The sequence below is a fragment of the Corythoichthys intestinalis genome, chromosome 10 (genome assembly GCF_030265065.1).
Source record: "Corythoichthys intestinalis isolate RoL2023-P3 chromosome 10, ASM3026506v1, whole genome shotgun sequence".
Classification (NCBI taxonomy): Eukaryota; Metazoa; Chordata; class Actinopteri; order Syngnathiformes; family Syngnathidae; genus Corythoichthys; species Corythoichthys intestinalis.
In genome coordinates, this window is record NC_080404.1 from 26,548,154 (window position 1) to 26,692,332 (window position 144,179).

At 39.6% G+C, this 144,179-nt stretch overlaps 6 protein-coding genes and 1 long non-coding RNA gene across 10 annotated transcripts in view; 4 read left to right on the forward strand and 3 right to left on the reverse strand.

The window, feature by feature from the left end:
• Window positions 1–42,268: 42,268 nt before the first annotated feature.
• Window positions 42,269–43,915, forward strand: comtd1 (catechol-O-methyltransferase domain containing 1). Its single transcript, XM_057848103.1, has 7 exons — window positions 42,269–42,353; window positions 42,418–42,536; window positions 42,684–42,789; window positions 42,891–43,009; window positions 43,301–43,355; window positions 43,429–43,562; window positions 43,629–43,915. The coding sequence occupies exons 1-7, from the start codon at window positions 42,299–42,301 to the stop codon at window positions 43,779–43,781; spliced, it is 741 nt and encodes a 246-aa protein (XP_057704086.1). The 5' UTR covers window positions 42,269–42,298; the 3' UTR covers window positions 43,782–43,915.
• A 35-nt stretch (window positions 43,916–43,950) lies between these two features.
• On the reverse strand, window positions 43,951–54,778 carry LOC130922873 (voltage-dependent anion-selective channel protein 2). The gene is made up of 9 exons (XM_057848102.1): window positions 54,616–54,778; window positions 52,714–52,785; window positions 52,588–52,637; window positions 51,087–51,239; window positions 50,933–50,985; window positions 50,512–50,739; window positions 49,684–49,834; window positions 49,545–49,602; window positions 43,951–44,706 (listed from the first exon to the last, which is right to left on the reverse strand). The coding sequence occupies exons 2-9, from the start codon at window positions 52,778–52,780 to the stop codon at window positions 44,615–44,617; spliced, it is 852 nt and encodes a 283-aa protein (XP_057704085.1). The 5' UTR covers window positions 52,781–52,785; window positions 54,616–54,778; the 3' UTR covers window positions 43,951–44,614.
• Window positions 54,779–56,027: 1,249 nt separating this feature from the next.
• LOC130922875 (uncharacterized) lies at window positions 56,028–59,348 on the reverse strand. Of its 4 annotated transcripts, none has more exons than XR_009064594.1 (9): window positions 59,288–59,348; window positions 58,669–58,767; window positions 58,497–58,603; window positions 57,212–57,272; window positions 57,085–57,139; window positions 56,820–56,888; window positions 56,597–56,699; window positions 56,444–56,513; window positions 56,028–56,308 (listed from the first exon to the last, which is right to left on the reverse strand). It is a non-coding gene; the product is annotated as an uncharacterized LOC130922875 (long non-coding RNA). The 4 variants fall into 4 exon arrangements; XR_009064593.1 differs by having other exon boundaries at window positions 56,597–56,705; XR_009064592.1 differs by having other exon boundaries at window positions 56,029–56,308; window positions 57,089–57,139.
• Window positions 59,349–59,785: 437 nt separating this feature from the next.
• Window positions 59,786–65,775, forward strand: polh (polymerase (DNA directed), eta). The gene is made up of 10 exons (XM_057848105.1): window positions 59,786–60,047; window positions 60,312–60,446; window positions 60,509–60,744; window positions 62,340–62,503; window positions 62,781–62,884; window positions 62,952–63,071; window positions 63,152–63,275; window positions 64,075–64,140; window positions 64,242–64,414; window positions 64,739–65,775. Exons 1-10 carry the CDS (start codon window positions 59,911–59,913, stop codon window positions 65,397–65,399), a joined length of 1,920 nt encoding a protein of 639 aa, XP_057704088.1. The 5' UTR covers window positions 59,786–59,910; the 3' UTR covers window positions 65,400–65,775.
• Window positions 65,776–66,514: 739 nt separating this feature from the next.
• Window positions 66,515–81,993, reverse strand: gtpbp2a (GTP binding protein 2a). The gene is made up of 12 exons (XM_057848106.1): window positions 81,554–81,993; window positions 80,864–80,890; window positions 78,779–78,963; window positions 78,586–78,694; window positions 78,307–78,504; window positions 78,045–78,219; window positions 73,756–73,975; window positions 71,895–72,030; window positions 69,742–69,800; window positions 69,493–69,664; window positions 69,252–69,416; window positions 66,515–68,016 (listed from the first exon to the last, which is right to left on the reverse strand). Exons 1-12 carry the CDS (start codon window positions 81,743–81,745, stop codon window positions 67,816–67,818), a joined length of 1,839 nt encoding a protein of 612 aa, XP_057704089.1. The 5' UTR covers window positions 81,746–81,993; the 3' UTR covers window positions 66,515–67,815.
• A 2,481-nt stretch (window positions 81,994–84,474) lies between these two features.
• LOC130923324 (otoraplin-like) lies at window positions 84,475–85,921 on the forward strand. Its single transcript, XM_057848956.1, has 4 exons — window positions 84,475–84,631; window positions 84,704–84,843; window positions 84,930–85,040; window positions 85,120–85,921. Exons 1-4 carry the CDS (start codon window positions 84,526–84,528, stop codon window positions 85,141–85,143), a joined length of 381 nt encoding a protein of 126 aa, XP_057704939.1. The 5' UTR covers window positions 84,475–84,525; the 3' UTR covers window positions 85,144–85,921.
• Window positions 85,922–107,344: 21,423 nt separating this feature from the next.
• pcsk2 (proprotein convertase subtilisin/kexin type 2) overlaps window positions 107,345–144,179 on the forward strand; it is a 42,780-nt gene continuing 5,945 nt past the window's right edge. The window contains exons 1-11 of the mRNA XM_057848797.1: window positions 107,345–107,670; window positions 109,437–109,541; window positions 115,357–115,470; window positions 115,780–115,888; window positions 118,040–118,077; window positions 125,267–125,343; window positions 126,427–126,515; window positions 126,893–127,068; window positions 138,423–138,638; window positions 139,196–139,296; window positions 140,276–140,503. Of these exons, the coding sequence (XP_057704780.1) occupies window positions 107,467–107,670; window positions 109,437–109,541; window positions 115,357–115,470; window positions 115,780–115,888; window positions 118,040–118,077; window positions 125,267–125,343; window positions 126,427–126,515; window positions 126,893–127,068; window positions 138,423–138,638; window positions 139,196–139,296; window positions 140,276–140,503 (1,457 nt within the window). The 5' untranslated portion in view covers window positions 107,345–107,466. The remainder of the gene's footprint in view (window positions 107,671–109,436; window positions 109,542–115,356; window positions 115,471–115,779; window positions 115,889–118,039; window positions 118,078–125,266; window positions 125,344–126,426; window positions 126,516–126,892; window positions 127,069–138,422; window positions 138,639–139,195; window positions 139,297–140,275; window positions 140,504–144,179) is intronic.

Consider the following 144,179-nt stretch of genomic DNA (forward strand, 5'->3'; position numbering starts at 1 on the left):
TAAAATGAGTTAACGTGTTTGTACAATTTTCCTGAAAAAAGTACATTATTAATGTGTACATATCAAAATACAGTTGTCAATGTCAATATCATTGTTTTTTAAACTTTAAATCGGCTGGGTTTGTGATGATCAAAATCGCAGAGATTGATTTTTGGAGCTAGTTAAATGGGTGACCAAGTCCAATGCTTACAATAACGTGTCCAGTATTGAGGTAAAGTGGGAGGATCTCCACTTAAAAAAAGTAAACATTTAAAAAATATTGGCTAATCAATCACACCTAAAATTTCACTGCTAATACAATGTAAACAAATTAATTTATTTATAAACAAACTAATTTATTTACATTGTATTAGCAATAAAATAAAGAAGGCATCATGGTATATCTGCAAGGTTGGCATACCATGGTATGAAAAAGTATCTCAACCTTTTGGAATTTCTCACATTTCTGCATAAAATCATCATCAAATGTGATCTGATCTTTGTCAAAATCACACAGATGAAAAAGCAGTGTCTGATTTAACTAAAACCACCCAAACATTTATAGATCTTTATAATTTAGTGAGGATAGCATACAAACAATGACTGAAGGGGGATAAATAAGTGAAACCTCTGCCTAAGGAGACTTAAAGAGCAATTGACCAAACAATTTAAGTCAGATGTGTGCCCAATCATTGATGAGTGGTTTAAAGTAAGCATGAGAACGATAAACCGATACGACCGGATATCCGGTTTTACAGGTGAGAGATACAGCTCTATCTGTAGGAAAGCTACCATTCGACAGTAATTAGCCATTAAATATTCAATGAACCGATAGTAGAGATAGAATTCGGCTATCGCGAGCACAAGAATCGGCTTCTAATGCCTAGTTCAATGCATTGCTTAATATAATAATAATTTAGCTTTTACCTCACATGCTGCGCTTTTGTCATTCACCACACAGCGCACTTAGATTGTGACCGCCGTCGTGGTTGCCTCAACTTCCCATTCATTTCAGCAAAACAAAACCGCTAGTCATTACCCGATCGTCACAGGCGTGTCATAACAACACGAGAGCTAACAAAACCACTGTAACGCACACTCCGTAGCATTTTCTTCACACCCCAAAACGAAACTAATAGTGGCAACGAAGCAACATGCTAAAACAATGGACAGTTTGAGCACCACGCCAGCGACGTGCAGCGATTGATTTTCAACGCACCCAGGATAACAAAAGTCGGACTTTGAAGTGACGAAGGCAGCAAGATCTGTTAGCATGGGACAAAGCTAGTGTGAAGTGGTACAGAGATCGTGAGTTTTTAACCCTGAAAAATAACCCACTACAATAGTGGAAAGGGCTGCATATTGTTTCCACGAAACGCAGTCTACTTAAACATGAACATGTGGATCAGTTGATCTTCCTCAAGAAAAATCTGCCCTTCAAAAAAGATATAGACAGAGATGGGGAATAAAAAAATGTGGAAGCACAGGCATAAGTGAATGACTTTGCTGTGTATAAGGTTAAAGTAATGATTATAGACCTGTCTGTCTAAAATGCCATGTTTTTATTCCCCCAGTTATACCAGTGGTAAAGCATAATTGATTATTTATTTATGATAACACTAGCAGGTTTAGTTCTTTTTTTCTAGAGCTGCTGAAAATAATAAATATTTTTTTCTTGTAAGATGTTTACGTTGAAAGTTAAGTTAAGCACTTAAATTACTTACCTATTGTGTTCCATTAGCCGTTCTGGGGTTCCTGTCTATCCGTCCTGGGAGTGGATCTCTCCTGACTGTGGTACTCCCCAAGGTTTCTCATTTTTCTCCCAATTGACTCTGGAGTTTTTGGAGTTTTTCCTTGCCGGCATTGAGGGTCTTAAGGATAGGGGATACCCAGGACTTGAACTGCATCTATTCATCTTTGTTGCTTCATTTCTAATTGTGTATCATATTGCCTCTGTAAAGCCCTTTGAGACTTCTGTTGTGATTGAGGGCTATACAAATAAAATTGAATTGAATTGAATTGTTCAAAACACCAGGAAATACAGTAATTAAATTAGTGCACTTTATTGTTGTCTGTCAATGGAGTTTTATTATCAATCCCATCCAACAAAATGACGGTCATATAGTAAGCTTTATTATTTTTTTCTCATAAAAAAAAAAAAAAAAAAAAAACATAACATTGGTATGAAATTTTGTTGTTTAATTTCATCTTTAATCCTTTTTTATATGTTTAAAATACTGTACGAACACACACAACAAATGTTTACTATCGTATCGTTTTCACTCTGTATCGAACCGTATCGTTCTTAAACTGTATTGAATCGTATCGAATCGCTCGGCCTTAAAAATGTATCGTATTTTAAGCGAATTGTAACCTGTGCATCTAGATATATATCGAATCGGCTTCATGCCAGAGATTCCCAACCGTAGTTTAATGCTGCCCTGCCCATTATAAAACACACACCTGATAAGAATTGTCTTGATGAGAAGCATTGTCTGATGTGCATCATGGCTCGGTCAAAAGAGCTGTCTGCAGAACTGCGATCAAGGATTGTTGATTTGTATACCGCTGGGAAAGGATACAAAACCATCTCCCTCAACTCTAACCTGTGCATCTAGACACATATCGAATCAGCTTCATGCCAGAGATTCCCAACCCTAGTTTAAAGCTGCCCTGCCCATTATAAAACACACACCTGGTAAGAATTGTCTTGATGAGAAGCATTGTCTGATGTGCATCATTGCTCGGTCAAAAGAGCTGTCTGCAGAACTGCGATCAAGGATTGTTGATTTGTATAAAGCTGGGAAAGGATACAAAACCATCTCTAAAAGTCTGGATGTTCATCAATTGACAGTCAGAGAAGTTGTCTAGAAATGGAAAGAGTTTGGCACTGTTGCTTCTCTCCCAAGGAATGACCGTCCACCAAAGATGACGCCAAGAGTTCAGCGCAGAATACTCATTGAGGTAAAAAAAGAACTCTAGAGTGTCTGCTAAAGACTTACAGAAATCACTGGTACAGTCCAATATCTCTGTATACACAGCAACTATATGTAAAATTATGGCCAAGAATGGTGTTCATGGGACGACTCCACGGAGGAAGCCACTGCTGTCTAAAAAAAAACATTGTTGCTCCTTTAATATTCGCAAAAAGGCACTTGGAAACTCCACAGAAGTTTTGGCAAAATATTTTGTGGAATGATTAAACCAAATTTGAATTGTTTGGAAGTAACACACAACATCATGTGTGGAGGAAAAATGGAAAAGCTCACCAACATCAACACCTCATCCCCACCGTGAAGCATGTTGGAGGTTGCATCATGATTTGGGGCTGTTTTGCTACCTCAGGGCCTGGACAACTTGCAATCATTAATGGAAGAATGAATTCAAAAGTTTAACAGGATGTTTTTGCAGGAAAACCTGAGCTCATCTGTCAGACAGCTGAAGCTAAAGAGAGGATGGATGCTGCGACAAGACAATGATCCAAAACACAGAAGTAAATCGACTTCAGAATGGTTTCAGAAAAACCAAATACACGTTCTGGAGACAGCGATTCATTCCAGACATCCCAGGAATCTGACTGAACTACAGCAGTTTTGTAGAAGTGAATGGGACAAGATTAGTCCTGATCGATGTGCCAGACTAATCTGCAACTACAGGAAGCGTCTGGTTGAATTTATTGCTGCAAAAAGGAGGGGCGACAAAATATTAAATGTGATGGTTCACTTACTTATTTTCCACCCTTCTGTCATTGTTTGCATACTGTCCTCAATAAAATATGAAAACCTATAAATGTTTGGGTGGTTTTAGTGAAAGCAGACACTGTTGTGATTTTGACAAAGATCAAAACATTTTTGATGGTGATTTTTTGCAGAAATGTGAGAAATGCCAAAAGGTTCAGATACTTTTTCATACCACTGTAACTACTTCTACCGATCATGTATTGTGCAGAATGTACTGTATGTACGGTATATATTGGTAAATACAAACGAAAACATCAACTGTATGATTTAACAGTACAGTATTTTTTGGACTATAAGTCGCAATTTTTTTCATAGTTTGGCTGGGGGTGCGACCTATACTCAGGAGCGACTTATGTGTGAAATTATTAACACAACATGATATCATTTCACATGTTATTTTGGTGTTTTGAAGTGATACTGATGGTTTGGTAAACTTGTTAGCATGTTCTTTATGCGTTAGTTATCTGAATAACTCTTAATAGCTATGGCCACGTTCGCGTTCTGCCTTTGGCAATGTGTGTTCAATTGTATAATTGACTTTTTTATAATGAAATACATGCTTTTAGTTTGTGGCGCTTTCACGCCCACGTGGGGGCGCACACGCACTTGTTTCCGTGAAGAATTATCATTTATTTACGTTGACGCGAACCTGTTTTGTATCGAGGACGAAATTGATTCAGCAAATTATACGGACGTCCAGCATCGTCATTTGGGAGTTTAGCTCGCTGTATAGCCAGGACCGAGCCGTAGCGTCCAGGTGAGGACAATACAGTGCCTTGCAAAAGTATTCGGCCCCCTTGAACCTTGCAACCTTTCGCCACATTTCAGGCTTCAAACATAAAGATATAAAATTTTAATTTTTGTCAAGAATCAACAACAAGTGGGACACAATCGTGAAGTGGAACAAAATTTATTGGATAATTTAAACTTTTTTAACAAATAAAAAACTGAAAAGTGGGGCGTGCAATATTATTCGGCCCCCTTGCGTTAATACTTTGTAGCGCCACCTTTTGCCCAATTACAGCTGCAAGTCGCTTGGGGTATGTTTCTATCAGTTTTGCACATCGAGAGACTGACATTCTTGCCCATTCTTCCTTGCAAAACAGCTCGAGCTCAGTGAGGTTGGATGGAGAGTGTTTGCGAACAGCAGTCTTCAGCTCTTTCCACAAATTCTCGATTGGATTCAGGTCTGGACTTTGACTTGGCCATTCTAACACCTGGATACGTTTATTTTTGAACCATTCCATTGTAGATTTGGCTTTATGTTTTGGATCATTGTCCTGTTGGAAGATAAATCTCCGTCCCAGTCTCAGGTCTTGTGCAGATACCAACAGGTTTTCTTCCAGAATGTTCCTGTATTTGGCTGCATCCATCTTCCCGTCAATTTTAAGCATCTTCCCTGTCCCTGCTGAAGAAAAGCAGGCCCAAACCATGATGCTGCCACCACCATGTTTGACAGTGGGGATCGTGTATTCAGGGTGATGAGCTGTGTTGCTTTTACGCCAAACATATCGTTTTGCATTGTGGCCAAAAAGTTCAATTTTGGTTTCATCTGACCAGAGCACCTTCTTCCACATGTTTGGTGTGTCTCCCAGGTGGCTTGTGGCAAACTTTAAACGAGACTTTTTATGGATATCTTTGAGAAATGGCTTTCTTCTTGCCACTCTTCCATAAAGGCCAGATTTGTGCAGTGTACGACTGATTGTTGTCCTATGGACAGACGCTCCCACCTCATCTGTAGATCTCTGCAGTTCATCCAGAGTGATCATGGGCCTCTTGGCTGCATCTCTGATCAGTTTTCTCCTTGTTTGAGAAGAAAGTTTGGAAGGACGGCCGGGTCTTGGTAGATTTGCAGTGGTCTGATGCTCCTTCCATTTCAATATGATGGCTTGCACAGTGCTCCTTGAGATGTTTAAAGCTTGGGAAATCTTTTTGTATCCAAATCCGGCTTTAAACTTCTCCACAACAGTATCTCGGACCTGCCTGGTGTGTTCCTTGGTTTTCATAATGCTCTCTGCACTTTAAACAGAACCCTGAGACTATCACAGAGCAGGTGCATTTATACGGAGACTTGATTACACACAGGTGGATTCTATTTATCATCATCGGTCATTTAGGACAACATTGGATCATTCAGAGATCCTCACTGAACTTCTGGAGTGAGTTTGCTGCACTGAAAGTAAAGGGGCCGAATAATATTGCACGCCCCACTTTTCATTTTTTTATTTGTTAAAAAAGTTTAAATTATCCAATAAATGTTGTTCCACTTCACTATTGTGTCCCACTCTTTGTTGATTCTTGACAAAAAAAATAAATTTCATATCTTTATGTTTGAAGCCTGAAATGTGGCGAAAGGTTGCAAGATTCAAGAGGGCCAAATACTTTTGCAAGGCACTGTATATTCGCATTTCGTTGTTCATGCACTGTACACTGTACACTTCTTCAGCATGTTGTTCTCTATTGTATTTTTATATTAAATTGCCTTTCAAGATGACATATCTGTTCTATCATGTGTTGGATTTTATCAAGTAAATTTCCCCCCAAAATGCGACTTATACTCCGGTGCGACTTATGTAAGTTTTTTTTCTCTTCTCCTGGCATTTTATGGCTGGTGCGACTTATACTCAGGTGCGACTTATAGTCTGTAAAATACGGTATATCATTCATAAATAGCAAAATAAATGATGGATGATGCTTGAGCTAGATTCAGCAAAAAGATAATATCCATCTTTAGTCTATCGTTAGATTTCCCTTGTCACTACTCCATCAGAAGAAGCTGAGAATCTGGTATTCCTAAAACGCATCCTCTGTAAAAGAAGTTAATAGAACATTGTAGATAGTGGCTAAGATAAAAATCCATCCAACTACTGTCAAGCTCTTAACGGTATCTAATTTTAAATAATCAATAGGCTGGCATTCATTGCATTGGTAAAAGTTAGCATGCACATTTTGAAAGTGAAGAGGTTGAGCTTTTACTGTGGCTTTTGATTTAACAAGGCAGTTAAAGGACTGTTGTTTAGAAGGTTGTTGAAATATAATGCACTATTTTCTGCTATCACATATTGATACACAGAATAACAACGAATGAATTTATGTTGCATGCTGATCGATTTAGGCCATTTCATAAAATGCCCATCCCTACACTAAATCCTTCTGAATGTCTTTCAAAACTTTACAAAGGTGCCCTGACCAAAACAAAAACAATGACAGCAACTGTTTGATGACATCCCTTTCTTTTTTTCACTCTTCTCATACGACACAGCCAGAGAGAGCAAGAGAGAGAGAGAGAAGACAGAGCACAGGGACTTGCAGTGTTCTTAGGAGGAAGATGGCTGTCAGTCGCTGTCAATCATCTGCTTTTTGATGCCATCGTCTTGGCACAAGCCTGTCTGTCTCCCAGCGAAACATCTATCAAACAGTCATTCGCGGGAAAGACAGGCGCTACCGCGGAAACACGAGGAAATCCACACGCTAGCTCATTTCCTTTGCAGCTGCCGCGTGAACTTTGTGAAATCTAGGTCTGTGGATTGTGATGGATGCCATCGTTCTCAATGGTCCTTCAAGCCAAACATTTGTTAAAATAAGAAAATGGATGCTGACATTCTGGCTGCATTCTATCTAAGGCTGCGGGTCAGGCTTTCAAATTACGCTGGTAGAAAGTCCATTTAGTAACAGGTTGAGGCTGTGCTGGATTGGCCATACAAGGACTGAGTACATTTTGGCTTTACAGTTTGATAAGAATCAACAACTTGTGGCTTTGAGCCAGGGTGAAATGCTGTAAACACTCAGAATTGTATGACACTCTATTCTTCAAATAGGTGATGACGGGTGAATGTGTGTAACTGATGACTAATTACTCTACAGGACACAACACTGCTGTTGAGTAGGATGTTCAGTACGAAATTCTGCCATGTACTTAAAAATATATTTTTTAAATTAATAATAAACTATTCCTTTTTCTTTTAGTTTATCAAAAACATTAGCACGATACCATTATTATTATATTTAGTATAAATAAAATGTTATATTACATTATAAATGTCCTAAAAATAACCTCTATTGTAAGTTTATCCCTGATAATGCTTACACAGAATCAGTTTTGTATTTTTTATTTTACAGTTTGTATATACGAAAAGAAAACAACCACTGAAAACAAAGCTCATTTTGTCATTCTTTTTATTCATTCAGTATGAGAGTGGCAATTATGCTCCAACTGAAATTAAAAGTAATTATCCTAACAACTGGAATAGGGATTTGGCAAAGATTACAAAGAAAGGCGCGCAGTGATATGAGCGTAATAAATGAATATTGCTGGCTAATGGTCAAACTATCTTCTGGGCATGTCCTCGAGTGATTCATCAAGCGCTAAAAAGATGAAGCTTGTAATAATTTAGCATTACAGACACATCGGCCAAAGGGGATTTTACAAATGTTATTCTTGCTATAAAACACAATAGAAGGAAGGGTCTGCTATGTTCATTGGAGCAGTAGAACTACCAGTGAACCTGGAGGACAAACATGTGTTCCCAGTATATAAAGAGTTCTCATGGCCTATTTTGATTGCTTCCCTTCGGATCCGTGAGAGATGATTTTAAGCAGTGTGTCACTGTACAGCTAGATGCCATCAATCTATCTCACTGTCCTTGGCGGAGTGCCTGCTTTTCATCTTGTCGGCAAAAGATCATGCACATGCATGCCACACCTCTTTAGAAGCGTCCAAGACGGCATCAAGATGGCTAAACAGATGACAGCCAGAGAAGCTGTCTTGTTCCTCCAGTGGAAGAATTCCTTTTAAGGTTGTTACAAGATTAACTGTGCACATAATTGAAGTCCTCTCTTGCGTCCGAGGCCTTTGTTGCTCAAGCCGAATCACTGTTTGGCCTTGACCCCACGCTAAACGGCCAAGTTCATAGCACATAAAGCGTCAAAGATGTGCATCTACAAGATGGTCGCTGGCTGTTTATTGGTACTCACGGCTCCATAAACCATTTTCATCCTTTGGAAAGATGAGACAGACAAGCTCTATAGTCCAACTGATGGCGTTTAACACTGAATATAAACTATAAAACACAATAATAAACATGAGTGGAGCAAATAAATCTGATTCATATTAGCCCTGAGGTGGGATTTATATAAGATAAGATGGAGTCTTTGGGCAAATTGATGGTACAAGCGCTACAAAGCACTAGTGAGACACTAATATGGTCTTATAAACACGTGGGCAACACTTTAAAGTAGTTTCATCTCTCCTCTTTGGCTTGCCTAAGTGCTTAAGTAATGTATGGCTTTCATAAGCATACAACGTAGTAGCACTCTCACCGGTAGAAATATGTCTCCATCCTCTGGGTGGTGTGATTAAGAGGAAAATACACAGCACATTGCTCTGGAATAAATTCAAAAGGAGACATAATACACAGATTTGAGTAACATCAGCGCCGTGTGACAACAGCAGGGCTCTGTGGCGGAATCCATCAAAAGCACACATTGTACCCCTGGCACCCCCGCTAATGTATCACCTCTGGATTGCAGTAATATCTGCCTGACAGATGCCTTCTGAGCGGGATGGGCCACATGTACCCCCCGACAGGAGCCTCAATCGGCAGTTGTAGTTCCGAGGAAATGAGACCTATGCTTCTGGAGGTCCATTAGACTGGTAGCCACCTTCTCTCCTGAGCTTCTCTATCCCATTCATTTGTGCATCTTTTCCCATTCTTGTGTTATTTGCGTGCGTGTTTGTGCCTACTCGCATGCGTTAGTCACAGCTCTCCACTGAGAGGCCGTCTGCCATCCCGGGGCGATGCCTGGGTTCCTCCAGTCGACTTTACTGCCTTCATTTGGCCTGATGAATGGCCCGTTGCCTTATCAGTCCCTCTGCCTCCAATCTCAAGTGGTTCCCTGGAGCCTTCCACTGCCCCCAGCCTCGCTCGCTCAATTCTGCAGTTTTCGCCTCCTCCATTCAGACCATGTTCACACTCATAGTTTGTTACTTAGGTCCACACTAAAGTAATCAACAGATCAGACAATCCACAGTAGCTTGAGTCACAACCTGCCCCCAAAATGCTGCATGTCTACATGGTTTAATATTATATCACCACAAATATCTTAATATTCCAAAAATCATCACAAAGCCAAAGATTGAATTGTTAAAGAAAGCAAGATAAATTTAAGAATCTTAGCTTGGTCATTTTATCAAAATAGCATCAATGTGGTGACTGTCCAATATCAGTATCGAATTGTGGGGGGAAAATATAACCCTAATTTTTAAAATTTGTATTTAGGAAGTTAAACTCTCGGAAATTTCAGCCGGACGATTAATTAGTGCTTAGCACATCTGCCTCACAGGTACTCTTATTTCCTCACACAACTGTATGATGTGAATACGAGTGTGAGTGGTTGTTTGTCTCGATGTACCTTGCCATTGGCTAGCGACAGTGTTGTTTTTGACAGCCATTTTAACTTTTGGACGAAAATACTTACTAGTCTTAGTCATTTAAAAATGTGGTCGTCTTCGTGTAGTTTTAGCCAACGAAAACTGGGACAAATTTCATCAAGTTTTAGTCGACAATTCTCAAAATGTTTTCATCTACAAACTTCAAAAGTTTTAGGCCATGAATAAATAAATAAATAAAAGTTTCCAACAATTTCAAATGAACATGACCGACGAGCACATAGCTGTAGGGTCTACAAGGATATCACCATTTTCATGATGATAATACACATTCAGCAGGAAAACAGCACATTATTTGCAATTAACTAAACTCACCTGGACGCCGTGAACTGTATGTAAAATTTCTTCTAAGAGATTAAGAAGACACCGAGTCACCGTGCTAAATGCTAATGCTAACACGAACGCTATGCTAACGCAAGTTAGCAAGTTAGTTCAGTGTGTGATGATCACTCAGCACATACCTTTAAGCAAAACTTACCAAGCAGCACCTGACACGTTTCACAAAAGGAGCCTGGAATGGGCACAGGCTTACTCACCGGATGTGGGGCAGGGGGGAGGCGTAGCACGTCACATGAGTGACACGGCCAAGAGTGACACGGCCAAACACTGCTAAATGCGTACTAACTACACAAACAATAAGAAACTATCATACATTGTGAATTTATGACAGGTACTATGGCGAATTTTCATCTCGTTCTCGTGTCGTCAGACAACAACTGGCATCTATCTCGTTATGTTTTAGTCATTTTATGTTTAGTTTTCAGGGCGTCATCGTCATGAAAAAATTGTTTGTTGACTAAATATTTTCGCTATCGTCATCGTTGACAAAAACAACAGTGGCTAGCGACCAGTCCAGGTTGTTTCTTACCTCTCGCTCAAAGGTGGGGCTGTTGGTGCTGAGCTACAGCATCTCGCTGTGGTTCTCTAGTTGCACTATGGCCGAGAGGAAGCAGCTCCAGAGTCCAAAGGGTCATTAACATCATCCAGAAACTGACTAGCAGCCCTTTTTCATCTGTGGAGGACATCTACAGCACCTGCTGCCGCAAGAGAGCCTGCTCTCCTAAGGACTCCTCTCACCATGGCCACCACCTCATCCAACTCCTTCAAGCAGAGGTAGATGTTTCAGGGTAATACAGTCTAGGGCTGCAACGATTAATCGATTAACTCGAGTATTCGATTAGGAAAAAAAGATTCAAATTAAATGTTGCTGCTTTGAGTAATCGTTTAATTAAAGTGGCATCATAATGGTTTATTTTGAAGGTGTTTGCATTTAGTTTCATTGATTTGGGTGGCTACACTGCCCTCTAGACTGCCTCACTTCACATGGCTAAATTCAGCTGCTCTGTGCTAAGACCAACGTAAGTTTTTGTTTGAGCTAATGTTTTTTTTAAATGCATTTGTGATTTAGTTTATAGGTATATTTTGTTATACCTTTATTTTTGAGAAAATATGCATCTGAAGCATTTGTTAGGATCATTGTAAAAAAAAAAAAAAAAACAAAAAAAAAAAAACATTTGCGTTTTATAGCATTTAGGCTAGCGGACATCTGCTATGTCAGTTAGCCAAGTGTTCGTTTGTTGTACATAGATCCTTATTATTATTATTATTTTTATACCGTTTGACGCTCAGCTCAGGTATTTTAATTTTTCATATTCCTTATTCCATTACTCGATTATTCGAACTAACTAGTTCATCGATTAATCGACTACTAAAAGAATCGATAGCTGCAGCCCTAATACAGTCTACGTCATAACAAACAGATCTACTGTTAGTAGTTTCTACACCAGAGATGTCATTGCCCTGAATGAATATGTACATTGAACCATAACACATGGTATAAAAAAATGTGCACTGGGCTGTTGTGTATTGTGCTCTGTTCTGACTCCCCAAAAAAATTATGTTTAGCCAAAAATACTTTTATTTTGCTACTTTTATTTGTTTATTCATTATTTACTTATTTATTATTTTTGCTTTCCCCCATTAACATTGACATGTAAATGGCCCCTTGGACACAAGCCAATGAGAGACTGTGGTTCTGACATTTGCTGTTCAATATTTGCCGATGCTTTTTGCTGTCATACTAACAAACTGGAGACTGTTCAACAACCCTACCAGCAGAACAATTGCAGTGGAGTTCATTTTAACCTAACATGGCAAGCACGAAGGCATCCTTACACACTTGTCTAGTAAAATGCTAGAGACAGCTAATGCTAATGTTCAGCAGCGCATAACTCGCCAAATGGCGGGCATGTGAGTGAAAGTTCTGCAAAACCCTGGTAAGTGCACAGCAGCACAGGCTTCACCTTGCAAATCCATCATCTTTATTTCTTCCCCAATGAACTCATATTTTTCATGTGGCTACACCATGCTCACAAAAAAAATATTCTCTCCCATTCTTCAAGAAACACGACTTCTTTCTCCCTGAAAATAATCAATGCCTTCCAGAGGGGGGGTTGTGTCGCGACAAGCATGGAAAGATGGCAGTGGGGTGCAGACGTTGCTCCAGGGAGAGGGGGCTTCTGGTTGGAATAGTTGTGGAGAGGCAGTGCTTGGCTATGTTTTACAGGCATCAAGACTCATCATATTTGACATGCATTCTGGTGTTTACACAGGCTCCACCGTAAAATCCTCTTCAGCTACAGAAGGGAGCAGGATGCACACAAAGCAGAGCAAGAAGTCGTCAGAAGAGTGGAGACGGCGCTTGCCTGTGCTTTTTCTCTCTCGCTGGATCTCCACGCCCCATCTCTTATCCACGCCACAATTGGCGCCGTTAGCACCTGTCAGCTGACTGACTTCTTGTTCCCGATGGTTTATGAAAATATCATGGCTGCCAGGCGTTCGAGGCCACATTTCCCATCAATATGAATTCACCACGGTCTTCATGCAACATTAGAGCAGGCCCTGTTTTGGTACGCGCCTCCTGTCTGTTGTACACAAGGGGAAATGAAGAGAGTAAATAGTCCTTTTTGAATGTTGCATTCAATCACGACGGGCCAATGAAAAGTGAACAGTGTACTCGGCTCTCAAAAGCACATTTGCTTTCAATCCCCAGATGTTAGCAAACTCTACTCAGAGTTCTTATTAGCGTGTCCTCCTCTTCTACTAGTGAAATGGAAACACTCTGAGGAAGTTTTGCCATCGCTGTCCCTCCCTTACTGTTGGAATACAAACATGCACTGTATACACAGTTCAGCTACGTTTGCTTTTAAGACAGGCATATATCTGGAGTACATATATATTTGGTATCGTGAAAAACGTTTTGCCCCTCTTCTCAAATTATTTTTAAAGTTATGAAATAAATAGCAAACAAGGGTAAGTTTGTCAACACGTTATAGTTTTTAAATGAGGATTTTATTTTTTCAGGAAAACTGTTCAAAGCTGACCCTGTGTGAAAAATTAATTGCCCACTCGACCGAATTGGTTGGGCCACCTTCAGCAGCACCAAATGAAATCAAAGACTTTTTTATAAATACCAGTGAGTCTTTCTCATCTCTGCATGTGTAGGTATTTTGGCCCAATCTTTCTTGCCTTCCTTATTTTATTTCAGCAACACTTGATTGTTTTTGAACATGAACATACTTTTAAATATAATACCAATGCAGTTCAGTCAGATTCAAATCCATGACTAGGCCTCTCCAAAAAGCCTAGTTTGTCTTTTTAAACCTTCCAGACTGTCAATTTACAGGTATGTCCAGCTGCAGGAGCTAAATGTACTTCAGATTTAGAACACAAACTGATGGCCAACCATTCTCCTTCAGGATGTTCTGCTGAAGAGCAGAATTCCTGGTTATAACAACTACAGAAAAGTGTCCAGGTTCTGAAGCATCAAATCAGCTACAAGATTAGGTAATAGCACCACCATGTTTGACTCTTTGTATGTTTTTTTTCCTGAAATGCTGTGTACTAAGGATGCAACAATACTCGGTTTTATATTGAACCGTTCAATACGCCCTCTTCGATTCAATACGCAAAAACATTCGATCCAAATGAAAAGCTCCCAAAATAGATTTTCCGAACCTTTTTTTTCTCTGGCACGCAGGCCAAGCTGTCCACCTTGCCTTGAAAAAAGAGAACAAGCGAGCTCCTCCCTGCTATCAGCCCCCCTCCCCTCCTCCCCCAAACTGGGCGGGAGCTTCATTTGTTTATGGCACACGAGGATCATTGCTAGCGAGGAAAGACAAAAGCTTAACCCCAAAACACACAGAGTCCGCCGCGCTACGCTCAGCTCCATTCCGAATGATGCAGCAAATACAATGCACATCACCTGCGATGCCCAATGCCGATAGCATACGACTCTTATGCAGTCCGTACACCCGCGGACGGACGGGACGGAGGAGACTAAGGCTAGGTTCATACTACAGGTCTTAATGCACCAATCCGATTTTTTGCCATATCTGCTTTTTTGGCATGCCCGTTCAGATTGCCTTTGTCCATTGAGACCGTTCCAGTATCACGCATGCGCACGAACTCGCAGTCCGAGATGGGCTCAGCAAAGACCCGCATGCGCAGAAGCATCAAAATAAATTACACATGCTAGCTGTATGTCATTCCAGAGTGATCATATTTTGATTTCCAAAAATAACAGACATTAATAATTAGTGTTGCACTGATACCATTTTTTGGGCCCGATACCGATACAGATACCTGGCTGTGCAGTATCGGCCGATACCGATACCATTCCGATACCACTCTGTTAGCAAAAAAAAAAAAAAAAAAAAACATATACAGTTCTGTGCAAAAGTTTTAGTCAGGACACCTGCCTAAAACCTTTGCACAGTACTGTATATATATTTTTTTAATCATTAAATTTATTAGGATCATGGACGCTTCCACTTGGGGAAAATATATACATACAGTATATCCTGTATATACATAATATAATAAAAATATACAGTACTGTGCAAAGGTTTTAGGCAGGACACCTGCCTATAGGTGTTTTTAGGACACCTGCCTAAAACTTTTGCACAGTACTGTATATTTTTTTAATATTATGTATATACAGGATACACTGTATGCATATATTTTCCCCAAGTAGAAGCTTCCATGATCCTAATAAATTTAATAATTAAAAAAAAGTTGTGTATTTATATATATATATATATATATATATATATATATATATATATATATATATGTACGTATAAGGGATGCAACGATACAGTTAAGTCATGGTTTGGTACGATTTTCGATACAATTCAATACATTAAATGCTCTGAAACAGAAAATAAAACTTATCATTATTGTTATTATTATTTGCTGACAAGCAAAAATAACATCATATAAACAAGCATTTTAGTGCATAATATTTATGTGCTTACTTCTTACTGATCTGAAGAAATTTTGTATATCAATGCTGAGAACAATCTTTACTGTTTGTAAAGTGGGGCACACTGTTGATTGCTGCAGCTCTCTTAGCAGCTATATTTACCATAGAAGCAAAACATCCTATTTGTGGTCCGAGTCCATCTGTAACATGTACTGAATTAACAGTATTTGCAGCATTATCTATAGTCACTGGTATGGATTGATTTGGCCTGCTTAACTTCCATTCAGTCATGGCGGTTTCTAATTTATCAATGTAGTATATGGACTACGCGTCGCTCTGGGCTCACGCAGCTAATGGCATGGGATCTAATGTAGCACATCTAGGTTGCTATTTGATGATCTCTAGTGTGTGCGCGCAAGAGTTAGCATGGGATCTAACATAAGACATCTTGGTTGCTATTTGATGATATCTAGTGTGCGCGCTGCGGCTGCGCCGCTTGAGTGTTTTCTGGCCACAGAAGTCACTTCTGCTCATTACTGCACAACACATATGACAATCGACTTTCATAAACAGGACGAGTTTGAAGTACGGCGCTCTTAATTTGCCACTCATTGTTCATCATGAAACCATGAGTTTGCTTAGTCTCCCACGGTTTTAAGGTTTCTGATCCCATCGGCGCTACAATAGCAGACGTTAGCTTACGCATGCTAATAGTTTGTGAATGCCATGTTAGATGAGCAGCGTAACATCGCGGATATGCGTTGTAGTTTACATCCTTAAAATTGAAGACGAAGGAGTTAATTTTGTTTGGTAATTTCGAGACAAAGACATACAGATGTCATGCATCGGGATTTGGGAAGTTAGCTCACGTGGGGAGGACAGTGTACATTTGCGTTCAAGTGATGCCAGTAGATGGTATCGGCGCCCTAAATGTTGGTACTCGTCGATACCGATACCACCAATTCAGGCTGGATCGGCGCTCCCTGCCGATACTGGTATCAGTATCGGTGCAACTTTATTAATAATCCCAGTTTAGTCTTATATTCAAAGTTTAAATTGACTGATAGAAAGCATACACGCACACACGAGCCTTGACGTGTGTGCGTGAAATGGCGTGGGTGCGTCAGTTTGACCCGACTCGGCCATGTGTGCAATAATGAAATATTGTTCATTCGCCGCACAGAATGAAAATCAAAAATTGTAAGGCTTATTCTTTTTTTCATTTTCCTTTTTTTATGACTGTGGTCAAGCCCGCTTCGTGCTTAAAAGCAGAGTTCAAGCTAGGCGCTAATGCCTACATGGCTGCCGTCCTCCGTGCCTCTTGCTCTTTGCTGACGTAATTGCTGCATGAATTCCGATTTGGGAGTCTTGACATTTCAGACCGCCAGTCATGTTCTGAAAAATGTGGCTCAGATCGGATTTGAACCACATACGAAAGTGACTCAGATCGATTTGAAATGGTCCACTTCTATGCGACTTGTCCCGTTCAGACCGTCAAGTTAATGCCTGGCTCGGGTCGGAAAAACACGAAAAAATTGGATTCGTGCATTAAGACCTGTAATATGAACATAGCCTACATTATCAGATCAACAATGAGTTTATTATTGTGACAGCATTTTCAGGGAGAAAAAAACACGCCAAAAATGCGCAAAGCACACAATAACCAGTGGATGCAATCCCACGCCCCTACAAATCTACGCACGCACGCACGCTAGAGGTAAGACCGGGGCTAAAAAATCCAGCTCAACCCGGCCCGATCAATTAACTTGATTTGCAGGCCTTAGCCCGAAAAAAACCCGAAATTTTATGTTTTATCTGTAGGCCCGAGCCTTTCTGACAAGGAGAAGCTCTGCGCGGCTCCCGTTCGCAATTCCCATGCAGTGCCTTCTCTGTTTCATCCAAATTATTTATTTTATAACAACTAATATTCCTTAGTTTAACATCCATACGTCGTTTTAGTTTACATATATAAATACATATTTATTACAAAAAAGTTAGCGAGAGAGAAGCCCTGCCCGACCTGAACGTAAAAACTGACATTTTAGGTCCAATCCTGCCCGAAATTCAGGTCGGGTCAGGACACGTAGTCCATACACTACATTGATAAATTAAAAACTGCCGTGAATAAATGGAAGTTAGGCAGGCCAAATCAGTCCATACCAGTGACTAATAATAATGCTGCTAATAGTGTTAATTCAGTACATGACACAGATAGACTTGGACCACAAATAGGATATTTTGCTCATGTGGTAAACCTAGCTGCCAAGAGAGCTGTAGCAATCAACAGTGTGCTCCGCCTTTCTTTACAAACAGTAAATTGTTCTCAGCACTTTTATACAAAATTTCTTCAGATCAGTAAGAAGTAAGCACATAAATATTATGCAGTAATTTGCATGTTTATATGATGGCATTATTTTTGCTTGTTAGCAAAATAAAAAGACCATTAAAAAAAACAAGTAAATAACACTTGTATTTTTTGTTTGAGAGCATTAAATGTATTGAATCGAATCGAAAATCGTGTCCCTCGTATCGACAATCATACCGAATCGTGACTTTAACTGTATCGTTGCATCCCTACTGTATACACCAGGTGTAACAAGAGATACACCTTCCAAGGAGTTTGACTTTTTTCAGTTTTGTTCAAAAAGTAAGAACAGCCCTCACAATTGTTGGTCAGAAGTGTTTTACATCTTGGCAATCTGCCATGATTGTCATTTTCACTCTTCTCTTCATTGTTGTGTCAATAAACCCATGTTATCTATCATTTGTATTACAATTGTGTTGTCACAACTTGGTCGCTTTGTGAGCTAACAGATATAGTTCAAATTAATGCTAATACTGTGCAAGCCTACAGTGTCAAAGTCAGCTTGCTGCTGAGTCACTTAGTCTTCATTTGTCATCTGGCAGAGTGGACCTGCTGCTTTCCTTCATATCTCCATCTCTCTGTGTGTGCCTTTTAAGCATGCTGAAAGTCAATTATCCACACCACTTGTCCCTGACATCATTGCGCTAATACAAGCTGCTCTTGACCTTATGTTTGTGTGTCGTGCATGGATGGGAGTGTCGTGCTTCCCGCCCTGATTGGATTAACTTCAGATGTTGTGTGTGTCCGGGTCAATTACACAGACCGGGTTGTGATTCCGAACCTCAAGCCTGAGACGAACCCCCCCACCCCTTTCTCTCGCCACCGTTCCACTCCTCTTCTTTACACATCCCTGAAGGCCTGCTCTCTCCCTCACACGGAATCTCCCAACACCCCGACACACACGCACACACCAACAGTCATACCCCATGTGTCTGCCGCGCAATGACACACAACGCCTGAAGAAACACTCCATCGCCGTGTCCACGCCCTCTGTCTCTTTGTGTTCTCTTCCTCTTGAGTCCAGAGGGGTCATCTCAGAGGGAGAGCTCATAATCAACTCAATTAAGTGAGTCTGATTGCCATGGTAATTGGTCTGGGTTATAACATTATCATTAGCGCCTCAAGTGCGGTCACAGTGGGACACAACAGTCAGATGAGAGGGAGACTAATAGCAAGGTTGGGGGGTATTTGTGACTATGGACAGGAAGTGAATATTGGTCTTTTGGAAATGCAGGCCCTTAATGAAACAAACTCTGTGTACTTTATTTCATCATTTTGTGTTACAGGGTGTTCACTGCAGAGCACAACATGAATGAATTTATTTGAAGTCCGGTGTTCGGTAGAGAAGCCTGTTTTCCATAATCAATCAAGTGATACTTCCAAATTCCACTGAGAGGCAGAACTAATTGTTTTCCTATCGCCACATGATTGTACAAATAGGACTGGACGTTGATTTTCCTTTTTTTAATCTTATCCAAGTTTAATGCTTGCTGCTACTCTGTCATTTTATGTGCATACTGTAGCTTGTGCAGCTATTGGCACACCTGCAGTAGATGTAAACTGCAACTTCGGAATCACAAGGGAGCTGCAAGTCATTTGGTTCAAGTTCCAAACAAGTCCCAAGACTTTCCTGTTCTGGGCAAGTCAAGTCGCGTCACAAAGTTATGTCAAGCTGAGTTACAAATGCACCACGATATGTCCGTTTCAAGTTTTCAGAGTCAGCTCGCCTTCAGTCTTTTCGAATCTCCAGTCGTTGCCTCCCAAGAAGACTCGAGTGGAAGGTCATTGCCTCCCAAGTCGAATTGAGTCTTGAGTCGCTGCCTCCCAATTCGAGTCTTGGAGCCTCCCACATGAGTAATGTCCGAAGCTCCATCTTTTTGTCCCGAGTAGAGTTCAAAGTCACCAAATTTGCGACTCATCTCGACTCCAGTCAGAGTCCCTTTGAGTCAAGGCCAATTGTCTGCTAAAATAGCTACTGGGGGCACTGTTGTAGTGCAGCCAAATGTGTACGTATATGCACGCAAGATTTTCTCAAATTTTAAAATGAACTAATTCAGTTCATAGTTTATCATTAAACATCTGGAACTTGGTTCATTGTTCTAAAAATAAACTACTACTTTGTAGTAGTTTATTACCGACATCTCAAATGCTGAAGCAGATGGTGGAAGTGCTCAAACCAATGCTTTTGGCAACAAAGGTCATGTACGAAGAAAAGACCCACCAATTTTATCATTTCCCCACTCCAAGCTCAACTGCTGACTGACACCTACAGCACTGTTAATTTTATTTTTAGAAGGTTTAAAACTTTAAAGAAATTAAGGGTGCCATTCATCATGATCTCTCCAAGAGATATCAGTGGTTGTGGTTTGTTTTCTGTATATGTGCAGGCAAACCATTTGCAGAAGTAGATTCATATTTTACAGCAACGTTGCACAGAAAAAGTGTCACTGTTTAATAAATGACTTAAACAGTATTTTTTTTTTCATTTCAACAGTTGTATAGTAGAATATCATGTATCAAATTTCTGATCAATATATCGATAATCGCTGCATTGTGATATCGTGAGATAATCGTTATCGTGAGCCTTGTATCGCGAATCGTATCGTATCGTGAGGTGCCCTGAGGTTCCCACTCCTAAACGCTCTAATCAGCTCATTGGCCCCAGATTGAACTCATTACAAATTCATTCAGAAAGCCAAAATACACTATGTTAAATTCACAATTGCCTAAAGTCTGAACAAGTTAATTGACTTTGATTCATTGAACAAGTTTAGGTACAATAGTGGCAAGAAGCGTTTTTCATACCAATATTTTTCAGTAATTACTAACGGGTGAGCATAGGTTTCAACTATTTGTGTTAAATAGCTTCAGTAGAAATTGAGAACCTAGTATCCGGAGCGATCACTGTTTTTCAGTTGGTCTTGAATCTTTGAAGCAATATGGTATATTTACTATGTATCCCCCTGAAAAAAAAATATAGGGACTCCCGGTAACATTTCCACGGATGTGACGTTTTCTCTTTTTTTCTTAGTTTGATCGATGCGTCAACACCTTTCACACACGCAAGCGTTTTCTCTGAGCTTCACACTGCCTATTTGATCTCTCTTGAGGACTGTCAACCAACCGTGCATATCTATGGAAATTCAATTGTGCATTTATTTACACTCTAGGTTAATAGAATAGATGCTGTGGGTGATTTGTAAGTCAAACAACCACGCCTGCCATTCATTTTTGTTTGTTTGCTAGCTTTTTTTTGCAGAGAAAGATCTCCTGTTTTGTTCTGTGAGGCCTGAACGCACAAAAGAGAGGATCGTCAGAGGTTGAATGGCTTATCCTCAACATTCATATCTAATACAGCTTCAATAACACTAGATTTACATGACTGAAAAGCAGCAGGTGTTGGAAATATTTGCTTACAACCTCATTGTGATGCAGTTCTCCATGTTGCCTACATAGGCTATATAGATGCTCTTTGTGTACATATGTGGGCTAAGGTAAAAAGCATGGTGGGGTACTGCAGGGCAGCACCGTGGCCCACTTTTAGTGATATTGATGTCAATACGCTGGTTATGACACATGCTGATGCCCGTGTGCCAGCCACTTCCGGGAGCGTCAAAGCAGACTTGTCATACTGTCAAAACAGAAGACGCGCATGCCGAACGTGTCAATGGAACGCCGCCAGACATCTGTCAGTCTCTCTGTTGTGCTTAGCCTCACTTAATATTCATGCCTGCTTATCTTCCTGCTCACAGCCAAAGTGACTACTGTTATTAGGGAGCATCCTGAAACACCCACCTCCTCCCTTTTTTTTTTTTTTTGCTAAACACACTGATGATGCAACAGCAGCTTGGCGCTACCAGCATGTCAATACGGGCCTTGCTGTGTGCTCTGTGATGGTGTCAAAGGTCAAATCAACAAGAGGAGAGTGATATTACCTCCCACGGATGGAGGCACCAACCTCGCTCTCAAGTGAGGATTTGCTAAACAACAGTGCCACTTGCAGGTCAAATGAAGATGTTACAATAACATAGAGGGATTGTTAAAAAAATCACCAAATTCCATTCCTGGACAATAAACTTTATATTTAGATACAATAATATAGCAGTTCTTCCCATAACTAAAACAAAGTAACAAAAAGTTTCTCATCTTGAGCTTGTTAAAGGTCCTACACAAAGCATCCCCCACCCACTTTAGTTATGGTTACTAATCCAACAAGCTTCGTCACTCTAACTTGCCTGGTATACCAGACTCACCGCTGTTCCAGCGATTGAGTCTGGCGACCGTCCGGCGGATCAAATTCCCAGGGCAGAGCAAGCCACCGCAAACAGACAGCGGGGTGGACCAATCAGCAACAGGCAGACGTGACGTTGGTAAAGCGACAATTAACTAGGAAAATGGAGAAGTTTATTCAACATGGCTAGCGCAAGCCATGTTGACTGTTGTCAATGACTTGTGTCGATGTGTTTTTGGTATTTAAAACTGATTTTACCGCGGATTGGAACATATTCTCGGTTCTCCCGTTCGCCATCTGTGTTGTTGTAGAGACGACTTTCGGCGCGCAAGAGTAACATTACTCGTTAAGAACACGTCACGCAAATAAATGATTCTGATTGGACGGTTGATTTTGTGCTTTCTCAAGAGGCCGCTAATGGGCTGGGTCCCAGACTATAGACCCTACTCACCAACGTCACAGAATGACGTGTCGCTGTATCCGGCCGCCATATTGTCCGTCTCTGTTTAGCCCTATTCTCAATGGTTTCAATTAGTCGTTCAGTTTATAGAGCAATTCATGGATGCCCCGGTGCTTTCAGACGCTGTAAACTCATTGGATGCATTGCATAAAAGGCGTTATGTGGAAAAGCTTCAGTCTATCCATTCGCCAGATCCATATTTGATGCCTAAATCGATATTTTTCGACCCGCTGTCTTTGCCCTCTCTGCCTGACATCTCCTACCCTGATATCTACAACTATCTTGTCCACACAAAATCGGCCCATTCTCACGAAAGTTCGAAAAACTTTAAGAGCAGCACTCTAAGCAACAACCTTTACTTCCAATTTTCTAAAATGGCGACAATCAATAAAAAAAAAAAGTTGACTGCGATGGCCGACGCTTCAAGGATAGGTGGATATTGAACTATTTCTTCAATAAAACACGCAACAACTGTGTCTGCCTCATTTGCAAAGAGACAGTCGCTGTTTTTAAAGGGTTCGATGTGACGCGATAATATTACCGAACAAGACACGCTGACATGTACAACATTACAGGGAAGATACGCAGCGAGAAATTATAGCAACTAGAAGCTAGTTTAATTTCACAGCAGCAGTATTTAGCAAGAGCCCGAGTGTCGAAAGAGAACATCACAAAGGCGAGATTGTTGAAATTATAAATGAATGAAAAAATAAATAAAGTAAATGTGACACACAGAAGGGCTTGCTAAAATTTGTTTAAATATATTGTTCTATGCGAATCAGCCAAGGTAGCCCCCCGCATTTTTACCACACCAAATCTGGCCCCCTTTGCAAAAGGTTTGGACACATCTGTTTAACTGATGATCCGTAGACGAGGCCAGCTTCTTTCACTTGGTACCAGCTAAAAATTATTCAAAATGTAATGATGATGGAAGAAATAAGCATCTTGAATTTGAAACTGTATGTTGTCGGCGGTTAGCCTCGCAATGATCTTAATTGTGGTTGTCAGCCCAAAACCTATATTAAATGCATCTTACCAGATATAAAATGACTACTACATAATCTGTGGTAATCGTTTGGTGCCCAGTTTTCTCGTCGAATTGCAGCAGTCCATCTCGCTCTCCTCTCCGGGTCTCTCGGAATACGGTAGAACTTCAAGTCTCTCCGTCTATCTTCTCTGTTACTGTAACCAACCGCCACACACGTCTTCACCATTATGACTATTAATGTTAACGAGCAGAAAAACGCCATAATAAGAGGAATTCACGAAGCGGTAATGCATTAACATGACGAGTAGACGGACAACATGGCACGGAGGCGTGGTTGTGACGTCATGTGAGTAGGGTCTATTCTCACAGTGTTTGAAAAATACAGGGAGAATAGTATGGCGGTGCCAGGCAACACTCTAACGGCACTGCTATTGCAGGCAGACGTGTACACCGGAGTGTTTTAGCTTAAGTGATTTCTTTAGGAGCAATACTAGTGCAACATCCTCCAGATAGAGGCAAAAGAGTTTACAATATGTAGCGAAGGGTTATATTGAAAATATAAAACAAATGTAACAAGCTATCAAGGCAAAAGCATACAGATTAAACCCTTACACCCCAAGCAAAGGGCTGGAATACTAAGGTGTCCATTCACCAAATGTTACATGAAAAATAAAAACAATGTAAGTTGAAGGCGCTTTTTAGAGCGCACTATATATATATATATATATATATATATATATATATATATATATATATATATATATATATATATATATATATATATATATATATATATATATAGGGTATTCGGCCCCCTTGAACATTGCAACCTTTTAACAAATAAAAAACTGAAAAGTGGGGCGTGCAATATTATTCGGCCCCCTTGCGTTAATACTTTGTAGCGCCACCTTTTGCTCCAATTACAGCTGCAAGTCGCTTGGGGTATGTTTCTATCAGTTTTGCACATCGAGAGACTGACATTCTTGCCCATTCTTCCTTGCAAAACAGCTCGAGCTCAGTGAGGTTGGATGGAGAGTGTTTGTGAACAGCAGTCTTCAGCTCTTTCCACAGATTCTCGATTGGATTCAGGTCTGGACTTTGACTTGGCCATTCTAACACCTGGATACTTTTATTTTTGAACCATTCCATTGTAGATTTGGCTTTATGTTTTGGATCATATTCCTGTTGGAAGATAAATCTCCGTCCCAGTCTCAGGTCTTGTGCAGATACCAACAGGTTTTCTTCCAGAATGTTCCTGTATTTGGCTGCATCCATCTTCCCATCAATTTTAACCATCTTCCCTGTCCCTGCTGAAGAAAAGCAGGCTCAAACCATGATACTGCCACCACCATGTTTGACAGTGGGGATGGTGTGTTCAGGGTGATGAGCTGTGTTGCTTTTACGCCAAACATATCGTTTTGCATTGTGGCCGAAAAGTTCAATTTTGGTTTCATCTGACCAGAGCACCTTCTTCCACATGTTTGGTGTGTCTCCCAGGTGGCTTGTGGCAAACTTTAAACGAGACTTTTTATGGATATCTTTGAGAAATGGCTTTCTTCTTGCCACTCTTCCATAAAGGCCAGATTTGTGCAGTGTACGACTGATTGTTGTCCTATGGACAGACTCTCCCACCTCAGCTGTAGATCTCTGCAGTTCATCCAGAGTGATCATGGGCCTTTTGGCTGCATCTCTGATCAGTTTTCTCCTTGTTTGAGAAGAAAGTTTGGAAGGACGGCTGGGTCTTGGTAGATTTGCAGTGGTCTGATGCTCCTTCCATTTCAATATGATGGCTTGCACAGTGCTCCTTGAGATGTTTAAAGCTTGGGAAATCTTTTTGTATCCAAATCCGGCTTTAAACTTCTCCACAACAGTATCTCGGACCTGCCTGGTGTGTTCCTTGGTTTTCATAATGCTCTCTGCACTTTAAACAGAACCCTGAGACTATCACAGAGCAGGTGCATTTATACGGAGACTTGATTACACACAGGTGGATTCTATTTATCATCATCGGTCATTTAGGACAACATTGGATCATTCAGAGATCCTCACTGAACTTCTGGAGTGAGTTTGCTGCACTGAAAGTAAAGGGGCCGAATAATATTGCACGCCCCACTTTTCATTTTTTTATTTGTTAAAAAAGTTTAAATTATCCAATAAATGTTGTTCCACTTCACGATTGTGTCCCACTTGTTGTTGATTCTTGACAAAAAAATTAAATTTCATATCTTTATGTTTGAAGCCTGAAATGTGGCGAAAGGTTGCAAGATTCAAGGGGGCCGAATACTTTTGCAAGGCACTGTATATATATATATATATATATATATATATATATATATATATATATATATATATATATATTTTTTGTATATAAGAAGCATCACGTTAATGCGCACTCTGAGAACGGACTGCGAAAGAAGACATGAAGTTAACCAGCTTCAGCTAATAATGAAACAGCCTCTTATTCCTTGTAAAATGTACTATTTGATAACAGTAACTACAATGTTGATATCCAGTTCTATGAATGTTCTTAATTGCCTCTTCTGAAGCATTTTGGCAAGACAGCTCGCTAGTTAGCCTCTAGTGTTAGCTTAATCTTACCTTAAGAGAACACATATGTATGCTTCTTAATTTTGGAGACATTTAGCTGGGAGCGAAGACGTACCGATTTTTTTAACAATTGGACTCCAGTTGTTTTTTTTTACTTTTCGGCTTTGGGAAGGGAAAGAACCGCATTGCTAGTGACATACTCCTGGGGTACCTCATACGGTCATATCCTATTTAGATATTCCATCGCTTCACTATTTTGGACATCCGCAGCTTGTTGAGCCTTTTCGTCTTCTTCCGTAAAGTTTTATAAAAGTTAAAATAAATCAACTAGCCAATGGGGCATTTAACAGCTTGACAGAGCTTACTCCTTAACAACGGTCACGGGGCGTATGATTAGTCGATAGCCGTTTAGTAGGCGGGGTTTTCGAAATGTCAATTAAAAGGCCTTCTGCATTATGATTGTTCAGTATTCACTAACAAGCAGGACAGTGAGACTCCTGAAACGGCTGCCCTGAGAGGCTCCACCTGTCTCGGCCACTGTTACGCATACCTCCTGGTTGGTTTCCACTTCCAAGAAATATATGCAGTGCCACACCATGTTTCAATTTATTATTTTCCAAGTGGTGGGTGAGCAACTGAGCAAGGATTCTAACATCCCAAGTGCCGATGTCAGGCTTGCATTGTTTTTTGAAGATTCATTTCAATCACAAAACGGCAACTGCTCAAAAAAGCCGAGCATGCCCTCAGTCCCTTCACTCTCGCTGCCACGTGAAGCGTTCAAATGCCTTTACGGAAAAAACTGTGTTCAGAAAATGGAGTTTCCGACCCCTGGTGTAGTTATTTCGAAATTTCCTGCCAGCGAGTAATGAGTTTCCGGTTCAGAGGTAAACCGCACAGACGATGACGTAACACATGAAGCTGCTCTTTTCTACGCATATGTATTCTGCACAAATGCAGCCGTACCTTGCAGAAGCGGGGGGACCTTAAATGCACCTTGAACGTAGTGCGGACAGGTATAAAAATAGTCTGCAAAATACCTGGGAGAAAATTATCCGTCCTAGTGTAGACATAGCCTTATTTTTTTTTTCCTCAGGAAAATGCTCTTCTTGTTAGTTTCCCAACACCAGCATTTCTAATTCAAGTGTTGCTCACACCAAGTATACATACTGTATACTGTTGCAACACAATAGCATGCCAAAGTTATTTTCAATTGCAGGGTCATTAAATAAAATACTGCGGCGTAGGCGATCTGTTTTTAAACATAATACAATCTTGACATTTTTAAATCTTTTTTTTTTTTTTTTTTTTAACAAGTTTTCACACAATTGTGTCTAAGATTGTACATCTGCATTAATCTAGCAGGCAGTCAAATTATGTAATGCATTTTGTAGTTTTACCACACAATATTGTGTAATTATATGTTATGTGTGTTTAGCTTTACAGTTTTCCTTATCTGGAGTAACATAAACTGCTTAACAACCGTTGACATTGGAATTTTTTTAAGCATTGTTTAAAATCAGCCAAACTAGTAAATTTGCTTCTGCATATGGATGATTGAATATGACATGGCTATAACTAACATTTTCAAGCTTTGATCTGGATCTTAAAAAATCATCCAGCTTTACTGTGGAGTGTGAAAGTTTATACAATTACATTTATACAATAGTAGTAATTTGCAGCTATCTTATGGCATCTAAAGGCAATTAATTTTGGAGAAGGTCCGGCATGGCAAAAAAAAAAAACAACAACAAAAAATGTGTGGAACCGGCGTTTTGTCAAAATATCTACGGCGAAACGTCCTACCAATGACAAATTTGACACTCTAAGTACTACCATGCGCTTGTTTTGTTTATATGACATAAAAACCTGGATGGACAATAACTTTCTCAAACTCAACAGTAACAAAACAGAACTTCTCATCACTGGACCCAAAGCTCTCCTTCCCTCTGTACAGAACCTCACTCTCCTCATTGATGGTCACCCTGTCCCCCCCTCCACCTCCGTACGCAATCTTGGCATCATAATGGACTCAACACTGTCATACGACTCACACATCAGCCACCTCACTAAAATCTCCTTCTTTCATCTCCGCAACATCGCCCGCATCCGTCCCTACCTCTCCCAAGCCACAGCTGAAATACTCATTCACGCCTTCTTCACATCCAGACTCGACTACTGCAATAGCCTCCTCTATGGTCTTCCATCTTCTCATCTCCAAAAGCTGCAGTACGTCCAGAATTCTGCCGCCCGCCTCCTCAACCACACCCGCTCCAGAGAGCACATCACCCCCATCCTCCAACAGCTTCACTGGCTTCCAATCTCATACCGGATTCAGTAAAAACTCCTCCTCCTCACCTACAAGTCCCTCCATACCTGGCCCCTTCCTACCTCACTGACCTTCTACAACAGCACTGTCCCTCCCGCCGCCTACGTTCTGCCGACTCCAATCTCCTCACACCCATCACTCGCACTAAGCTCCGAACCTTGGGGGACCGAGCCATCGCCGCTGCTGCTCCCTCACTCTGGAACTCACTCCCAAAACCCATCAGGAACTCGGACTCATTACAAAACTTCAAATCACTCCTAAAAACCCACCTGTTCAAACTAGCTTTTCCCACGTCTTAATTTTGTCTATGTGTTATGTTATGTAAAGCGTCTTTGAGTGTCCAAAAAAGCACTATACAAGTTTGAGGTATTATTATTATATGCATACAAGAGGAGCGTAACATAGACCTCATAATACTTGACATGACACGGGAAACGGGACAGATCCAAAGGGGGCCTATTTTCTAAAAATTCAAATTCGAATATCTTCAAAACCAAAGTTGCTACTGACCTAAAACCATAACAGGCACCTACATTAGCCATGTATGAATCTCCCTGAGCAGCGGCATAAAAAAATTCAAAGTCGTTCCCTTATAAAATCCCGATTATTTTTTATATACAGTGTATCACAAAAGTGAGCACACCCTTCGCATTTCTGCAGTTATTTAAGTATATCTTTTCATGGGACAACACTGACAAAATGACACTTTGACACAATGAAAAGTAGTCTGTATACACCTAATATAATAGAGTTAATTTATTTTCCCCTCAAAATAAAGCCATGAATATCTAAACCCCTGGCAACAAAAGTGAGTATCGGTAACCCCCTCAGTTAAAGTTGTCAATATTAACATACAACATGTCAACTGTCAATATTTTGTGAGGCCACTACTAGGGATGGGAATCGAAATCCGATTCCAATTCGGAACCGGTTCCGAGTGTTTCGAGGCCTCGACATCACAATGAAAAAGCCTTAACGATCCCTTTAACGATTCCTAAAGACGCGTATTGCGTCGTGACGTGTCTTGTTGTCCAGACGCATCAAACTAGCATGGCGCCAAGAACCACTCGCTCCAAAGTTTGACTAAACTTCACCAGGAAAGAGTGTGAAAATGAAAGGTTACGACGGGTAAGCACGAGCATTGCAGCCACAAACATAAAAATGACAGCACGTAGGTTCAAACGCTCGAAAGTGTGTCCTCACTTCACGAGGAAAAATTACAACAAAGCGACTTGCAGTCATTGCAAGGTGGAGGTAACTGCATCGGGAGGGAATACGACTGCGCTGTCCTCACAGAGAGGCTAAAGCTCAGTTCTGGCTATACAGCTAGCTAAACTCCCAAATGACGATGTAGAAGACGTTGGTATAATTTGCTGACTTTATTCAACCATCACTTGAAGAGTGAAACTAAGGATAGAAATGAAACAAATCAATTTCGTCCCCAATAACAAACAGGTTTGCATCAACGTAAATCAGCGATGATTAGCTGCTAATAACAGTACGGTTAGCATTCGTTCGCTAGCATTAGCACATCGTTCAAACCACTACACAACTGGATTTAAGTGTCCGATCGCGAGTGGAAACACAACAACAACAACACAAAAGATGATACATACAGGCGTTGCCTCTGTAGATATTAACATTAACAAAGAACGTGGGCTCGTAGAAGTGTTTCCCTCTCTCACTTCGCTCGCTCACTCGCTTGGATGCGGCATTTCTTCGGGTGCCCAAACTGCGGCCCGCGGCCCAAATACGGCCCGCCTCCACATTTGGTCCAGCCATTTTTAATTTTTTTTTTCCCTCAATCGTGTTATTTATTTCCTGGCCTTTTTCCTTGAAGAATTCAGAGAGGGTTATTTGGTTATTATCTATTTAATTAATAGTGTTTTTATTATTAATTATTATTATTATATTATTATTTTTATTTTTTTTACTTTCATTCCGTGAAGAATCCAGAAAGGGTTATTTGATTGTGGCTTTCTGAAAAACAATAATTTTTTACATTTATGCACTTCTGCAATCGTCACACTTTTTCTGTTACAAACTGACCCCGGCCCCTCATCAGAGAAGGGAAAAGTTATGTGGCCCTCACAGGAAAAAGTTTGGGGACCCCTGCTTTAACACATATTGCCAAAGGCAGAACAACAACCTATCTGCCAATATATACCAATATTTTTTATTTCTATTAGATAAATGTTTCAGTAAAATGTTACACATTCTTGTGTATTTGCCACTTATTGCCACAGTTAACATTGAGGCTTTGGGCCTCTTTTGATTTCGTTGTGAGTTTGTAAGGTTGTGAGTTCTAATTAAACAAACTCGATGCCAATCAAAACGTTTGTTCTTTTTCCCCAAATTAGAATCGATAATAGAATCGATAAAGAATCGAATCGTTAAGCAATATCGATAATGGAATCGGAATCGTAAAAATCCTATCAATTCCCATCCCTAGCTACTACTATTATCCAGAACTGCCTTTCCTCTCCTGGGCACTATCATTCAGAACTGTCTTTCCTCTCCTGTTTATGGAGTTGGCCAGAGCTTCACAAATTGCCACTGGAATGCTCTTCCACTCCTCCATGACGATGTTGCGGAGCTGCTGGATATTTGAGATTTTGCGCACCTCCACCTTCTCCTTGAGGATCCCCCAAAGATGTTCTATTGGGTTCAAGTCTGGAGACATGCTTGGCCAGTCCATCACCTTTACCCTCAGCCTCTTCAGTCAAGCTGTGGTCATCTTGGAGGTGTGTTTGGGGTCATTATCATGCTGGAACACTGCCCTGCGACCCAGTTTCTGGAGGGAGGGGATCATGCTCTGTTGCAGTATTTCACAGTACATGTTGGAGTTCATGTTTCCCTCAATGGAATGTAACTCTCCAACACCTGCAGCACTCACGCAGCCCCACACCATGACATTCCCACCACCATGCCTGACTATAGGCATGACACACTTATCTTTGTACTACTCAGCTGGTCGCCGCCACACATGCTTGAGATCATCGGAACGAAACAAATTAATCTTCGTCTCATCAGACCATAGGACATGGTTCCAGTAATCCATGTGCTTTGTTGACATGTCTTCAGCAACCTGTTTGCGGGCTTTATTGTGTACAGTCTTCAGAAGAGGCTTCCTCCTGGGTTGACAGCCATGCACACCAATTTGATGTGGCGTATGGTCTGAGAACAAACAGGACAAACAGCAATTCTGACAGCACTCCTGTGACAATCTTTCAAAGAAAGCATTTGGATGTGACGCTCAGCACGTGTGCTCAGCTTCTTTGGACGACCAACCAGAAGCCTATTCTGAGTGGACCCTGCTCTTTTAAAATGCTGGATGATCTTAGCCACTGTGCTGAAGCTCAGTTTCAGGGGGTTCGCAATCTTCTTGTAGCCTTGGCCATCTTTATGTAGCACAACAATAATCTTTTAAGATCCTCAGAGTTTTTTGCCACGTGGTGCCATGTTGGAACTTTCAGTGACCAGTATGAGAGAGTGTGAGAGCTGCACTACAAACTTCAACACACCTGCTCCCTATGCACGCCTGGACCTAGTAACACTAACGAGTCACATGACATTTTGGAAGGAAAATGACAAGCAGTACTCAATTTGGACATTTAGGGATGTAGTTTCTAAGGGGGTGTACTCACTTTGTTACCAGGGGTTTAGATATTAAGATATTGGCCATATCTTGAGGGGAAAATAAATTAACTCTATTATATAAGTTGCACACAGACTATTTTTCATTGTGTCAAAGTGTCATTTTGTCAGTGTTGCCCCATGAAAAGATGTATCTGCAGAAATGCGAGGGGTGTACTCACTTTTGTGATACACTGTAAGTATAACAAAACTTGAAATTGCTATAAAATTCTCAGATTTTGCACTAGATGCACAAAAATCACCAAATGCAGAGATAATCACCTATACTGTATTTTCAGGATCAATATTAATATTTAACATATCATATACGTTTTTGTCCAAAATAGCAACTTATTTTTTATTTACTGCAAGTTTTCAACAGCTAATAAATCACACAACATCAGAAACTTCATACTTGAGGAAAACATGCAGAATCAATTATAAATATATGAATAGATTATGAATAAATTCTATATACAATCACAACTTATTATAGAATAGAAAAGTCCTTTATTATCGTTATACAGTTGTACAATGAAATTGTGGAGCATCATCCTTTACAGTGCAGGATAAGTTAAAATCTCAAAAGTGACGCGCAAGAATGAAATATACATAAACATGCGTATGAGATAGTCCTATAATTCAGGCAGTGCAAATAGTGCCAGGAACTCCAGCAGGTGCTCTTGGGCGTCCCACAGCGACTTTCTGAAGGACGCCATGTGGGCCATGGGAAGAGATGGCCGCTTGAGGACCGCACGGCCCGTCTCTGTGTCCCTCCTTGCCCGTGGTCATGGCGAGAGGCCTCAGCCCGGCAACCGTGTTGGCTTTGACGACCGCCATGATGAGCCTGACGCTCTGCAACCCAATCGAAGAGCACGCTAGCACCTTCTGGGTCAACTTGTAGCCGGCCATGACGGACTTGTAGTTCTCCCACCAGGCCAGCACCTTCAGGATTGAGAATCAGGCCGTCCTCATCCTCTGAGGCTCCTAAAAAACATGTTTGTTTTAGAAAGATAGGTGTTTAGATTCATCTTTTTTATAAAGTGAATAATGCCGGCCACTTACTTCAGCCCCAGGACACCTGGGCAGCACCATACAGCCGTTGTTGTGAAAGCTGCTGTAGATGTTCTTCCAAAGGTGCACGGGATCAAAGTAGACGAAGATCTGCTTGTTGCCATCGGCGTAGGGGGTGGTGTAGGACCAGGTCCCCTCTGGGAGCTCAAGGCTGGCGTAGGAGCCAGCATTGTTGGCGTGGCCGGCAAAGATGACTGAATGGAAACGAAATGGAAGAGCTTTTTCCGTTGAAAATTCTTGTGAATAAATGCTTAAATCACTGAATTCTTAATAAATATAACGTAAAACAGTCTCGATTCTTGGTTAAAAGCAAAAAGAAACCTGTGCAGTTAGCGTTTATTTTATCTAAATATGTCAAAGTACAATGCTATTCTGTTAGTGAATGTAGCTAAAAGCCCCCTGATGTAAACAGAGCTTTTCCGGTGAAAATTCTTGTTAATAAAATGCATAAATCCCCGAAATCTTTTATAGATATGGACGTAAAACAGTCTCGATTCTTGGTCAAATACAAAAAAAACCTCCAAAAAACGTGCAGTTAGCGTTTATTTAATGTAAATATGTCGAAGTACAATGCTATTCTGTTAGTGAATGTAGGTAGAAGCCCCCTGATGTAAACACTTTTCCGCTGAAAATTCTTGTGATTACCGTAAATGCTTAAAACCCCGAATTCTTTATAGATATGGATGTAAAACAGTCTTGATTCTTGGTTAAAAGCTAAAGAAACCGTGCAGGTGGCATTTATTTACGGTAAATATGTTGAATGTGCAGCTCGTCTTTAAGTTCACTGTGGCGCCGCCATCCCACAAGTCCACAACAAAGAGCTTTTTACATTGAAAATCTTGTGAATAAATGCCTAAATCCCTGCATTTTTTATAGGTTTGAATGTAAAACAATCTCGATTCTTGGTTAAGAGCAAAAGAAAATGTGCAGTTTGAATTTACTTTACGTAAATATTAAGGGTGTAACGGTACATGTATTTGTATCGAATCGTTTTGGATCGGAACGGAGGCGTACCGAACGAGTTTCTAACGTAATGTAACCCTTACTTTTCGAGGCTGCGAATCGACTGGGTTACAGTTTCTTAGATTATATTGTGTAGATTATATTTACTCCGTCTTCTCTACTATAATGAGGACCAACACGGTAGGACAGTTTGACCTAGAAACGTCAACGGCGCGACAACGTGGCCGCCGTGAGAACGCAGTGAAACGTGGGCGTTAAAGTCAATCAGCCAATGCACACCAGTCGCAGTGCGGCCGCGTGTTAGACGCGTCCCAGAAGCGGCTCAACGCGACACACGAGAAAAGAACGGCAGAGTTTATTATTTGACGCGAGACGCGGCCCTCCTGCGTCAATACTACTAGCCAGGATCGGGCAGAGCGGAGGTCACTCGAGTAAAAATACGGTGGATCCGGTCAATTTTCAAACAAATATGAAATCGTAACCCACTTTTTGAGTACATCAGATCTCTTGAGTGGTAGATCGGGGCACAGTTGACTTGCCTTTGTTGATTTACTGCTGTCTTCTCGGCTATACTAATAACCAACACAGCCCCGTGTTCAATACAAAACCCTCCTACCACAACAAAACAAGTAGGAACTAATATTCACATAGGAACTAAAGTTATACAACATAAAATACACAATATAAATAATTACTACATCACATTTGTAAAATATAAACACATAATAAAATAAATAATAGCCCATTTAAAGGGTATGTCATGCCCTGGGAAAATGTTAATATTCCATCATTTATCCATAAACGCATGCCTTTTGTATTCATATCATGCCACTTCGTGTAATTACACACAAGAAAATGAGAGAAATTTGGCTCGATTGTCAAGCTAAAACGACCGGCACCCGAGATCTGGCAGATTGTGTGCGTGACGTCACCACAAGTGAAGAGAGTGCCACCGGCCACTAGGGGGGCAGCGCCTGTCTGCATCAACATAATTCCTTCTAGTGAGGTGAGAATTAGGGGTGTTTTGAGCTGTTTATGCTGATGCACTGTGTTCGTCCTGCACATATTCCAGGTTCCCTCATGAAGAAACACCCCTCGTTGTCAATAAAAGAGAATTCAGAATTGACAGTGAGGGGTGTTTCTTCAACAAGAAAAAGGCTCAGTGCTTTAATACTGAATGGCGGCGATGATGGCAGACAATTTCGTTTCTAGTTTCAGCGACGAATCCGACGTAGAAGGACGTAACGAATGTTCATCTAATGGTGACGAGGAGAGTTACGAAGCTTTAATCGGTGTTTTAGGTTACCAATTTGAGCCCAAACGAACGCCAATGCAGCGTAATGAAACAGTCATTGAGGGGAGCAATGACACTGATGAAACATCGGCAGCAGATCGTGTGGGAAACACCAATGATTTGTTTTGCATTTCTTTTTGTGAAGCTGATACACCGTGACTGCAAAATAAAGGAATGCATAGAATAATTATCATTTATTGCGCTATCATAGCTTTTCGCTCTGCCAACAGACACAAATATGAATGGGATCAGAGGATTTGTTCTATATATTTTACGAACGATAACTTATACATGTGTCCAGTCCTGTATCCAATGCGTGACATTATTTTATTATAAAAGAGTACTCACTCTGGCCATTTCAAGCTTGGCTGCTCCCCTCCTTTGCTTAGCCTTAGCCTCCTTTGCCAGTCATCGTCCTCTTTCTTGATATCTCGGGACATTTAGGTGGCTGCGCGTGTATGGTTGGCACCGCATCTCCTTTGAGCAGCAATCTTTTAGCAAAACCCGATTTCACTTGTCCATAGTTCGAGAAGCTTTCAGGTGGAAAATGCGCACCATAGAAAACCGTGCAGGAGGCTGTGTCTAGAAAATTAGCCCTCTTTGCACGGACGAACTTTACCCATTGTCTGCGTAGTCCAGCTTTTTGTTTTTCGCGTTCAGGAAGTCATGGATACTATATTCCGATAAATAGCTATTTGTACACCACATAGCACAGCAGTTTTGAACGATTCTAGTGATGTTTTGGTCAAACAAACCCGAACGCTACTCTCTTGTCGATAAAAAACAATGGCACCTGGCTCCGCCTCGACTTTCATTCACTTGTCGTGACGTCCCCGCCCCATTCGGCTGTTTCCGGAACACTTTCGGAAATGTTTGTCATTTTCGATCTATTTTCGATAATTGCTCATTAATGTGATTGATTTTTTTGTTAACTTTATCAATATTTGTTATCTTGGCACATAACGGTTCTATTGATGTCTCACACCCCCTTTGCCGCTACATACCCTTTAAATAAAATAAATTGAAATGAGCTAAAACACCTGTAATTAAATAAGAATAATACACAGATCCTGCTCACACAATTAAATTTATTAATTTCTGTGTGGTGCTTTAACTTGAGAAAATCCACCAATAAAGCTTTTGAAAACCGTTCATAAGAAAAAAAAAAAAGATTCTTTGAGGCATTTCATTTGTAAAATACATGTTAAAATTTTTGTCATTGGGATTGCTTTTCTCTTTAGCACAGGACTTTTTTTTCTTCTTTCGTTCAGAAACAAAGCTGACCAATACGCGGGGTCTGAAAGGCAAATTGTTGTTGGATTATTATCTTTAAATACCTTCCACTTTTTGAGCAGAGTTCTAGCATTGTATAGGCTAATGTTCCTATTGTTGAAAGCACAAACGTGTGTAATAAACAACTAGCACATTTATATTTTGCATTTTGTTTTCTTACTGTACTGAAAATGAACCGAAGCATGACCTCAAAACCGAGGTAAGTATCGAACCAAGATTTTTGTGTACACCCCTAGTAAATATGTTGAAGAATGGTGCTAATCTGTTAGCTCTTTGATAAGGGGGCTGCCGCAATGGCTTTTTCCGTTGAAAATTCTTGTCAAAAATGCTTAAATCACTGAATTCTTTAAAGATATGGACATAAAACAGTCTCGATCCTTGGTTAACAGCAATAAATATTGCGAGGTATGGAGCGGCTGATTTCTCCAATTGATATTTTTCACAGTTTCAAAATGCATGCATGGTACGAAAAATATAATAATTACCTTGAATCCTTGAACAAATCACTCCTTGTTAGTATACAGTCCAGCTTTCGTACTTTTTGAATGCAACTCTGGCTTTGTGCTCAAAAGCATGTGTGAGAGTTTCACTCCCACTGAGTTCTAATAAATGAAGCGGCGTCACATCGCCCCCTATGGGCAGGCGGGGCATAGAGAATTTTGATGTCTATGAACGTACTAAAAATACTAAAAAATAAACGTAATAATATCAATTAAGGGTGGTTTAACTACACAATGTGACTAATGTGGACAATAGATAACACTGTTTTAAAGCAACACTATGTAAATTTTCAATTATAAAATATTTTCATAACATTTGTGATGATACGTCGACTAACAACTAGTTGAATGACACCTCTTTTATATCTTGAGTGGGTCTGTATCGCTTTCACCGGCACCAATTAACATTGAGGAGGGTGGCAGGAACCCAAATGTGCTGACTGCTTTACGGCATACGTCACTTACCCCTTTCTTTATGAAGATAGAAATGGGTGCAACCGCTTTCACATGAATTCTGCAAAAATGGCAGAGCAACAAAAGAGACAAAACATTTTGTCTGAGGAGCGGGGGAAAAAAGGGAGGCTACCAGGGGTGAAAGAAATAAACATTACCCTGGCTTTCATTCGCTGGCGTGACGCCACCCCCCTCCCCTCCCCTCAACCAAACTCGTCAGCGCTGACGAGCTCGGGTGGGGTAGGGGGTTTAGCCACACTAAGCCACACAGTTTCTAACCGTCATATGCCATTGTTTAGCCACAACTAGATTCATTACCTTATTCCTATTCATCCTTTGCACACCCACTGGAAACAGAAATGTCGTTTGTCCATCTGCAGGCGACCGGGAGATCATGATTTCACCACACTGGTCTGGTGTGCGCTGGTCCTCCTGGGAAACGCAGTTTTCCTTAAGGCAAAACACACACGCTTTTGTCCACCAGCGTCGCTAAAATCGATCAAAACTGAAAAGTTACCTAGTGTTGCTTTAAAACTACCACAAGAACACATGCTAAAAGTATTTTGAGGCAATGGAAAGGTAAAAAAAAAAAAAACTCAATAAAAATGTGAATAATAAGTACTCACTGCTTTTAACTGATGCGTAGGATATTATGGCAGAACACTGGCCTAAAAACTTTCGTCTTTGCTAGGTTGGCAATGTTAAACATTCCAAAATGTAAAGTGTGCTCCGACTAGTCTTCATCAAAACAGTAATCTCTTGAATTATTTTGTTTCATATTAGCTGTAAAAGGTGTCACTTTTGTTTTCCTGTGTTGATTTTGCTACCTCTGAGAACCGGCAAGGATGTGTGCCACAGTGGCAGTCTTGACAGTCGCGGCCGCGAGGAGGAACGCAGGCATGCATATGGCGGCAGCGCAACTCGTTCTCTTTTCATGGCTTAAACCGACACAAAAAACAGTTTAGGGACCGGGGCTTGTCTGTGAGAACCTGCCATGGAAGAGTCGGTACTTGGCACAAATGGCAAAAACAATTACTGTCATGACGCAGAGACCCGAAGCTGCAAAGGGTGAGAGACGAAGATGGCGGCAAAACAGGGTGTCCCATTTTTGCTAAAAAAAAAAAAAACATTTAGCGGAGCATTGAGAAATTTCCCTCCTTTCCTACTTGTCAGAGCTTTTTTTGCGTAGACAATGCACGTCATGGTTCATTTCTCTGATATGTTCTTATTTGTGCATTTCTAATGAAAATGCAGATAGAGGAAGTGTCGTGTCCTTGGAGAAACCTCACATCCCAGAATTCATTCATTGCTTTCCCTTTGCTAGTCTGAAAGTTTGAAGCTGCAGTGGAAACCCATCCAAAATAAATCCTTGTTTATCAAACGCTGCTTCTTTAAGTCCGTGGTTCCCTCTAAAGTGTTTTGTACGTTTTGCTATTAAGTCAAACTTATAGACAAGTTTCCTGAGTGAAATATGGGCGGCGCCATCTTGGAAAATGTCTGCTCCGAACTTCCGGTATGGAAAGAACAGCATGAATTGGTGTTGAGGTAAGCAGTGTATTGACAAATTTAAAAACGCAAAATCAAACCAGAGGAACCCACCGAATCTCTGCAAATGGATTTAGCACGACGTAGATGAGACGCCGAGACGTTCTGTGCTGTCTGTGAACTTTTATCACTTTGTTGATCATTGGTGGACAAAATTATAACAACCTGTCAGTCGGTGTCGACGTGAGGTGTAGATTGATACCCCGGCCACTTGAGTGACCAAAATGGGGTGACATTACAAATAATATTACATTTGCCTAATGCAGAAGGGCTGACACGGATTTTGTTGTTACAAGGAAATACTACAAGGTATGTACATGTAAGCAAAAATAGTATGTCATTCTTTTTTATTGCAGATATTGATCACAATAAAACTTTTGAACAACATGATTCAATTTCTTGTTTTATTTAAAATGATTGGTGCATGTGCAAAACAGGTCAATAAATCACAATTTATAAAATTATTAGAAAAATAGGGCGGCACGGTGGCTGAGTGGTTAGCACGTCTGCCTCACAGTTCTGAGATCAAGGGTTCAATCCCGGGCTTCGGCCTTCCTGTGTGGAGTTTGCATGTTCTCCCCGTGCCTGCGTGGGTTTCCTCCGGGAACTCCGGTTTCCTCCCACATCCCAAAAACATGCATGGTAGGCTGATTGAACACTCTAAATTGTCCATAGGTGTGAGTGTGTGCGTGAATGGTTGTGTGTCTCCTTGTGCCCTGCGATTGGCTGGCAACCAATTCAGGGTGTCCCCTGCCTACTGCCTGAAGTTAGCTGGGATAGGCTCCAGCACCTCCGCGACCCTCGTGAGGAATAAGCGGCATGGAAAATGAATGAATGAATGAATGAATTAGAAAAATAGCGTACGTGAATGTGATATCAGACAGCAGAGCTCCGGATCCTCAGCAAACTTTCACCCAACATTACGGCCTCCAGATGGGCGTTGTCCCGCTGTCCTCGGTAATTCCAGCTCCAATAGCGTATCTTAAAGTTGCTGCAGTTAAAAAGCTTGTAGTTGGATCTTGGGATCGACGGTCGCCGCGAGGCAAGCCACCGTCTCCCAGCCGTCCCCGGGTAGAACGCACATATACTCGACATATGTCCATTGACCTACATTATGTGTTGCTGTGAGGCATATCAACTTGTCTTCCCTTGCCTAACAGCGTTTTCCATCTGTAAACGAACGAACAAAAAACCTGCAACACTTGCATTTATGTTTTGACATAATTATGCCATCCAACACTTACTGATTGGCAACATGCTAGCAGCAGATACAGAAATTGTAGTAAATAATATTAAAGATCATCATAATTACAATCATCATCGTAATAACAGTATTAGGGCAACAAGTTGTTTCATGTGCAAGATTTTAAATTTAGTATTTTTGGAGCACCGGACACATGAAAATGCAGGAGTAGGAAGAACATACCTTCCATAACAGCGGCAACATGGCTACAAAAACACCAAGTTTTTGTGGTGGCACAAGCTTGGTTCCACATCTGCCTTCATGAACATGTCCTCTACTGTGGTGATGATGGCAGATGGATGCGGTATTTCCAAATTGTCTTTTTGAAGGGATTTTCATGAGTAATGTTACTCCAGCTCCACTGTTGTTTTGGATGGGGAAATTGTAAAACGGAAGTTGCGAGCAGACATGCGGAAGTACCATGGAAACTTGTCTATACTTTAGCTGTTTTGAAAATACATTTTAAGAGAAATCAGGCAATAAATTCATCACAAATGAATCCATCCATTCATAATGCCAGCTTCTCAGGAAGTCAGAGACAGTCACACAGTTCAAACCTCCACAAAATTGAATAATATACACTATTATTATTCCAAACAAGATACTGTACTAAGGCAGGATATCCGCGGGGTCTTAAAAAGTCTAAAATTCTCCCTAAAATATCACAAAAGGTAAATTTTTGAAAACTAAATTTGAAAGGCCTTAAAAATCTATTGATGTTACATTTATTTAGAACGCATGAACTTCATTCTGGATTTTAAATGTTTGGATTATTGTGGACGCTATAACGCAGGGGTCGGCAACCCAAAATATTGAAAGAGCCTTATTGGACCAAAAAAACCAATATGTCTGGAGCCGCAAACAATTAAAAGCCTGATAATGAAGGCAACACATGCTGTATGTGTCTATATTAGCCTACTATCAAAACGACTAAGTTGGCCACAAATACATGATGGGACTTCAAGATTAAATGTTTTATTTTCCCTGAAATGCATCCTATAGAGAGTGACGCAACGCGTGACTACTCTGTTGTACGATGCCGCCTCAAGTTTTTAAAATTTAGTACATTACAATAATAACGAATTAAAAGAAAGTTTTTGTCATATTTGTCCTCTACAGAAGCCATATTAAAAGAACATATATATTTCCCTCCCCCATCTTTTTCCATTTTCATACATTTTTGAAAAAGCTCCAGGGAGCTAGTAGGGCAGCGCTAAACAGCCGCATGCGGCTCTAGAGCCACGGGTTGCTGAACCCTGGTATAATGGAACTACAAAGCCGAACTACCCGTGCTGTCCGGTGATCTGCCAATATAACCTACACCTGCGAAACGTTTTTTTTTTTTTTAGATGCATAGAGGAAGAACGTACTAAAAAATGCCTTAAGAAAATGCTTAAACATCATAATATAACGTAAGGGTGGTTTAAATACCGTAGGTGACTAATGTGGTCAACAGATAAACACTGCTTTAAAGCTACCACAAGAAAACGCAATGCCTAAAAGCTATCAGAGGAAAACACGGCAAATGGAAATGTTTAAAAAAAAAAAAAAAAAAAAAGTCTTAAATTTGGCTTGTTGAATACTGCAGAGACCCTGTAGCGCACCACTTGACAAGAAATACATGCATGGAACTTTCATATAAACATATTAAGCATGTTATTCACAAGCATGTCATATCATTAAACTTCCTGGTAGTGAGGCATGTGGAGTCAATTTCATTTGGAATTCAATTTTGTTCATTCACCCTTAAATGGCGAAATATAATTTGCAGTGATAGAATTATTGTTTTGTCTTTGGTATTGGCAGAAGAATATTCAGAAAAAAAATTATTCAATGTAGGATTAAAAATTCAACGCATGCAATGTCACTGTCAAAGGTCAAGCAAACACGTCTAAGGCCGAACATTGGAGTCAAACAAAAACTGATCGATCCCTTTGGGGAGAGAACATGGCTGCAGACATCCATTTTCTGTTGTGCTTCGGACTCTGTGTTCTACTAACAGGTATGAGCATTTTGTGAGTGTATGAATTGGATTCTAGCTGAGTGAGTGTGGTGTTGTTTTGAAGACTTTGGAAGGTCTGCATTTGTTGGAAAGAGTCACAGTCGAGGAAAGGACGACCCTGTGCTGCAGTATGTCGTCAATAACTCACTGAGGGAGCATCCCGTCCTCACTAAACTCAAACTGGTAAGTGATAGAATATGTATTTAAAAATCCATTGGAGGACGCAATATGCTTTCCCGTGTACTGCTAAGCAGATGTTTTATATTTGCATTTTTATGGCAGAATTGAAGGTCTACTTTTGCTTGAACTATGGCTTATGTTTAATTTCAGAGAACTCTTGATGACCAGTGGAACATCATGATGGTTTCCAGTGAACAAGCCCAGCTGATGGCCAATCTCATGAAAATGATCAATGCAACCAAAGCTATTGAAATCGGTTGCTTCCCCCCCACAACTCTGGCACATTAAATTCATTTTAGTTCGGTTATTTAGAATGCACATTGATGGTATTTTTGTTACATTTTACATACGTTGCAGGGATGTATACGGGGTACAATGCACTCAGTATGGCTTTGGCAATGCCAGAGAATGGACATGTGGTAGCGTGTGAAATAAATGACGTCTATGTGGATATTGCTAAACCCTTTTTTAAAGAGGTAACATTATCTGGCAAGTTTATTATTTAAGTTTCAAACTTTTTAATGAATTATTTATTTTCTACGAAATTTCAGTTTTGTGATTAAATTGTGACATTTGCCACTCAGCACTCTTATTTCAAGTTTTTGCTTGCAACTCAAAGCATAGATAACACTTAATTTTTTTTTTTTTTTTTTTTTAATCGCATGGCACCACTGTATGGCCCCTTAATTGGATGAACTCTGTAGTATAAAATGGTTGCAATTCCTGAATAGTACAAAAACAACACTAACACTACAACTCATCAACAGGCTGGAGTAGAGAACAAGATCGACGTACGACTACAAATGGCAATGACAACTCTTTGTGAGTGATTTAGGATAAAAGGGAACTTTCACTTCAATTGACATACTGTACAATACCTCCCTGTTCCCTGCAGATGAACTGATTGCAGCTGGTGAGGCTGGGACCTTTGACTTTGTGTTCATTGATGCCGACAAATCAAACTACGACGGATACTATGAAAAGTCCCTGGAGCTCATACGTAAGGGGGGTGTCATTGCTATTGACAATGTAAGTCCGTAACTTGTACATAATTTAATCGACATGATGTAGCAGCTGTTAACTGTGTGTACGAAGGTGCTGTGGAGTGGAAAGGTTGTGGATCCTGCCCCCGATGACATCACCTCAAGGACGCTAGATGCTCTCAACAAGAAGCTGCACAAGGATCAGAGGATCGATCTGAGCATGCTCACCGTGGGGGACGGATTGACTATTGCCATTAAACGCTAACCAAATGGCAATTAAGATCATTGCATCTAAATTAAACACCATATTTTGGGGGTTTACTCATTTGCCATGAGAATGATTTCTGAGAAAAGATAGCATTAAAACAAATTTCAATAAATATACCCTTTCAATCACAAATACAATTGTTTTGTTTTACATCCACACTCCATGAGTCACTTGAAGGTTGGAGACTTTATTGAAAAGGTAACATACACAAAAGGAACTCCATGTCCTTCTTGTAGTGAGAGGAGACTTACAGTTAACTCCCATCAAATTTGCTAAGTTTGGCATCACTTACAATCACTCTGAACCTCCCAGTGTTGTTTGTGTGGTCGGTCGAGGGGACTGGTTTCTGATGGCTGATCGGACGCCTTTATGTGTGCGTGAAAGAGGCTTGCAGTTTTATTTAAATAGCAACAGAAGAAAGCCTAGTGTATTTTAAAACTGAGGAATATCAGACGTGGTGTTTTAGAAAGAAATAATAGCAGGGATGGCAGCACTCACAATACAAATAAGGAGTGTCTGGTGGTAAGGTCACAGTACGCCAAACTGGCACAGCGACACATACAACTGGGACTGTATTGATGCATGGCAGTGCTGGATAGGAACCACGATGTTACAGTTATATAAATAATATACCACCTCACTCTTGCAACTAGAAAGCAACAAAGAAGAGCACCAGCGTGACAGTGGTGCTCACTCATCAAGATAAGAGTTTGTTGTAGCCTTTGTGAACCCGAGCTCTTCCATGATGTCCCCCCCTTTTGCTGGTTGGAAAATGCGTAAGGCCAAAATCCTTCTGATATTCCGGAGTTTCTTGGTATGAGAGGAGAAGTTTAGGCTTCTAGTTCCAGGCCCAGACCCAGCTTGTGGCCTCCGGCGTTGATGTTCTTGCCGTCGACCAGACCAGCCAAGGTGAGCTTCACGCCTTGACAGGAACAAGAGACATTAGTAGTTACATGTTACTACTCGCTAGCACACTGACCACACTGTCTGTATGTCAGTCCTGCCCCCAAAGATGCAGTATTTTCGCCACATACAAATAATCTTTCCAGCTCAGACGCCATGAGTTAGACAACATGACAGGCGCACACGTCTGAAAAGCACTGACAATTTGCGAAGGTTTTTTTTTTTAGCTCCTGAAAAATACATACCTCATAGTTACTCTTAATTTCCCTTGAAAAGCCATATTTTGAGCGATTTTTATTCATTTGAAGTCATTTCTTTCAACACGAATCACTGAAAAATAAAAATATGACGCCTGCTGGCAGAAATTTGAATGTGATTTATGTATTTTGGGGGATTTTGAGACAATTTCTTGAACAATTGCCTGAAAAATATAAACCTATTCTTCCTCTGGCAAAGCTGCACCCTCCCACTAAGGGAGTTTGAAAAAAAATTGATTACGAGATGCATCACGATTCGACACGTGACTATTGGATTACGATTTATAAAGGTTCAAAAACAATGGTTTTCCCCAATAACTTTATGACAGCCGCTTGTAGCGGAATGAAATTCAAGAAACGTCTGCCGCCCCGACACCTTTAACAGACACAAGCACAACGTTATGATGGATGCTGTTACTGAGAGAGATTTTAGTCATTTTCAAAAGACTGGAAAATACATTTGTGTATGAGACAGGCTGGGACCCGGCGGTCATGCTTCTGTGCGCAAGTTATTTTTTAGAGCAAGAGAGGAAGAGAGATAGTTCGTTGCTCCTTGTCTTTCAGATATCCAGCAGTAGTTCAAGTCATGTCAATTGAAAAATGTCCCGAATGTGTTGACCCGTGTGTGTCTATAAGAGGTGAGTACACGAACCCTCTTGTACTGTTTAGCCTTTATTGTTGTTGTTTTTGAGATGTTAACAGTCAGCGCCGAGCACTAAGCTAATTAACTATTTCGCTAACATGTATTTTATATGCATAATGTGTAAAACTATGATTAAGTACAGCGGTAACACTACAAACATGCGAAATAGTACAGAAATCTGTGAAAACAAAAAATATTTGTTCAAAGAGGTCTTATTTCTAAACACACTTTGTTTCCAGAAAATGTGGAATTCATTCCACCTGTGTAAATTTGATTGTACTGTTGAGAGAAATAAGTACTGCCTTTAAAATGGTTAATGTTTTTGCAGTTTCTTGTAAAAAATAAAAAAGCAGCTTAAGGGTAGTTTTTTTATTACAGGGTCCCCCCAGGATTGATAAATCTAAATTCAAGACTTTTAAGACCTTTTTTAATGCCATTTCAACTGAAAATTAATACTTTTCTCGCACCCATTATTTAGATAATATTGAATTATATTTAAAAAAATAAAGCGCTGAACATCAAATTTAACCTCAATTACTAAGTGTGTTTGACAAAAGAATGCACATTTATTGAAGACACAATTAAAACACATTTAAATATAAGGTCTTTCAGAATTTTTTTTCCCAGGATAAAATTGATTTTACACTATTATTGTAAAGCAACTTCAGAAATTACATTTGCAGGTTTCCCTTTTTAGAGGACCTATTCAAAGTGCTAGTAGAGGTTAGATTTTGTGCCCGAACCCGAATCCGACCCGACATTCGGGTCGGGCCCACAATTTAAGCATTCACGTTCGGGTCAGGTCGGGTCGGGCCGCCATGCCGGACTAATAAATTATTTTAAAAAAAATTTAAAAAAAAAAAAAAAATGGAGAGCAAGCACTCTGTATTGCGCTTTTGCTTGTGCGTGTGCACGAACGCTGTGGCGCCGGCCGCTTATCCTTCTTGTCCTCCCTCTCTACCGTTTGCGCACGGCCGAGGCGCCCCCCTCTCCTGTTCCCTCTCCTTGCCAGAGAAGCGCGTCCATGTGAGAACAATATCCCACACACTCAGAAATATGTTTAACAAACTTTCCCAGCGTTATTTCGTTGTGTGAATGCTTTGATAATTCTCAAAAAAATATGTAGATTATTTAAACATTAAGAAAACTTGCGTTTTTTTCTGCCAACTCGAAGAAATGAAAATAAATTGCTGCTGCTGCGTTTTTTCCGCGTCACTCAAAAAAAAAAAAAAAAAAAAAATGGAGAGCAGTCTCTCTGTATTGCGCTTTTGCTTGTGCGTGTGCACGAACGCCGTGGCGCCGGCCGCTTTTCCTTCTTGTCCTCCCCCTCTACCGTTTGCACACGGCCGAGGCGCCCCCCTCTCCTGTTCCCTCTCCTTGTCAGAGAGGCGCGTCCATGTGAGAACAATATCCCACACACTCAGAAATATGTTTAACAAACTTTCCCAGCGTTATTTCGTTGTGTGAATGCTTTGATAATTCTAAAAAAAATATGTAGATTATTTAAACATTAAGAAAATTTGCGTTTTTTTTCTGCCAACTCGAAGAAATGAAAATAAATTGCTGCTGCTGCGTTTTTTCCGCGTCACTCAAAAAAAAAAAAAAAAAAAAAAAAAAAAAATCGGGTTTTTCGGGCTCGGGCCTGCAAATCTAGTTAAGTGATCGAGCTCGGGCCGGGTCGGGCCTCAATACCAGCGGGCCGTGTCGGGTCGGGCTGGATTTTTTAGGCCCGAACTAGGCTCTAAGTGGTAGGTAGGTGATTGTCAAGTTGGCCACCTTAACTGTAAAGTGCTTGCAATTGGCAGTGAAAGTTTAAAAAACAGCCACTAAATGGCAGTAGTTTACCATTAATTACCACAAAATAAAAAAGCTTCACATGACCATTTCCCTTGGTAATCGTTTTTTCGAATCACATTCAGTGTTTCCCCTAGGATTTTTTGAAGCTGTGGTGGTGGGCTGCATCGGAGTCGGACAGCCTCACCATGTCGTGCCACAGCGAATTTTTTTTTCTTCATTTTCCCCCCCAAGAAGAACCATAACAAAGATATATTTGAAATATTTCATTAGCCAGGCTAATGTTGTACCTCTCAGCTACAGTACATGTATGTAAAATGCGTAGCTGATTACAGCTACGTTACCCGATGTACTAATGCGACTTTTTTTCTCGTGGCAATAGTACGACTTACATCTCGTAGTGACTCAGGGTTGGCAACCCAAACTGTTGAAAGAGCCATATTTGACCCCCAAAAAAACACACAAAAAAACTGATACAGTATGTCTGGAGCCACAAAAAATTAAAAGCCTTTTACAAGCCTTATAATTATCGATACTAGCTATATTAGCCTACTATAGAAATACGTAATTAGCCTTCATGATTAAATGTTTGTTTTCCCTGCAGTGGATCCTATAGAGAATGACGCACCACGTGACTACTCTGTTGTACTATGCCACCACAAGTTTAACTTCATTACAATATTAATGAATTGAAAGAATGTTTGTGTCATGTTTGTCCTCCTAGAAATCCTATTAAAACAAAAAAATATATTTCCCTCCCCCATCTTTTTCCATTTAAAAAAAAAAAAAAAAAAAAGCTCCGAAGCATCGCTAAAGAGCCGCATGCGGCCCGAGAGCCGCGGGTTGCAGACCACCGTCGTAGTCCTCCTTTTTCCTTTTATTTGACCCTCATAAGTACTACATTACCACAACAATAACAGTCCTTCTGTCAACTGACCCATTTAGAGCACTGGGGGAATTCTAATAGCCGTGTAAAGAGTTTTACTTGATTCGGTGAGAAGGTGAATAGTTTTTTCCCCGTTGTTCGTAAACTAAATTTCCACACAAAGGCACGTCGAGGTACCATTAACTTAGCAAGGAGAGGTATGAGAGTCATTTTTCGAGTGTCCCAGAGCTCGCGAAATTTGGGTGGGGGAGCGCATTTATCAAAGTTTCGTCAGCCGTAATTGTATGAAGTTGGCGCGCCGGTGTTGTGCCGAAAAATAGCCACTCCACGTGAAATGTCCCCCCTGACGGGAGCGCCCACACGTCACTCGTACAAACAGCCTTTTCTTACCAATCGATGGACACAGAAACGACGTTCTTGTACCGTGAATATGTATCATTTTACTCTGCTTGAACTGATAAATCGTTTACTGTGACCAACGCTCTGAAAATAGAGCAAGGCTTTATTTTGGGCCCCGCCTCTCCGCAGTCTCTCAGCGCAAGTTAGTCAAAGTTTGCTTTCCGTCCAAGACGGCCGTCCACCGCTCACTTTCGCCGAAAAGTCCGATCCAAATTATTGTAATGCCCCGGATATGGGCAAGAAGGAGAGAAGAATACACAATATTCTAATTTCCTCAGGAAATTCCTCAGGAAATTAGAATATTGTGTATTCTAATTTCCTGAGACAGTCCTGTATATATACACAGGACTGTCTCAAAAAATTAGAATATTGTGTATTCTAATTTTCTGAGACAGTCCAGTATGTTAGCAGTGATCTTATACAAGTGACCACAGGGCCAGTATTTACCATACAGATATAAGTTACATGGCAAATCAAATTGCTGAATCTGATTTTTAATGACCTTCAAGTGTTTCTGTAATAATGAATTTATATCTTCTTGTATTATACCACCATGGTTTTTTTTCTTAAACTAACAACACAATCATTTATTGAGGTAGTTTCTGGGAAAATTTAACATAACAGACTTGGTTCCAGTAGTATTCGCAAAAATACTTCAACATTACAAAAGGAAAGCACTTCACCAGCCTGCCATTCATGGAGGACTTTGTACATAAGATATAAACAGTCACTTCTACAACAGAAGATATAAAATTGTAAACGTTTCCCCAATTTTCATTTTAGAACATGCTAAAAAATTGATTGGATTTCCAGAAAAGGTGGAGGAGCTATAACAAAATGTGTGCCCCAAGCTGCTGTGTTGGATGAAGGCAAATTACCTGGTCTAAGGGTCTGAGTGTAGCCAACGCCAACAAGGCTGTTGTTGTTCACTTTAGCCTACAAAAAGAAGAAGAGGACGCAATTGAGTACTGTGACAACTTCTCTTTGAGTCTCCCTCCTAGCGGCTGCTATACTTACGCTGACAGAGGCATCATTGTCCAGCTGGTACTTGGCGGCAATGCCAAAGCGTGTGCTGTTGCTGCCTGCGGTCCACGCCAGGTTGACAGCAGTCTCCAGCTTGTCGCTCACCTTCTGGTAGATGGAGCCTCCAAACTCTGCTCCGTCGTTGCTTTAAAAGAGCAAAAGAATTAGAGAGCCTTCACAATTTAGAGCCTATAATAAATGGGCTTCCAGCATGACTCAGTTTTTTTAGTTTTGATTTCTGTTACTTTGATTGAAACTTAAGGTTCTTCTGTTCGTTTTCATCTCTGTTGACCACCAGTGGAAAATGCACGCAGTTCAAGAATGAATACCAAAAAAATGTCACCTGTGACCCATGCTAACATTGACCAGGTCTATGTTTGACGATCAGTAGAGGTGCAGCTCTTACAGCATCTTTTCATGACAACAAGGGTAATCTAAGAACGCTCTGGCAGTAATTTGTGAGCCATGAAACTAGTTGCATTTGTAACTCTTGGCTTTCCCAGAATGACTTCTGCTAAAATTGATATAATTGAGTGGTACTTATAACAATAACACTACCATGTTAATACTCAATCAGTACAGAATAGACAGTAGCCTCCTGCTGCAATCTCTTGTTGTCTATGTTTCCCAAAATTTGGTAAATGGCAAGTTAAAGAAACAGTAAATTACACGCCCCTGCCCTTCAATTGCATTTTGTTGGTTTCAATGTGTAGGAAACATGGTTATGGATCTGCTTCTTTTGTGAAGTGCCTTGTTGACTTCAGTTGTGAACTGGTACAATAAAATTTAAATAAAGTCATCCTAACCGCATGTGTTACTTACACATTTGTGTGCAGTTGGAAGTCTCCCGTCTTGTAGCCGATGGCAAAGTTATTCTGTGTCATCTTGGACTTGGCGGTGTCAAAGGTCATCTGATAGCCAGCGAGCCAGCCCTCGTAGCCAACGACAGCCGCTCCATGGATAGTAGGGCCCGCAAAGTCGAAGTCCACATCGCAGCCCAAGTTGACGTACTCCCGTTTGTAGGCAGTCTTGACCTTGCCACTCTTCTTGCTGCAAAGACGACAGAATTTCACGGATGTCAATTTCATCAAAAGACCACCCCAATAGCAACAAGGATGGACTAGCAGACTATACTCCCAATGAGGAAGAGATCAACATTATCTTCTCAACGTATTGGGCATCTCTGATCTTAAAGTCCTGTGATGCATTCAATTAAATCTAGTCTCAAATAAAATGATCATACCCAGTGTTTGGCGAGAAGGTGGTATCAAAAGTCAACTTCAGTCCCTTGGCAATCTATGATAAATTAAAATAATACAATTATTTGGTAGTCATTGTGTTCAATTCACAGTCTTTAAAGACCTTGTTTTTTATCCAGTATAAATAGTTGTCTTTACCTGATCTTCAATGGTGATTTCTGTTCCAAGGGTGTTGTCGGTGTTCCACTTCTCAGTGAACGTCAAGCCATACTCTGCCCTTTTGTATTTGGTTTCAAGGCTGCCAACAACTTTGCTCGTGTCAGTGTTGGAGGATCCAGATGTTTTGAATTCCTGAAATGCCCCAAATTAATCATAAGTTAAGAAAAAAATTGCATTTCCCAAATGTCATTTATTTAAAATTACATTTTTGTTTAGGTGAAAACAGACCTGAGGAACAGGCAGCAGTGGACCATCTGACAGGATGCTGCACACTAACAATAAATGGGTCACCTCTAGCTCACTTCCCATATGAAAGAGCCCTTGAATTGTTTTTTTTTTTAACAAATCTAGAAAAATTAAGTGCTTTCGGAAAGGATGCACGCTTTGAAAGTAGTTTTGTGTTTTTATTCTACTGAAAAAATTAACAACTTGATAAAAATTTGTCATATGAAGTAATAACAAAAAGGCACGGCCAGCTGCTTCCCACGCAGCCCACCACCACAGTTTAAAAAAGATCCTAAGGAAAAACCTGTATCGCAATATGTTCGGTTTTCAATATATGGCGTAAAAATGTTTTTTAAAATACATAATTACCCATTAATTTTCTTTGTCAAATTTTCTCACAGATGTCATCTGATAATGTGATGTCACAGGTCAAGGTCACACACACGTGATTCTCATTTGACGCAGGCCGCAACCATAGACAATGGGTACTGGACGGCTCATTGAATTGGACGTGCCAGATGCTGCTACAATTATAATGTCATGATTTATTTAAACAAATTTGCACAGGGTTATAAACATCAAATATCTTCAAGCCGCAATACCCAGCCCTACCGTTTGAGATGCAAACAGTTTCATTACTCTCATTGTACCCTGTGGTTTTTTTTTTTTTTTTTTGCAAAAATTGACTTTGGGTTGCACAATGAGCTCTTTGCATACAACAGCGTGACGACATATTAATTGCAGACATTTTCAAGTATAAAAACTTTACATTAGTACGCCCATCTTTTATCATGGGATGTTTATTAGATGGTAAATGGACTTGCCCTTGTATAGTTCCGTTCCACCATCAAGGCACTCAAAGCGCTTCAACACTATATGCTCATTTACCTAACTGATGATGCAGCATCAGAAGCAATTTAGGGTTTAGTATCTTGCTCGAAGAAACTTAACCGAGGTTACCAGGGCAAGGAATCAAACCCACAGCCTCTAAGTTGGAGAACGACTACTCTACCACTGAGACACGCCACCCCACATTAGCATTGATCGATTTATACTGATGATCTATATCTAAGAAAAGTCCAGTAAGGTTTTCGTAGAATAAGTAGCATTGCATGTAGAACAAGTTTTTTTTTTAACCTGAAGAGGCCAACCTGTAAACAGATTTGAAATGCATTTTTCATAGATTTAACGATTTGGCTCCCCGCAGTTTTGATAGCATATCTCCAATTAAAATGTATATTAATACTGTAGTTACCACTCCACTGGCTGATTTTGTCTTGACATCAAGCTTCACCAGGCCAAATCCTGAACAAAGAATTGTTTTGATTAAATCCTGTTAAAACAGAATGGGTAGGAAAATCATTGAGGTCTGAATTCCTACCATAGCCCTTGTTAAAGATGTCCTTGGCAGACTTGCCCAGATCAACATATGAGGGAGGCACAGCCATTTTTGCTGAAAAAAAAACAAAAAGAAAAAAAAAAAAAAAGGGGGGGGGGTAGTTTCTATTCATTATAGGCAGTCACTATAGTTCAACTGTGCAAAACATTCCAGTGCATGAAGAGTTGTTACTATACAGTCGATTTGCATATTTTAACGAGGTATGCCAAGTTGCCAACACAAATATTTTTGGTAAAAATATTTACTGTAATTAATGATTTTACAGCCATGTTAGTATATCTAAGTAATGTACTCCAGCAAATTCTACTTTAAAGTCACAATTTTACTACCATCTTCTCATTGTAGCTTGCAGCTGCATTGTAGCAATACTGCTTCCAACAATGGCATGATATGGTGCAATCCAAATGTACAGACTTTCCGACCAGGTAAAACCTGTGGACCAAATCTGGCCTAACAATACTTGAAGAGGTCCGCAAACAACTGAAAATATTTCTGGATACATTTGTTTATTGATATGAGAAAATGGATGCAGCAGCAACAAAATGGCACGTACCTCAACTTAAAGAATTTCACTCAAAAGGGATGGGTTTGCAGGTAATGAATGAAAAAAATATAGTACTGTGGAAGCTAAATTTAGGCAATTTAGTAAGGCAATTTATGGGGTTTTCCAGATAGGAGCCAATGATTAGACGATTTCTTTGCTTTTGGGGGGGGCGGGGGGAGTAAAGAACAGACATGGCATTTTCAATCATTTTAAATGATGAAATAAGATCTGCTTATTTTGAGTTACAAGTGTGGTACCACAGCAACGGTGTAATAATATGCAAGAGAGAGACAGCAGTGGTCAGCAAATCTACCTTCAAGAAGAGAGGTCATGAGTTAAAATCTAAGTCCCTACTGTGTGGAATTTGTTCCCAAAGTCACACCCGTGGGAGCACAGTTCCTCTTCTTGAATTAAATTAAAGAAAAAACATCCATGATAGTGCCATTTAAAAATTCTAATCTTTATTTTTTCAGTATGTTTGCCCTCGGATTTTCTGGCGACCAGTTGAAGGGTATACTCGGCCTTAAGCCTGAAAGGCCCAGCTCAATGGCTAACAAGTGAGGTGACCAAGTAAGCCCCACAAAAAATAGAGATGTAAACTAGAGATGTACTGAAATGACGCTGGTTATACTTTAAGCATATTGAAAGGTTAAAAAACAGATCTGACCTTCCTAGCTGCATACTAGCAACATCAACCTTGTGTTTCACTAGTCACCAGAACATCAGGGTAGAACGGGATTTCTAGTTAATCTTCCCAACCTAAACGCACATTTTGTCCTTTTGCAAATGTTCAGATTTCATTGGTTGTGACTAATTAGCACGTACTTGTGACTATCGACTTCTCGTAGTGGCCTGACAGCCTGCGAGCAAGGTTCCTTGCTTAGGTTAGAGACGGATTGGCCATTTGGCACCCTGCTGCATCATCGGAGTCTGCGCCTGCTTCTTATCGGGAGTTGATTTAAAAGTGAGGCGGGGTTGAGGGCACATGTTGGCGCTAATTAGCAGCACGTCAAAGTGATGTGCGTTATCGAGGGCTGTCACTCAGCAAGGGCCAAAGTAGAGAAAATGCATTGCTGGAATAACCCAAATATATAAGTCAAGTGCAAAACACACGGACTATCGTCGCAACACAGTTTAAACATAAAGTGCACATTTTCACTAAATAATTCGATAGATTTAACACGAGTTCGAAACGGCGTGCCCCAGCTAGCTTAGCTAACTCGGCTAAAGCTAAAGCAGAGTTACCGGCGAGTGGCAAAAGCCAGTCTGAGAGCTTCTTTCTGTGCGTCCAAGAATAAGACAGACATTTTTAATTATCACAAGTCAAACGCGTCCCTCACCGGTCGTAGAGAGGTCTCGACGTGAACTAAAGTGACTTTAGGACAGATGTTCCTCGATCCGTACGGGCGAGGCAGGCTTGACCGGTTGGAGGACGAGCTGAAGGAGACTGCGCTCACATGAAACCTGACCTATCGCATCCTGCCTTAGGACCCGGGCTCGCCAGAATTTGCCTGAGTAGAAAAAAATTAAATAAAACAAAACAAACAAACAAAAAGATGATAACAAAAAATAAAGCATTCCAGAGAGTATATTTTACTTTTCACGAATAATCGCTGCACCAATATCTTAAATATATTTCTGATAATGTTATTACTCTGGTATAAATGTATATTTTATTTTAAAACAAGTATTTAATTATTATTATTATTATTATTATTATTACAATATTCACCAGCCAATGGACAAGGCCTGTCCTACAAGTGAACAACTCAGTTGGATTTTATTATTATTATTATGTGGAACAGAGATACAAAATCAAAACATTCCAATTTCTTTCAAGAGAGTCTGGCTGCAGCCCGCCTCTCTCAGTACCCTGCGCCGCTCGTCTCAGTACCCATCCCGCAGACAGGAAGTGACGCAATATCGCAGCTCTCAGACCGGAAATGACAACATGAAGCAGCGCTCGAGCTCCGAGCTTCCGGTTTTATCGTAATAGTTTGCGTCCATTCGAACGTAAATACTAGTTTACTTTTCTTTTCGCACGTCTTTTATTTTCGGTTTCAGCATCACTCATTATTATTTAAATAATAATTTATTTACATGCTCCTTAAATTGATTTGGTGTAATCGGGAGATTAACTCTTTAAGCGCGGTCAGTTTGTTAAAGCCTGCTGATTTTACCAAAATGAAAAACACGGTTACAGTACATCAAAATTAAAATACACACTACTGCAATAAAGGTTTAATTAGTGACTGAAAGATCGCCTTTGACCTATCACAATGTGTACTTTAGTTTGTCAATTGTAAAATATACTCCAATTGAGAATTATTACAAAATTGCTGTCATCCTTACATTTTTATGAACGGACACATTAATATAGCTTCATTACAATTTAATGTATCAAAAACGTAATATTCTCTCAATGTTGCAACCAAACCAATTTTGTCTTTCATTTTGCTACTTAAATTCATTCATGTGGGTGAAGAGCCTAATTAACTAATTCAGAAACTATATTAAACTTTCTGCTCCAGGAAAGGCACCTTTATTTCAAACAGAAATGACAAAAGTTGTCATGTGTTAGTTGTTTTTTCTTTTATCCCAGACAATAGTTGTAGGTTGTTTTAATTACCTGACATTTTTCGGCAAGCACTCCCGCCTTCATCACAGGTAATTAAAACTACCTACAACTAACATCTGGGATAAAAGAAAAAAAAAACAACTAATTTATAAGTGTAGAAAAATGAACTCAATACAACCAGTTCTGATGTGGTAAACTTTATTTTTTTTAGTTTTATTATTTTTTATTATTATCGAGAGAATAGATATTTTCTTTAGTCAACAATCTCCTCAAAAAAGGTAAATCCATCTTCCAGATGGTTGAAACAGAACTTGAATGGCTCCAAGACATTGTAGTTCGTGCTCATCCTCTTCCATCTGCAGGATGCTTGGGAACTCCTACTGCATTGATTTTTTTTTCCCCCCCTAGCCCTGTCCGAGGCTTTTGTGCTGTCTTGCACAATCCTTTTACCAAAACTGTTCATTGGAAAAGAGAAAGAAAAGAGCTATTTGAATATTACATAAGTAAAAATAAAAATGATGCTTTGTTAATTTTATACTTGATTTTTCTTTTTAGGCATTGCATTAAACTAGGTATATAAACAATCTTACCATTTTTTCCCGCCATATCTTTTTGGAGTGGGCCACCACTAACTTGAAGGAGCTGTGGTTGCACCTCTTCCTAAAAATAAATCAGTGAATAAAGGGGGGCATGTTCAAAAGTGCGTCAGAGTAATGGACACTAAAAAGTCTTTAAAAGCTGACCTCAGCAATTATATTCGAATTTCACTTCTGTAACTGATAGACTGGTGGCACTTCACCCTGCAGTAATGCTTTTGCCTCATCTGTCCAATGGGCAAACTCTTTCCTGTGGCTCACATAAGTTGAAAAAATACAAAAATAAGTATTCCACATTTTCCAACAAAGAATTAAGGTGCTGTGCACCTACTTTCCTATGAATGCCATATCAACAGTTTCAAAGACTTACCATGCACCCAAGTTTGAAATTGTCCGCTAGCAATATACACCACCACTTCCTCAGAGTTGGCATATCAGTCTAACAAAAATTAAAAACAAGTGTAAATAAAGAATAACGACAAGGATATTTTGTAGCCCAATTTGAATGATTCGGTGAACTTCATTTTACAATGGTTAAACTCAAAGAGAGCATCCAGAACAGTGCAAAGAGCATACTACAAATGGATAAATGAATACAAATATCACAGAGGACAAAATTGGACAGTTAAACTCACCTACCATCAACATGAAGATGCCACAGTCCTTCCCCTATGGCTGTCCCGGAAAACCCTAACGTAAGAATTTAACCGAGTCACTTCCTTCAAGTTTTGAATCAATGAATATACACACTTTTACAAATACCTCTATTTCACTTCCAATCCTCTCTTTCCATGTCCCCCTGTTGATTGACTGTCAACGTTTTCTGCAATTGAAAATATAGGTTCATATTAAATACAGTAGTTAAACAATTACAAACGTGTTTCCATGCATAAGAACACCAACCAGTCAGGTTTAAATGATTCATGCAAACAAAACAAGGGCGTAGGTTTGCATAGGGACGGTAGGGACATAACACGACCAACTTTTCAGGATGCTAAAGTTGTCCCCACCAACTTTTGAGCAACCTTACTTGCATTATATTCGTCCCTACCAATGTTGAGACCGGGCCAACGCCCTTGAAACAAAACATTCGCAATTTTAGAGTGGCATTTTAGAAATTTGCTTCAAATGATTGGATGAATCATCTGGAGTGCAATTCTGCTTTAATTGAAGGGGCAACATAAAAGGATCGACTGGAACATACCTTCAAAACCAAACAAGGCTATTCTGGATCATCATGGAAAGGCCATGCCAATATGAATGGATACTGAATTTCATTAGAGATAACAATAGTTCCCTGATCTCATGATTGGATCTGTTTTTCTTCCCACAAATAATTGGAATTTGGATCATTTAATTTGTTATGATTTGACTGTTCTTTGAAAATGAACCAATGCTCCAAGTTGTAGTTGTTACTAATCAGCCTTACAGGCAAATGCATGTGTGGGTCACATCCTGTAGGCTTTCACCATGTTGCAACAACATAGGGGTCAGCCACAAATATGGTCCTTCCCTGAAAAAAACATAATCTATACACACGGACATATGTTATATAAATACAAACGTACGCAGACACCTACATGAGCCCATACAAGCATTCTGTAGGCTACATAGTTAAAATACCCTACACACGCCAAAAAATACTTTTTTATACCTTTGAATGAGCTACTTGTTAGACAAGTTATAAATATGCATTTCATATCTGCAAAAAACAAACACAAAAAGTTACATTTTACTTAATTGTACAAGTGACATTATGTTCTTTAGAGAAACTAAATCCTCAAAATTCACAGTTGATTCCATTTCATTGTTCAGGCCAACGTTCCAAAAGTCAGCACGTGTCAATCAAACTTTCTTTTTTTAGACAATCAACACCATTTCTGGCCTCTTTATATTCAAGATTTGCATAAGCTAATGAGAATGTTGATTGGTTAAATAAACAAAGAGTAAATAATCAATTATGTCCAATTGTTAACTAATATAAGGAATAATAAGCCTATCCAGATTTCCACTGAGCACAACATTTGTCTCAGACATAAAAACATACCAGCCGTTCCTGGGCAGGATGAGTTTGAACCGTCCATGAAGCTCGGCATGGTCTTATATTGTCACCATTGGTCCTGTCTGCCACGTGGGTTTTACTGTGTTCGATGTCTATCAAAAAAAAAGTGTTAAGCACAGTCCAAAATCTAAAGTACATTACTACTTATGCTACTTACTTCCATTTGGATCTGTGTGACATCCCTGTATCTGCATGGGAAGAATACCATTTGGGGGTCGTGATTTAGTTTCTTCCCAATGGGGTGGTGATCTTGGAGCTAGTAAAAAAAAAACAAAATAATGAAAAAATATATAGCTAAGCAGAGTAACAATATCAAGAAAAAAAAATTACAACCTTGTCCTATTTGGATCATGTGACAACATTCAAACGACAAAGGACCAGAAAAAACAAATGAAGGCAAAACAACAACACCATACAACAACAAAAACAGCGAGCTGCGAATTGCAGGCATGTACATAATGAAAAATAAGAGTGCAATATAATGAAAACTACACAAAGAAGACTGTTCATTGTGAAAAAAAAATGTAAAAAGCATTAGCAGCATTAGCCAATTCGCTGCTGAATTCATCAGTACGTATTAAACAATATAAGTAGAGCAAAGTCACATGCAGTTAGTAAAGGAATACATTATTTAAATTACATTAAGAATACTAGATATAAGTACGGTCTTTTCAACTCAGAATAAACACTTCATATTTTCACCGCAAGTGTTGTTTAACTAACATTTTTAAACATGCATACGCTTTTAAAAACTTTTTTTCAGTGCGGCCACTTACCGTGTTTTCTTCGCGAGGTGAAATAACGTAACTTATTTTCGTCGCAAGGGTTGACGACATTTCCGGTCTGAGGGGACTGAGAGCGGCGGTATTGCGTCATTTCCTGTCTGCGGGATGGGTACTGAGAGGAGCGGCGCAGGGTACTGAGAGAGGCGGGCTGCAGCCAGACTCCTCTCATTTCTTTTGGGGGCATCAAACAGGCGCTAGCGGCGTGTGCGGATAATACTGTAACAAAATAAATAAACTAAATAATGCACAATAATAATAATAATAATAATAATAATAATAATAATAATAATAATAATAATAATAATTAAACGCTCCCCAGTGAAGTAGAACATTTAAGTGAATATGAATATGAGCAATATGAACCTATTTCAAATATTTTCTATGTTGACAGTTACAATGACTTGTTTGCTCTGTTTTATAACCTTTTTTTAGTTGGTTGATAAAAAGGGCGTCATCCAACGACAATCTCTGTTTTTCCGTCCACTTTTGATGACGCAGTTATGTAAGAACCTGATTTGCGGGAAAGCAGCAGTTATAAACCGTGTCGTCCATAGACACAAAATTATAATTGAATGTGTCAGAAACTCCTTTAAATAATAGCTCGTTATTCAGTAATGGAATACGGGAAAGACAGAGTGGTGGCGTTGGTGGACATGGACTGTTTTTATGTGCAGGTGGAGCAGAGGCTGAATCCTGCTCTGAAGAAAACGCCGTGTGTGGTGGCCCAGTACAAGACCTGGAAAGGAGGCGGGTGAGTTACATATAATGCCACAGAAATATCTTTCTGAAATGAGCTGTGCAGCTGAAAAGTGTTGTCATTAGAACGCTGTCGTTTGGTGCCTGAAAAGTTTATACACCACTCAGAATACCACCACTACAACCGCCTTTTACTGAATTGTCAGTTATTTTATTGGGGGAGAAAAACTCAAGAGGATGCTTTATTTTTTTATTTTATTTATTTATTTATTTTTTAAACAAAAGTAATAATCTTTGTATTTACACTTCCCTTCACTAGAATTATAGCTGTTAGCTACGAGGCCAGGGCACATGGCGTCACCAAGAATATGTGGGTGGACGATGCCAAGAAGCTGTGCCCGGATCTGCAGGTGGCACGGGTCCGCGAATCTCACGGCAAGGCGGACCTGAGTCCGTAAGTGATGATCGCATGGTTGATGTCTCGGAAGCACAACTTAAATGATCTGTTGTGTCCAGTTACAGAGAGGCCAGCGTGGAAGTGATAGAAGTTATGTCTCGCTTTGCCGTGGTCGAGAGAGCCAGCATCGACGAGGCCTACATGGACTTGACCGAGGCCGTCCAACAGCGACTGAAGCACATGGAGGACATAGCAATACAACCTCACCTGCTAAGGACCACTTGCATCCAAGGTTACCCACACAGTTTGTCGGAAGGAGAGGAAGAAGCTGCTGATGGTGCCATTTTAGATAAAGGTTGGTGTGGTCATACCATGTCTCACATGTCAATGTAGATGTTCAATGCAAAATACAACCCCTTGAGTGGCAGCCTGTTTAGATGATTTGGACTGATTTTTTTTTTTATACCCACACAATATTTAGTTTTATAAAATCCAATCTACTTTGACCTGCAAGGGTGACATGATCATTAGCTGCCACTCCCTTGTTCAAAAATTGAAACATGAGCATTCACAGCCAGTCCTTACAGTTAAATGTATTATACACAGGGGTGCACATAAATGGTCCGCATGCGCGCATGCGTACTGGACGTAGACAAACGCGTTGGCACTCAACGGCTTCCATACGCTTTTGCGTACCGATGGCTGACCACTGTGTTTGCGGCGGACACGAGAAAATCACTTCTCAAAATGTCAAAGAGGCAGGCCCCACTGAATAATTATTTCCGTGTTCCCCCACCCCCGTCAAAAGACAGACAGACGACGGAGACGTCACTGGAGCTACCGGAAAAAAGGACTTTTGCTGAAAAGTGGCTGCAGGAGGTACTATGGCTAGAAGCAAATGATGCTCGCACGGAAATGTGGTACAAAATTTGCCGTTAGAATCCCAATGTCGCTGATAAGAGCAGCGCATTTTATGTAGGGTCAAAGAATTTCAGCCATCCAAACGTTGAAAAGCACGAAAAAAACAGAGAGCATGTGGCAATTAAGCAAACTATCGATGTCAGACAGGACCCCACTCGCCCTATGGACAACGGGCGGAATAAAGGTAATGAAGAAAAGCGCCATGCACTGACAAACGTGTTTTTGCTCGCATTTCACAAAGCTAAACATGCACGTTCAATGAGCTCTTATGAGGAGGACATCCCACTTTTACAAAGGCTTGAAGTTAATGTGGGCGCCGCATAATGCCCTTTATTTTGAATTAGTGCTTTTATGTTTATTTCTTTACATTTCACTTCAAAGTAATGGCAATTTTGTTGTGACAGTTGATGTTAATCAAGCATTAATTGTTAATATAATTCATTAAAGGTAATTGGCTCTAAGTAAAACTTGTCATAATTTCATCGCATCAGGCGGGTCAGCTCTCAAGCTCAATGAGGACCAAGTCACATCTCCAGGTCCTCCTCTGAGAACCTGGGCAAAAAAATATGTGCACCCGTGATTATACATCTATTTTTGACAATGGCAGGCAATGAGGTAAATAGTCACCAAATCTACCAACTGAAAGAATACCCCCAAAACGGAGACATTTCTCTTTTGTGAAAGGAAAAACATAAAGGAAAACAGACTTTTATTCTTATTTATTAAATATTTATTTTGCGTTGGTGACATGTGTAACATCTGAAAAGTGGTATAATTCTGTTAACCAGCTAAACCAACATTTAGGAATGTCTTTTGATCGCAAAATAGTTATTACTTTTGCAAATTAATACCTCTAAGTGATTAAAACTGTGTAGTAATTTTGAGAATAGTATATCTGCACACTTCTTGTCTCAAGTCTGCTGCAACCCTGTTAAGCTGTCAATGTTTAATCATTGCTGTTGCTTTAACAGACCAGTTAGTGACTACAATTAAGGTGTACATACAGTACGTTAAACATATGCCCTACAGAAAAGCAGAGGTCCGCAGGTGTTCAGCAGTGGCTGGCGTCCGTACCAATGCACAACTCTGCTGAGCTTCAGCTCACCGTGGGGGCCCTCATTGTGGAGGAAATGAGGGCGGCTGTGGAGCAACACACAAGCTTTCAGTGTTCAGCTGGGATATCACATAACAAAGTATGAAAAGTAGTTTCTCAAAAACAAAGGTTTTCCCAACAACTTGCACCATTTTTATCAAAAATTATTGTACATTATGCAAGTAATTACATATTCTTAATGTAGTTTTTTTTTTTTTTTTTAATATTATACATATTTAAATGTTGTATTATTAAATATTTTAAGCTAATTTTAAATGACCTAAAAATACCCTATAATAGTCTATATGCTGTCGTTCCTACTCATAGTGCAGTATTGATATTAAATGTCTAATGAAAATCCTGTGTGTCTACTTAAGGTGCTGGCCAAACTGGCATGCGGTCTGAACAAACCAAATCGACAAACCGTCTTGCCACTGGAGTCTGTGACTGAACTTTTCAACACGCTACCCATTAGCAAGATGTAAGTGTTAAGTAAAATAAGACACCTTCACTTATTAATCAAGCCAGCTCCTTTGTATTCTGCGCAGACGCAACCTTGGAGGTAAACTTGGCGTCTCAGTTGGAGAAGTTCTTCAAGTGGAGTACATAGGGGAGTTGACTCGCTTTTCTCAGGCTCAACTGTGGCAGCACTTTGGCGAGAAGACCGGGTAACGCCGATGAACTAAAACCTCCGAAGTGTACTATGGACTCGGCTTTATTTCATTAGATGGAATCTTCTTTTTTTTAGTCAGTGGCTATATGATTTGTGCCGGGGCATCGACTTTGAAACGGTGAAACCCAGACAGCTGCCGAAGTCAATTGGTTGCAGTAAGAACTTCCCTGGGAAAACATCACTGGCTACAAAAGAGCAGGTACTCAACCTGACATTATTTGTTGTTAGCACTGCGCGATATATGAGATTAAATAAATAAGTATCTGCACTCCATTTTTATACAAAAGCTACATTTTCATTATTTTTATAGTCACCCTGCTTTTCAAAGCACTTATTCCATTGTCGTACAAACTTTCTGATACCCCCAGAAAAAAATTTTTTGGTTGAGCAAAAAAAAAAAAATAGCTCACTTACGGAAGCGTATTGCTGCCACAAAAAAAATAGTCCAGTATCACGTTTTTACATGATAGTATCGTGCAAAAAGTGATAATTCTGTACTCACCAGTGATGTGAAATCGTGATTTAAGAATTTGAATGTTTATTAATGAATTCTAATTTACTATTGAAATCGTTTTTTTTTTTTTTTTTTAATGTAGCAAGTGTTCCGTATCTTTTAGCAAGTATTCCATATCTTGTATAAGAATAAATTTCTCTGACAAATTGGCAATGAATTTTTTTTTCTTAACTCCCAATTTTTCAAAATAAGCTTTAATTTTGGTACTGTGATTCCATGATATTTTTGCTTAAGTTTGTCATACTGTGAGAAACTGACAAAACTGTAGTGACGATAGATGGGAATTTATACCGATAGTAAGTTTACTATGGTTTTGGTTATATATTTTATCATATCGCATAGCACTGTTGGTTATTATGGTGTATTTTTTGATGCAGCTTAATATTATTGCATGGTGTACTTTTACATAATTACTGGGCTATTAATTTCTTTTGATGTTATTCGTACTACTATTACTAATTTTACTATTACTACTACTATAAAGGTCCAGTATTGGCTTCATCAGTTGGCTTTGGAACTGGAGGAGAGGTTGTCCAAGGACAGAGAAGTGGTAGGAAAAAGGCTTATTTGAAGAAATGCTGTTTGTTGCTTTGGCATTTCCTGTTAAATTCCCTCGTGACGTTTATAATGGAATGATCATTTTTCTGTCAGAACTGTCGTGTGGCAAAGCAGTTAACGGTTGGGGTCCGCCAGCTGGGTGACAAGCGGCCGAGCAGTTTCTCCCGCTGTTGCGCTTTAGTGCGCTACGATGCCGCCAAGTTGTCCAGTGACAGTTTTGCCATCATCAAGAGTCTAAACACAGCGGGAAACCAGCAGGCAGCGTGGTAGTTCCCCCGTAACCCGACGCATATATATGTGACCTATATACAGGTAGTCCCTGGGTTACGACATACCCGTCATTGAATATAATGGCATTTAACACAATGCAGAATCGTATTTTTTATTTTGTTAACATGACGTCTAATACATGTTTTTGGATAGTTACTTTGAGATTTAGGGGGTATTTAGGGGTACTTAAAGGGTTAATTCTGACTTGCGCGGAAAATGGGGTTACATCGCCAACGTAGGAACGGAACTCGTTCGTAACCTGGGGACTACCTCTACAATGAGCTTGTATGTCTTTTAATCCATTCTTGTTTATGACACAGGACTCCACCTCTCACACTGCTTCACCTCTCTGCCAGCAAATTCTCAGACGCCCCTTCAGCATCAGCAGGGAGCATCACGGGCTTCCTAAGCGCTGACGTGCCATCCACTCAAAGATTCCTCACTGTCAGCAACAACTCACGCAAAAGCTACCCCACCATTCAGTCCTTCTTTAAGAGGCACCAAACACAAGCACAATCAACCCGGTCAAGCGCCGCATCTTCTTCGAGTCCTCCCAAAGGTGCTTCAGTAGGCCCTGGCACTGACATCGCATCGTTCTTCCTCAGGAGTAACATCAAAGCAGGTCTAAAGCAGGACTGCGATGATGAAGTGCAAGATAATAGTGCACCCATCCTCTTGCCCACCTTTAGCGCGGACGCCGCAGAAGACTTGATCAAGTGTCAACGCTGCGGCAAAGATGTGCCAGCATGGGAGACCCCCGAGCACGACGACTATCACTTCGCTTTGGACCTGCACAAATCTTTCTCGCCTTCTTCCTCCGTAGTTAGATCGGGACCCTCTGCAGTGCCAGCGGTGTCCTCTCCTCCTCCCAAAAGAAATAGCCCGCTGTCAGGAGGGCCCCCTCCGAAAAGATATCGCTCACAAGGTGGAGGGACAGGACGAGATGTGGGCACTCTGGATTCTTTTTTCCAAAGATTCTGATCATTTTATTTGGGAGTGCTTTCTTGAATTACATGAATAAATACAGTAAGGCCTACAGTTGGCCCAACACAGGAATTTTTGAAATACAACTGTAATTATAACATATGCAACATGACTTGCTGTTGGAAGCCAGAATGCCCTTGCATTAGACATACTACAAGTAAACATAGTTACAAGTTTGATCCTTCAATGAATTCAATTCTTTATTTAGGAAGGTGTATTATTTTCATTTCTAAATTGTCAGTACGTCTGGAGCTTTGTGTGGCTTTATTCAAATTCTGCTGGAATATACTCCAGCTCCCTTGGATTAATGTTCACCAATGTATTTTTTTCTCAAAGTATTAAAAGTATAATTGGAACCCCAGCGGATCCTTTTGATATTTTTTTAATGTTTTGGTAAATTAACACTTTACATACTTTTATATACTGTACATAATATGGAAATTTTAGGCCTCAATATTGTTTGCTTAGCTCCAACTAAAACCCCAGGGAACCTGTTATTGACTTGCAAATGCTCATACTATATGAAATATTTTCTAAGACGGTTGCGAGCTTACACCCTATTTTTTTTTATCATAAATTGAGGCCCTTGTACTATCAACCCAACCTTGCTAGAAGAGGTGGGATCATCTTAGTTGGTTGTTGTACCACAACACGCCAGCAGATGCTACTAATGAGCAACGTGGCAAGGAAAGCCATCAAATTATTTCTTGTTACCAGATCATTACAACAACTTACAACTTTTACAAAGAACTGTTGTAAAAGTAAAAGGCATTTTAAACATTGTGTTAACTATTATGCCGCACTGAGCTAGTGGTTTGAATCTTTGTTTTCAAAAGATTTTTATTTTATTTTTTTACATTTCAAGGGGAGAAGCGATTGGAAATGTGTATATTATATTGAAGCGTTACCTTCTGAACTGGGTCATACAGTGACTAGTGGATAAAAAGCTGTGTCTTCTGTTGTGCAGTCCTGCCCCCCCCCCTCCAATTCTGCATCATGTAAGTCACCCAAACCTTGGATGATTAAAATGCTGTTTTTTCTATCAATTTCTTGGCAAAGAGGCTTGTAATAAATTATACATTCTAAAAATAAAACACCAGAAGTGACATTTAAACAGGATAAAGATTTACTCACAAACACAATACAACAATTGGATCTGTACATATTTTCATTCATAACAGTGATAAACAAATCAGAAAGCTCGAAAAAGTTTGATTGCAAATTGTAAAAACTACTAGAAAAACACCTGAGGAAAAAAATGTAAAAGCAGATACGATAGCTGAAATATGTACTTTACAAACAACACAATGATAGTGGGGTGTGAATGTGTGAAATGAATGTGACAGTGCGGCGGTTACAAAGTTAAGACCGTCAAAAAGTTATTATAAGGCCCACAGCAGTCTTGGTTTGGAGCAGTACTTAAGTCTTATGTTTTGATACATATATTTGCATTTGGTAGCACCAACTTTGAGGTTTTTTATTTTTTTAAGAGTATGAATGACTCGTGTTATGTTGGAAGGCACTTCCATCAGGCACTGTTTATGTATGTGTGTGTGACATCAGTAACTTCAAGATCCTGTAGCAAATACCTTGAAAACATGGCTTGGAATTCAAACAAACTTCATATTTAGGTCACCAATGGTTTTAATTTTTTCTTCTAAGCGAGGCTTAGATAGTAAAACATTCATTATCACTGCAAGGCCTGTCTTAGTGGGCTACTTCTTATGTTATTACCATATCCTCACTACAACCCTTGTCCTCATACTGTGATCTACATGCGCCCCCTCAACAGTCTTCAGTCTGATCAGTCAGCTAGGACAAGAAAAGTCGCCGTATGCATTTATGTTTCACAGTAACATCAGTGATGTATACGCCATCTGTTAAAATGTTTGCTGCTGCGTATGTTTTAACACTGACCCCTAAGTGTGTGCCAGGGTTTAACTGAGGTGTAAATTTGACCCCATTCACTCCTGGGGGTGAGTTTCAGGTTCAGTGCCAGTTATAACTCCTAAAAGCACTCATATGGAAATGTTAATGTTGGGTTCTCTCCAAGTTTTTTTTAGTTCACGGACATAAAATTTTACTGAAATCATAATATTTTGGAAGCTGTGTATGTCTAGTATATGATTTCTTATGCTGTTATCAGTTTCCACGTTGCTTATGTTTTTTCCACCTAACTCATTGTTCCTCCACATTAATCATTCAGCGCTAAGTGTGAACAAGTTATTTGATTTTACGATGATCTGGTGAACGTGTGTGTGTCAGTCAGACTATATTCTATTAGCTTCACGAGCATCTTGAAGTTACACAGGTGAGGAAAAGAGTGTAGACTGGCCTTTGGTAGAAGCTTGTCCATTATAAAAAAAAAAGTAAAACTGCACTTGTTTTTAAGGGACGTGAGCATGCTGAATTTCTAGTCGTCGTCATCGTCGTCGTCATCTTCGTCGCTTTCCGGGTCATGGCGATAGCGCGCGATGGGATGCAGCTTGGTAATGTGGCCAACGCCCTTGGTGACGCCCTCCCTGAAGAGCACCTTGGCCCCCATCTTCAGGTACTCGGGATGTTTGAGGAATTTGAACTGGACGCCTGCCTTCTCCCCGGTCCTCAGCTCTTCCTGTGGTACACAGAATTATTTATTTGTCATCGAAGAGAAAAGTGGTTCACAAGTCTGCAAAATTTCAATGAATAAACTAGGGATGTCCCGATCCGATCACGTGATTGGAAATCGGGCCGATTGCGCCATTTTTCAGAGGATTGGTATCGGGTGAAAAGGATCGGGTTTTTCATTTAAAAATATATATTTGTTTTTCTGCTTCATGCTTGTACAGCTTCTCACCCTCCTTCATGCTAAGCAGTGCGACCAAAAAGTCCAGTGCAGCTGAGTTTAGTACTTAAAGTAAAAGATGTATACGTTTTATACTTCGCAACATTCCCGGAAAATGTGGAAGTCGTACTGTAAAAAGTACAGTGCTGTAACATGTTTGGAATTTCGTTCAAATAAAAACACACACAACAAAAAATTGTATCAGATCGGGACTCTGTATCGGCAGATTCTCAAAATCAGGTTACTCGGACTCGGGTGCAAAAGTATGCGATCGGGACATCCCTAAAATAAACAAATGGAAAAGTACATAATAGAAGGCACACTGATGGTGTGGCCTTCCAATTTGCCACCACCTAGTTCCTTGTACCACATGTGGGTCTGCAAAATAGGGATTCTGCAAATGGCGTTGATAATCACTGTTGTGTAAGACTTGTGCCGTTAATTTGTTCTGTGTGGGAGCCCTTGATTGCTTTTTTTTAACGTCTTTATCATGAACTATTCGGAAATTACAACTACAGATACAGCCTAGTGTACTCCCTTACAAATGGCAACATTAACTCCTTCATCCTATTTGATCGTCTGCTCCCACTGCTTTCTATGGTCTTTATTGGTTGGACAGTTGAAAACATACTCTAGGCAACAAAAGCTTGCTTTTCAACATTACTATTTTCATTTGTGATGGAATTTTTATTTTACAAATGACAGTCAGCCGCGACCCTCGTGAGGATAAGCCGTTCGGAAGAAATTACAGACATCACGTTTTAGCTTTTTTTCCTCAATGCATGTGATAGATTTGCTTCAAAACCATGCTCAAACAACTTCATGATGCAAATTGTAGAGCGAAAAATTCTGAGGTGTTTTTTTTTTTTTTTTTCATAAATCACACCGCCTCAAAATTGGGATAAAATATACACCCTGACTTCAGAGGGCGCAATATCTCACACCCCGTGAAGAAGCTTCTGGTTTCGATAGAGTGGCTCACATTTAAGCATTTCAGTAAGTTAAAGCAGCGTCTAGACACCCACCTTGCCATAGACAGCCTCCACCGTGGCGGTCTGTCTAACGTTGCCTATGTGCACGGTCACCTGGAAGCCCTTGTGGAAGGTTTTGGAGTGGAAGAGCAGCACAATCTCAGCCTCAAATATCCAGCAAATGGTTGGGTCCATCTCTGGACTCACCATCACCATTCCCTGTGGAAGGAAAACGCACTGCATCGGCTGACGCTGAATGGAAGTATACTCTTGTAGAGAAGTTGTGGAGGCGGACCTTTCGCAGCAACGTGCGGTCAAAGTTGCCCAGCGCCAGAGTGGCAGCCTGTCCGGCTCGGAGCACCCTGCAAGCAGAACGGTTCCGCTGGATGCTCCCAACAGTCAATTTATGGAAGCGGCCCAATTCTGTGGGCCCAACCACCAGATTGTCTCCCTCGCGGCAAATACCACTACATCAAAAACAACATAGAACTTTTGCTTGAAGAATAATTTTAATGTGTCTAGTGCTCATTGTTGGTGAACTAACCTATACAATGTACCACCCACCACAGTTCCCACTTCTGGGACCGTGTAGATCTCATCCACCTGAAGAACATTCGACAATAAAGCAAGTGTTAACTGGCACTCACCTGAAAAGTCAATTCACCTGAGTTGCAGGTGCTCAACTAGTAAATACAGTGCCCTCCATAATTATTGGATTTATAATAATTATGTGTTTTTTAGCTTCTAATATTTTTTTTCTTTCTAAATAATATGGGACCTTAATGGAAAAAAAGAGAAAAATCCAACCTTCAATACAAGTGCATTTATTCAGTGGGGGGAAAAAATCCCAGATAAAGAAATAATATTTTGAATTCAAATACAGTGGTACCTCTACATACGATCGCTTCGACACACAAACTTTTCGACATCCGACGTAAAATTTGACTCGCCATTTGTTTCTACATCCAACGACATGCTCGAAATACGACGACAATGGCAGCACCGCAGACGAATGCACGGCGGATTTTCTTGTGTGACAAATCAACACTGGTTTCAGAAAAGGTTGGTACAGGTGGTGAAACAAGGACAAAGTTGACGCTTACCTTCTAAATGAAGATGCAAATGACAGAAAAATATGAGCGTAGGGTGGGCATCCGTGAAATGGCTCAAAAATACATCTCCACGGTCCTCCTATGACCATCGTTCGCCAGTCTTTATAAGTTAAGCTGACAATTCCTTTTGTGGTAACATCTCCAGAGAAATCGCCAACTTCGCCACGTTTTTATCATTTATTTCACAACTTATTCAAAACAAAAACACCTTCTGTCTGCCGCAATTGAGGTGTTCTCAAGAAAACATTCAAAGTGAAAGTGAAACTCAAGCTCACCGGTCTGTCTCTGGCACGTGAGCCTCGCGGTACGTTCAGGGTCAGCAAAAAACGTCCGCCACATTAGAACCCGATTCGTTACATTAATACAGGAATTATTATTATTATTATTATTATTATTCCGATTTTGATTTATAATTTATTTGTTTTGCTATGTGTAATTGCCATTTGTAATAGTACCAGCAGTATTTTTTAAGGATTTAGTGAAGGTTTTTGGGCTGTGGAACGAATTAATGGAATTATAATGTATTCCTATGGGAAAATCCTGCTCGACATACGACCATTTCGACTTACAAACAAGGTCCTGGAACGGATTAACTTCGTATGTAGAGGTACCACTGTAATGTGTGTCACAATTATTAGCACCCCTGGTGTTCATACTTTGTACAACCCCCTTTTGCCAACAAAACAGCACCTAATCTTCTATAATGTTTGACAAGATGGGAAAAGACAGAAAGAGGGATCTTCAGCCATTCCTCTTTGCAGAATCTAAATCATCCAGAGACCTGGATCTTCTCCTCTGTACTCTCCTCTTCAGCTCACCCCACAGGTTTTCAATGGGGTTGAGGTCTGGGGACTGAGATGGCCATGGGAGGAGCTTGATTTTGTGTCTGGTGAACCATTTCTGTGTAGATTTGGCCATATGTTTAGAGTCATTGTCTTGCTAAAAGACCCAGTGACGACTCATCTTCAGCTTTCGGGCAGAGGGCAACAGATTTTGATTTAAAATGTCCTGGTATTTCAAAGCATTCATGATGCCATGCACCCTAACAAGGTTCCCAGGGCCTTTGGAAGGGAAAAAGCCCCACAGCATCACTGACCCACCCCCATACTTCACAGTGGGTATGAGGTGATTTTTTTTAGGTGGATGATTTAGAGAGATTCTGCGAAGAGGAATGGCTGAAAATCCCTGTTTGTCTTTTCCCATCTTGTGAAACATTATAGGAGAAGATTAGGTGCTGTTTTGTTGGCAAAAGGGGGTTGTACAAAGTATTAAGACCAGGGGTGCTAATAATTGTGACACACATTATTTGATGTCAAATAATTACTTCTTTATGTGGGATTTTTTTCCCCCACTGACAAAAATGCACTTGTATTGAAGATTGGATTTTTCTCTTTTTTTCCATTAAGGTCCCATATTATTTAGAAAAAAAAATATTAGAAGCTAAAAAACACATAATTATTATAAATCCAATAATTATGGAGGGCACTGTACATTTACTTTAGACCACATACAGCAAGCACTGCACGACAATACTTCATTATTCAGCTGTGTTTGATGGTTTTGGATGGTGTGTGGCTGGCTTTACCTGAAACTCAGTGAGCTGCTGCATGAGCTCTTCCTGTTGCTTGCTGTTGCTAAGCGGAGGAATGATGTTGAAGAAGACCTTAAGCAGGTCCAGGTTCTCTCCGGACACGCTGGATGCAGTAAAGACTGGTGTAATGCTGCCAGGGGGAGAAGCCATGTGAGCAAAACTACATTCGTGTTTCAGCTGGTGATCAGTTGTCAACTGGATGAACTAAACTGTTGCGCCTATTAAGACAACTTTTCCCCCCACTGTTACCGGTTTTAACTATCGTATTGGCCCGAATATAAGACGGCCCTCATTATAAGACGACCCCCTCTTTTTCAAGACTCAAGTTTGAAAAAACTTTTTGAACACAAAATTAATTTTTATACAGAAAATAATTACAATACATCAGAAACAAATGATAACAATATTAGGGCTGTCAAACGATTAAAATTTTTAATCGAGTTAATTACAGCTTAAAAATTAATGAATCGTAATTAATCGCAATTCAAACCATCTATAAAATATGCCATGTTTTTCAGTAAATTGTTGTTGGAATGGAAAGACACAAGACGGGAATATACATTCAACATACGGTACATAAGTACTGTATTTGTTTATTATAACAATAAATCAACAAGATGGCATTAACATTATTAACATTCTGTTAAAGCGATCCATCGATAGAAAGACTTGTAGTTCTTAAAAGATAAATGTTAGTAGAAGTTATAGAAATTTTATATTAAAACCCCTCTTAATGCTTTCGTTTTATTAAAATTTGTAAAATTTTCAATCAAAAAATAAACTAGTGGCTCGCCATTGTTGATGTCAATAATTACCATGCTCACTCATGGTACTAACCCATAAAATCAGTTGGACCCAAACGCCAGCAGAGGGCGCCAAACATCAAAAAACAAGTAACAAGCGGACATTACACTGTACTGTCATTTTAGTCTGTTTGAGAGGGGCATGTGCGTTAATTGTGTCAAATATCTTAACGTGATTAATTTAAAAAAATAATTACCGCCTGTTAACGCGATAATTTTGACAGCCCTAAACAATATATTTGAGAGAAAAAACATGTTATTTTGCGCCACTCATATCTTAATATCTGAACATTTAAATATGTAAACTTAAGTGCAATCACATTCGTAAATGAATGGCTTCTGGTTTTTTAAATGTAAGTAAACCAATCTATTGTGATAAAACAACAAAATTGCAATAACTGCATTAACCATCTAAGTGAAGTCTAACTGTAACTGTAGTCTTGAAACAAATCTGAGTAAGGAAAAACATTGCAATAAAATAATGCAAACTGTTTAAACTTGAGAGTAGATGAGATCTGTCATGACAGAACATTGCTTCAATGATATCTGGCGCCATCTAGCGTCGTGAATGGGTATAATGTCTAGACCTCAAATATAAGACGACCCCCACTTTTTCAGTCTTATTTCAATGCAAAAAACACCGTCTTATTTTCGGGCCAATACTGTACTTCGCCTACTTTGGCATTGACCAACATTTTGTGAGCAAAACACTTTGAAATAGATCTTTAGCAACTGGTGCTTTGGAGCCCATCTGTTTGACAAGAAGGAGCACTTGACTGAAGACGTACACTCCTACATTTGCTTCTCATTTTAACTCGCCACTGACTATCTTCCATTTGGCTTGTCAGTTTTATCAAAGGGTAGAGTATTATACACTTCACCAATGGCTTGGGATATTAATCTTTCATCTGAATCTATATTTTTGAAATGTCATAATAAAATTAGGCTCATCCTGAAATTTCACAAATACTGTTCCCCGAATTGTTGTGAGTAGCTATATTATATTGCATTTCATTTTATGCTTGTGTTTGACTTCAGAGGTCGGTACACACTTGGGCGACTGGGCAAACTGCTGCGCGGCGGCGACAGCATCATCTGTGTTGGCCACAACCATGGGCACCTTGTTGCATCCCGGCTGCTTGAGGAGTCGCTCCAGCTGCCGCACCGTTCGGTCCACAGTGGCCCGCGTGCACAAGTCCACTTTGCTGATAACGATGAAGATGGGCACCTTCAGGGCCATGGCCAGGCCCAGGTGCTCTCGCGTCGTGCCAACTAAAAGGAGAGGTCAGTGTTTAAGGCTGTGTGATATAAATTTCCTTAAAATTCCAGCTTGTTGACTTCGGCACTTTGCCTGATTGTAGTGTTTGTGTGATGTGCAAATTACTTTTTGATGCACTCACTCAAGCTTTTTCCTTTTTGGTGTCACCTTTCTGAATAAGATGTTAACAATAGTACAGATGTTTATGGTCAAATACCTTTCTAGCCTTCAACCCTCCTAAATTGGCTTGTTTCCACAAGGGGTATTAATCACCAATTTCATGCTGATATGTATCGATTCTTTTGACAACAACACAATATTTGCCAACATGACAAAGCATTCCAAGATTTAGTTTCAAAGGCCTTGATCAGAGATATGTACACTTTTAAAGAATCAGTTACAGTTCAACAAGAGCAATAAAAAATACAGAGCAATTTTGACATTTTTGTTGCAGAAACATTTTATACATTTGAATGAAAATAACTGTCCTCACCAAACAACATTTCTAAAACGATTATGTTAATTGACGTTTTGTGTTCTAATCAATTGAGTAGTTAATTGCTGAGCCAGTTGAATTGTTAATGCAGTATTGTTATTATTATTATTAACACATTTTTTCACAACTGATTTCCATCAATTCAAATTTTGATGCTGATCATGATTTTGTTTTCACAGTTCCATGAATGACTTATTAGCTAGATCCTTCTCATGTCAGGATGGTGAGCGGTCTAAGGCTGCTGCGTTCAGGTTGCAGTCTCCTCTGGAGATTTGGGTTCAAAAGTTAAATTCCATTTCTGAAAGATCTTGACATTATGACACTGCGTCCGTATTCAAAAGCAACAATGATTCAGGATTAACAAATGCCTCACTTCTTTTTTGGTACCATGCACAATTACACATATGACAACGTCAAATTGGTAAACAAATAACAACAAATGCCTCACTTCTCTTTTGGTACCATGTACAACTACACATGTGATAAAGTCAAATTGGTAAACAAATAACCCACTAAATACAGAGTTATTACCGATTGAGGGTTATAAGATTTTTGGTCATGTTATGATATGAGCACTAAACAATGTAGATTACCTTATTCTCCTTACTGAATCCATTAGTCTTTAGAAATGTGTGTGGTGATACTGTTTACTGTTTCTCGTTGCTTCTCTGTTTTATGCAAAAGAATGGCAGCGCATTCTCCAACACAGCATAAACTGTTATTTTCACAGGAAGTGTGATTTAAAAACCCTCACCTGACAAGTCCTTTTATGATAGCTCAGGATTCATAGAAAACCCCTAAAATGTATTGAATTTATTGCAAATCCCCTTTTTTTCATTTAAATAAGCATATTTATTTCTTTGCATTTTCAAAGTAACCGGCCAAACTAGGCTTGCACATTAGAGAAAAAAATATTTCGACCTCAGAAGGGACTTTGCCGTGCTGTAATGTTTCAAATAGGTAACTCCATATTTAATATGCCATCGGATGCTAGTTTTGTCATAAAAGGGGGCAGACATGATAGTAATCCACTTCATCACAAGTTCAGGTTGTGAATTGCAACTGATGAAGTAATACCTCAAGTTGATTGCATTAGTGATGAGTGGGGGGAAGTGGGCCACATTCTTCCCCCTAATTCAACCACTGAACTCTATTTTTGTCAATGACATACAAATAAAAACATCTCCAACGATATATTCATGGTCTAGGTTTCAATTTATTCATGTTTTTTCTGTGCAAGTCGACCCCAGAGTACACCAGTATGAGCAGCTGATAAATCTGCAGGTGTCAGTAATATCACATGAATCACAGCTGACTCCATGATGATATTTTTAGAAAGGGTCATGACCGGCAACAGTGTCTGGTTTGTTACATAAGGTCAGATGTCATGTTTGTAGCACCACAGCTGGTTAGCTGAACAGGTTCAGACAAGGATAAAGGAAAAAATTGAGTTAAACTGTACAACTGTACACTACAGCCTACAACAAAGAATGGTGCATTTCTAATTCATGAGTCTGTAAAACTGCAAGTACGGTATTTGGATTGACATCAGGCAGTCAACAGCTTAAAGCGCTCAACTAATTCTGACAAAAAACAATACCCCTCACCCAGTGCTTATTGGAAGCAGTATTGTATCATGGCTGAGTGGTCTCAGCTGCTGCGTTTAGGTTGCTGTCTCCAGGAGCTTGTGGGTTTGAATCCCACTTCTGACAGCATAATTTTGACGTGCATGAAAAAACTCACTGTGGTATTTGCTGCAGAAGTAGTAGCTTGCCACCCACTTTGTTGAAGTTGAAACCGATATAAAAGCAGACTCAGTCTTCAAGTATCTGATGAGATACTTAGTGGAGTTGCGAATCTTGCAGTGTTCAGACAACTAAAGTTAAATTCAGAACTTGTATATCAGGATTACTTGTATCATTTGAGGAGCCTCCTATCGAGACATTCCGATCCCCCCACTTTTTAGCAAAATGGTTTTGACTTTTTTTTTGTAATTTGACCTTTAGTCTGCACACAAACATCCTCACAAGGAGTGTGGATGTACAATATTGTATCAGGCATGAAAATGGGTCAAGGGTTAATAAGGTGAGAAGGGTGTGGAGGAAATATGTAAATATGTTCCGGTACACTGTACAACTAGGGCTGTCCCAAACGACTAATTTTCTCCTGATTAGTCAGCCGACTATTTTTACGATTATTCGACTAATCTAAACCCCCCCCCCCCCCCCCCCCCCGTTTTTTTAATAATTTAGCAATGAAATTTTTGATGACACTTATTAATTCACAAAAAACATTTTGGAACACTTAAATTCTTTATTAAAGTACAAATAAACACATAAATAACAACAATAAATCACAAACAATGAGGTCAAATGCTGATAGCATAACTAGTGCAAAATAATGGAATGTAAACAGATTCAAAACACTGACTTCGCCTTTCCAACATGATTCAAAACAATTCTTAAAAAATATCTATCATTAATATTATAGTATACTACAATATATAATAGTAGTATAATAATTATTCATTGCCAATCAGATTTTTCATAAAGGGTGTCATTTTAAAGCTATTCTTAGTGTAGAATCTGAATTCTGAAGTACGTGGGATTAACTCGAGACATTCTTATTTGTATGATGAACATGACGTGCTTTTATTTTGAAATGTTCACCGGAAGTACGTTCGCAAAACCGTTAACTGTAAACTTTACACTCCGCAAAAAAAGCTCTTTTTGTCATTGCATGTGGTCTCAGTAATCTTTTTTTTTCCATTTGCAAATGCTGTTAACCAGCAATTTTTCATGTTTAAAATGTCACCTTTTAACCGCAAGTTTGCGTTTTGGAGAAGACTGCCAATGTTTTATAGCAGGCTAAAGTAGGTTCTCTTTTTTCCCCATTAGCCTCAATGTAGCAATGCTAACATTTACGGTGTTTAATATCGATGTGTTTCCTTATTTTGTATGTCTGAAGTTTAACTCTGCGGCATGTTGATGACCAATAAACATCTGTTAAAGGAACTGAAGTCTCATGTGCCATCAGCACGCACGCACAAATATATGCACATGCGCGCAGCGATAAAACGCAGCCGTGAAAATTACCGCCCTCATTTTTATTTACTGTGCGATAAATGGACTCATTGCATTTCGCGACAGGCTTAGCAACTTCAATAAAACATGTCGTTAGTTAGTTAGATGGACTTACAATCTGCCAGCTCCTGTCGTCTTTCAAAACTACAACTGGGTGACAGGGCGCTTTAGGTGTTCATTCACGGCCGACGTGCAGCCAAGCTTGGCATTGAAGAGACAGGACACAACAGTGTACCCTCCTTTGTTTCGTTGAAATAAGTCAATGTTTTGGGCACTCTGGTGCGCTTTTTTGGCTTTGTGCCGCTTTTCCCGCTTGCATACCAAGCGTCCGACATTAACTCCCCCCCCCTTAAAAATGTTCTCCTCGGATCTACACAATTCATGTAGGTTACCCTTTTTGACTTCAAAACGCCGAATTTTGCCGAAAGGTGAGGGACTTTCATGCCCGTTGTATGTATAGTGCTTGGTTTGAGGAATACATCAACTTGAAAAATGGTAACTCACCGATGCCAGTATTTGCTCCGACAACAAGCATGGCGAAATCAGGGCAGTAGCTGGTTAATCCAAAGATGGTGGTCTTCAAGTATTTGTGGTGGCCTGCCAGATCTATGAAAGTGATCATTTTTGAGGCGCTTTCGCAAATTTCCTCTGCTGTCCGAGACTCGCTGTAGTTCACAACCTAGGAATAGATCAAATGAAAGATTGCTTCAACGTACCCAGCGTTTGGTTTTAATTACTACTTGTTTTTGCTGATCGTTTTACTCACCTCCCCTTTACTGTTGAAACCAAGGATTTCAAAGCTGATGCTCGACGTTCGGCCAGTCTGGATTTCATGAAGGTGCCTGAAAAGGTTGAGTCTCGCTCTTCCCCGTCCATTATCCAGTTCACCTTGAGTCAAAACACCTAGCAGAGTCGATTTGCCCGAGTCCACATTACCGAGTACGGCGACTCGCAGGTCCAGGAACTGTAGTTAAAGCAAAGAACAAAATGAGAAGTCATTCATCGATTAACAAAAAAAAAAAAAAAAAAAAAAAACCTAACAAACCTGCTGGTCATCTGGCACTTTACGGATTAAGACTTCAGCAATGGTAAGAGGCTTATCAGAGTCGTAGTCCACCTGTGCATGCCGAAGGATGGTGATATCAGCACCGACTCTGTTAAACAAAAATCATTTTAGTTGGTAAATAGCTAACAAGTATATGCTTTGGACTGGTGGATGGGTTCTCATCAAAGCTCACTTCTCAGCCATCTTATGGAGGGTGGTGAGAGACGCCTTCATGTCCTGCTCTGACAGTCCCACTAACATACCATTATCCTCAACCCCAATCTGATAGACAGCTTCGCCGCGACCCTCCTGAAGCCGCCATTTCATTTGTGTTACGAGGTGCTCAAAACGGCTTTGTGTAGGGTCCACCAGCTTCAGCTAGACAGGAGGGGAAAAGATAACGGTTCAATAAATAATATACTGTACAGTACACCGATGCTAACATTGGTGTTGTTAATGCGCGTTGTAGGTGTCAGATTTCTACATTTGAGACAACTGAAGCTGACTTGACAAATTGTTAACCTACAAATGTTCTTCTCACTGATCTTTTTGTGAGCCTCAGTTTTGTCTCTTAACTAAATTTTGTCTAAGAAAATGCCATTTGACGTATCGATATGAAAGTGTGCATTTTCAGCAATATATGGGCTGCTTTCAGGTCACAGCATGAATATTTTTGTACTAGTCACTCATTTACTTTTCCCATTGTATATAGCATGTATCCTCATTATGGACAAAAAATAAATTGAGTTTATCCGTGATGGCTTCAGGTGAGAGCAGCGTGTACGCTGGGCTGGTACCGGTCATTTGCAGGTCACTTAAAGATTTAAAGTCATTCACACGTCCAAGAATATACATACATACATACATATATTATAAAATATATTTATATATAACACACACATACATATAAATTAGGGATGTCCCGATCACATATTTTTGCACCTGAGTCATTTGATTTTGAGGATTTGCAGATACAGAGTCCCGATCCATTACTGAAAAAAATGTGTCGTTCAAAACAAAAAAGTTTCAAACATGTTACTGTCCCACCGTGCCGCCTTCATAAGTGAATTATTTTTAAACAAGCGTAGAAATTTTTTGGTCTTTATTAAATGCTTCATTGAGTGAGTGCACTCAAATCCACTTACGCTTTGACGCTCACACTGCTGAGAACAGTTTCTCACTTACACAATGAGTTTTGACAGCACACTACCGCTAGTGTTTAACAAGCCAATAAATGATTGACACGTTTGGGCCTTTGATGGTAGAGCCTGCTCTTGGATGGACACGCCTTACATCAAATAGACAACAATATCCTCTGAGCAGTTGAGTAATTTCACTGTGTAAAGACACAGTTTTCATTGTCAGGAGCATCGAGTCCACCATGAATGTCGAGCTCTTGCTGTAGCGATGATGTGACATATTTTACCTTACATTTTTCTCAAAAAAAAGAAAAAAAAAGAAAGAAAAAGTTTAAAAAATGTAACTATCCCACCGTGCCGCCTTCATTTTGTGAATTTTTAAACAAGAATAACATAGAAAAATGTTTGTCTTTAACAAATGCTTCATTGAGTGAGTCCACTCAAATCCACTTACACTTTGACGCTCACACAGCCTCTCACTTACACAATGAGCTTCAACAGCATCCTCCCACTAGTGTTTACTTTGCATTTATATTAGCTTTTAAAACGGGACCTGAGTTGTAATTTCTCACCATTAACATGTAAAAGTGAACTGATGAGACAATAAAAAAAATCATTGAATCCTTGTACAAGCTAAACGATGATTGACACATTTAGGCCTTTAATGGTATAGTTCTAAGTTTCTCTGGCTAGATCAAAGCTACACCCCTGTCAATCATAGTTAACTTTGAATACCTAACTCCAGGGCATTGCTGACCAAGAAAAGCAGCAGGCAGAGAGAGTGAGATGCTGTACGAGCATGAAGCAGACTAACATTAATATATTTTTTTAAATTAAAAACCCGATCCTTTTGACCTGATTCTGATCCTCTGAAAAATGGCACGTTCGGCCTGATTTCCAATCATGTGATTGGATTGGGACCTCCCTAATATATATATTTAAATATTTTACAGTAAAGGCTACATTTCTTTACACATTAATTCAACATAATGTGGCTGTAATGATCAACAGACAACAGGCAATAAACAAAAGCCTGCATTTTTTTTGGGTGGCAAGGAAAATGGGTGTATCATATCACAGAGTTAACTCTGTGTGATGGCATTTCTTGTTCTGGTATTGATTGATAAGAATGTCCTTACCTTATACTCTATGTTACCTTCTTCTACCTAGGAAATGAAAGAGAAAGCGTTAGACACAGACAGGCACAAACAAAAGACCTTTGATTTGTTAAAAAGGATCACGGTAGAAAGCCATTTGACCGAATGAGCATTATGACCAGTGATATGCTTAGCTGAACACTGAACTAGTGAATATATAATAAACAAATGTGTCGAATTCATTCAAGTTTCCTTTGCCACGACCGACTTACTACATTTGCATACTACCGATAACTAATCCGTGCTGCTTAACGAGAAACCAATTTGACTCTATAACTACACAGCCTAGAGTAAACAGAAATGATGCGGCCAAGGAGGGGAAATATAATACTTGACAGTAATATTAGCAAGTACAACATGGGTGTGTGTGTGTGTGTGTGGGGGGGGGGGGGCGTAAACTATATTTACAAACACAGCTGATGCTACAATAGCATGCTAACTGCACCCTCACACATTTAAATTTAGACCTCAGACATCTATATGGGTACAAAGATAATGTGGCTACTTGCCATTTAATACAGTACTTCAAATATATACATTAGGTTAGAGAACCAAAAGAAGACAAAACGCGTCTAACACAAACCAAACTTAAAACGTAAAAGTGAAGGAAAGTTGGAAATTTTCATTGTAAGTGACATGTATAAACAAGATATGCTTTTAAACCAAGCGTACCTCTGGAGGAAGATATGTGGTGGTGTTGTGGCTCGGTTTAAAACTGCGAAAGTGACGCGCGATTGGTCTTTTCTTCTTTCTTTTGGTTGCGGGGTTCTGTCCGTAACCATTCCCCGGGTTCACTTCAGTCCTAGAGCAGCCGCAGTCGTGTCCATTTTCTAAGGCAAACAACTCAGAAACCCGCGCATCCATAAGCTGCTTGGCAAGGAGACAGCGGACCGGGGCGGGGGGGGGGACCTCTTAAAGCACCGGGAAGTTGTCTTACCCTAATGGGACACTTTCTACCTGAAAGGGGGGTTGTTTTCGGTCAAGCGGGAGTTTATAATCCCCCCTCCCCGAATAAGTGTAACCCTAAAAGTCCAAATAAGCAACAATAACAACGGTGTAGAGGTGGTGGTTTTGAGTTTTCCGAGGATACACGTCACACTGTGTGACATCACGGTAAGCGATTAGCTTTGTATTCCAGGGCAGCGGGCGCAGGCGGAACGTTCTCAAATCGTATTTTCAGTCCAGTAAGCACCGCTCAACCTAGGTGCCTTGGTGTAGTCGCTTAAGACACTTGAAATAACCCAACGCTTTACACAGTTTTGCGTCAGCCGACGAGGAAGTCGACGTTTAACACCAAGACTGACGAAAGTTTGTGTTTAAGTATGAAATCACCCTCTCAGAATTATTAAATTAAGGCCAATGTGCACTTAAATTACTGCATTTGTATTTTTAAACTGCATTCAATTAGAAATATAATAGCAAATAGACCAAAAATTGGCCCTGTATGCTGATGAAAGTTTTTAAAAATAAGTGCAAAAAATGTGCATTATTATGGTGGCTGTATTCATTATTACAGTAGTTATATGGGCTCTGTTACACCCTAAACTGAATGAACTATACATTGTCAGTATGGTTCCTAACAAGTTGTTTCATCTAATATCTATACTTTAATACTATAATCACTATAATATGTATTAGTTGGTTTATATTTCTTTTTTTTTTTTTTTAAATCAAAAATACATCAACTGCGATATCTGGTATTTTCAGAGGAGTAGCAAGGGTCTCCGGGGGTCCCAGGCAACAAGCAACATGGGGCCCTTTGAGTGTGTGCAAGTAAGTGGGACAGTTGGACTTGGAGCAATAGCATATTTAATAAAAGTATAATAATGCCTCGGTCTCATAGAGCGCTTTTTAGGACACTCAAAGTGCCAGGCTTCTACTACATTAGGACATAAAACTACAGTAGCACAGTACACTCACCGCTGTCTTGCTTACGTTTGTCCTCTTCTGCTTTTTTTTTTCTTTCTTTTGTCGCTCTTCATTTTGGATACACACCAAAAAAAAAAAAAAAAAAAAGCCAAATCGCCGCTCACTCTCACTCTGAGTCATGTGAGGGAGGGGGCTGGAGTGTAGAGCGAGTGAAGTGGCCCCTTCAGGAACTCAGACACAAGGCTTTCACTGGCACTGTCGCACTTGTCGCTGCAGCAGTGCAGTAAAGCTGCGTTTGCTAAATCTGTTGGCCGTCATGGGGGCCCCTAGGCAATTGCCTGGTTTGCCTAATGGGACGCGACACCTCTGGGTATTTTAGAGGAGTAGTGGTAACCACTTTAATGGTCACTATTTAAAGCAGTTGCAGTGTAGTTGTCCAAAATGTTGAGGAAAAATGGCAGACGTTTTATATGTTTTTATAAGCCACAGTTTGAAAATTAACACTGCAAATAAATTTAGGCAAGAAATTGTAATACAGTGTAGGCCTACTTAAAGTTAAGTGGTTATCTTTAGAGGTTGTGGCTAAATATTTGAAATGAAATATATCCCAAATATTAAATGTGAATCTTTTGTTATTGTCATTCATTCATTCATCTTCTGTACGCCTTATGTGTATGAAGGTTGTGGGGGTGCAGGGGTTATTTCCTTTTTTTTTTTTTTTTTTTTTTTTTTTTTTTTTTTTTTAGCAATTTGTTACACATTAAACCCACATTCCTGTTGTTTTGCAAACTGTGATGCCATGCATTACTTTATTACTCTCTGAGGAAAGTAATTAATTATATTAGTACTGGTTACTTTTTTTCCTCAATTTTTAAAAACATTTATTTCAACCAACATAAGCAGTGCATTATTATGAAGTAACACAACTCTTCAAAGTAGCAACAATGCAGAATGAGTGTGTTATTGTGAGTTCAATGCAGCAATGGCATATGGGAAAAATATGGTTGTGAGTCTTGTTTTGGTCCTGATGAACCTGCTGTGCTTGCCAGAGGTCAAATAGTTGATGGGTGGGTGTGTAACAATACTTGTGTTTGTCTCTCTTCTGTGGTATGACAATGCTACTAAGATTAAGGTAGAAGTGTGGACCTCCTCCATGTGTAATGTAAAGATAGGGAAGAAGTGTCCTGTGCTTCCTATGGTAGCACATGCGCCTCAGTTTTGAAGTTGCATGTTCAAAACTGAGATTCAGCCTTCTTTTACTGAGGTTGGATGCCCTCCTTGTGCTTGCATGTTTCTCCTACACTTAAAAAAGTAGAGTCATTGAAGACTCCTTATTGTACCAAGATGTGGATGTGAATGCTTGTTTGTCCACTGTATATGTCATGGTGACCAGTCTAACGTATACTTCCACACAAAGTCAGTTGGGACAGAGGCACCAGTTAGCCTGCAACTCAAATGAGGACAAGCATTATAGGAAATGGTTGGATGGATTCCATTTTGTATCTCTTTACGTGGGTTTAAATATAATAGTTGCACTTTTACTCATTGTACAATTGTAATCCACCCTTTTCCACTTATTTTGAAGTGTGAGTATACATAACTGACCTCTACTCAGGCTGTAACTGGGTCCAGAGTGTGACATTTCTGAAAATCAAACATGATTGGCCAGAGTGGCTGTGATGGCGGGGCACGGCCCATTTCTCCCCTGGCTTCGAGAAGTTTCTTCTCAGATTTCTCCAAATGAATTTGTGCATTTGTACATTATTTTTTTCAAAATGCTTGCGCTAATTCTCTGTGTGGGAATGCTGCACCACATCTCAGAGGCTGTCCCTGTGGAAAAACTAGCAGACAAGAAGATTTGTGGTGATGTGGAGTGCTCGTGTAAGTATGTGTTTAATCTGACACGTTCTTCTAATTTTAAAGTCACAGTCCTTTGTGATTTTTCTTTGGCAGATGCTCTCTCCATGGCCACGGCCTTGGACGACTTCATTGCTCCAGACTGCAGATTCATCAATATCAAGAAGGGTCAGAAGGTTTACGTGTATTCTAAACTGGTACCAGAGGAGGGCGGTGGTGTCTTCTGGTCCGGCAGTGTATGTCCAAAAATGAACCCCTTTGTGGAGGAAATAACACTGTGATTTACATTTTAGAGAGATACTGCTTGTCTGTTCATTGGTAGGTGTACAGTGACCGCTATGTGGACCAGATGGGCATCATTGGATACTTTCCTGCGCCTTTAGTGAAGGAGACACACACGTTTAGGGAGGACACGCGCCAGATTCCGACAGCAGTGTGTAAAATTAACATGTGCATGTTGTTTGTATTTCTATATTCCACTTGGGCTGCATTAATCCTCTTTGTCATTGCAGAACATGGATTTCTTCTGTGCTTAAGGTGGATAGATGCTGTTTTGTTAACTTACTTACTTACGCACGCCCCCTCCAAATAAATAAATAAGCAAATGCTTGTTGCTCCAACATTGAACTTGGATACTTTTAACGATGGGTATGTCAGAATTTGATCTTTGATTTTCCAGCATCTCATTAGTCAGCAAAGTTTATTCAATTTTATTTGTTCAATTTTATAAACAGTTATCCTGAGTGATTATTAAGTGGTGTGGCAAAAGTATAAAAAGCAGAGGTCGCTAAAGTATTGCACTTAGGTAGAACTTATATACTTATGTTTTATGTTAAGAAGAACAACAAAAAAGAATGGTAAAATTAGTCCAGATTTAAATCAACTACTAAAGCCAAATTTAAAAACTATAGGCTATCGAATGTACTTAAAACACCAAAGTAAGAATGGGATCCGAAAGAAATATGACATAAAAATTCATCTGTGAATCCTACTTAACACCCTACTGCTTATTTAATGATTTGTCAAATAAACCCTCCTTTCCACGCCAATCTCATTCACAACTGTTTATTTGAACAGACGGCGACTTTTGAAAATTGGTAATTGTACCCTGTCATTGCCACTGTACAACATGATGATCTTCACTGTCACAGCAGTGTCAAAATTTTGTCATTGACTGTCTGATTTGTTGATTGACTCGTACTGCATATCATGGAAATGCGACCCTTTCATCAAGAGTATCACATACATTGACCAAGTCATATTGTGTGTTAAGGTATTCCAACAGACCTCAATACCACACAGTTTGTATTATAAAGAACTACATCAATAAAGGTACTCGTAAATTATAAGTGCTGTACGATTGTGTTCTTTACAATTGCAATTCTTAAACAAACACAGTAAATGTTACAACTGTACTATACAGTATCTGCTGCAGTGACAATGTACTTTGAACAGTATGATGGAATAAAAACTGGGAAATGCCCAGATTTGTGTTTTCATTACAACAGAAAGAGGAGAGGGGCAGAATTTATGCAATGCATTATTAACAAGGTATTCGAACTAACACAGCAGATGTTTGGAAAAACATGAACTGAAACATCTGACTGCTGGCAGTTCTTTGGAATGACAACACGCTGCTTTCCCTAATGTGACAGCCTACCACTGATGAATTACAATAAGTTTTGTGCTTAGCAAATATGTAAACATTCGATACATCAAGTGGCATGGTTGGTGAGTGGTTAGCCTGTCTACCTCACAGTTCTGAGATAAAGGGTTCAATCTTGGGCTCTTGCCTTATGTGTAATTTGAATGTTCTTTCTGCGCCTACGTGGATTTTAACTACAGGTCCTCCGGCTTCTTTCCACATCCCCAAAACTTGCATGGTAGGCCAATTGAACATTATATTCTCCATAGGTATGATTGGGAGTGTGAGAGGTTGTTTGTCCTCTTCCCTGCCAATGACTGGCAAACATTTCAGGATGTACTCTACGTCCTTCCTATAGTTAGCTGGGGTGGGCTCTAGTACCTTTGCGACCTTTATGAAGGTAAGTGGTACAGAAGATGTATGAACATTCTATACACTTTTTTCAAGACAGACGTGAACATTTTCTCACACAAACATTAATCTACCCTTCTCCAGTTACGACTTTTTGTCAGACGGAATACCTTTGTGAAAATATACACCTTTTATGTCCCATATTTCTCACACACAGAGACACGCCCACACTCACAGAGTTCAGTTTAGTATACTAATGATCCTTGGGACATATTGGAGCTATTAAGGCTGGATTAATGATCTGCTTTGATAGCTTTCATTATCATCGTCATGGATTCTTTTCACATCGTATCACCCACACAGATGCACATGTTGGAGCAATACAAATGTCCGTTAGTGGACTTATAACCGAAAGCAAGAAAGACGCATTGATTTTACTTCAGATCTGCTATTCAACATATTGATTTGAAACGACAACACAAACTTTTAATTTGCTTATTTAATTCAGCACTTGTGGGAATCAGTGCGGTCACACATTAGTTCCAATCAATACAAATTTGCTAAACATGTTGACATTTACCACAAAAATTACATCAGCAGTGGGAAAATCAGCCAAATGATTAAAAACAAATGCCAGTGTGCACGTAGAAACAACGCTGTTTACCTTACAGGGTTGCCATGGTGATAGTCTGGGATTTTTGAGGGGGGGTGTCATAGTTTCAATGAGCAGCTGCCAAATGCAGACATGTTTTTTTTAATTATTTTTTTAAGTTGTTCCATTCCCTTGTCATACACCCCTGCAAACAGGAAACCCCTCAGCTGCAAAATCATCAACCATCTCTGAGTGCCTGAGGCTCACATTTCAGACACAGGGAAACCTCCTTTTATGTTTGACACATGACTGACGAATCCAGGAGAATAACAGCTATGAAGTGAACAGCTATATGTCTCAAAAATAGTAAACAAAATACAAAAAAAATGAAGGACTATTTCATTTGAGTATGTAAAACAAATGAAGTTTATACTTAACCCAGTTCTTTCCTCAAATTGTCACATCTCTACAGTCCACTATGACAATTAAACATCCAAATAGAGTATATGCCTTCCTTTTTACACTCAGGCAGGGTAAACTCAGGATTTGAGGCCAGCAAGCAATGCATTTACAGGCCAGGAAGCATTAATGCTCACATGTTATTAATTAAGCGAACCGTAAAAACTGTGCCCCAAAAAATCATGCCATTGACTAACTGGGGCGACACTTGACAAATGCCAAGTCACTTTGTCTATTCATTTAGAATGCATTTTGTGCAGAGGATGTGGAAGAAATCAGGGTAATCTGGGAAATCAGAGTTCTTGAGAAAAGCATAAGCATGGGGAGAACTTACAAAGCCCACACGTCAAAATCTCATACAGTCTATCACAAAAGTGAGTACACCCCTCACATTTCTGCAGATATTTGAGTATATCTTTTCATGGGACGTCACTGACAAAATGACACTTTGACACAATGAAAAGTAGTCTGTGTGCAGTTTATATAAAAGAGTTAATTTATTTTCCCCTAAAAATAACTCAAAATATAGCCATTAATATCTTAACCCCTGGCAACAAATGTGAGCACACCCCTTTGTGAAAGTTGTCAATATTAACATACAACATGTCAACTGTCAATATTTTGTGTGGCTACCACTATTATCCAGAACTGCCTTAACTCTCCTGGGCATGGAGTTGACCAGAGCTTCGCAGATTGCCACTGGAATGCTTTTCCACTCCTCCGTGACGACTTTGCGGAGCTGCCGGATATTTGCGACTTTGCACACCTCCACCTTCCGCTTGAGGATCCCCCATAGATGTTCTATAGGGTTAAAGTCTGGAGACATGCTTGGCCAGCCCATCACCTTTACCCTCAGCCTCTTCAGTAAAGCAGTGATCATCTTGGAGGTGTGTTTGGGGTGATTGTCATGCTGGAACACTGCCCTGCGACCCAGTTTCTGGAGGGAGGGGATCATGCTCTGCTGCAGTATTTCACAGTACATGTTGGAGTTCATGTTTACCTCAATGGAATGTAACTCTCCAAAACCTGCAGCACTCATATAGCCCCAGACCATGACCTTCCCACCACCATGCTTGACTGTCGGCATGACACACTTATCTTTGTACTCTTCACCTGGTCGTCGCCACACATGCTTGAGACCATCGGAACCAAACAAATGAATCTTCGTCTCATCAGACCATAGGACATGGTTCCAGTAATCCATGTGCTTTGATGACCGGTCTTCAGCAAACTGTTTGATGGCTTTCTTGTGTACAGTCTTCAGAAGAAGCTTCCTCCAGGGGTGACAGCCATGCCCACCAATTTGATGTAGAGTGTGGCGTATGGTTTGAGCACTAACAGGCTGACTCCCCACCTCTTCAATCTCTGCAGCAATGCTGACAGCACTCCTGCAACGATCTTTCAAAGAAAGCATTTGGATGTGACGCTCAGCACTTGTGATCAGCTTCTTTGGACGGCCAACCCGAGACCTGTTCTCAGTGGACTTTGCTCTTTTAAAATGCTGGATGATCTTAGCCACTGTGCTGCAGCTGAGTTTCAGGGTGCTGGCAATCTTCTAGCTTTGGCCATCTTCATGTAGCGCAACAATACATTTTTTAAGATCCTCAGAGACTTATTTGCCATGTTGTGCAATGTTGGAACTTTCAGTGACCAGTATGAGAGAGTGAGAGAGCTGCACTACAAATTTGAACACACTTGCTCCCTAGGCACACCTGGACCTAGAAACACTAACGAGTAACATGGCATTATGGAGGGAAATTGACAAGCAGTACTCAGTTTGGACATTTAGGGATGTAGTTTCTAAGGACTGTACTCACTTTTGTTTCTAAGGGTTTAGATCTTAATGGCTATATTTTGAGTTTTTTGAGGGGAAAATAAATGAGCTTTATTATATAAGCTGCACACAGACTACTTTTCATTGTGTCAAAGTGTCATTTTAACAGTGTTGTCCCATGAAAAGATATGCTTAAATATCTGCAGAAATGCGAGGGGTGAACCCACTTTTATGATACACTGTAACTGTGAAGCAGAAGCGCCAAACACAAGTTTAATTCTTGTCTCTAACATCAAAACTGGAAAACATCTATTTTGTCCATTTTATCATAAAAATTAAAGAGCGGAGATTTTCTAACCCATTTTTTTAATTGCCAAAAGAGACTGCTTGTAATAAAAGCTAGAGCTAAAAAGCTGCTTGAACATATTCAATTGTACTTAATCAGCATTTAGCAACCCAAGTGAAAAGGTTGGTGGTTTAATCACTTCATTATTAATCATTTACGTCTCGAATGAGTCATACATATCGTGAACTACGCAACTCCAGAATTAGAATTTCAAACTAAACGTCACAATGTGGGGCTAAATTTGAAAATCTTTTTCACTCAGTGTCATCAATAGTTCTACAGAGCAAAGTATCAGTAATCATAAATAAAAAGCTAGAATGGAAGGTAAGTCTCAGATTGTCTTTTTTTTTTTTTTTATGATATAAAATAGAAAAAAGCAGTGGATCTACTTATTATTGGCATTGAGAAGAAAGAAGCGAGTACTAGATAGCCTTGGAATTAAATCAATGGTTCTCTGTATAGCAGAGAAAATGGGTGGAACTACACTTGCCGTGCAATTATCTGACTCACACAGGCACAGATGCACCCACCCCCCACCCCCCGACGCCCCCACACACACACCTGGAAGAGCATGTGAAAAAAAAGTTGATCCAACCCAATGACTTTGAAGCCAATGGACACTGACACTGACAAATACAATGTGAAAGGTAACAAATAAAGTGATATGGTTAAACTCAATTGTTCGCTCCATTTAGACTTTTGCACTGATTGACTCAAAGATATAGTTAAACTGAGCCTTGATGTGACCCTCATAGACAATAAGACATACTCGTTTTAGCACCTTGATGATTCTGTTGAAGGCGATCACTACATTCCTTTCTGTGTAGCCAAAGCCTTGCATCACTTCAGAGGATAGCAAATGTGTTTTTCCCATTTGGAAAATGTTGTTATTGCCGCGATTTCACTGAGTCATCTCTTGTCTGGGGACAAATATGATGATCCTTCAACTGGTCGACTGCTCTGATAGTGGGGTCTTTTTCCTCTTGTGTTCAATCTAACGTCATCAAAACTGATGTTCCCATGAGGCTAGATTTCAATATAAAATCATACAAAATTACATTGGTATCTAAAACAATCTGAGAATCCATCTGACCAGATGAAGCACCCTGGATAGATTCACAAGAGAATGGCCTTTCCTCAGCTAGACTCCTCCAGCATGACCTCTGGGGTCCTCCCCGATCTCAGCTTGGTAGGTCGGTGCAGAATGAATACAGCAGCTTTGCTGTTTAGCTCCTACTCAGATGAGGTGGGGGAGGCTTTGAAAAGCAGCAGTAAAAAGGGTTCTAATTCAGTTTAAATTAAATTCTAAAGTGTAGAAGCAAGTCCTAATGTGAGATTTAAACATTTCAACTGAGTTAGCTGCTCATATTTCGGAAGATATGGCGTTCGATTTAACAGGTTAAAGCCCGAATAGAAAATGTCATAGAACCTGATGACTTCTTTTTTGCGTTCGGTTTCACCAAGAGACATGCATGTTGTGATAAGTTCTGCAAAAGAAACAGAAATTGTCACTGATGCCTGACTCAGACTGCATTATTTCAGCCCGATTCTAGCTTGACAGACACTTCGTGGAGAATTGTTGATCGGTGTGGCCAACTTTTTGAAAGGGGGGATGGCTTACGACACCTCGTGTAGTGTGACATATCCATCGATCGCTGATCTGGTTTAGCGGGCGCCTCACGACCACGTCACTGGAAGTCTGGCGTGTCAGAATTACTGTTTGTCATTCTGCTTAGTGTGACACATCCGACGTGTTCCTTCTATTTGTTGATGAATATTGACCAATATTGTAACTTTGTGGCCGGCATCTGCTTTGTCTTGTGCACGCTCTGTCACTCTCATTTTTCACTGGTAGCGTGTTACACCTGCACGTCCCCTTAGAACTGGGACACGCAGTTGTGTTCTTCTACCCCACACAGACAAAATAAACAGCGAATCTAATTTTCCTGTCTTGTTTATAGTGAAGTTAGGATGCATTTAGCATGCTAACAACCTGCATGAGTCAAATGATCAATTTTGCAACATTTAGAGCCTTGAAGGAGAGACGTTATAGACATAAAGATTGAAAAGAAATAATAGTAACATGACAATAGTTGGCTTGAAAATAAAAATGATTAAATGTTAAACATGCTAAACATAGAAAAATAGCGGAATAGAAAAGTGCTAAGCCAGAACAAAAAGGATTTTACATACGCCCTGTAGTTAGGATTGATGGTTGCCCTTACAAGTTATGGCTTCTGTTCTCCTCTGGTAGTTTTGTAAAGGAAGCGTCCATCACAAAACCTCCTACATACTCTTTTATAATTTATTTTTACAGAGAGGGACGTAGCACAAGCCTGTGAATAGGCCCACAAGTGTTTGTCATGACAACCAATCGGCCTTTACAAACGCAGTCATGTTAAGTAAGGGCGTTAGATGCTGAGAGAAAATTGAATAACTGCTGTTGTGTTTTTCTCTTCACATCAAAATATATGACTAATAGATATAGAAAAGATTTAAATGCTTATCATTCAGGCCTATAAATAAATTAGTGTCTTTGATAAACCTTTACACTTACATAACACACATTGATGGCTGTAAAGTGGCTGTAAGGTGATATGGCATTTTAAATTATTAAAGGGAAGAATACCTCAATCGAGTTTTAAAACCAACAAGGTAAGTAAGGCTATTTGTCACGATCTGGGTTTTGTTTAGTGTGTTTTGGTTTGGTCATCCAATTTTATTCTGGTTTGTTCCTCAGTGTGTCTTGTCCTTGTGATTGACAATTCATGTCACCTCTTTGTTGTCTGCTCCCTGTGTGTGTCCAATCACCTTCCCCTCTACCTTTCGTGCTCAGTCAGGTGTGTCTCATCTCGTTACCCATCTGTGTATTTAAGCTCGCCATTTTTCAAATCAGTCTTTGTTAGTTCATTATCAATGTCAGATCTTGTTTATGACTTGGTCCCTCCATGCCAGTTTTCTAGTATGCTGATTTTTTTTACCTTCTTTCTTTTAGTTTGGACTTTCGTTATTTTTCTAGTTTTTTTTCTTTTATTGCCATTTGAATATTAAACCATTTTTTAGTTCATGAATACCCTCCCTGCATCCGTGCATGTGGACCCACCCTACTCATTTCATGCCAACACCAACTACTACTTTGGAATGTGCACAGCATTTTGTAATTTTTAATTTTTTACGTCAGTGTTAATTGTGGTCTGTTTTTGACGTATTGTCTGTACTGAAACATTTATGAAGAAAATCAAAACAACTTTTTACTACCAATTATTTAAAACATTTTGAAAGTAATTGCCATTTTGCCATCGTTTACTTGAAATAAATGAATAAATTTAGGTTTTAACAAGATTAGCATCCTCGTATTGCCTGTTTTCCCTTTAAAAAAGTAGTTTATGCTTTTTGTGGGGCTCTAATAGACATACACTGCAACGCTGAAAGATTTTTTGTGGTATGTGCGATTTGAGTCATAAGCCTTTTTCTCTCATGTTCTTGAAACAGCACAAGGCTCACCTCACATTCTGTCTTGCATTAAAAATTAAAAGTCCATGTTTGGTGCATCTCTGGTGTTTATGCTAGTTTTAAAAAGTGATACACGTTCATACATCAGAGGCTTTTGACATTATGGCTTTGTTTGACCACATCTACACCAGACTGCATGAAAGCTGCTATGGTGTCACTGAGTGCTTTTGCGCATCTCTGGCCAGTTTTATAGACAAAGCAGCTTTGTTAAGCTTAATGGTGCTTGTATTGATTGGCAGGGATATCCTCACAAACCGCTGGGGCCGAATGAGCAGATCCTCAATGAGGACCTCTAAATGCTTTCCAGCTCCTTTTTATCGACCCTTCTGGACTAGCCCATGCAAGCCTTTATTTATACACTTTTCTGCAGCCTGTTCCCATAAAGCAGCGATCGCTCTGTAATGGCAGCATGCAGACGAGTGCTCTGTTTTTTTGTTGTTTTTTTTAATTCAAATTTTATTAAGTGGCTCTGTTCTCTGGACTGCAGCAATGTAGGCTTGGGAAAAAGTGGAAGCAGATGTAAATGTTCCCATGTTAGTCATGAGCTCTAATGGAATAGAATGGCAGGCTTAGCACTCATCTGCTGTCTTGTCTGTGGACTGTAGCTCTTCACTCAGAAGGAGACATTGACCTTTCCGTAATACCATCAGGTTGGATCAGGTGACACCCGTTTTCTCATCTGTGCTAAGACTTGGATGGAAAGGCAATGTTCTATGTAATCAGTCGAACTGCAGTATAGCGTGTCTCCTTTGTATTGGTTGTGAAGGCATAATTGGGCCAAAATGATAAACAAACACACCTTTTGTAGAATGAATTTTATTTATCCATGTGAAATTTAACATATTTCAAGAATGTGTGCTTGAATGACAAAATATTTGTAATACAGTGGTACCTCTACATACGAAGTTAATTCTTTCCAGGACAGTGTTTTTAAGTCGAAATGGTCGTATGTTGAGCAGGATTTTCACATAGAGTTGTGGTCAAAAGTTTACATACACCTGTGAAGAACATAATGTCATGGCTCTCTTGAGTTTCCAGTTATTTCTACAACTCTGATTTTTCTCCGATAGAGTGATTGGAACAGATATTTCTTTGTCACAAAAAACTTCATGAAGTTTGGTTCTTTTATGACTTTATTATGGGTTAACAGAAAAAGTGATCAAATCTGCTGGGTCAAAAATATACATACAGCAACGCGAATTAGTAATTTCTTGTTAGTGATTATTGACTTGAACAATCATTGACTTGAACAAGTCAGGAAAGTCACTTGGAGCCATTTCAAAGCAGCTGCAGGTCCCAAGAGCAACAGTGCAAACAATTGTTTGTAAGTATAAAGTGCATGGCACTGTTTTGTCACTGCCACGATCAGGAAGAAAACGCAAGCTATCACCTGCTGCTGAGAGAAAATTGGTCAGGAGGGTAAAGATTCAACCGAGAGTCACCAAAAAGCAGATCTGCCAAGAATCAGAAGCTGCTGGAACACAGGTGTCAGTGTCCACAGTCAAGCGTGTTTTGCATCTCCATGGACTGAGAGGCTGCCGTGCAAGAAGGAAGCCCTTGCTCCAAAAGCGGCACCTTAAGGCTTGACTGAAGTTTGCTGCTGATCACATGGACAAAGTTAAGACCTTCTGGAGGAAAGTTCTGTGGTCAGACGAAACAAAAATCGAGCTGTTTGGCCACAATGCCCAGCAATATGTTTGGAGGGGAAAAGGTGAGGCCTTTAACCCCAAGTAAACCATGCCTACCGTCAAGCACGGTGGTGGTAATATTATGCTGTGGGGCTGTTTTGCTGCCAATGGAACTGGTGCTTTACAGAGAGTAAATGGGATAATGAAGAAGGAGGATTACCTTCAAATTATTCAAGATTACCTGACGTCATCAGCCCGAAAATTGGGTCTTGGGCGCAGTTGGGTGTTTCAACAGGACAATGACCCTAAACACACATCAAAAGTGGTAATGGAATGGCTAAATCAGGCTAGAATTAAAGTTTTCGAATGGCCTTCCCAAAGTCTTGACTTAAACCCCATTGAGAACTTGTGGACAATGATGAAGAAACAAGTCCATGTCAGATAGCCATCAAATTTAACTGAACTGCACCAATTCTGTCAAGACGAGTGGTCAAAGATTCAACCAGAAGCTTGCCAGAAGCTTGTGGATGGCTACCAAAAGCGCCTAATTGAAGTAAAAATGGCCAAGGGACATGTTACCAAATTTTACCGCTGCTGTATGTATATTTTTGACCCAGCAGATTTGATCACTTTTTTCTGTTCACCCATAATAAAGTCATAAAAGAACCAAACTTCATGAATGTTTTTTGTGACAAAGAAGTATCTGTTCCAATCACTCTATCAGAGAAAAATCAGAGTTGTAGAAATAACTGGAAACTCAAGAGAGCCATGACATTATGTTCTTCACAAGTGTATGTAAACTTTTGACCACAACTGTAAGAATACATTATAATTCCATTAATTCGTTCCAAAGCCTCAAAACCTACACTAAATCCTTAATAAATACTACTGGTGCTATTACAAATGGCAATTACACATAGCAAAACAAATAAATTATAAATAAAAACCGTAATAATAAAATAATAATAATTCCTGTAATAATGTAATGAATCAGGTTCTAATGTGGCGGACGTGTTTTGCGTGCTGTACCTGAACGCACCGTGTCGCTGACGTGACAGAGAGAGAGGTGCGGTTGAGATATTACTTTCTCTTTTAATGTTTTGTTGAAAACCCCGTCAACTACAGTAGACAGTAGGTGTGTTGTGTTGCACCAATTCTAAAATAAATGATAAAAACCTGACGAAGCTGTTGATTTCTTTGGCGATGTTACCACAACAATAATTTGAAATTAAAATTAAAAAGTTGCGAATGGAGGTCGGAGGAGGACTGTAGAGATCGTCGACATTCTACTGCTGTATAGACCCCTCACATGACGTCACAACCACGCCTCCGCGCCATATTGTCCATCAGCTCGTCGTGTTTACGCATTACCGCTACGTAAATTCCTCCTATTATGGCGTGTTTTCCTGCTTGTTAACATTAATAATCAAAATGGTGAAGGCGTGTGTGGCGGTTGGTTGCAGTAACAGAGAAGATAGATGGAGATTTAGAGGGTTTTGGGCTGACAACCACAATTAAGATCATTGCGAGGCTAATCGCCGACAACATACAGTTTCAAATTCAAGATGCTTATTTCTTCCACCATCATTATTTTTTTAATAATATTTAGCTGGTAACAAGTGAAAGAAGCTGGCCTCGTCTACGGATCATCAGTTAAACAGGGGTATCCAAACTTTTTGCAAAGGGGGCCAGATTTGGTGTGGTAAAAATGTGGGGGGCTACCTTGGCTAATTTACGTGGGACAATATATTTAAACAAATTTTAGCAAGCCCTTCTGTGTGTCACATTTGCTTTAGTATTATTTTTTTAAATTCATAATTTCAACAATCTCGCCTTTGTGGCGTTCTCTTTCGACACTCGGGCTCTTGCGAAATACTGTTGCTGTGAAATTAAACTGGCTTCAAGTTGCTTTCATTTCTCACTGCGTATCTTCCCTGTAATGTTGTCGTATATGTCAGCGTGTCTTGTTTGGTAATATCGCGTCACATCGAACTCTTTGAAAACAGCGACTGTCTCTTTGCAAATGAGGCAGACACAGTTGTTGCGTATTTTATTGAAGAAATAGTCCAATATCCACCTATCCTTGAAGCGTCCGCCATCGCAGTCAACTTTTTTTTTGTTTGTTTGATTGTCGCCATTTTAGAAAATTGGAAGTAAAGGGTCACACGGGGTAATGTTGCTTAGAGTGCTGCTCTTAAAGTTTTTCAAAGTTTCGTGAGAATAGGCTGAGTTTCTGTGGACAAGATAGTTGTAGATATCAGGGTAGCAGATGTCAGGCAGAGACGGCGAAGACAGCGGGTCGAAAAATATCGATTCAGGCATCAAATATGGATCTGGCGAATGGATCAACTGAAGCTTTTCCTCATAACGCCTTTTATGCAACACATCCAATGAGTTTACAACGTCTGAAAGCACCGGGGCTTCCATGAATTGCACGATAAATTGAGACCATTGAGAATACGGACACACAATGACAGATAATATGGCGGCACAATACAGCGACACGTCATTCTGTGACGTTGGTGAGTGGGGTCTATTGTTGAGCTAGTTCACGGGTGTACACACCACGCTCATATTTTTCTATCATTTCCATCTTCATTTCAATGGTAAGCGTCACCTTTTTCCCTCTTTCACCTCCTGCACTAACCTTCTTGGAACCTGTGTTGATTTCTCTCACAAGAAAATCCACTGCGCGTCCGCCTGCGGCGCTGTCATGTCATCGTATTTCGAGCATGTCGTCTGATGTAGAAACAAAAGTCAAATTTTACGTTGGATGTCGAAAAGATCGTGTGTTGAAGCGATCGTATGTCGAGGTACCATTGTATTGTAATAGTTGATATATATAAATAATAAATTCATAAAACTGAAGTTGTATTTGTATAGGTACAAATATATATCTCTACAATAAATGGTAACTTGAAGATAAAGTAATTTTCTTTCATAATATTAACAAGAAAACAAATAAATCGACGAATAAATCTCGCCCGTGATTGGCTGGCAACCAATTAATGGTGTACTTTGCTTCCTGCCCACAGTCAGATTGGATAGGCTCCAGTTCCCCCTGCAACCATCCATCATGAGAGGAAGCAGTACGGATAAAGAAAAATGAACAACCTTTTGTGAGACGCAAATTTTCATATAAAATATCTTTATAGTGTAATACAGCATCAAAATAAAATATTAAAAGAAAAAATTCTATCACTTGTAAGAATGAAGTGCTAAGATTATGAATGTTGTACATTTTGTGCAAAAAAATCACAGAATTCAGAATAAAATTGATATGAGATGTACTTTGGAATATAACTAGAAAAAACGTGTGTAAGAAAAAAAAAAAAAACATTTCCAAAATAAAAATTGTAACATCAAAATAATTTAATTTTATTAAATCTTTAGAGAGAAAAATATTAAAGGTTAATAATAGATGTTAAAATAGTAAAATTGTAATTCATGAGAATATACATAGTTTCATATGCATGAAAGAGAAAAATCCAAGACTGAACATGAAAAATGATCACAGTAAAATCACATTAAGAGGAAAAATATGAAATGAAAAAACAACTTTTTTCTTATAGAATACAAATGGAAAGAATAAAATGTTAATTTGGAAAAACATTAAATCCACTTGTAATATAATGAAAATAGCTGTATTTTTACAAGATAAAAATTCATATAATACAAGAAGCAAATTCTAAATTTGAAAAAAATATTTGAACATTTATGGAAAATATAAGGGTAATAAATAAAAGTGAAAATATTTCAAATATGTCATAAATTTACACGGAAAAAACTCAAAAAAATAAATTAATGCATTAGGAGAATATCATCATGCTAAAAGTCTAGATTTTGCAAGTTTATCTTCTGAAATTTCATATTTTGGGAAGTCAATGTACACAGCATGTCACTGATTATCTGTTGGCCTACGTGCCCTATGAAAAATAGCCTTTGTTTGCCTTCTAAATGGACTATGCTCTTCAGAGTACGAGGCTGCACTGGAGAGCGGCTTGGTAACGTCTGAGGTAGCATTACCATTAGCAGTAATGTAATGTCCTAATGGAAAGAACACTGGAGGACACGTGGAAGGCTGCTGCTCTTGCTCTTTTCTCTCCTTGTCCGCATCGGACCAACCGTCATCACATCCAGCCAAGGCCCTCGCACATAGATGCAGAGTGTAGCAAAGAGCCATTTTCATGCTGATTACTCCCCGTCGTGCGTCAAAGGTCACGTCATCGGGCTCCTCGCAGGAAAGCATTCACAGATGTCATGTCAAACTTTCACCCTTACTCTGTGTTGAAGCTGGTGGTGTTTGGCTTATATGAGGATTGATTTGCAACCACCCTCTTTAATGCATTCACTACCATAATTTTCATTTCAATTTAGAGAATTTTAACAGATTTTGGCCGAATATTGTTTTCGTGATTAGATATAGACTGATTCACCAAAAGAAGAATAGACTCTCTTCCACCTTTCCACTTCTTTAGTAAACACCAGTAACAAGTAGGTTTTACAAAATCAAGATGTTTCTCTAAACTGAAAAATAAACTTCTATTCATTGTAACAAAATAATAAAATAATAATGATAAAATAATCTTTTTTTTTTTTTTTTTTTTTTAAATGAAAAAGCATGGAATCTTTATTCTTGCGATTCACAATTTCATTGGGTAAAGTGGTATTTATACAAAGTTAATTAGAAAGAACTTGAACACAATTTAATGGATTCCTAAGCACAAACTGGGGTAGATTTACTCCACAGGTCCATTATTATGCACTAATTTTTCAAACAAAATGATTAACAAGTGTGTTATGGAGGCGTGTAATAATTGAACCACCACAGTCATATCATTAAAGATGTGAATTAATAACTTTTTGAAAGTGCCTGTTGATGCAGCTGATTACTGTTCTGACAAACCGAGCTCCATTATGTGACTCAAATGGCCACTGCACGCTGTGATACGTTCTCTTGCCTTTTAATCAAGGTTAAAAAGCTTTTGGCAAAATAGTAATTTGCAGGTAACACACTGACAGCAATAAAATTATGCCTGCATGGTGCTTTAATATACATTGTTTTCTGTACAGTACTGTGCTCTGGATGTGATTCAGTTCTGTCAAATTTGCATGTCTTTTAAGCGCCCCCTATAAGACGCAACCATTAGGTCGTGCAGAATGCTCACCTTGAAAATAAGCAACGCACAGAGGGAATTAATCATCCTTATTATGCATGATTGGAGTCGTGAGCACTTGTTTTTCTCTCCAATTAAAGCGGATTTGCATGTGGAGTAGGCTTTGAATAGCAAAGCAGGTGGCAGCAGACAGTCAATCTGCTGGCCTCCGTGCTTATTTGTGCAGGTGATGGAGTTGTTTGAACACAGATGCTTCAAAGAAATTGTGTTTTGTTTCACCCTAGTTTGATGTTGATACTATTCCTACAATTACATTTTGGCAGCTAAGCTTAGAACCTGTTAATAAGGCTTTCCTTTTTGACTTAAATCACGAAACTGTATCAGTTTCAGAGTAAACATGAATATATTTACACCATGTGGCTAATGTTTAAATGGGTTAGTAGCAGATCTAATCGTTTTGTGTTTTCTTAAGGAAGATATTTCTCTTCAGTATTAAAGTCAATCAATCATGAGCCTATAACTATTTCCAATTTTAAAGATTGAGGTGGAGATATGTTGTGACAGTTAAATGAAACTAGCCTCAATATGATGTTGGTTCGATGCTTATTATTTTTTATTTGGGATATCTGCCATCTTATCTTTCAGATGCACACACCTGAAAAAGCTCAGCGCACTGAGAGAGAGAGTCAGCTTCACTGGTTCGTCTTCAAAGCACCCATAATGCCTTGGGAAGACATTCATGACCTACGGGAAAGATTGTCTCTTGATGGAGCTGTGGCAAATTGAGCTTTCTTAAAATGGGGATCATATGCCCTTTCACCACTCTTTCAAACTTGTTTTATGGCCAGGAATATGATTTGGAGCAAAATATGCCAAGGCTCAATAATGATTGCAGTTACAACACTGTTTTAACAGCACTGTGCAGATGGCATTATGTAGCTGTCCTGTCCTATCTCAACTGACTTTGGGCGTCCTGGAGTGGTTGCCAGCCATGCACAGAGTACAATTGAAATGTAACCAGCTCTGTTTCCCCATGGAATTTTAGCGGTAAAAAATATTTTTAATATTGCAATAATAAGCTTTACAACAGCCACTAAACAGCACAGAGCGGTTCTGATTCTCATTGACATGTTCTAATAGAACCAGAGGGTTGCGAATTACAAAGCATGACACATTGTTGTTTTAAACAATTAACAAAGAGTTTTCAACATGCGGCATGCTAACTATTTTTGGGCAGCATTTTATATTGCCATCAGAGTTTGTGCCAGAACAGCGATAGTTATGTCCTTAGTTCAATTCTACCATGGAATAGTGCTTGAACCTTTGGAAGATTTCCTGCTAAAATATTTAATTGATGACACAAACAGATTTTGTGTCAGAAATCGCAAGCTACGAGTAGCTGTCATTGTAAAATCCACGTGGACTAGGTAATATGCTCAGAATTGATTATCATTCCAGTATGTTTTGTATGTAGCAGCTGCCTCATCTTTCTCTACATGTTTTACTGAAACTGGCAGCAGAGGCAATAAAAGCCAGCGATATAAGCTCCCTGCAGTCTTATACATGTATGAAAAATTAAAGAACCTTGCTCTCCAACAACCAGTTCTTATGTACAGTGTATCACAAAAGTGAGTACACACCTCGCATTTCTGCAGATATTTATCTTTTCATGGGACAACACTGACAAAATTACTTTGACACAATGAAAAGGAGTCTGTGTGCAGCTTATATAGTAGTTAATTTATTTTCCCCTCAAAATAACTCAAAATATAACCATTAATATCTAAACCCCTGGCAACAAAAGTGAGTACACCCCTTGAAACTACGTACATGCCTAAATGTCCAAATTGAGTACTACTTGTCATTTTCCCTCCAAAATGTCACGTGACTCGTTACAGGAGTTCTGTCAGCATTGCTGCAGAGATTGAAGAGGTGGGGGGTCAGCCTGTTAGTGCTCACACCATACGCCGCACTCTATATCAAATTGGTGTGCATGGCTGTCACCCCAGGAGGAAGCCTCTTCAGAAGACAGTACACAAGAAAGCCCGCCCGTCTCATTAGACCATAGGACATGGTTCCAGTAATCCATGTGCTTTGTTGACATGTTTTCATCAAATTGTTTGCGGGCTTTAAAAAACAACCTATAGACTTTACCCAATAAAATTGAGGTAACAATTTACACTCAGTTTGAGAGTGTAAAGATTAGCTAATTTTACTTAGTAAACATTACTTAAATGCGTCAACAATAATACTGTATACTCAAATAATTTGGGTAAGGTTTACTTAACCTTTTGAAACAGATTTTATCACATAATACATATTAAAATCGAGTGTTGTTTACTCATGGTTGTAGTGTATTGTATTGTATATTTTACAGATTTTTTAAATATTCATTTAAATATCAACTTAATTATTAATATTGTAGATTAGGTTTGTTTTACCCTAAAGCCATTATACACAAGAAACATTTGATTGTCAAGTTTTTTTTTTTCTTTTAGTGACAATTTGCTCATTATATTTTAACTTTTAATAAATTGTCTTCCCAACATAAATTGCATGCAATTTTTTCCCCCCATAGTATGAGGTCAAGTATAGTAGTAACTGATGAGTGAAGAACACAAGGGCAACAGTCCAAAATAAGTAATATGCAACCAACATGAGTTTAAGAACAGTTTTAACTGAACAGTGAACACGGCTGCATCAAGCATCTTTGAATTTGAGATACAAGTAAGGCAAAAATTCTGTACCACAGATGTTTGAACCCCACAGGAGTGCTCTGTTGCAGCATGTTAAACTATGTGCAAAATTGTTAAATGAAAATAGTGTGCGAATAAAAGTAAATGAAATACATTAATAGCAGTGTGCCGGCGCTGGCTGTTTAACAGTTGTTTTATTTTTAAAAGCCTCCAGTCAGCTGATCGTCACCTCCGCCAGCTGGCTGCCTCCCCTCCCACTATGACGAAAGCTGATTGACGCCGGACGGACCGACGACGTCGCCGCCGCTGATTGGCCACGAAGAAAGGGCACCAAGCTTAAAAAACCAGAAGTTGTCAACTGACAGCTGAGGTGGCATTTGACAGCATTCGTGCAGCGGTCCTCCTCGCCAGCTGTTTGCTCACCATTACTCTCGTGTGCGTTTGATCGCTAGTTTGATACACTTCCGCTTTTTCGGTGAGGTCTTTTGTGTTTTTTCGTTAATGGATCGTTTTTGTTCACCACAGTAAATAAGAGCACTGAAGCAGTAAGGGTAAGCTGCCATTTCTGTTCAACCCGTTTTCTCCTGCTTTATTTGGAACAGGAAGCTAGGGTAATGGCTGCCTTTTTATTCTCTCCTTCTTACGATCAGGGTTTAGCTAGCGGGTGGGGTTTAAGTGTAGTTTAACTTGTTTGTTGTTTTGGCCTGGGCTTACCCTGAAGCCGCGCTTTTTCCGCATTTTGTATATATTCATTGCGAGTTTGATTATTGTGAATAAATTTGTGTCCACTTGTAAACTTGTGTGGCTTGTTTTATGTTACGCCCTTCGCGAGCCGTCCTTGGGACGTGACACAGAAATGTCTACCTAGACCAGGGGTCACCAACTCATTGAGGGCACCGTTCCAGGTCGTTTTCCACGTTTCCCTCCTCCAACACACCTGAATCAAATAATCAGGATCATTATCAGGCTTTTGGATAACTTGCTGTTGAGTTGTTCCTTAATACATATTGACTAATCTGAGTTGTTGTGGCCTCTTATGGTCGTCGCCATTACTGCCATTTACACACCTCAGTAGCAGCCCAGCGTCACTGAATTATACTGAGGGCGAAATATTAGACAATACTGTATGCCGTAACTGAAAAGTTAATTAGAAAATAAGGTTAATGGTTCAAATTAAACCACAATAATACCAGCAACTCATGGTGCTATGCTCTGAAAAACATTTAGCTTTTAGCTAGCTATCAGGAAGCACCGGTGCAGCGTCTGCACTGATGCAGACTCTGCACCGGTCCGTTGTGGTGAAGAAGTAGCTGAGCCATAAGGCGAAGCTCTCGATTTACCGGTTGATCTACGTTCCTACCCTCACCTATGGTCATGAGCTGTGGGTCGTGACCAAAAGAACAAGATCCTGGGTACAAATGGCCGTAATGACTTTCCTCCGCAGGGTGTCCGGGCTCTCCCTTAGAGATAGGGTGAGAAGTCCGGTCATCCGGGAGGGACTCGGTGTCGAGCCGCTACTCCTCTGCGTTGAGAGGAGCCAGTTGAGGTGGCTCGGGCATCTGGTTCGGATGCCTCCAGGACGCCTCCCAGGAGGGACGACCCAGGACACGCTGGAGAGGCTATGTCTCTCAGCTGGCCTGGGAATGCTTTGGGATCCCGCCGGAAGAGCTGGTTGAAGTGGCTGGGGAGAGGGAAGTCTGGGCTTCCCTGCAAAAACTGCTGCCCCCGCGACCTGACCCCGGTTTAAGCGGTAGATAATGGATGGATGGATAGCTATCAGGAATGACTGTCGAAAGCCAGGAATAAAATATAAAAATATTTTTACTATAGGGGCTTCTTAATTTAACATGCAGCATACCAGGCTTGTTAATGTTTTTGTAATCTCAATTTTGAAAGAAACAGTAAGTTCAAACTTACCTGTTACTGTACGATGCCATCCAAATGAAACGGTCCTCCTTTCACTTTCAAAGAAGACACGTCGGTGCATGCACTGCCTTGAGCACACACCATAAAATTTTGAGGTATATATTATCTTGTTTGTTCAAGTTAAAGTTTATACTGATTAAAATTGGATAAAGAGAGTTACTTTTAACTAATTTATTACAGTTCACTTGCTTACCTAAATACTTTTAGTATTAATACAAATGAATATGAATCATAATTACTACCTACAAAAATAATTCTATATAGTGTAGAGATGTTTTGATTTTCTATGTATGCAAAGGTGGTGTGAAACCCCATTGCTGATGTGAAATAATATTTTTCAGTGGAGAATATCACTATTCCTTCTCTACGTGTCATGGTGACTTTACACCTTTCTTTTTTTCATCATCTTTGAGATTGATTTATAAGAAAATGTGATGAGATTCATTTACATTCAGACACATTCATGCAGACACACCTCTCTTAACAATATTAATTATTCATAGAATTATTATTATTCACGTCCGTTCTCCAGTAGCCTCTGCAGTGTTAGAGAATCCATAATCGGGGGACATTTTAAAATATTTTCTTTAAAAAAAAAACAAAAAAAAACACTGGTGTAAAGTAAAACACAGTGGAAAGGCGAGATCGTTTGTCCGAGCTAAACAATTAATCTCTCCGCTACATGGTGGTGTTTGCGTGGGAGGAAATCTCCGGGGAGGCTGCAAACGGTGATTAGTAAACAGCCTTCACTTATAGAAAGCACGTTGCCCCCCCCCCACCTCCAATATCTTTGGCATTTAATATGGCAGAAACCACCAAGGTGATCGATTAGTGTCATTCTAAATGTACATGCATACAAGCATATGCACCTCAAAGAAATGTGCTATTCTTCTAATTGAAAAGAATGTACTCTCATGTCGGTTATATCCAGTCTTAGTGTCTACCATAGTGTGTCATGTAGCAGCAGGAGAAGCGTTTTAATGAGACTGCCCTTTCTTTCTTTCTTTCTTTCTTTCTTTCTTTCTTTCTTTCTTTCTTTCTTTCTTTCTTTCTTTCTTTCTTTCTTTCTTTCTTTCTTTCTTTCTTTCTTTCTTTCTTTCTTTCTTTCTTTCTTTCTTTCTTTCTTTCTTTCTTTCTTTCTTTCTTTCTTTCAACAACCAGCTTCTCATATCCAATTACATCCCATTCAGACCGTTCCTGCAATCCAATGTAGAAGGTCATACTGCTTGGAATGGATGTTTACAATGTGTGAAACTACAGTGTGGAAAATTTCAGTCAGAAGGACAATGCAAGTTGGGGAACATAATAAAAAACATTTAGAACTGGATAATTTTGTAACTAACATACTTCTTTGAATGCACAGGAACAATGGAGTCAGCGGATATTCACAATAAAGTGATGTTCGACTTCCTTTTTTTCCAATTCCAGTATACTTCGGGTGCATGTGGGGACATAAGGATCCGACATATTTCTATTTTTCATAAGTATATTATTCTTTTGCCCAGAGCTTGCCAATTGATACTGGAGCAGCACTGCAAAGTTTTCTGTCCTGAGTGTAGATCATCAATTTCATGATGACAGGTATAATATTATTTTGATTCTTGGGACAACAATTACATATTTGCTGATATTACAAAGTCTTCCCAATTTGATTCAATTAAAGGGTCTTGATCGATTACATGTTCACATGTGCAACAAGTAGTTACATTTCATGTAAAACTATAAAAAAATACAAAGTAATTTTAATGTTTTTGACAATTTTGTTGTTGAAACATTTCAGGAATGTGAAATTCTTTTGAACAAAAAAAGTCTACATAAAAGATAACAGTGTTTATGGACGTTTTGCATTTAATCGTTTAATTGTGCCTATCATGTTGATAAATTGATCATGACAGATTATTGTTACACCCCAACAATTTATGCTTTACATGGCAAGTTTCTCCAAACAGAAAATGTTCTTGAATGGTGACAGTGCTCTAGATCATATTTTGAAGTTGGGTTTCGCATAATCCCATAATTGCTACATCATTATCGAATAATTTAGGAAAACAAAACCTACAATAAATTTAACAAACAAGACAAGTCCAGGTTCTGGTTTTAACTTTTGTGGTTTACAGTCACCTGCAGGACTACACAGACATAAAAAAAAAAAACAACAACTTTAAGCGCATTGATATTTTATATTCTTTTTGTGATTTTAAGTTAGATTTGACTTGTATGCTATGGGGTAACACTAGAGATTTTTCACATGACCCAAAAAATTATTTATGTGGGCTGGAAAAAATCATTGGCATGCATTTTGAATTGAGAAGAATGATTTGATATACTGTTCAAAAAAATTGAGTTTGAAATATAAAAAATTCCCAAGTCAAGGTGCTATTACCCTCAACAACAATGACAATTTATTTACATTTACACTGCATTACGTTGTGCAGGTGAATTATTTTCTGTTGGACCAAGGAATGGAATGGATAGACAAGTAGTGCAGGATCTGTCCAAGGTTCTGAAAGTAGAGGGCACACAAAGATGAATCAATGCCTGATATTTGATAGGAAGAAGAACGACGCAAATCTGAAGATGCACGTTTGTCCCACGCAGCACACATGAGAGGAAACACCAACTTGCAGGGGAGATGCGCGCGCAAAACCTCTGATTCCACCCCCCCTTCCTCCTCTTTCCTCCATCACTCCCTCCCTCCTTCCTCATCTCTCACCAGGAGCATCCCTCCCTCCAAACATCCAAACACAAGCCGACGGGGCAAGAAGGCGCGTGCACACACACGCGTGGACGTTATTGACACAAGCCGGTCACGATGCACGGATCTCCCCGCCGTGCATGGACACGCGTGGGATTTATGGTGCCGCTGAACGGGCTGCTGCTGCTGCTACTGCTGCTGGCGACGCAGGCTGCGGAGAGATACTCAACGGAGCATGTTGTGGTACAGTTGCACGAGGAGGCGCCGGAGGAGGACGCGCACCAACTTGCAGCACAACACGGGTACCAGAGTGCTCGCAAGGTAGGGGAAACAAAACAAAGATCTATGTTTAATAAAACGTGATTTTCTTCTTCTTAGACCTCACAAACATTTGTTTTGTTTTAGTGTACTTGTGTGAAATGTGACATCACATGCCACTTATTGACATAAATGTAGACCCAAAACAATTTCATTATCCTATATTAAAACTTCATGAAAAAAATTGGATCATGATAAAAAATAGATTTGTAGTATTTCGTAAATAACATAGATAACAAACCAAGTAATATAGAATATATGAAAATTAAATCATAAAAATTGCTGATACATAGAAAATAAACAGAAATTCAGATATTCAAATTAATGTATCCACACAACAATACATCTAAATAATGGCAATTAGATCTAAAAAAAAAAAAAAAAAAAAAAGTCATATATCATAATACCAAGAAAATATAAATAGATTTTGCAATTGTTTTAAATAACTTGATAAAATATGATTAATAAATATACTCTCATTTCACCAAACATTTAGTATACATAACATTAAAAAGAATAATTTACAGCATATTTAGCAACTGTCTAATAATAACAAAAAAAAAGAAACATTGTGCTTTCATCATTAAATTTAAGAGAAATAGTTAATTTACCTTCCTAAATTGAAGAACAAATAAGATTAACTCCCCTATTTTAAGTGTTTACAACATTCCAAAAAACATACCGTACTTATAAATAATACAAATATATTAAATATACATATATATTTATATTTTTTATGTTATATTTAACGACATAAGCACACACATATTTTCTCCCCCTACACACATTTTTAAGAGTCGTGACACACACGCATTGCTATGTGTGACATTTTAGTCACCCTGAAGACATAATATGAAATGGCGGATTAACATGTACTCTGTATGAAAAAACACTAACAAGGCCTCTATAATAAAGAAGTAAAAATCCTCCCACCTCTTTCCTCCACCCCCAACCTCTTCCTCTGACAGTGGTGAAGGCCTGTCAAAATGGACGTGTGGGAAATTGCTCATGGGGTGGGGGGGTTGTATCAGGCAGTGAGGCGTATAACACGGCATTGCCTGCTCTGACTCTGAATAAGAATCTTGTGTTTCTTTATAAATGTGTCAATCTTTGCTTCATCATCGTAATATTTGCTGTGTGGTTTTGTCTGATTGCTAGTTCATTTTCTTGTAGAGTAGCACCCCCCCCCCCCCCCCCTTCTTCTTACCTCTCTCCTCCCCTCACAGGTTATGTAATCGGCAGCTATATTTGTCTTGATGGATATATGCACTATTGAACAATAGCTGCGTTGTTTAAAGTATTTTGAAAGGTTGCGCAATTAACAAGATGATTGTGCGTTGTGGTTCTATTGAATCCTTGTATTTATTTTTGTAAGAGCAGTCAGGAATAACATAACAATAGCCATCACTGTTATTTTCTGGTGCAATCGAGCATGCTTATCTTAGAAGTGTTTATATCGAGGATTGACCTGCCCCAATACAGGCGGTTTTCAAGCATAAAGGGGTCTTTAATCTGGGCACGGCGCCCGAGGGAAATAAAACATGCATCTAATTTCCCCGCTCTCATCATGCATTAGGACAGATTCTAGCACTCGTGGCTTAAAATAGACCTTCAGTCCCCCTTTCATGAAAGCTTGGAAATCAGTGCCCTTTCTTCAACCTTTCTCTATGGTCATCTATTGTAATGAGGCAATTCCATGCAGATTAGGGCTAGTTTCAATCATTGTTATCCATCTTCTTTGTTCACCTTGTTATTTTGTTGTTACTCAGGTGGCCTTCGGAAAGGGACTCTATCACTTCTATCCCCAGGATACTTTCAAGAAGCGAAGTAAACGCAGCGTTCACAGCAGGCAGTGGCTCCAAAAAGACAGCAGGGTAACTATTATATCTTTCTTAAGTGAAAACTGAAAATGGGTCGTAAAGACCCAAACAACACACAACGGTTAAGAACATAACACAAAGAAAGAAAAAAGAAAAACAAACAAACAAACAAACAAAAAATAAATTCCAATTCCAACGAAACCAGGCACTTCAGTCAAAAAATTAAATACAGTATGAAATTTTGGTTGTATTTATTGTGCTTTTGGCAAGTGTTTCAAAACTGCAAACATATTTGAATTCTGGGTAGAACCGTAGAGTAATAATTTTTTTCTCCTTCAAATTTAAGTCTAGAACAACCTAGAAAATGGCCAAATGTGAGATGTTTGTCTTTCAAAAGTCCTTTGCAACCATGCTTTATTCAAATAAATTGACTTCTGCCCCATTTTGATCATTTATAGAAAACTGACACTACCACCTTGGGTATTTCATATTAGCAGCCAATATCTGTCATTGTTAAAGCTGTTTAAAATGAGCAACTTAGGTATTTTTTCAGCAATTTACTGACTGCATTTTTAGGGCCAGATTACAAAAATGTGCTAAAACGTAACTTTAGGATACATACCTTGAAGTGAAGGTTTCTTAGGTGAGAGTTTGTAAATTACGTTTCATGAAAAGGGCATCGTATCTCATTTTAAGAGTGCTAATAGTGGCTGGTTTTGGTTGAACGGATCACTCATGATTAAAAGAACAAGTGTTTCAGTTATCATGCTTGTAGTGCTTTTTATTAAAGTTCTAAATAAATAAATTCTGATTGATTGAACTAAATGAAAGCACTGATACGCTAAATGCAAAAATAGTGGCTTTCCATAGCACAACATTGCAGCCTCTTAGGGAATGTGGTTCGTTCATATTGAAAAACCGCACTAGATTGAATATGGATGTCTCGGTACTTCTATCCTATATAGCATCGCAATTACGTCATTCTGTAACCGATTAATAGAACATTCCCGTGCGATTAATGCAATAAACTTCAAAGAGTTAGGAACAAACAAAATCTAAACAAACCACAGAACATGACATTGCTACTGATTGATTTAACTTCAATGTGATGGTCACACAGTTTCACACAGTGTTCATGTAATTAGAATATAATCTAGTAGAAAACGGTAATTTAAAAAAAAAAAAGCATTTTCCAAAGAAAATGCTTCATTTTGCCTGATAAAAATCCTGTCTTGCCACAAACTTAAGTCGTTTCTGTAAATAGGGAATGTTAACATAAAAGAATAAAACACTTAAATCTTGTGAAAACATGCTGAAAGAAGGAAGCCTAATATTTTCCAGTGCGCTGCAATGATGTCAGAAGCAGCTTTCATTACTAATGTAGCACTAATTGATATCACTCACATTGGCATGGGATAACAGGATATTACTGCACTAATTGTAACTATCAGAAATAGAAATTGAATCAAATGTTCGGGGTTGTACCAACACAAACATGTTTATATCGTGTAGGAAATCCATTTTTGTCGCTTGTTGCTAGATTTATTGACGTTATGATCATTTTAGCGTCAAAATACCTCTGAGTTACTGTGTGACTCATAGAAACTGTTTTCCTCAGTTGAGCGCCACTTAGTCACTCAAAAAGACTGAATCATCCACTATCTTTTTATGAGGTGCCTTTTAAGAAGAAATTACTGCAAAGGTTGTGTTGCTGTGTTTTTCCCCCTTTAAATTCCTGTTTGCAGACATCTTTCCTTGGAGCTTTATGAGGATATAAGTAGCTTTTAACAGTGGCTTCAGCAGCAAGGGGGTAGGTTTGGTCTCAACATTGGTAGGGACGATATAACAGCATAACCTGTATCTACACTTTTTGCTGGGGACGGGACATTAATAAGACCAAACAGACTACTGAATGGAGGTCGGGGCTACATTTCTCACGCATATGAACCTAATTCATTGATAAGCTAGATGATCAATACAAAATAAATTTGTACTGACTTATACTAACTTTAATGCGTAATGGTTCAGGTGATACAAAGTTCGATTCAAACCTTTGTTTTCAAAAACTACTAAAGCAACATTTTGGGGGAGATTGGAGCACCCCTAGACTCAAACTAAAGTATTGTAATATAAAAGTGATTTGGGAATAAAATTAATGATAAAAAATCTTAAATATCCAAGGACCCATCTAAATCTGTGGCAAACTGGCTACCCCAAGACTCGACCCAAAATACTCTCATGAAATTCTGATGTGTGATTTCATTTCAAAGATTTTCATGTTCATGTCAGTGTCCCCCTCAAGTGCACCTATTCTTGGATAGCTCCCCGGTTTATTTTTTTAATAAAGGGACTTGCATTCTGAAGCCACCGCGTTTGCATGACTGTAATGCACATAATGCAAAAAATGATCCAAATGAGGGATGGCTAGCTTGACTTCATTGTTCCTTGTGAAGGCTGGCCTGACTGCAATAGATTTGCAGGTTAGCAAGTTCACACAGTTTAGTGTTATGCTAACTCTGATGCAGGTCGGACTTTCAGTGAATTAATGGTGTTTTGCCCACCTCCACAACATTGACGTCTTTTTATGTTACTTACAGTGGCTGCTGCTGGCTGAAAAAAAAACAAAAAAACTTTCAATATACCTCCTCTTCGAAGGGGGTATAGGAGGCAGCATTTTAATAATAATAGTAATAATAATGATTATAATAATAATGATAATAATAATAATAATGCATTTTATTTGAAGGCGCCTTTCTGGCACTCAAGGTCGCCGTACAATCATATAAAACATTTAAACATATTAAAAGTGAGAAAATCAAAGTATAGAATGTTTAAGGCAATTTTAAAAATACTAAAAGAGATATAAGGGCAGTTAAAAAGACCAGAACTTAGCGATTATTGTGGATAAACTAGTCTGAACAGGTGAGTTTTGATTGGAAAAGAGGGAAGGAATCTGCGTTGCTGAGGTCGGGTGGGAGTGAATCCCAAAGCCGGGGAGCCGAGCGTTCAGCTGAGGTGCTGAGGCGAGTGGGGGGGGACAAACAGTTGTATGGAGGAGGAGGATCTAAGGGCACAGGTGGGAGTAGTAACATGAATGAGGTCGGACAGGTATGGAGGGGCAAGGTTATGGATGGCCTTGAATGTGAGGAGGAGAACTTTGAACTGTATTCGAAAGTGGACCGGGAGCCAGTGAAGTTGTTGGAGGACTGGAGTGATGTGGTGGATGGAGGGGGTATGGGTTATGATGCAGGCTGCTAAATTCTGGACCAGTTAAAGTTTATGAGGGAGGCCGAAGAGGAGAGAGTTGCAGTAGTCCAGGCGGGAAGTGACAAGGCTGTGAACCAGAATTGCAGCAGAATGTGGAGTGAGGGAAAGGTGGAGACGATTAATGGTGCGTAGGTGAAAGTAGGCAATCCGGGTAATGTTATTGACGTGAGATTGAAACAAAAGTGTGTTGTCGAGGATTACTCCTAGGCTCTTGAGCTCTTGAGGAGGGTAAAACAGTGGAGTTGTCAATGGTTAGGGATAGGTTATGTTTTTTTGAGATGGTGAATTTAGAGCCAACGAGGACCACCTCAATTTTATTGCTGTTGAGTTTTAGGAAATTGTGGGTAAACCAGATTTTTATTTCTCTGATACAGTCAGTCAGGGATTAGGGCGGGAGAGAGGAGGAGGGTTCAGAAGTGAGGTAGAGTTGGATGTCGTCGGCATAGCAGTGAAAGTGGATGTTGAATTTACGAAAAATATTGCCAAGAGGAAGTCGGTGTATGATGTATAGTAGGGGCCCAAGGACAGAGCCCTGAGGCACACCAGAGGTAACAGGGGAGGGTGCAGATTTAAATGACTTTAGTTGGATATATTGGCTGCGCTCAGAAAGGTAGGATTTTGTCGACATGAATCTGTCAGGGCTGTGTGAGTGTGTGTGTGTGGCACACGGGGAGTGGGGGTGGGGGGGCTTTTAGTCATAAGCAAATGAAACGTGTATTTGGGGGTTGGACCGGCACATTCAACAAGTGAAAAGGGATAAATGTAAGTCTGAACATAATGAAAATAAATCTATATAATATATATAATAATTCTAATAAACTATTATATAAATATGATTATTATTATTATATAACTGAACTTATTATATATAACTCAAATAAGGTTGCTTAAAAGTTGGTGTGGACAATTTGAGCATTCCGGAAACTTGGTAGTGTTATGTCCCTACCATCCCTGTGCAAATCTCTGCAGTTAATTTTTTCAGCAGTCTTGATGTTAACACAAAGTTAGGCATATGTCAGTCGTCTAATATGCTCTTATCATACTGTCTAAAACATGTACTGTATCAATGCACAACATAGAGCTTGGTGAGATTGCTTTAAAATAAAATATCCAATTTTAACAGTTTTTTTTCTCTGTTTATCCGGAAAGCAAATGGCTGTGACATTAATAACGGAAGTTTAGCTTTTTCTTTTTGGAGGGGCCGGAAGACAACAACTTTGTGTTTTCCTTTTATGCATAAGATGAATCTGCTGTTTCACCAGGGTTGTCTTATTACATTCTATATTCCTCCTATACATCGCCTCAGGTATTTACTCCCATGCATGATTTATTGTCGCCTGTTTATCACAGTGTCAAGTACCTGCCCGCCGTCCTCCTCAATCATATAAAATAAGCCTGCTGCAAGAAATTGCAACTTATATCACTTGAGGTCTGTAGGACCATGCTAATGTTAAACCGCATTGAAAGGGCATCGATAGGTTCTTTTTTTGAACAGACAGAGAAACCATCAAACCAAACCGTTTGTTTGAGTGTGAATAATTCTAGGAGCACTAAATGTAGTGGAGGGGAGGGTTAAATTGATTTTCTATTTTCCCAGGAGACTTGGTAGATATCTATTAGTGGAGCACAATGACCCACTTCTTTTATGACTCCTCTCTAGTCTGTATGGTTCCAAAACTGCCCAGTTCTTGCCCTCATTCACAGAAGCAGTCAGCAGGCTATTCAGGACAATAATTATTAGACGCAGGATGCCCATTTGCTGCTCTTTTATTGTTAGCATTTTATCAGTTCTTGATTTCCAATACGTGAAACCCTTATCAATTAGCCTTAATACATTTTGTACTTATATAGAGTCTTGACATGTTAGCATTTGATCATTTTAATAAGTCTAGTCTTATTTTTTCATTATTTTCCTAGTTCCTTTTTGTCAGAGCAACATTTGAATTTGATGGGAAATGATATTGTGAAATAAATTACTATTCTTAAAAAATGTATCTACGTTTTTACATTAACATCGGTAGTATTTGGCATAGAGGGCTGTCATTTGAAGAATCGCTGATTGCGCTGATTGACGGCGAGTGCTGTGCGCTTCCCGATTGCTCAGAGTACGCTGTAAAAAGATGAATAGGTTTAAAAAGGCCATCTTGAGTGCTGTTCTATACTGCCTTATCTATCAGAGGCAGTAAAAAACACCCACAATGCCTGTTTTTGTACCTCGGTCACATCGGTGGGGACTTAGTCACCTGAATGTATGTGCTGGAGGACATTTTAAAGTGCTGACAAGAATTATATGTGTTTGGGTTTTGTGGTCTTGAGGACAGGACAGCGACAAATACAGCATCTTTTGTCTTTTCCAGTCAGATAGTCAATCGTTGTGCCGGCAAAGATTGAACGTTTTAACGCTCTTGACGTTGAAAAAAGTGTCGGGGAGTTGGCCAAGTAATTTTAAGTCAGCAACTTGCAGTTGCACCGAATGAGCAATGATGTGAACGAAATAATCTTTCCACATGTTAATCTGTACATGTATAATGTATGAAGAAACAAATACTGTACCTGAATTCACCCAACATGATCTTCAAACTGATACGTCTAACCTTCCCAGGTGAAGAACGTTCTGAACCAAGATGGTTTTAACCGTCAGAAACGTGGCTACCGAAGTTTGGATGACATGGAAGTCAACATAAGCGACCCGTTGTTCACCAAACAGTGGTACTTGGTGAGTCACCATCCAGACCCAACCTTCACAAGCATATGTATTCCCTATTACTTCCACAATCAGTGCATTTCGTCACACTTTAATTAGCCATGCCAATACACTACCGCCTGTGCTGCGCCCCTCTCGTTTAAGCCTGAGTGGCAAGCGTGACATTTGCTGGTCCTGCTGCGTGCCCGCTGCTCTACATCAGAGGAATACAGCCCAGAGCCGTCTTTAGCGAGATGCGTCTTTATCTCTGACTTTTCCTTCACGAAAGCTTCCCACCCAACTGGATGCTGTAATTCATGGATTTATATTTTGCGTGATTAGATCAACACGGGCCAAGCAGATGGCACCCCTGGGTTGGATCTTAATGTCGCCGAGGCCTGGCAATTGGGCTACACGGGCCAAGGAGTCACCATTGCAATCATGGATGATGGCAAGTATTGTCAACCTTTATTTCAATTTACCGTGTTACATCTCAGATTTTTTTTTTTTTTTTTTAATTATCAGCGAAAGTACATTTCAAAGTGGTGGATTTAACATATTGATGTAAAGCTTTTTGGATGAGGAAAAGTGAATGAATTAGAAACATTCCCGACAATAATAAGCAGAACATGTTTTGTTTTATACTTGAAGGTACCACCCTGCAAATTTATAACGTCTTAATCAGATGAATTTTGTCTTAAATCTTGTCAAACAATTTTCTCCAGCTTGTTTTGAGTGTTAAAGACTTGTTAACAGATTCATGCTTCAGATTATTACATTTACTTTAAGTAAATATTACTATTTGTTCTTATTAAACCCATACTTCTAAAGTTCAAGAAAAGATTGCTTTCAAATAATGCTTCAAACAATATCTATTCTTGAATTAAAGGGAACCACGGACAGAAAGACTTGTAGTTCTTAAAATATAAATGTTAGTATGAGTTATAAGAATTTACCCGTCTTAATGTTTTAATTTTTATAAAATTAGTCTAACTCTGGGCGGTGACGTCACTGGGCAGTGCTGCCGCACTTCCACAGTGTCCCTCGTTAGCTAAATAAACATGCCGTCGGAAGCGGAAAAGTGATGAGCAGGACAACACTGTCGATATTTCACAAAACAAGCAGCAAAAGAAATTAAATGATGATTTCCATCGGGATTCAAACCCGCATTTCCCGTGCGACAGACAAGCATGTAGACCACAGGACTATAATTCCGCGCGGTGTTATTGTCCTGACTTTCCTTATAAAGCAATCACAACCCACAGGCGTTGTCTGTGTGGTTAAACCTCAAAGGAAAATGCAACTGAGAAGAAAGTGCGGCTGGCTTGACCACAGAATTAGAAAACGCGACTCACTTCAGACAGTAAGCAGACAACAACAACATGGGGATTGCGTAAAAGGGTGTATTGTACACACAAAAAAAACACACGATCGTGATCAGGGAGAAACAAAAACGGTTTGTGAGTTGGGATTAAAAAAAAAAAAATCCGAGGGAAAACCGCGGTGAGAAGCAGACAAATGAAAAAAACAAGGCAATGATGCAACTTGCAACAAGGCTGTCATAGATAGCTGCAAGTCAAAATCTCGGCAAGTCGCCTAGCATTGGTTTAAAGACATTGCTGATGAGCTGGAACTGGATGCAGGTGCAGAGTTGGGCACTCATCCCATAGTTCTGTAACAAAACAATCTGACCAGCTGTAGAATGTGACAAGCTAACACAGCTATTCTCCCAGTCCAGCCCAACTGCGTCAACACCCTCAGTGTGCATGGCATGCGTAGAACATGGCGCCCTCAGTAAGTCAAAACATACACTAAATATTGAAGATTTTTAAATCAATGGCAATAACAAATGTGTTTCTAATAACGTATTTTAGTAAAACAGAACAATTGTGGCTTATTAAAGCCTACAAGTCTTTAAGTCAAAGGTTCCCTTTAAGAACATTTCTGACAAGCTTATAGATTATAAGATTATATATACTAATTTATTGCTTAAAATAATTCTGTTAAACTTATGTGATCTACTCCATTTAAAGTAACACATACAATATACAGACCCATTCACTCTTTGTCTGCCATTGATGGTGACAAACCTCCAATCTATTTTAACCAGGAGGCATATGAAATATATTGGACATCTATTTCCGTCAATGGCACTGAAATGTAAAATGTGCCGCATCTTTGTTTAAATGGATTTACCCTATGTAGATCTCATTAGACCAGAGGTGGGCAATCCATTCCACAAAGGGCCAGAGTGGGTGTGGATTTTTGTTGTATGCCATCAAGAGGACGCCTTTTCACCAATCTGGTGTTTTACTAGTGCAATCAGATGATTGCAGTCAGGTGCCTCTTGTTCCGCAGAAAACTCATTGGTTAAAAAACTGTCAGTGCTGGATCAGTTAGGACAAAGAGAAGGACCCACTACGGCTCTTGCGGACTGGTTTGCCCACCCATGCATTAGACTGTATGGCAAAATGAGGATAGTTTTCTCCAAATAAGAATACAAATTTTAATAAAGAACTTTAGATGTGCTCTCTAGAAGCATTGTGTCACATGATTATCTGTCATTTAAACTGTATGTGTAATTCTCAAAATTTCATTTCAGGGATTGACTATCTACACCCAGACCTGGCATCTAATTATGTGAGTACCTCAGTATTGAATCGCAAAAGTTCTTTAGTTCCTGTTAATGAGTGAAGCAGGGAGGACTCAGTTTGCCGCTGGCAGGTGCTTTCCGAGGTGCCGTCATGGCTGCCGGGTCTCCTTGTCATGCTTGGCGGAGGACACAGAAGTCGCGTAGGAGGGGGTAGCGGGGATGGGAGGACGGCCGAGCTGTTTAATGTTAATGCGCGCTTTGCTGTAGCAAGCCCGATGGCAGGCCGATCTGTCACCAGCGTAGATAATGCCATGGTAGCTAGAGCTGCATAATGTGATGCTCTACCTCCAGCATACTGATAAAAGCGTAAAGGACATGCAGGAGAATGACATAACAGGGAAAAACTGCATTGATGTCCATTTTATGTTCAGGGTAAGTGCTCATCTGATCCAGCAGATGCTGCTGTGTTGAAAAATGGTCACTACTTTTTTTTCTTTTTTGACAATAGTGATCAATTGAAAAATGTCCATATTGTGTTTGAGTATCAGAATCACATTGAAAACAGAATTGTGTTGATACAGTAAAAAACTGACAGAAAAGGACATGAATGAAGGCTCTTTCCACATGACCACTTGACGTCAGAGATTTATGATATCCCATGGCAATTTAACATCGTCCTCCCTCAGAAGTTGTTCGAATCAATTTATTTTTCTGCCATGTCAAAGACATCAGTGCACCTGTAGTGTGTGTAAAGTGTTGTATTTAAAGGGAACAAGAAAAGCCACTCTGATTTGTGCCATAAGGCACCACAAGAGAGAGGTGTTTTCATGCCCACAAAAATGAAAACCTACCCCTTTCAAAGGACGCAATTTGCATCCGTCTGATATATTGCGAACACACGGTTTACAGTGCATCCTTTCACATTACACAGTGCATCTATCCAATTTTGTATCGGGGACAAAGGTAGAGCTTATAAGGTTAATAGAATACATTTGAAATAGGGACTGGACGATACATATAACACACGATTCGATACTGTGACAAGATGTGGGCCATGATAATGATAATGTCACGATGCACAATATCTACGATATTCGATATATTGAAGAAAGTTTCTTCAATGATCTATCACAACATATGTGTCTGAAAAATAAAAAAAATACCCATTAAAAGGAAAACATCATGTAATTTTGCATTTATTCAATGTCCAAACTTGTACAACGTACAAAGAAACGTGCATTTGTATAGTGCCTATGTAAATACAAACATCGCATAGTTGGACAGCTAATGTGTGTGAACATTAATAACACGTTTTATATAAGCCAGGACAGTGCATTGCTTTCTGAAAAGTCAGTATAAACTTAATTTCGCATAGTACCTCAATGCCTTCTATTCTTGTAAATTTAATCAAATGTACTCAAATCACTGGACACCTGCTAAAAAGTGTATAAACATTAGTGACATGACCTGGTACAACTGGACAAATTAATGTGCATGAACATTAATAACATGTTTTATGCAAACCTGGACAGTGAACTGCTTTCTGAAACTGAAATGTCAGACGCAACTTACCTGATTAGTTTTTCTGTGTTCGCATTTTCCGCCATTCTTGCATATGTTCTTCGTTTATTGTATATTGTCATTTTCTGATCAGGGGGTAGGGAGTTCCAGAGCTGGGGGGCGCACTGACTAAAAGCTCTGGAACCAAAGGTGGAGAGGCGGACACGGGGGACGTAGAGGGGAAGAATAGTGGTAGAGCGAAGTGAACGGGTTGGATTGTTTAGATGGAGAAGATCGCAAAGGTAGGGAGGGGCCAGGCCATGGAGTATTTTGAAGGGGATGATGAGAATCTTGTAGTTGATTCTTTGTTTGACGGGAAGCCAGTGAAGTTGACGGAGGATGGGGGTGATGTGTGTTGCGGAGGTTCGAGTGATTAGGCGTGCTGCTGAGTTCTGGAGGAGCTGCAGTTTGTGGAGGGACTTGTTAGGGAGACCGAAGAGCGAGCGAGCGAGCGAGCGAGCGAGCGAGCATCCATCCATCCATCCATCCATCCATCCATCCATCCATCCATCCATCCATCCATCCATCCATCCATCCATCCATCCATCCATCCATCCATCCATCCATCCATCCATCCATCCATCCATCCATCCATCATCTTCCGCTTGCTCTGGGGTCGGGTCGCGGGGGCAGCAGCTTTAACAGGGAAGCCCAGACTTCCCTCTCTCCCGCCACTTCAACCAGCTCCTCTGGCGAGATCCAGCTGAGAGACGTAGTCTCTTCAGCGTGTCCTGGGTCGTCCCCAGGGCCTCCCGCCGGTGGGACATGCCCGGAACACCTCTCTGGGGAGGCGTCCATGAGGCATCCGAACCAGATGCCCGAGCCACCTCAGCTGGCTCCTCTCAACGTGGAAGAGTAGCGGCTTGACGCCGAGTCCCTCCCGGATGACCGAGCTTCTCACCTTATCTCTAAGAGAGAGCCCAGACACCCTGCGGAGGAAACTCATTTTGGCCGCTTGTATACGGGATCTTGTTGTTTCGATCACGACCCACAGCTCGTGACCTTGGTGAGGGTAGAAACGTAGATCGACTGGTTAATCGAACACCCCCAATAGAACTCCCCGAGGCACATGGTTGAACGCCTTCTCCAGATCCTCAAAACACATGTGAACTGGTTGGGCGAACTCCCATGCACCCTCGAGGACTCTGCCGAAGGTGTAGAGCTGTTCCACGGCCGGGACGAAAACAACACTGCTCCTCCTGAATCCGACATTCGACTTCCCGACGGACTCTCCTCTCCAGCACCTCTGAATAGACTTTACCGGGCAGGCTAAGGAGTGTGATCCCGCTATAATCGGAACACACCCTCCGGCCCCCCTTCTTAAAAAGGGGGACCACCACCCCGGTCTACCAATCCAGAGGCACTGTCCCCGATGTCCATGCGATGTTGTAGAGGCGTGTCAGGCAGAGAGCCAAAAATGACTAAATAAAACACTCAAATACCTGCACAAGGTAGAGGAAACAAATGAGAGCAGCAGACAAATAAAAACCCCACGCAGGGGCGAAACAAGTAAATGCAACGAGACTAGACTGCCATGTGTCAAATTGCGATCAGCAAGATATTTGGTTCGCCTTCTCTTGGATAGCCTGCGTTTATATACTACTGTTGATGAGATGGGATTAGCTGTAGGTGCGACGTTGGAAGGCTCCCACAGCCAGCTCTGTAACAAACCATCAACAAAAATCTGACCAGCAGCAGAATGTTACAACACCCATTTACGGGATTAGTGCTCCACAAACAAAACAGGAGAGACTGTACTGACGGTGACAATGGTGTAAATCCATTATATGTGTTGTAAAAAAATATCAATACTTTCAATTTTTTCCCCCAGCACAATTTTGAAAAGTATTCCCCCACCAAAATGGGTTTTTAATGATGTTTATGATAAATGTGTGAAATGGAGCTTGAACATCCGGGCTCTCCCTTAGAAATAGGGTGAGAAGCTCGGTCACCCGAGAGGTGCAAAGAGTCGAGCCGCTACTCCTCCGCGTTGAGATTAGCCAGTTGAGGTGGCTCGGGCATCTGGTTCAGATGCCTCCTGAATGCCTTCCTGGAGAGGTGTTCCGGGCATGTCCCCCTGGCGGCAGGCCCTAGGGACGACCCAGGACACGCTGGAGAGACTATGTCTTGGCTTCCCTGATAAAGCTGTTGCCACCGCGACCCGACCACGGATTAAGCAGTTGATGGATGGATGGATGGATGGATGAACATCTTTAACTTCCAACACACTCACTCATTACTTTCCATCACCTGGCTCAAATACGATCTTTTACAGTCTAACTTTGTCTTCTTAATAACCTGGCGTCTCATTGGTGTGTGGGGCAGTGAGCTTTCTGCCCCAGTTTGCGAAGGAAGCACAGTTTTAAAAATAAAACAAAAACAAAAAAAATATCCATCAGCGTTGAAAAGGTACTACTGGATTTTTCCATGTACATGGTGTTTCTATAACATTTTCTAATCAATAAAAGGAGCTCTGATCTGTATGAATGCACCATCTGCTATCTGGATTCCTGCGAATGCATGGATGGCAGCATGCTCCCAGTAATAAAAAGCCAACCAACGAGTCTCTATGGTACCATAAAAGTCAGGCCCCTTCATCCAGCTCGTATTATTTCCTCTCGTGAGCTTAACTCTAGTGTTTGCCTTTGCACCACTCCTCATTTCTTGCCTGTGAACAGAGACAAGGTTTGACCCAAAAATAACATTAGGCCTTAGCAGGGGTGACGGGGGAGCATGCTCCATTGCCTAATGGTGCACACTGCGCCTTCATCCTTGTTTGCGACCATGGTGCTCTGTAAGTAATACTGCTTTAATTTTTTCAAAGCTGCTTCATACACAATTTCATCAACTACTGTGATACTTGATGGATTTTAATGCCTGTGATATAATCATCAGCTTATTGACATCAAAATGGTGAAATACTGTAATGTTTTGATTGTGTGTGCACACAAAGACTGAGCAATTTGGGGTTTATATAAACAACCGTAAATAAACACATTCTCATATTGAGTATAGGATGACAGTGGGGTGGATGAGCCTGTGAGATTACGAAAAATTGAGACATTTAGACAATAATAACAGGATGTGTTTTCTTTTAACCATTTGGCTTATACACCCCTCACTGATGATTAATAGATTCTCCCCTTTGTTTTCAGACATAGTGCAAAGGACACTGAGGTATCTCATTGTGAATTCAAAGTATCTTATTTGGGGAGAGACACATTGTTACCAGGGATGCTGATGTTGCCATGACAACATTTTATGCGATCACATTCCTACAAAGTTCCTGATTGTTGTGCAGAGTGAAAAAATTGAAGAAGCGTGAATGTAGCAGCTTCGGTTTCATTCACGGTGACTTGACTCCGAAGATATACGCCAAGGACAGTCAAGCTCAATATCTCACACTGTCTGCTTTAGATCTGCAGCGCTAACATCAGAGGCTTGGTGTATACGTAGTACTGCATATTTTATATGCATAACATTAGAGCTGTACATAAAAGAAATGTTACGACAATAAAATTCTAGTAATGATAACTATCAATTTGAGAGATTTTATACGAAGCATAATACTAATTATGTAATTGTGATACCACAAAAAATGGCAGCGTAACAAAAATGGACATAATTATATGAGAAATAACCGCAATTATTATTTTTGCTCTTCTCTCTCTAATCTTTGTCATTTCTTTGTGTCTGTAATTTTCTTTCACTTGAAAATTAGTACCTTAGATTTAAAGTCATTCATTGCCACTAATAACATCCGAGCATTCACAGCGAACGACACTTTCTTAACAGGCATCAATTGATTATTATTATTGTTATATAATAAGTAATCATAATAATTATAATACAGTATCTTATCAGTTTTGGTAAATGTACCTTTTCATGTGCTCGCTCTGTTCATCCCGTATTGGATGTTGATTTATGAGCAATAACGCCAGCAATCAGTTTCAGTTTACTTTAGTGTGGTAGACGGATGTGAGTAATACAACTACAGTCAATATGTCTCCTGTTGCTTGTCATTTCACTCTAAATTGAAAACATTTTTACTTGATTTGTCTTATAAAAATGGGTCATGGCAAAATGATTAGTAACAACTTTATAGGGCAGAGTTTATGTACTATTCTTTAAGCCATGTAAGTTGACTGTATTTTAAGTACTGTGGAATTTGAAGTCGATCACCTTGAGAGTAACTTTCACTGCTCTGATGCAGACAATTTTCCCATTGAAAGTGGACAGCAAATAACATGAGCACAAAATCTGTTTGGAACCTATATCTTCTCATGTTCACCTTTTCCTTTTTTATTAAGCAGATGTGTTTCCAAATGATGTAGTATCTGACACCAACCTTACATAAATCATGCTGAGAAAACAAAGCTTGTACAGTTAACGATAATAACGGCCCGTGTTGAGATAATGACAGAGCTACGATCAAGTCAATATGGCCGATAATTGATCTGATGTGTTTTCCCACTATGGGGATAATGAATGGTTCTCTGTACTGGAAAACACAAGATGTACACATCTATAACTGCGGTTCACAGCAGGTAGCATAGCCCTGAATGACAGCATAAGATGTTTCAAGGAAAGGATTTTTTTTCTAATTTACTCTTCTGTGCTGCTTTCCATTCCTACAACATTTGGTTTAATATAATTTGGGTGGGTCTGCATTTGATTGGAATTTGTGTTTGTTTGCTTGTTCTGAGTAGTGAATTAACTGACATGTCTGCTAAATATAAGATAAATGTAGTCATAAAGCCAGGAGCTAAGGTATTTATAATCATGGGGCTTGTTTTAGAGTTATAAAATGGCTTTTAAAAAAATAATTGCTTAAATAACAAAGCACCAAGCTAAAGCTAAAGAACACTCCAGGTTGAAGATTGTGAAGAAGAGTGCACATGTGTGGCAACTCATAACCTACAGCAAAGTCCTCAATTAATTAATCAGCTCCGATACAAAAATCGGGCTCCGAGGATGAATACATACTTGCCCATACAACATAGCTACTATGTTTCAGGACGTCTATTCACAAATGGCAGAGGAGTAGAACTAGAAGGTTATTGCCCACAAGAAGAAAAAGAACAGCAACTTGAGTGGCCTTCAGCCTGTAAGAATACTATGACATAGTAAACATAGTTTAGAGAATTGAATAATATATGAGTATATGAGGTACTCAAGCAAACTTACAATACAGTACAGGAAATATTCTTCACTATTTCTTAGTATTATTATAAATGTAAAGTATTTTATTTGATTTTTTTAGCAGTCCTGATTCACTCTCATATTGACAGGTTTGAGTCCATTGAATTGGAAAATGTGACCACAGTGTGTGAAGTTATGACTCATTCCTGTTATTTCCAAAAGATAGCGTTTTACCAAGAAATGGTAGGTTTTGACTGTCACTTGTGAAAAAAAAGATTTTCATTTTCAACAGTCAGCTATAGTTTGTAATTACTATCTTTGTAAGACTTTACAGTAAATGATAGGGGTGATGGTTTCTAGATCATGGTGTTCAAATTATGATTGTCACTATGTAAAATCTTTTTAAACCAGCTAAATTACAGCCGTGGCTGCCAAATAGGCTGCAATTAGATCAAGAGGTGAAAAATATGCTCCTTCCTTGATTTCTGTCTCAATATTGTTCTCTTTGTAAACACACACATTTGGTCCTTTCAGAATGCAGATGCCAGTTATGACTTCAGCAGCAATGACCCGTACCCATTTCCACGCTACACAGATGATTGGTTCAACAGGTAGCTCACTCAGCCGCCCTCTTTTTTTACACACGCAAACACCCCCCCACATGCACGTACTCACTCACACACACACACACACACACCTACACACTGTATTTTTGTGTGCTTTCTCTAGAGTCCAGCAGCTCTCTATTGATTTTCTCTCCACCTTGTTCCATTAGGACATAATGGTGCAGGATAAACAGAGCTATTGTCTGAACACAACACACTAGAAAGCACAATACTTGTTTTTGGTGCTGAGATAAGGCTGAGCAAGAGGGCGTGTTCGTGCACAGACAACCTTGTTACTGACTGTGGTTTATCCTTGTCGTGTCCCACGGATTCACTGCGGCACGTGACGGCAGCTGAAATACAGAGAAGTATATTCAGGGATGTAGAAACTTGTGGTTTGTCAGTGCAGCAACTCTGAGACTAGCGGGCGCGCAATTCGCTGGCTAATCAGGCAGCTGTTATAAATAGCTTCCTGTCAGTGGCAAAGCATTCTGGGAGAAATGGGGTCGACTCTCTGCAAGGTCCCTGCTGGAAACTGAAGGCTGAAGGCTAGAGAGGCGCATCATACACTGATTTGGACGGAGACAAGAATAAAGCCATTAAATGAAAGTTTGTTTGTTTTTTCTCTTATTGTCATATTAAAGTAGATTTTACATTTGCTGTGGCCTTTAGGTAAATTGTGAAAATTAAGATCTGTAATTGAACGTTATTCACCATAGACATACAGTATACAGACTCAGGTAAATCTACAGCCAAAGCATTTGAAGATACGCTTCAATAAAGGTGGACATATTGTTAAACAACAAAACAGATGCAGATGACGACTGCAAAATACAATATTCTGGGCAAATAGGCGAATTTAAAAGCCAAAATTACATTATGCTTATGTAAAGAACAAATATCTAAAACTTTGGGATTAGATATGGGTCATGTAAATAGTCAAAATATTATACAAACTAAATTGTAATCAGATCCGCAGAACTGCTGTGTAATGGCAGTTGAAGGCAAACTGCCTTTATTTAGGATGTATGATAAATTTGCAAATTTGTCTTTGATTGTCCCAACTCCATCTGTTTCTCTTATCACCAGTCATGGCACACGATGTGCTGGAGAAGTGTCAGCGGCAGCCAACAACAACATCTGCGGTGTAGGAGTCGCCTACAACTCTAAGGTAGCAGGTATGTGTCACAGTGTATATTAGGATAGGAATAACAAAAACCTGGCTGAAATTTATGAGGAACTTTATTGATACTGGGGTGCTATAGTACTTCTAAAAAAACTGATTGGAAACGTACCTGAATTTGTTGTTCAGGGAGAAGGTATAAAATGTCCAGTGATGAGGGATTTGGGAGCTGTCGATAGTGTTATAATTCATATACTTTACATCACTGATTTTCTGGTGTGGCTTGGTTCTAACATAATGCTCTGTACCTTTTTGAATGTTTATATACAGTACGATGCTGAAGAAAACCTAGCCAACCATCAAATTTTTAGTAAATACCTTGGCACCACAGATTCCCAGCAGCCTGCATTTCATCTCTTGTTTACCCGCCAGGTATTAGAATGTTGGACCAGCCATTCATGACGGACATCATTGAGGCCTCATCGATCAGCCACATGCCCCAAGTCATTGACATCTACAGTGCCAGCTGGGGACCTACCGATGACGGCAAAACTGTGGATGGACCCAGAGAGTTAACCCTTCAGGCTATGGCTGATGGTGTCAATAAGGTGAGGCGGCATCCCTTTTGTTGTACCGTCAACATGTTTTAAAGGGGAAATGTGAACTAAGGTTGGCCAACCATGTTTTTGAATAATATCAATGGCTAAACAATTATAAGCATATTTTCATTATTTTTTTTAACGCAACCCTTCCGGATTGTTTGTTTAACCAATAGCAACGCCCCTGACAACGAAAATGCTTTTCTTCGGCAATCTTCGGAAATCTTCGGAAATTACAGTATTTGTTGCATTGCTTCTCGGTAAGATGCCACGGCGGTGTGTGGCGATGTTTTGTTCTCACTCAAACGAAAAGTTGTATGAGTGGCCAAAGGATAGCAGGGCACGTAAATGGACATCTTTCGTTCGCACGAAGCGAATAAATTTCAAGCCATCATCGAGTAGTGTTCTCTGCTGCACTTCGAAGATGCCTGCTTCCTTAACCGGTCTGCTTATGATCAAGGATTTGCCAAAAAGTACGTGTGATTTTTGGATAGATAACTGATGACTTTGTCAAAGCAGAGCTGCCAACTGTTGTGGAATGTACAGTAGAAGCTAGCAACGTTAGCCGAAAGCCAACTCGTGGCAATAGTCGTGGCATAGTTGTTGTTGTGTTCGCTAGTGTTACGTCCCAAGGACGGCTCGCGAAGGGCATAACATAAAACGAGCCACACAATTTCACAAGTGGCACAAAATTTACACAACAAACTCGCAATGAATATGGTAAATGGTAAATGGTGTCATACTTATATAGCGCTTTTCCACCTTTCAAGGCAATATGTACAAAATGTAGATGAAGCGCGGCTTCAGGGTAAGCCCAGGCCAAAACAACAAACAAAAGGAACCTACACTTGAACCCCAACCGCTAACTAAACCCTGATCATGAAAAAGAACGAAGAAAAGACAGCCAATAACCTAGCTTCTTACGCTAAAAAAAACAGGAGAAAACGGGTTGAACAGAAATGGCGACTTACCCCTTCTTGCTTCAGTGCTCTTATTTACAGTGGTGAACAAAAACGATCCAATAACGAATAAACACAAAAGACCTCACCGAAATAGCGGGAGTGTATCAGACTAGCGATCAAATGCAAACGAGCGTAAATGGCGAGCTAACAGCTGGCGAGGAGGACCGCGGCAGAATGCTGTCAAATGTGAACGTTGGCAGCTCAAGTCCCGCAGTGAATCATGGGAAATGTAGTCTCGGGACAACAATGAAGTGGTGCTTTGTAATCTGTTCGCTTGTGTGAAAAAACTACATTTCCTCACGCCATTAGACGCCACTTCCTGCCGATAGCCCCAGGAAGTAGTAGTAGCTGATAGTACGAGGCGAGGCGGAGATGAGCGACAAGCAAAACTACGTGGTCGAATGTGGCGGCAGTCCGCTATTATTTTGTTTTCTTATTGTTTCCACAATAAAGTGGAGAAAGCCATTAACGACTCACCCCCCCCCCCCCCCCCCAACGTTTTTATATTATTATTTTATATGCATGAGCACTGCCGGATCTGCCAAAATGAACATGCAGTCTGATTATTATTTTTTTAACCCTTTAACACCGAACGTGACGGCAGCGACGCGTTTACGCATATCGTCTTTGAAGCTTCGTCACGCTGTAATTACATCACCCACGTGCCGCTGGTTGGTCTCGTTTGAAAGTGCGGAAGTTGATGTCCACACCAGTTTTTATTTGAAGTCAATCGGCCAAGAAAAACGGGAGATAATGTCATTTGAGTTTTATAGTTTTATTGCACTCATAAATATGCATTAAAACGCTGCATGGACCATGTATCCATCTCCATATTTCCATCATTTCTTGTCCTTTTTCAAAACCGAACGCAGCACAAAAGACTACTTATCCCAAGAGTCGTTGTGATGTCAGGAAGGACGAACCGAATGTGATCATTTTTAATAAATTTCCGAGCGAGGCGCCAACTATTGAGAGGCAGGCATGCGAAGCAAGCAGCGGCCGGTGTTGTGCCGAAAAATAGCCGCCCCGCACGAGCGACTTTGAAACGTGCAGAATGAATCTAAAACTACATTTAGCACAAGCTAATGCATTATTTCATTAACTTAAGGAAGAAGATGAGTCGTATTTGTCGTTGTTTTCCTCTGATGAATTGACGTCTAGGCGAGTAGAAGTGACAGTAGAGCGCAAACGGCGAAAGAGTAGGCTGTGTGACGTGTGTGACGCAGCTCCGTGACCTGTCCAAGAAGAAGCTTTATTGAGTGCGCAAAAAAAAAAAAAAAAACTTTATTGGGTCGCATGCCTGAAAAATTTGAATTGAACTACTTGTCAATATTTTTTTAAATACTTTTTTTCAATGTTATATATTTTTTCTTCACTATACTCTTTTCAATTTTTATGTAGATGTGTGTTCGAGAAGCTTGATTGCATGTAGGTATATACTTTTGATAAGGTGATGGGTACAACACCTAACTTCACAAAGAGATACCTTCCAAACCCTTTTTGTGTTAGATGATATATATTTTAAAAAAATTCACTATTATGCACACTATAAAACCTGTTTTGACCATAGTATGTGTAAAGGCCAAAAACGCCAATGACCATACCTGCTGTTTGTGTTGAATTGTCAAACATAAAACTATTCAATCTTATTTTTTTCTATTGAATGTTTATCCTAACAAGTTGAATAAATATTATCAAGCTTCAAAACGGTTGGTCGAGCATGTTTGGTTGTCAGTGGGACGTCAACATTACAAATTTTGAAAAAAGATTTTGGGATTTTTTTGTCTTTTGGGGTCCAAAATGTGGTTTAAAATTGGTCAGTGAAGAAAACAACAGTTTGGACATGAAGTTCAATGTGTCCTGAAAAAAGGGACCCAATTTGGCCATTGTAAACAATTTTTTCTTTGAAATATAAAGGCAACATCAAATGCATGCAAATTCGGCTAAAATAGGCTTAGGTGTTAAAGGGTTAAACAATGTCATCAGATAGACAAAAACATAAAATTATGTGCAAACGCCTGCATCTTTAAATCATGAAAATAATAACAGCCTATATCTTACCAATCTTGTAATCTCGATGGGTCTTGTCTCCGTTCGATGTCAGGTAGTCTGGGCACATTGTTTGCATCCTGATTAGCGTCTGGCTAATACATGTACGATCCAACATAAAATTCCAACCTCCTCCTCTTCCTCCAACTCTTCAAAAACTTGGGTCTCCTAACTTGCGCTTGATCTATCATTTATATCGCTGTTTGAAGCATTGTTTGAAGGGCTTTGGAGGGCGGCCGTATGGAGCGCTGCCATCGCTGTTCTCGGTGTGACGTATCACTTCCGGGTTCGTCCCCTTTCAGGCTCGAACTTCGGAAACGCGATTATTTTGTCAAATATACAACATATAAATTATTTTTTCATGCTTTATTTGTTGGACAATGTTTAATTACTTTAATTATGACCCTATTTGGCATGTTATGAAATTATTTCACATTACAGCTTTAAGCTACAGTACAACCTACATGGAGGATGGCCTTTTTAATTGTCTATAAGAAAGAGTTGAATTTCTCTCTTCATTTCATGCGATAATTTGAAATTAACTTGAAACTAACTAACTAATTTGAAATTTTCAAAACTATTTTCCTGACGTTTCCCAATTTGTATGTTGAAATTAAGCAAACAAACCCTTCCTCGAACATGTTTTTTTGTCTGCTGGATGGCTATGTTGACGGTTTGAAAGTTCAGTACAGTTTACACCGAGGGTGTAGGTTTGGTCTCAACATTGGTAGGGACGCTATAACAGATTAAACTGCATGTACACTTTTTGCTGGGGACAGGACATTAATAAAACCAAACAGATTAGATGATAGTGGGCAAGGGCTACATTTACGACGAATATGATGATTTGTTTCCTACGTAAAAATGAGAAAAAAAAACAAACAAAAAAAAACAACCTATATAAATATATATGTATATGTATATACAGTGCCTTGCAAAAGTATTCGGCCCCCTTGAATCTTGCAACCTTTCGCCACATTTCAGGCTTCAAACATAAAGATATGAAATTTAATTTTTTTGTCAAGAATCAACAACAAGTGGGACACAATCGTGAAGTGGAACAACATTGATTGGATAATTTAAACTTTTTTAACAAATAAAAAACTGAAAAGTGGGGCGTGCAATATTATTCGGCCCCTTTACTTTCAGTGCAGCAAACTCACTCCAGAAGTTCAGTGAGGATCTCTGAATGGTCCAATGTTGTCCTAAATGACCGATGATGATAAATAGAATCCACCTGTGTGTAATCAAGTCTCCGTATAAATGCACTTGCTCTGTGATAGTCTCAGGGCTCTGTTTAAAGTGCAGAGAGCATTATGAAAACCAAGGAACACACCAGGCAGGTCCGAGATACTGTTGTGGAGAAGTTTAAAGCCGGATTTGGATACAAAAAGATTTCCCTAGCTTTAAACGTCTCAAGGAGCACTGTGCAAGCCATCATATTGAAATGGAAGGAGCATCAGACCACTGCAAATCTACCAAGACCCGGCCGTCCTTCCAAACTTTCTTCTCAAACAAGGAGAAAACTGATCAGAGATGCAGCCAAGAGGCCCATGATCACTCTGGATGAACTGCAGAGATCTACAGCTGAGGTGGGAGAGTCTGTCCATAGGACAACAATCAGTCGTACACTGCACAAATCTGGCCTTTATGGAAGAGTGGCAAGAAGAAAGCCATTTCTCAAAGATATCCATAAAAAGTCTCGTTTAAACTTTGCCACAAGCCACCTGGGAGACACACCAAACATGTGGAAGAAGGTGCTCTGGTCAGATGAAACCAAAACTTTTTGGCCACAATGCAAAACGATATGTTTGGCGTAAAAGCAACACAGCTCATCACCCTGAACACACCATCCCCACTGTCAAATATGGTGGTGGCAGCATCATGGTTTGGGCCTGCTTTTCTTCAGCAGGGACAGGACAGATGGTTAAAATTGACGGGAAGATGGATGCAGCCAAATACAGGAACATTCTGGAAGAAAACCTGTTGGTATCTGCACAAGACCTGAGACTGGGACGGAGATTTATCTTCCAACAGGACAATGATCCAAAACATAAAGCCAAATCTACAATGGAATGGTTCAAAAATAAACGTATCCAGGTGTTAGAATAGCCAAGTCAAAGTCCAGACCTGAATCCAATCGAGAATCTGTGGAAAGAGCTGAAGACTGCTGTTCACAAACACTCTCCATCCAACCTCACTGAGCTCGAGCTCTTTTGCAAGGAAGAATGGGCAAGTATGTCAGTCTCTCGATGTGCAAAACTGATAGAAACATACCCCAAGCGACTTGCAGCTGTAATTGGAGCAAAAGGTGGCGCTACAAAGTATTAACGCAAGGGGGCCGAATAATATTGCACGCCCCACTTTTCAGTTTTTTATTTGTTAAAAAAGTTTAAATTATCCAATAAATTTTGTTCCACTTCACGATTGTGTCCCACTTGTTGTTGATTCTTGACAAAAAATTAAAATTTTATATCTTTATGTTTGAAGCCTGAAATGTGGCGAAAGGTTGCAAGGTTCAAGGGGGCCGAATACTTTTGCAAGGCACTGTATATGTATATATATATTTATATATATATAATATATATATATATATATATATTTATATATAACTACGTGTTAGCCTACATTGTCCTTCACCACAAGAGTAATATGTTGCTCCAATTTGTTGTCTCTTTCTTTTCCCTTAGTTTCATCTGTAATGTGTGTCAGTGGGTTTAGCAATTGTGGAAAAAAAATCTCAATCTGGATTAAACTATTATTTACGTAGATTATGATTAATGTTTTATTATCTGAAAATGTCTGCATAGGCTGCGAATAAAAATATTTTTCAATTAATAATGTAGAAAATAAATGAATACATTTTAATGAATGAATGAATGCACTAATAAGTAACGTAATTTTCGTATTATAAGGCGCACCTGACTATAAGCGTCACCCTTCAAATTTGACACAAAACGGCATTTGTTTATAGATATGCCGCACTGGACTATAAGCCGCAACTGTCCTCACTGTATTATGGGATATTTACACCAAAAGATATTAACCGGTAACACTTTGACAGCGGCATGGTAAGACTGTTCTAAGACCAAAGGAACCCCCATGAAGCTTTGAACCAACTGGCTGCAAAGCTTTATTGCTCCAAGAAGCTTCATTTGGCCATTCAACCTCTGTTGCCACCTGCTTTCATCCAACATGCCTCCTAACATGCATTGCAGCGCTATAGATGTAAATAACAATCAAAATTCATGTTCTGTGCTAATTATTTCATTTTTCCAGTTGTTTCAATAATTGCTAGTTATGGTATTTGGTAACACTTTATTTGACAGCGGTGCCATAAGATGACATTGACATATGACATGACATTGCCATGACCATTAATAAATGCTTATGACAGATATCATTTTGTGTCATCCGGCAATTGATCTCACTTTTTAATGCATATAAAAGAACCGAGTCTAAATGTAAGTCTGAAAATAATGATTGCTTAAAAGTTTGTGGCAAGGGCGTAAGTTTGCATAGGGACGGTTGGGACAAAACACTACCAACTTTTCAGGATGCTTAAATTGTCCTCACCAACTTTTGAACCTTATTTGCGTTATGAAATGACTTCAGTTATATACAGTAGGTTATTTATATTGTCTTCCCATATGTTTTAATTATTGTATTTGACCCCACTATTATTAAGTGAATTATTTTTATTATGTTTAGATTTACATGTACATCTTTTCACTTGTTGAACGTGCCGGTCCATTTTTTCCTCCTAAACGCACATTTGATTGGCTGATGATTTAACCCTCACACACACCCACATTAGATATTAGAGATATGAGTTTTTTTTTATTTTTTATTTTTCCCAGCCAGCAGCAGCCACTGTTAGAAATGTAAAAAGACATCATTGTTTTGGAAGTGGGGAACACACCATTAATTTTACTACTGTAGGTCCAACCTGCATCAGTGTTAGCATAACATTAAACTGTGTGAACTTGCTAACCTGCAAAACCCAAGTAGAAAGCTGCTTCAAGAGATGTGTCCTTCTCTTTGTGTTTTCTACTGTTAACATTAAACTGTGAGAAATGTACAAGCCTCTGCTGGCAACTATGGAAGGAGAAAAACATTAGCAAGAAGCTGCTTAGAGAGAGAGGGGTGCTGCATAACCTCATACGTAGCTCACACAACATGCACACAACAATCATAATTAATTATGTAACTTAAAAAAAAAGTGTTTTGGGGAGGGGCGCGAGCTACCCACACTAGCTTTGCGATTGACTGGTCGATCGTGATCAACGTCATGAGCACCCCTGATTTAGTATATCAATTAATTAGGTTCATATTCGTGAGAAATGTAGCCTTGACCACTGTTCACCCAATCTGTTTGGTATTATTATTGTCCCATCCCGAGCAAAAAGTGTACATGCAGGTTATGCTGTTATATCATCCCTACCAATGTTGAGACCAAACGTACGCCCTTGGTTTGTGGGGACAATTTGAGCATCCTGTAAAGTTGGTAGTGTTTTGTCCCTACCGTACCTATGCAAACCTACGCCCTTTTTTTTACACCAACTCGTTGGCTTCTGTGCAAAAGGCACAGAATGATGAATGCACTTTGTCCTTGTCTGACTTCCATTTGCCAATTTGTCAAAAATGTCTATTCCTTCTAAACGGTCTGGAGTTGATTACCTCAAGCATGCTTCATAAAGGTTAAAAGTCTAAAGGCTTGTCCATATTGGCTTACCTTTTACAAGATTTCTTATTTTGATTGGACACTACACATCATTTCCACATACTCCATGTGTGATTATCTTTACCTTAACGGTTATATAGGGATGTTTTATGTTTTTCCTGTGAATGGGAGGCAGAGCTCATCCACGTGACTGTAGCCAGGCAAAGATCCCCTCCACCTCCTCTGCGGAAGACATGATACACACACACGCACAGACTGTTGCCATGCTAACAGTGGCACTGCCTATTACAAGACTGATTAATCATCCTAGACTGCATGTGTGCAAGCAGGTGTAGGATGCTCTAAAATGACCCTTGCCTCTCAGGAGCTGAGTAGGTACAAAGCTTGATGCATACTTTGAATGTGCATACAATATCTATGCCAGTATTGTATTTGGCAGCCTTTTTAGTTTTAGTTGTTTGGATGAAAATACTTACTAATATGTAATATTTTGTTTATTTCCATTTTCTATTTTATTCTAAAATAAATAAGAAATATAGGTTTCCCCCAGTTAAGGGTCAACATTGACAGTACAAAAATAATTTTCACAATTTTAGTTTTATTTCTGTGAAATTGATCAGGTGCAGTAAACATGAACATGCCCAAAATATGAGCAAAGACTAATACAAAGATATGTATGCATGTTGTACATGTAAGCTAACATGCTAATTTAAGTAGTACAACAAGCTAAAGTATTAGCCTTAACTCATGGTTCATTTACAACACAAATGTGTTGTTTTTGTTTTTATTTAGTCATTTATTTAAATAATAACATTATAATACATCATTTGTGGAATTAAAATATATGTGTATGATCTTAACATTACTTTTTACGCTATATCTATGAATAAATAGCATGGTGAGCCTTCAGGTGTCATTTTAGATTAGTAGCATTTTTTTTTTTTTACTGAGTTTTTGGCCAAATTTTTTGCGGTCATCTCCAATTGTGGTAAGACATTCTGTTCTTCTTTTGGTTTGCTTATATTTAAATTATGACCATTTCTTCTCACGTCAGCTTGATTCAATTTAAAATATAACCAATATTTCCTCGCGTTGTGTCTGACCACCAAGCCCTGTTTCTGCTACGGTGAATCACTAGGGACATAACACTAGCAACTTTTCAGGATGCTCAAATTGTCTCCACCAACTTTTAAGCCACCTTATTTGCATTATGTAATGAGTTCAGTTTATATAGTTAATTTAAATCGTCATCTCATATGTTGTAGGGATAGAATTCACCCTACCATTTTTAAGTAAATTATTTTCATTGGCTGAGTGGTTAGCACGTCCGCCTCACAGTTCTGAGATCAAGGGTTCAATCCCGGGCTTCGGCCTTCCTGTGTGGAGTTTGCATGTTCTCCCCGTGCCTACGTGGATTTCCTCCGGGAACTCCGCTTTCCTCCCACATCCCAAAAACATGCATGGTGGGCTGATTGAACCTGTAGGTATGAGTGTGTGCGTGAATGGTTGTATGTCTCCTCGTGCCCTGCGATTGGCTGGCAACCAGTTCAGGGTGTCCCCTGCCTACTGCCTGTAGTTAGCTGGGATAGGCTCCAGCACCTCCGCGACCCTCGTGAGGAAAAGCGGCATGGAAAATGAATGAATGAATTTTCATTAGGTTCAGACTTAAATTTACCCCTTTTCAATTGCTGAATGTGCCAGTCCATTTTTTCCCCTTCAAACACACGTTTGATTGGCTGATGATTTGTATTTATTCAAATAGTATTTATCTATTTCTACATTATTTATTAAAAAAAAAAAAAAAACATATGTATATATTTTTGCAACCTGTGCAGACATTTTTCAAATAATCACACAATAATCATAATCGAGGTAAAAAGTTCTCATTATTTTGCTGAGTTTGGCTGTGCTTGTGGACAAAAGCAGTAGTGTTGTACCTGAGGGAAGGCCCCATTTTTTAATTTATTTTTGTTCTACCCTAAGAAGTTTTTTCAATTTCATTTAATTTATTTAGACAATGTTGAGTGGTCGTTAGACATTTTTAAAAAATTCTTGCATTCCTGAATAGTTAAGAGATTAATAACAAGTTTGTATATATTGTGTATGTTGATATAATTTATGATCAAATGTTGAAATTTAAATTTGATAATCACATTCAGACATTTATTCCGGAAGTTTAAAAAAAAAAAGTTTCTTTAAGAGTTTTTTTAAAAACAAACATTTAAATTAAATGGTGTATCATCTGAACCAATACACGTAAAAGTGAGTATATGTCAATAGTTTTATTTTGATTTGACCATCAATGCCTATCAATTTATGAGATTCATATTCATGAGAAACGTAGCACTGACCCCAGTTCACCCAATCTGTTCGGTCTTATTAATGCCCCATCCCCAGCAAAAAGTCTACATGTCTGCATGTTATGCTGGTATATCGTTCCTACCAATGTTGACACCAAACCTACATCCTTGGTTAATCACCAGTCTGATACCAGGAGGTAGAGTATATACTGTATCATTTGACCAAACACGGCTCGGATGTAGTCTGACAAACTATACAATAGGCAAAAAAATGTCATGCATTGTGAACACCTGACAGAAACAACGTCTCGCCCTCTCATCAGACTTAATCTGGCAAATGTTTTGTGTTTTAGTCATGCAAGACACATGCTTAGCTCTTTATTGTTACACAGTCGTCATGATAAAGGGGTCCTCAACAAAATTAAAAAAAAAAAAAAAAAAAAAAAAACAGCACCGGTATATGCAAGTTATCAGGTAGCCATTCCACCTTCTAAATTTTAAAGTTATTGTGTGGACGCAGTGTGCAAAAACAAATAGCCACAATGATTTCTTGAGTATCATGTAGATGGTGGAAAATGTGGAAAGCTTTTCTTTTTTGTTTGACCTAAAGGTTTTAAGATGGTCATATATGTATACAATATTTTTAGGGCTGTCAAACGATTAAAATTTTTAATCGAGTTAATTACAGCTTAAAAATTAATTAATCGTAATTAATAGCAATTCAAACCATCCATAAAATATGCCATATTTTTCTGTAAATTATTGTTGGAATGGAAAGATAAGACACAAGATGGATACATACGTTCAACATACGGTACATATGTACTATATTTGTTTATTATAACAATAAATCAACAAGATGGCATTAACATTATTAACATTCTGTTAAAGCGATCCATGGATAGAAAGACTTGTAGTTCTTAAAAGATAAATGTTAGTACAAGTTATAGAAATTTTATATTAAAACCCCTCTTAATGTTTTCGTTTTAATAAAATTTGTAAAATTTTCAATCAAAAAAATAAACCACTAGCCCGCCATTGTTGATGTCAATAATTACACAATGCTCATGGGTGCTCAAGGCCATAAAATCAGTCACACCCAAGCGCCAGCAGAGGGCAGCAAAACTCCAAAAAACACAAGTAACAAGTTGGCATTGCACTGTGCTGTCATTTTAATCTGTTTGAGGGGGCATGTGTGTTAATTGCGTCAAATATTTTAACGTGATTAATGAAAAAAATTAATTACCGCCCGTTAACGTGATAATTTTGACAGCCCTAAATATTTTGAATTGTTGTCACCCAAAAGGCAGATTGTCTCCTAGGTTTGTATCATGTGCTCAAGTCGGCCTTCTCCTGGTCTTGATACAGGGGCGAGGAGGCAAAGGCAGCATCTACGTATGGGCATCAGGAGATGGCGGTAGCTATGACGACTGCAATTGTGATGGTTACGCCTCGAGTATGTGGACCATTTCCATCAACTCGGCAATCAATGATGGACGCACGGCGCTCTACGACGAGAGTTGCTCGTCCACGCTGGCATCCACTTTCAGCAATGGACGCAAGAGGAACCCAGAAGCTGGCGTTGTGAGTTCTTCTTTATTGTTGTTTTCAGTTAAATTGACTTATTAATAAAACATACTGTATGTCCCATTGTTAACAATTGCCTTAATTAATAGTCTAACTATAACCCAAATTTTGATTCCATAATATTGTTTCCATTTTCCATAATACAGCCTGAAAGCAATTACAAAGAAGACATTCACAAAACATCAGGATTATTATTTGCAGCTATCACTGAGTATTGTTACAGAGGGTTATTGACTGATATTCCGTAAATCTCCTCTGTCAAATGAGTTCCTCTTTTACAGTACATAAAGGCATCAGTGTTTGCTTTTGCGATTATGCAAATGACCTCAGGCTGTTGAGCGAGTCAGGGTCCTCCCAGGGGTTCTTTCGCTAATTGCAGTCAAGCTGTTATTGCGTCTAATTAAGCACCGAACGCCACAATAAAGGTTGAGTCAATAAATATTAACATAACTTGTGTACTCACTGGTTAATGTAAAAGTCAACTACTAACAAATGGGTCCTTTAGTATCTTTCTTTCTCATTTCTTTTTGGGTTTTTTTTTGTTCCCTATTTAGGCTACCACTGACCTGTATGGAAACTGCACTCTACGCCACTCAGGAACATCAGCTGCAGCTCCAGAGGCAGCTGGAGTTTTTGCTCTGGCTCTTGAGGCCAAGTATGTATTATCTCATTTGCCCTCCAAATTTTCTGTTCTTGAGTTTGTCACTGTCTTTATGTTGAGTTCACTTGTCCTTGTGTGTTCTGTCTTCTATTCTTGTCTAGTCAGCTATCCTCATTTAATCTTTGACCTTTTGTTGTGAACTGTAATGTGACCATTACATTCAGAAGAGTTTCTTAAGAAATACTTGTCATTTATGTCCATTCCCACAGAATAAAGATGCATGGGGATGTCAGGGACAAACATTTATTCCATATAAAAATCTCACCAAATTTTTCAGCAACTTGAGCCTTTGCTGCAGTGTCATCAGGCAAACTCTCCAGCATCTCATTGTTGTTCAAGATTTCTCTCGGTGACCCCTTTAAAAGCATGAGGCAGTCTTTTATTCTCTAAAGAGCTCTTTACTCTTTATTTCCTATTTGCACCACTTGCACTGATCTGAGACAGTGTTGGTGTGTGTGCGTTTGTGCCAATGTCAGAAATCATTGATTTGGACTCAAAAGAATGTTGAAAAACACATAAATACCGTTATCATTGCTTGTTTATTTTAAAATGCATATTCCTGCCCATGAACAACTCAAAGTAACTGGAATGTGATTACTAAGCATAACTAATGAAAATGTCTGGATAACTGTGATTTGCTGCAAACTTTAGTGTAGAACCTTTTCTTTCTCAGTCCTCACTGATGCTTAATTTGTCAAGCGCTGACAAGAATCTGCCCGCCATTAACAGACACCGGCTTAGCGTAGTTGTACAAAGAAACCAATGTTTGCTCGGCACACATGATGATGATGTCGCCGTCAGGAGCGAGTGGATGCTCTTTCCCTGTCAAAGCATTATTGCCGACCAAACACTTGAATCGTGATGACAGAAAAGCAAAGCAATTAGACTTTTACACTGGTCTATCTTTTCCAATCATATTTCAATGAATTTCTCCAAAATACCCCTCAAATTACCTCTCTGGTTTCTTGCCCAGCCCCGACCTGACGTGGAGAGACATGCAGCACCTCTCAGTGCTTACCTCCAAGAGGAACCAGCTCCATGACGAAGTGCATCAGTGGAGGAGGAATGGCGTGGGCCTTGAGTTTAACCATCTTTTCGGCTATGGCGTGCTGGACGCTGGCAGCATGGTCAAAATGGCAAAAGAGTGGAAGACGGTGCCTGAGCGCTTCCACTGTGTGGCAGGATCTATCCAGGAGAACCAGTGAGTCAAAGTTCTTGAAAGATATTAAAGGGAGTGCAGTGATCCCTCGCTACTTCGTGTTTTAAACTTCGCGCCTTCAGTCCATCGAGGATATTTTTTCAATTAAAAAAATAAAAAAATAGAGATGAGCCATACTGAGGCCGATCACGATCTTCCTCTTGCTGCTCTTTGTTGGTCAGGCAGTGCACTAACGTTGCTTATTAAAGTTAACGATGATTGACAGACGTTCAAATGTTTGATCTTGCCACAGATGCTTGGAAACGGAAGCTTCAAAGCGCCGCATGCGTCAATCATCGTTTAACTTGTTAAACAGTTGCTGTGGCAACTCATTGTGTGGAAGTGAGCAGCTTGAGCAGAGATGACTCACTCATTAAAGTACTTAATAAAGACAAGCATTTTTCTACTTAATTCTTGTTTTAAAATAATTCGGTCGGACAGTAACGTGTTTTAAACTTAGTTATATAATACATAAACATAATTAGTCCGTTTGAAGTGCTTAAAAACAATTTATTAAAATATACCTATAAATATATACACTTTTTTAAAAAATTATTATTATAGTTTGGGAAAAAACAGTGAAAAAACATATGTATAGATCGCTTTCCAATGCTTTTTTTTGGGGGGGGGGGGGTTGGGGTGCACTTAACGTGGTGGGTTCTGGTGCCCATTAACCGCGAAAAACGAGGGATCACTGGATCCCTGGAGTTTGTCATTATTTTTACTTGCAACTGCACTACTGCAGCCTGTGTAAAGCTCGTGTATGGCACAAATGCTTGTATGGAATCACAAGAGGGCAAAAAACTGTTTAAAAAAATAAAATAAAATAAATAAATAAATAAATATATACATATAAAGAGAAGTAAATGAACAAATAAACAGAGTATAAATAAATAGATTATGAAAATGTACAGGTATATTTTGCCACTGACTTTTACTTTTTGTCAGTGAAAAACACAAACAGAAAAAAAAAGGCCATTTTTTTTCTTTGTCTTTGCCTTTTTTAATGAGGAGGGCTTTCCAACCAAGAATAGAATTTAATAGCCGATTATTCCTAGCTTACCTAAAGGCAAGTGATGTCAGTATAGCAACAGCAAAAAAAACAAAAAAAAAAACAAAACAAAAAATCAGTATCATGTGCCCTTTTTGATTGATCATTTATTTAGAAAGATGTTGAAACATCCATTTCACAAATGCTTAGAGAAGCAGCTGACAGTCTGGATGGGTCGCCTCAGCCAATTACCCCATCACCAAGACAACTAGGAGTAATCAGTTATTGACTGCTATTCCTGTTTGAAAAGCCCCTCCCAACGCCATTTGATTGACAAACCATTCCTTTCGGTAAAAGCAAAGGAAAAGACAATGGTAAGTTAAATAGAAAAGTCTGTCCTCCTGATTCCTATTCTTTAAATTAGGTGAATTATCGATTAATCACAGGGTGTCCCCCTGGTAAATAAACTCTTAAATACTTTGTATCGATTGTTATAGTCAGGTAGCATACTATATTCAATTATTTTTCTGTATCACTAGTGTCCACGCAAATTTTTTTTTTTTCTATGTCTGACCCCTTCAACTATTTTTTTTGTCCCGCAACAGTTTCTCAATGAACACTACAATATAAATAACTGCAAATCAAACTCCCCCAAGGCACATTTAACCTGTCCCAGCAGTAAAGGGCATTCTGATCTATCATTTTGCATAATAGGTTAAAAGTATAAAGAAAAAAAAAAAGAAATTGCGAGTCTGTCTCTTACTGTTACCGTTGCAGCTATCCTCCTTCTGTCTATCTCATTCATTTTCTGGCCACACTCTCTTCTACTGGCCATTTTGCGTTAACCTTTTTCATCTCCCTCCCCCACCTAGCCTCAACCCCTCTGCTCTGTTGTTGAGGATTCTCCTCTCTGCACATTTATTTGGTGGCGGGACTCCCATGTGTGTTCGGAAGCGCTTTTTTTCTGTCCTTTTGCCTATTTATTTAGCTTAATTAGAGGCCTTTACTTGGTCGGGCCTTGAAACACTGTCAATCACACAGAGGGGTCATGATAAAGATTGCTTCGAAAGATTGTTTGTCACAGCATTAATGATGCTGTTATTGTTGACAAAGACAGGAGTGCATAATGTCTTCAAGTGTCGGCATGACTACAGTGGGGTGAATATATATTTAGTTAACCACCAATTGTGCAAGTTCTCCTACTTGAAAAGATTAGAGAGGCCTGTAATTGTAAACATGGGTAAACCTCAACCATGAGAGTCAGAATGTGGGAAAAAAAACAAAATCACATTGTTTGATTTTTAAAGAATTTTTTCCCAAATTTGAGTGGAAAATAAGTATTTGATCACCTACAAACAAGCAAGATTTCTGGCTGTCAGCGGTCTAACTTCTTCTAACGAGGTCTTACGAGGCTCACTAATTTACTGTACTAATGGCACCTGTTTTATCTCATTATTGGTATAAAAGACACCTGTCCAAAACCTCAGTCAGTCACACTCCAAACTCCACTATGGCCTAGACCAAAGAGCCGTCGAAGGACACCAGAGACAAAATTGTAGACCTGCACCAGGCTGGGAAGACTGAATCTGCAATAGGTAAAACGCTTGGTGTAAAGAAATCAACTGTCGGAGTCTTTATTCGAAAATGGAAGACATACAAGACCACTGATAATCTCCCTTGATCTGGGGCTCCATGCAAGATCTCACCCCATGGCGTCAAAATGATAACTAGAACGGTGAGCAAAAATCCCAGAACCACACGGGGGAAACCTAGTGAATGACCTACAGAGAGCTGGGACCACAGTAACAAAGGCTACTATCAGTAACACAATGCGCCGCCAGGGACTCAAATCCTGCACTGCCAGACGTGTCCCCCTGCTGAAGAAAGTACACGTCCAGGCCCGTCTGCGGTTCGCTAGAGAGCATTTGGATGATCCAGAAGAGGACTGGGAGAATGTTTTATGGTCAGATGAAACCAAAATAGAACTTTTTGGTAGAAACACAGGTTCTCGTGTTTGGAGGAGAAAGAATACTGAATTGCATCCGAAGAACACCATACCCGCTGTGAAGCATGGGGGTGGAAACATCATGCTTTGGAGCTGTTTTTCTGCAAAGGAACCAGGACGACTGATCTGTGTAAAGGAAAGAATGAATGGGGCCATGTATCGAGAGATTTTGAGTGAAAATCTCCTTCCATCAGCAAGGGCATTGAAGATGAGACGTGGCTGGGTCTTTCAGCATGACAATGATCCCAAACACACAGCCAGGGCAACAAAGGAGTGGCTTCGTAAGAAGCATTTCCAGGTCCTGGAGTGGCCTAGCCAGTCTCCAGATCTCAAAACCATAGAAAATCTGTGGAGGGAGTTGAAAGTCCGTGTTGCCCAACAACAGCCCCAAACATCACTGCTCTAGAGGAGATCTGCATGGAGGAATGGGCCAAAATACCAGCAACAGTGTGTGAAAAGCTTGTGAAGAGTTACAGAAAACGTTTGGCCTCCGTTATTGCCAACAAAGGTTGGTACATAACAAAATATTGAAATGAAATTTTGGTATTGACCAAATACTTATTTTCCACCATGATTTGCAAATAAATTCTTTAAAAATCCAACAATGTGATTTTCTTTTTTTTTTCACATTCCGTCTCTTATGGTTGAGGTTTATCCATGTTGACAATTACAGGCCTCTCTAA

Excerpts from the sequence above, each read along its gene's own strand:
- comtd1 (XM_057848103.1), top strand. The coding sequence starts at position 42,299 with ATGGCTGCAGACATCCATTTTCTGTTGTGCTTCGGACTCTGTGTTCTA. Across the intron at positions 43,356-43,428 it reads AATGGCAATGACAACTCTTT|ATGAACTGATTGCAGCTGGT; the intron begins GTGAGTGATTTA and ends TGTTCCCTGCAG. Across the intron at positions 43,563-43,628 it reads GTGTCATTGCTATTGACAAT|GTGCTGTGGAGTGGAAAGGT; the intron begins GTAAGTCCGTAA and ends GTGTGTACGAAG.
- LOC130922873 (XM_057848102.1), bottom strand. The coding sequence starts at position 52,780 with ATGGCTGTGCCTCCCTCATATGTTGATCTGGGCAAGTCTGCCAAGGAC. Across the intron at positions 52,638-52,713 it reads CATCTTTAACAAGGGCTATG|GATTTGGCCTGGTGAAGCTT; the intron begins GTAGGAATTCAG and ends TTCTTTGTTCAG. Across the intron at positions 44,707-49,544 it reads CACTCAGACCCTTAGACCAG|GCGTGAAGCTCACCTTGGCT; the intron begins GTAATTTGCCTT and ends GTTCCTGTCAAG.
- polh (XM_057848105.1), top strand. The coding sequence starts at position 59,911 with ATGGAATACGGGAAAGACAGAGTGGTGGCGTTGGTGGACATGGACTGT. Across the intron at positions 62,504-62,780 it reads CTGGGATATCACATAACAAA|GTGCTGGCCAAACTGGCATG; the intron begins GTATGAAAAGTA and ends TGTCTACTTAAG. Across the intron at positions 64,141-64,241 it reads TGTCCAAGGACAGAGAAGTG|AACTGTCGTGTGGCAAAGCA; the intron begins GTAGGAAAAAGG and ends TTTTTCTGTCAG.
- gtpbp2a (XM_057848106.1), bottom strand. The coding sequence starts at position 81,745 with ATGGATGCGCGGGTTTCTGAGTTGTTTGCCTTAGAAAATGGACACGAC. Across the intron at positions 73,976-78,044 it reads CGGAGCAAATACTGGCATCG|TTGGCACGACGCGAGAGCAC; the intron begins GTGAGTTACCAT and ends CTCTCCTTTTAG. Across the intron at positions 69,801-71,894 it reads AGCAGCTCACTGAGTTTCAG|GTGGATGAGATCTACACGGT; the intron begins GTAAAGCCAGCC and ends AATGTTCTTCAG.
- LOC130923324 (XM_057848956.1), top strand. The coding sequence starts at position 84,526 with ATGCTTGCGCTAATTCTCTGTGTGGGAATGCTGCACCACATCTCAGAG. Across the intron at positions 84,632-84,703 it reads TGGTGATGTGGAGTGCTCGT|ATGCTCTCTCCATGGCCACG; the intron begins GTAAGTATGTGT and ends TTTCTTTGGCAG. Across the intron at positions 85,041-85,119 it reads CGCGCCAGATTCCGACAGCA|AACATGGATTTCTTCTGTGC; the intron begins GTGTGTAAAATT and ends TTGTCATTGCAG.